We start from the raw sequence: 119169 nt of genomic DNA, 5'->3' as shown, positions 1-119169 counted from the left end.
TTTCGAATATTGATGTGCGTTTTCTTCGTGGGTAAAAATCTGACATGGTGTGAAAAGGCTTTAAGAAGCAGTAGAAATCTCTCCTGCTAGGGTCTGCTCCTGTAACAGTTCAACTCTTTAGAACTCTCTCTATCCCATTGCTTAATAGCTACTACCCAAGACATGTTTAATATAGAGGCTAATCTCTTTTCCTCTTTTTCCTCCTTAAAGTATGCACATAATAAATGTCTAAAAGCCTCCCTCCAGGATTCAATGAGAATTTAGTTTCTTTTCCTAAAGGTTTTAAGTGATGTTGGCGAGTGTTATTTACTCTCCAAGACCAATTAAAGCCCTCAGTATTGAAAAATACAGATGTCTACGATGATTTTTGCAGACAAGCTTGCACACACGCACACACACACACACATACACGCACGCACGGGGGCACAATAAAAGCATACAAACATTCTGTGTAAACGCAGGCTAAAGACCCACTGTAGTAAAATGGTTTTGAATTAGAGACTGAACACACAACTCCAGCCACTAATTTGGAGGCCTGTGATAGCAGGTATACATTCAGCAAGCCTTTAGTCACCCCACACACTGCCTGTCATTGCCTTAACACACACTGATGAGAGGAAAACATTTGTAATAGGCCACCAGGGTCAAAGGCAGCGAACAGCCTTAGAAAACATTACTGGCCTCTGAATTACCTCACTGGAATTCAGATGATCTTCATAAACACTACGCTGGTGACAGCCTGAGAGACCTCACTGACAACCAAGTGTTTCTGTAGTGAATACGCGGCTGCAACAGTCACTGTACTTGTCTAAATAATTTTCTAGGCTTCCATCACCATGAAAAAATAATGCAAGAAACTTTTTTCTCCACTGCTATTGCACTTTTAAAATATCATCATTACTGCCACAAAACCTCACATCTCTTTGTGTCTCCAGATGACAGCAAAATGAGTTTAGAGATGTGAAGCCACACATGCCCACTGCTGAATTAAAACAAGCCTGTACTTATATAAGTATTAATCCATTTCATAGACATACAAGTGTACAGGTCTAATAGCATGCATTGTTGATATTATTTAAAGAAAACAAAGGTAGAAAATACAAAGAGCACATATTTCTGTTCATATTAAAGGGAACCTCTATGATTTTTTGTACTTGGCTGAAATTTAACTTGTTTGAATTACCACAAGGGCGGCACAGTGGCGCAGCAGGTAGCGTCACAGTCACACAGGCTTTGGGTTCAAGTTCCACTCCGAGTGACTGTCTGTGAAGAGTTTGATGTGTTCTCCCTGTGTCCGCGTGGGTTTCCTCCAGGTGCTCCAGTTTCCTCCCACTGTCCAAACCCACTTTGGCTTGTGGAATGGTGAGTCAGAAGTGTCTGTATGTGTGAGTGTGTGTGTATCGCCCTGTGAAGGACTGGCACCGCCTCCAGGGTGTGTCCCTGCCTTGCGCCCAGTGACTCCAGATAGGCTCCGGACCCACCATGACCCTGAACTTGATAAGCGGTTACAGAAAATGAATGAATGAATTACCACAGAAACTAACTTGTAACTCGTTTTTGTTTTGTAGCACTTCCGCTGTGTGTTTACATTCATGCCGTTCCCGTCTCCTGTATTTGGAGACATGTCCACTTTAAGTAATCTGGAACAGCAACAATAAATCAATGTTACCCACCTATGAAGAAGAAATATAGCACTTTAACATTAATGTTTAAACATTTTTGCGGTCTGGAAGTAAATGTTGTGACTGACAAATAGTTAGCTCTACTTTTAGCTCTGCTAGATTAAGCAGCTGTTTGGGATGTTTTATTGTTTGTTGTGTTCTTTGACCAAACACAGAACTTATCACACTATTGTAAGCAAATTTGGTGCTGCACAGCATGTACGCCATGCTAATTAACCTTACAAGATCTAGTGGAAACAGATACTTGAATAGTGATAGAACCTGTGAATACTGAAAGGGATAACCGAGTACTGAAGTACCTGTGTACATCCCTAGTTTACATTATTGAACTGAGCGGCTGCACATCATTAAGCCTAGTTCAGCAGCCAAGAAGGTGGGTAAAAATATACTCAGTGTGAAACCAGAATTAATAATGCTTTCTCAACAGAATATCAAAAAATAAATAAATAAATAACATTACAGAAAAAAAACATTCATGCCTTGATGCTTGCATATGTAATATGTTCTTAATGAAATGTAATTGTTAGGTAGTAGAATTCTACTAAATAAATAAACATATATTAGCTAGATAAAATAAAGCCAAACTGAGGCATTACACAGCAATAAGGCCCTATAATGAGCCTCTTTACTGCAGAGACCCCCCAATTCTTTCATTTTCAACAACAGTTCTCTGTCTTCAGGCAGCCGTTGGCTATCGGTCTATTGCTTTTTTGACAGAATACAGGACGTAGTGGTGCCAACCGTCCGTAACATACGCAATTGTCCCCGTATTTGGACACTAAAAGATGCATTCCGTTTTGAACCGATACGGGACGCGTTTTGTTACGTATTTTTGAGGTCACACTTTGAGACAGAAACATGCAGCACTCTCTGCAGCCGGAGCAAGAGGCAGGTTCTCCACAGCTCCTGAACAGAGAGCACGCATTTCATTGGTCAGCATTTTTACTTAGCCAATCAGCAGCCAGAGTTATCTTTCCATCATTCAGTGTGCAGCCAATGGGGTCACAGTCCCTCCTACAGTGGTTTGTTTTACGGCGGCGCTGAGAGCAGCAGGTCACAGCTGAAACACTGGGAACTACAGCTCTGATGTAGATAGAACTAATGTTATCTTAGCTCATTGTGTCTTTGCTTAATCTGTACCTCGTCAAAGAAATGTGCTGCTATGAGGCAACTACCCCAGACACCCCTGGTTAAATCTTAACCCCCCACCCCTTATCATTAACCTCTAGTGATGGCCCTGATTCCCGGCCCTCTGACTAAACTGAGCTGAGTTTCACTGGTTCACATTCTGCTGTATTACCTGATCTGAGACTCTTTCCACCCATTCACTTTCATTATGCACTTGAGACTTGAATACTGGGGCCTAAAAACTGTAACCTAGCATCACTGGACAATTTGGTTATAATGCTACTCTTGGTTTCTGCTCAAACAAGATTACACTGTCCGTACGGATAAGAGTGGTCCCAATATGGTTTCAATTAAATTAAGTTTAAACATGTTCATGTTGCCACCCCCACCCCTATTTAGGCCACACCAGCAACAAGTGAGTGTGAGGTGAGGCTGGAGCTGGGCCTCTGCCTCACCAGAGCTGCAGGGGGAGGTAAACATTCCTGGACTATGAGAATTTTGTTACTCCACCTCTCGCTACACATACACCCACTCACCTCTGCAGTGAGCACACCTCTTATGGCAGCATTCAAATGTGTCTCCCTCAAGACTCTTAACCGTAGCTCCCTTCTGTCCAAAGCAGAATAATGCCCCTTTTCCTCCTTAGGGCCATTTGTGTTAGCCATAGAACAGATATTGCCCTTTTGGGTCTCCAGTGGTAACAGTATATGTAATAGTAGTGCTCCTAGTATGGTTTAATAAGCACTGGATTTGATTAATCTTCCCTTGAAACCTTTTGTTAATGTGGCTACTAGACCCCATATAAAATGCAATAAATGGAGAACTGTTGCCAAACAAAGAGGAGAAAGAGCTGCAATGACGGAGTTGTTCATTTTGCTCCTAGCAGCTGGCTCCAAAGGTTAGCCAAACGTGACCGCTGTGTCCGCATGGCACTGTCTGCCCGTAAAGGGAATTCGGCGTATCAACTTATGTGTTTCGAGAGTATGGAACCGTATTCAGCTCAGCTTATATAGACCATGTGTTAGCGATACTGCAAGCAGGCCCTGAACTGGAGTCCAGAGAAGGGTGGTGATGGTGTGGTCGACTCAGGGCTTTGACCTCTCATGTGATTATGAGACCTTGAGGCCTCTAGCAAAGGAGAAAGTTCTTGTGTGGTTGGCTGAGTGAAATAAAACAACCCTCTCTGAATGACTGGTGGTCACAAACAGGGAAACCAGCCATTGCAAAGGAAAAGATGTTAAGAGCAATATTTGAGAGAGAGAGAGAGAGAGAGAGAGAGAGAGAGAGATGACAAAGAACAGCCTCCAATACCTCTTTTGAAACGTTGTGCCATTTCAGCTCAGTAATCCCTCTCCACTGGGAGTAACCTGGACACCACATAATCCACTGGTGCACCTGCCATAATGAAACCAAGAGGACTATACCCACAAAATTAGACCATAAATATAGTTTTATTCCCTGTCACTGAAGGTTTAACAGTAAGAGGGACAGGCCAGGTGGAGCTTTTCTGGATTATGATAAAGTTCTTATGATGGAGCCACTGATCCACTTCACAAAACTCTGCCATCAACTAAGTCTCCTGTTATTCAATATAAAGCTTTACCAGGCCGACTGCAAACTCAAAAAACACTTCACTCTCTTTCCATTCCCCATTTACTGCCTGCCTGTCTTGCAGAAAGCAGAGAGGGTCACACATGATTACCATTCATTGACGGTTGTATTTATGTGTTTAATGTGTAACTTAGCAACTTTTTGGTGTCCTAAATGTGACCAATTTTTACTAACATGGAACGAATTCCGGATATGATCGGCAATTATGAGAATATTTGTCCACCTTGGACATGCATTTACGCTACCACTCACTAATATTGTATGTGTTGGGTCTTGATTGCTGACATATGGTAAATCTATACTCTGCAATGGACTCAACTGGCCTGAACTGTTGGAGAGCATACATTCACACTTTCTTCTGCTGTGCTTCATGCCAAAACGTCATATTCAATGAGAGCCCTAATGATTCCTGATTTCCTGCATCCCAGAGGGCAACCAATGCCCCATTATATAGTTATTGAAATCAGCAAATTATTTCAACATTTATTGTCCCAGGCAAAATTTATTAACGTTGTCATAACTTCCATCCCCTGCCATCTGCTTTGGAATGAATGTGTCATTCAGTCAGTAAGTGCTGTGTATGATGGCCTGATGGTCCGAGAGGGTAACGTGCATGCACACGCGCACACACACACACACACAGACCCAAAGAGCATGGCCCACTGCTGCTCAGGCCTTACAAACAGTGCTTCCTGTTTGTGGTTTCACTTGTTCAGCCTTTGATGCATGCCATAATAATAGAACTGAATTGAGCTAATGAAAATGCACTCTGTCAGATTAAAGGAGGCTTTCGACCAGGGCCTCCCACCACACACACACACACACACATACAAAAAAGAAGAAAAAACACAGAGATCCTTTGTATGATCCATTGCCTTTAAGCAGCCACATAGTTTACAGTAGTGGTTTTCCGATGAAAAGGGTATTGGGAGATGGCAGCAGGAAATGGGAAACACTAGCTTCTGATGTGTGGACAGACATCTGATGTACTGACGGATCTTAATAAGTGCCAGAGAGACAGAGGAAGGGAGGAAGGCTGAGAGAAAGAGAGAGAGAGAACTAGAGAGAGAGAGTAGACATTCTTTAATTTTTAATCTGCCTTTACTTCATTAAAAAAAACATTCAATGCCCTGTACTTCATTTTTAAAAATACTCACTGCCCTACAGGGTTTAATTTAATTTCTCACTAACCACTACATAAGAATACACAAATATAAAATCCTGATTACCACTAAAATGTAGCTATGACTTTTGAAAAATTGTACCTGAAAGAAGCAGTTTTAAACCCATGTAGTGGGCCCTCCATAGGGTGCAGCCATGTTTAATATAAACCTGTACAGAATCTGACACATCCACACCAACACGTGTCAGCAGAATGGATCTTTTAAATATTTGCAGAATGCATGAAAAATACATACTTATAGAATAAACACTGGAGAAATGAATCCCTCTTCAGTGTGCTTCTAAATCCAAAGCTCTAAAGTACTGACAGTCTGCTGGGTTTTACCTCTGTTTTCTGTACATTGCAGATGCCTGTCTAGAGAACTGGAGCATGATATTACCATTGATACATTCACAGTTGTCAATCTAATCCAGAAACACAGAAAGCGATAAAGTGTATTAAACATGCTAGTTGGTTAGCTAATTACATTAACAGTGCCTTCTCTGGCTGCAGAACGGCAACTTTAACGAAGACACAAGCTATAATAATGTGAGCAAGGCAGGTAGATGAGAAAGGGTATGGTCCACTACAGGGGGTTCATGTTATAGAATTCTTCCAGGCATCAGTATGGGGAAACTGATGTAAGTAATAGTTAGTTAGCACCCACAAATCAGATAATTTTTACCTTTTTGGTGGGTTCAAGTTTTATAAGGGTCAGTTCTCCACCAATTCCTTCTGTAATTTGAACCATGACAGCAATTGTTTAATTATAATATTTATTCAGCATTTAAATGAAATTATTCAATTGTAAAGCTGTTAAATTTCAGCATCAGACATGTTACTGTATGGCAGCTTGGATAGTGGCCACAATAATTTTACCTCACTTCTCTCTCTCTCTCTCTCTCTCTCTCTCTCTCTCTCTGTCCGTGTGTGTGTGTCTGGAAAGTCTAACTTCTCAGTATTAGCGGTACCTGGAAGTGTTGGGTTGAACTGTCTGAATATGATATATATAACACTACTTTTTTTCGTTGGCTACTGTGTTGTCTGGCAAAATTGAGCTTCACATTTGATTTCTTTTCTAGGCAGTGATTACACAGCGTCCCAAACTGGATTAATTGGCCATGACTGATTAGAGTGTTCTGGAAATCTGGCGCTAACTTACACACTGGGGATGTGCTTAATAATTTCTGCGGATTCTCTCAGAGCCCAACGGTTGACACGAACAGCCAGACAGCAGGGAAAAGCAGAATTCAACAACTAAATTAAATTATTAGAGTATAAGGGCTACATTACTTGCCACAGAATTCAAATTGCTTGCAGAGTGTAAACCAAGACTATGAATTCAATTTTGTTACCACTTTGGCACAGTTTTATTGTTATTTTTCAATATGACTGCAAGTATCCTACATTCTTTAGAATCTTCATTATATCAGAACACAGTTACAACACCTAGGCATCATTTAAAGGCAACGTTCAGGTTTGTAAACAAAAAACACTTTTTATAAAATTCAAAAGATTCCTCACCATTTGCTAGCTCTCCGGTCTGTTTGCATGCTCAAAATGAGGAAAAAAAAACTGTCTGGGGCTGTTATGCTAGGCTTTTTCTCTGCTCATGGCAGAGCAAAGACATGTTGAGTTTTTAGACAAATGAGAAAGCTCCAAACATTGAAAAGTATGGACCAAGTTGAGGATATTGCTCTATTACTGCACCTTAGGTGGGTAATGTTGACATTTTTAGCTGTTTTTAATCACTTAAGGTGGAAATGTCTCCAAACTCGGGAGATGGCTAACTGCATTACCTAAAGTAGGGTGAACAGACGTCCTCTTTTACCCTTTTTAGACTTAAAAAAATGTCCGGGCGGAATTTCACAAACGTCCGGGATTTTGTTTTTCTAGGACTTACATAGAACTTCGAGAAGCGTTTCATTCACAAACTAGTCCCGCCCCCACCCCCCACCCCCACTATTCCGATTGGTTCGCTTGAGTGAGAAGGGGGAGTGGTGAAGTAGCCTAAAATCTTCAGATTGGACGGTCTGACGGTAGAGCTACCGTTATTGGTCGGAGACGTGTCCTCTTTTTCACCATCTCAGATCTGGTCACCCTACCTCCACAAATTAAACAACTTGAGGTGCAAAAGAGCTTCTGTTGTAATTCAGTGAATAAAAACTTACAGACAAGTTAAACTTCAGCCACATACAAACATCAGTCATTTTTGTCCCCTCAAACATTCCACCTTAAAAGACACAGAGATTCTGAATGTAAACAACCACAGAGAACAGCATTTCCCCACAATCGTAGACATTCACTTTAAGGTTAAGTTTCCTTATATTTGTAGTTAGGCTACTTGCCCATTTTGATTATGCCTTGTCTGTTATGTGTTTGTTATTGTGCTTGTTTTACCTGGTTATGTGAGGTGTTGTTGTAAATCACTGGTCACCAACCTTTTTACGTACAGGTTCACCTTTTGAAATCTGAACAAATGAAATATCTACCAACATAAATGCCAGGCTTAGGCTACTTGAAAAAACAAAGCTGTGTATGTTCCCATTGCCTCCATTAATATAAAATTAAAATGTTCATACTTCATTAATGTGCAGCTGAGTGTTGGCTGTATTGGTATTAGTGCCTGAGGCTGTCTGTAAGAGCTAAAGAGGTATTCTAACATTTTGTGCTACCTATGAATACTGTCTTACAGCAGCTCATGCTCAGGCCTACAATCTTCATTGTTTTCCTGTGTTTTTCATGGGAAACTTTTTTTTCCCTCCGGTGCATTATACAATCTTAGCTTGCTGTGATTTGATTTAGCGTTCCAAAACTGTACATGCTGAAAAAAATGTTAAAAAAGTACACATTTATAATCAATGTATTATCACTGAAATTAATTATAATTAATTTATATTTGCCCTCATAAAGGGACTTAAGCTCTGCATATTTTCTGTGCATAACAATTGCTTAAACATCTGTTGGGGGCATACTTTAACCTATCCAAATATCCTACCTTTTATTTAGGTAGGGTGACCAGACGTCCCCTTATTTCCCCGGACATGTCCTCTTTTTTAGACTTAAAAATGTCCAGGATTTTTTTCTAGAGCTTACATAGAATTTCCAGAAGCGTTTCGTTCACAAACTAGTCCCGCCTTCCCCTACTCCGATTTGTTCGCTTGAGTGAGAAGGGGGCATGGTGAAGTAGCCTAAAATCTTCTGATTGGACGGTCTGACTGTAGAGCTACCGTTATTGGTCGATAACCTTCTCTGTAAACATTTAATTGGTCAGTCTGCACGTCAGTAGTCCTCGTTTACGTCAGGCCAACCTCATGTACCTACCCTCATCTCGAGCAGCTATGCCGAAATGTAAATGTAAGGTCTCGCGAGAGCTCATCCGAGATGTGCCATCTTTTTCACCATCTCAGATCTGGTCACCCTAATTTACGTGGCTGTACTTATAAAATTACACTATGGAAGCATAACTCGACAAAACACCGGAGTATAGTGTGACTCTCGCTGTGTTGTAATTCGTAGTCCGCATGAAATATTTGTATAATATCTCCCGTTTTAAACAGAAACCTTCAGTGCTGCCGCCATGTCTGCTCAGAGAGTGCAGAGACAGAGCCGCAGCACTATTGGACAGTGACAGTAGAAATAGCTCAAACTATACTCTGCAACTATGTAAAACAGAGAGCGTTAAGGAACACCATGTAATATGTTTACCTTAAATTACAGCTTCAAAATCATTGTGATGCTTCACTGACCTGTAATAGGGCTTCTGTTTTTACTGGAGTAATATTTTACCTTGAGTATCTGTACTTTTACTCAAGTACATGGGTTGTGTACTTTGTCCACCACTAGTCAGGAACACAAATTTGTGTGTCTGGAATATTTCCACATTGAAATCACAGAAATAACTGCTTTTTGTTTTTTGTCAATTAGTAAGATATTCTAGATTTTAGATTTCACACAAACAAGTGACTATTCTTTCAAAAAGAAGAAAAAAAAAACAATCTTACTGAACATAGCCCACTAGGTCATTTTTATTTTAAAGCATTTTGAAATACACCCAGATAGAAATTAATAAAACAAATGCTTCCATGTGTGGAGTCCATTTTGTATACTCATTGCTGAAATCTAGGGAGCTAGTTGCACAAGAATGGGAGAGAAAATTACAACTATACGTACATCAGCTTGCCCTGCTAAACATGAAAGACATAAAATAACAAGTTGTTCTCTCCCCATCGCTCTCTCTCACAAACTCCTCCAGCTGTAGTCAGGCAATGCCCATTAATGTGTTTAGGGGGATGGATTTGGAAGGATTGATGGTTGAATATCTTTTTTAATAATATCTTTAAACACTGAATCCTGTGACATATATGTGCTCTGAATGTGATCTGATCACAATAATAAATGGGGTCCTAACAACATATATCTTACATTTACATTATATTAGTTGTGAAATCCCACTCTATGGCCTTGTGCTGTGGGTCATTTCAGCTCTGCCCCTTTGTCATTACCATCACCTGTGTTTATTTGTTATAGTTAGTCAAATTATATGGATAAATTACCCAAGTTTCTGCAATACAGAAGATCTTGTCAGCTCCTCCTGGCTATTCCAGGTCTCCAGTTCTTTACATTCTCTGCCTGTTTTTGTCTTTCATGATGGACGAGCCTGTTAACTGTTTCTGCCAGTGCCTTGACCCCAGCTCTGGACTTAGATCATTCTATTAATTTAACCTTGATAAACAGACTATGGGCTGACATACTGTTATCTACATGAACTCTATCTCATTTGTTTAAAAAATAAAAAAAGGAACAAAATGAGACACTTTCCTCTGCCACCTACAGTCTCTCTCTGTAGGCAGCATTCTTTGTACAGACTCTATGCTCCTCACTGTTTCCTATAAGAGGCTAGGTGAAAAATATGTTTTCTCTCAAAGTGTCTCAAAACTATTTTATGCTAAATGTTGTTGAAATATTACCAGCAGTGCATTCAAAAATTAATAGGTAAAGATCTTGATGCTTCAAATTTTTTTTTTACTTTTTTTCAGTAAAGATACGACAACCAGTAGAATGTCCTGGGGTGTGGACGGACTGGCATCCTCTCCAAGGTGCAGCATCCAACAATTCTGGGTAGGCTCCGGACCCACCGCGCCTTGATGAGGACGAAGCGGTTGCAAAAGTCGAACAAATGGGTGGCACATAGGCTACATGTAACAAATGTACAAAACACTATCACATAGGTGACATGAATTGCATTTTTAATAGAACATCATATATACATTATCATTCCATTGTCTATAATAGTTCAGCTGCTCTGATATGGGTCAGCTTAAAGCTTAAAGCAGGGAAGTTCTTCTGAAGAACAGTGATTAGACACATCAGACACAAACTGCTTCCACTGGTGGAGATAGTTGTATTGTTATAAGTGATTCAAAGAATACTTCAGCACAGAAGGAGTAACAAGTACAGAGACAAAATAAATTGTCACCAAACACAAACGTACAAAATTGAATCAATAAATAAATCAAATATATACCATATAAATGTAATAGATACGTGAAGGCTATGTTTTATTTATTTAGATTTTTTTTCTTTTTGAATCTGTAGCTGGTATCATAACCTTTCTCTAACACATTTAACGGTGAAGGAGTCAATACTGAAAATACAGTAACTTTTTTTACTTTAATATTATCATTAGATAAACTCACAAATTATGTACACATGAGCTTTGTGGCCATGCTAGTTGAACAACTAAATTCTTCGTTATCCACAATATACAGTTAGAGCAATAAAGCGTTCTGGACGTAAACATCTTGTGCAGAGAATAAAATACTTTGCAACTATGCATGGTACTGGAGTACTCTCAAAAAATGTGCAGAGCCAAACAGAAAAGGCAATAACATGGCATACTCTGCCTCTTTTGGTGGGCTTGTAACTTTACATAAATACAGATGAGTCTCTCTCTTCTCAGGACATTAATATTAGTCACTGTCACCAGACAAACTCTTCATCTCCATCCATTATGATTCCTGCTCTTTTGTTTCTCTGCTCATCCTCCAACCTTAATGTCCATGACTCCTTCTCTCCTCTTTCAGCTCCGTCGAGTTCCTCGTCGTCCTCCAGCGACTCGGTGGGCAAAGCTGCACTCCTACAGTTCTACGAAGTCAAGAAGGGTCTTGGGCTGGGGACACGTGTCGCCGGCACGAGGGAAAGCAGCAGGAGGCACAAGAGACAGCGTATGGGTGTATGTGCACAGCATGAGGGTGAGGAACTAGATTTGTGTGTGTGTGTTTGTGTGTGTGTTTGTGAGTGGGTGTAAAGTAAGTGTGTGTTGAGCAGCGGCTAGCAGCTTTCTGATCTCTGTTCTGTGAGATATCTTAGTCTTTACTGGCTTGCTCTCAGTGAGGCCAGATGATCGCTGTGCTGGTTCTGGGCTCGGAAACGCAGCCTCTGCTTGTTGGATTTCTTTTTCTGGTCTTTGGTTTTGTGCTTCCCTGAACCCCCTGCAACAAATGCACAAGAGAAACAAAATTACACAAAGGCTATTCAAAAGACACCAAGTCTAAAATGTAAGAGCTGTGGAGTTATTTAAAAAAGTGTTAAATTAATTCATCTTTTATTTCAGATTCAGACAAATTGTCTTGTTTTGCAGTTTTAAGGTCTGACCAATATCCATTTATGTCTCTGCTTGGTTCTTTAAATCAAAATCTCTCTATGATTATGAAATCCATTTGTTTTGGTTTGTTTTTCCATGGTAATTGCAATATTGCTGTTAATTACCATAATATTCACTGTCAAACAAAAACAAATCTGACTATTAAGGCAGACCAATATTCACTGTAAACATAATGAAGCCACAACACCATTTAACAACTCTTTTATGTCTTAAAAACAAATATTTCTAGACACGGTAGCTCCAGCCCTTTCTTTCAATCACCATCTCCAGACTGTAGGGAGAGTCTGGTACCTTTCGTCAGTTAACACTTTACTTTCTCTACAGCAGGAAAAGGAATTTGACTAACACATTAAAGGACCAATCACAAGTCTGCTATTTTGGCATGATATGCCGTTGGAGACAGTGAGCCAATCAGAATGCGGTACAGCAAACTTAACGCACTGAAACGCACGTATCAGACTCTTCATCAACTTGTGGGCGGAGCATCTGTGGTTGGGACTAGTCCCGATCAAAAAAAATGTTAAATATCACAAGTTTATGAGGTTTACAACAGAGTAGAATGATAATAAAGAATGTCAATGTCTTGCAGAAATATGAATTAAAACATCTTCAACAAGACTTTCAGGGTGACACTGGCAGGTTAAGAAAAAAGCTCCAAACTGAACGACCTCCTCAACCCATTCCTCAAGCTCTCACACCAGCACAAATTCAGTGAAGCGAGAGAAGCAGGGGAAATTGCATAACACTAGTTCACCCTCTCCACCACTCTTAAACTAAGCTTAATGCAGCCCAGGTGTGAGCAAAGCATGCTGGGAAAGTGAAGAATGTGATAGGATCACCATGACTAGTTGATCCAATAGCAGTCAGTAGCATAAAAACCATAACAAATTAATAATTGTGAGAGAGTGGGTGGCTGTGCGTGTGTATGACCAAGGACCAAGGACCAGGGGGGTTTAGAAAAGATTCAATCTAAAAATGTTAGAGAAGTAGCCGGTGTTGGAGGTAGATATTATGGACAGATACCAGTAGGCACTTTCTAAGGTTCACACACAGCGAGAGTGCAGGGAAGAATGCTGCTGAAAATGATCTCCTCTGTAGTCAGATTTCAGCACTGGGCTTAATGTCTCCTTATTGCCCTCGTTCAGGCCGTTTAGCACAGCAAAATGAGGCAGGCCAGAGTAATGTGTGGCACGTTTATCTGAAATGAGCCACTCTCACACACGGCCGGCTGCTTTGGCTTGAGCAGCTGCCCAATTGCCATTCCCAGCACAGCACTGTAAATTCTTTGAAAATGATTTTCTTAAGTGGAAACAACCCTGAGAAAAGAGCGCGTCTGTTTTTGTGCTCTTCAGTGGCACACACACTCAAAAAAAAAAAAAAAAAAAAAAAAAAAAAAAAAAAAAAAGTTACTATTTTACTTAATGTTCCAAGGGCAATTTCCTGCTATTAATCCAATCACACTATTTTAGGGACGAAAATGTCATAGTTTAACAATTTGGCAGGATACAAAATGCTGTCTTCATGCGATGGCTTGTTATTTGTCCAGAGAGACCTCCAAAACCCTCTGCTCCCACAACTCTATAGTGAGCCAATTTGCGTCTCACTCTTCAGGCAGCGATGGTGATTTCCGTGAGCCTCGTTTAAAAACACCAAATTTGCTGAAATTCGTTGATAAATGTCACTTCAAATTACAGTCAGTTACAGGAAGGTTATGACTGTAGACACAACATACTGTATAAGTCCATCTGGACCATAGACATTTTTTTTTCCACTTAAACCACTGTTTAAAGAGGTCATTTTCATCCAAAACTGTGTTGCTATGTGCTTTATATAGAGAACCTGTGCTGTATTCAACTCAAGATGAATTACAACTGATGAAAAACACAGTTCTCAATTAAAAAGGCTTCTAAAGCAAACCAGAGCACTGTTTTCTCCTTCACACATTATAACAATATCTTGTTTGAGTAAGACTCGGGTCCTCAAGAGCTGGTGTCCTTCTCAACTCATCTGTTTATTGTGTTAAAAATAAAGTCTCTCCATGGTTTTTGTTTTTCAGCTGTAGACAAACCATTTTTGGTTCTTATGTTTTTAAAAACAGAAGGTCTTCACAATAACGCATCTAATTAACCAAAATGGTTCTCCAACACAGCCAGACTTTTTGGGCTAAGGTAACATTTGGTATAAGAATAAAAAAAGCACTTTATAATACAAAGCAAATGTAATGAATGAACGAATAAATGGGTCCTTTAATGAATAAGGGCATGAAGGACAAGGACTGTGCCGGCTTCTTTACAGCTACTGCTGATTTTCACTTACAAGACACATGCCGCTGTTCCATGACATTACAGATAACTCATAAACTGGGCACTCAATATGGCAATTTAATGCTCATTTCAATCTTCCATTATCAAATAAATGCTGCTAATAAAGAAAGAACTTTTAAGATTTTTCTGCTCCCCCACAGCCCCCAGTTTGAGAACTGCTTCCCTAAAGTGCTTCTTTAATCACTCTACAGACCTCTTTTTGGCTTAGTTTTAAGAGTGTTGGGAAATTAGCTAACCTCCAGGGCCCCAGATAATCGCTCCTGTTCTACAGCATGATGAGTTTTTAATATGTCAGATTAAGATGGACCTTATTTTAATGCATGCCCCATATTATGTTTATTTACACCAAACTTATAATGTAATGTATACTGAGTAAGGTTTGATAACTTATTCATTCTAAAGAATCCAGTATTCCAATAACTAAAGGTTGTCTTCCAAAGCTCCCAAATGTTTTTGTGTTTTGTTTGTGTTTTTATTACAACTCATAGTCCTTGAAAACAAAATCTAAAAAAAACTATGCTTTATTGTATAATATTTCAAAACTGACAGCTAGAGGGCAACCCACACCAACTGAAAGCCTCAAAACTACTCGGTCAAAGTAATGCCTGAAGTAGAAAATTAAATCAAGATATCTGAATCTCTAGTTTCCAGCCTTGTGGGAAAGTGATTTTATAATCAGTTATTTGTAAGTTATATACATACACAATTACCACCCAACCAAGCTTCATTTTCCTCTCGGCTGACTTGCTATTAGAAGCAGCACACTAAGCAGTAACTTGGATACGAGTGAGGAAAACTTTTCTAGACCCGCCCCCACCAACCAACCCACCCAAATAAACAACAGCCTTGCTTTAATGTAATGGGAATTAATTTGAGGTAAACACATTGGCATTGTCCAGAATGGTGTTTATTCTGTAAACAATCGGAGTCAAACTTTTTTGTTTGGAAGCTAATTTCATTTCTTTCAAAGACAAATGTTCCCGTATGCCAGCAGATGCATTTTCACATGAGTTTCAACAAACCATTTAGGGCAAACACTAACTAAAAACAATGTGTGTGTGTGTGCTACTCTCACATTACCAGACTTTGCTTAGGCCACATGGGAAATCATGGATAGCCACCCTTTGGCCGGGAAGAGCACGCTTTTCATTTGAGCTTGGAATCTATGAGAGAGTTGTGTATTTGTCTGCATATTATTTCCATGTGGCTTTTTAAGAAAACATTGTTTTCAAGTATCAGAATCATCACCCTCATAGAGTCTTATCAACTATTAGACAGTCAGGTTTAGCATTACAGTGCAATTATATGTTTATTAAGCCAGTAAAGGATGCTCTGTATCTTCTACTTAATTTTTATGATGAAAACAATGCTGTGCAAAAGTCAGAGACCACCATTTGTACGGTGAAAACAGAAAAACAAAGTGTAGCCTCAACAACTAAATATTATCACTTATTATCATTAACTTTTTCAATAGTGTGTCCATGCTTCATTTTCTGTTCTTTTAAAGAGACTTGTTGATGTTAAAGTCTGCGATCTGCATCTGTTTTATTTATTTTTTCTAGAATTGAAACAGGTGGCACCTAACATTAATAAACGCTCCCTTTTATTAATAATGTTTGATGAATAATAATTAGTAATGATTAATTTAACAGATGGGGAAATGTTTCATATCGTCTCTCTCTTTGCCAAAAAACTGGGCGAGAGTAAAGAGAGTTGAAGAGGGAGAGATGGAGAGACCTAGAAAGAGTGAAAGTGGCAGAGAAAGGCAAAGTCAACCTGTTATCAGAAAGGCCATGACCTAATGAAAAGAGAGCTATTTGGTCTGCTGTCCAACCCAAAGTGACTTCATCTGGATGACTCAAGTAGTTCAGGAATCGAAAGGCCTAATCTTATCAGTGCAGCATGCGGTTTAAGCAAATCGATGGCTGACCTCAGGAAGGCATTACGAGAGAGCGGTAAATGGGCCTCTCTGCGAAGGCTCTCCGCTCCTTCTGCTCAAAACCTTCTCATCTTTCAAGGGACCAACAATTAATAACTGTCTTCTCCACTCCAATGCTACCCCCCCCAAAACAGGGAGAGATGAAATGAGAGTTAGCGAGAAATAGAGAAAATGTTCATTTTGAGGAGATCGGGATGGGCCTTAATGCTAAAGCCAGCATTTTTTTTTTTTTTTTTTTTTTTGGCGGCTCATCGTTTTCATAAACACACCAAAGCATAAGCCATTATTTGTACATGAAGGAGAGGACTACTGGCGCCAGTGAGATTTGATTTCAGTGGCAGAAATTGGATTAGCAGCCATTAAGGGCCTCCTCACACATACATTTATAATGCCATGAAGGGGAATGTAGCTACAGCCAGCTCCCCTCAACTCACACTGTGGACTCCTCTGTCTGGAAGAGGATACACAGCACTTGCAAGTACCGGGAGCTTGTGAATCTCTTTCTCCCTCACTCTCGCTCACAGACACACACTCACACAAACAGAGAGAGAGAGAGAGAGAGAGAGAGAGAGAGAGAGAGAGAGAGCCCTGTTCCTTATAACTATCCTGCTTCCTTATATTATATATTCTCTTGTTTTACCTTGAGTGTGTGTGTATAACCCTAACCCTAACAGCATTCATTACAAGACTTTCCAATTCTTTTCCAGTTGTTACTGTACAAAATCAAAACAGTGCAACAAACTGAATTTATTTTCATTATTTTTAAAGGAGCTGTGTAAAGATGTGTAAAGAAAATTGAAAAAAAAAAACCATCATGGCTCCTACACACTTCAGACTTACAGCTATAACACCTTCAATGACAACAATGAGTAATACAGGTTTCTGTGAACTCACTCTGTTTTGTCAGTTAGGAGCAGTTCACATCCACAGCTAGAAAATAAGCCAACTGTCCACTTTAGATTTAGATCACTCCAACTCTCTTTATATTAAGTCCTAGTACTATACAGGTACATTACTGTAACTAAAGGTACAGAATGTACCGGTAATAGTATAACAGTGGTTTAAAAATCCAATTGTGTTCTCTATACGTACATTAAATTCCAGAAGTAGAGGTAATTATTTGTAAACTTTTATTATAGAACTGTGTAAGAGATCAATAAAGATTAAATACGGCGTGTGAAATCAACACAACTTTAAACTCTACAATTAATATACAATACGGTACAGTTATGTTCCCTAAATAAAGGTACGGATTATGTACCCTTGAGAATACCACCAGTGACGGTTTTTCTGACAGTGTAAGCAGGTTTCATTAAACTTCTCAGTGAGCAGCTCAACACAGTTCATGACTCTGAGCTTGATTTGAGAAGCAGAACCCTGGACATGAATCAGGACGAGACTCAAAAGACATGTACACCATGTCTGGATCTAACATGTACTCAAACATCATGTTCATTAGCAAGTGCTTCTCTGCTGAAGGAGAGCATTAAAAATAGTGTGTATTTTGTGTGTGCGGGAGAGAGAGAGAGAGAGAGAGAGTGAGAGACAGAGAGAGAGCAGCAGCAGCAGCAGCAAAGAGCCAGGGCAGTGAAGATTGAGTGAGATGCAGATGACTGATAACAGAGAAGTGAAATGTGAGGATGGAGGACAATCCTCGAGCAGAAGTTCATCTTGCCAACCAGCTGACAAGAGACTTCTCTGCAAAGCTTCACTTAGCTTAACTAGATTACCCTGGATCGCACTTCTCCTTCTCTCTTCCCCTGCTGTGCTCTGCTTACTATCAGGCAGGGTGATTAAAGACACATGCAATCCAGCTGAAAAATAGCTAATGTTCAGATTAGGTGAGTCATTATTTTCCCATTGTACATGATGGCAGGGCAGCTTCCAGGAGATTAAGGAGCAGGTTAGTGCACCCTGCCGTCTCACTGAAGCTCCATTTTACCCATGACACTAAAGATTAGCATCGTTAGCCTGAGAAAAGAGCAGAACATGCTCAGGTGACAGATTAATCCTCGTTCATCTGAAAAATTATTTCCATTTGATGCTGGATCATGTAATTGCAGGACTACTGTACTTTGGGTATTGAATTAAACAGAACTACACAGCAGATATCAAGACATAATCATTTATAGCGTTTATGATCATAAACTAAGACCTAGCTCTAATAGTCACAGTCCAAAACTGTTCAAATCTAGACATATGCCATTAGCAAATTTTAAGCAGGGAAGGACACTTTCTCTGTGTCTCCATTGTATTTTACTCAGCCCAAAATCAGTGGGATGCTCTGATCAAAATATCACAGTGATCAAACAACCCAGCTCAGTTCTGTGATTGGACACCCCCAGAAAAGGAGGCGGGACAATCCTAAAGCACTTGCCCTCTGTAAAAGATGTATTGTTTATCCCATGTTTTTTGACAACACCAATTGGTTGTTTTATTTCTCAGTTTGTGCGTTGGTAGGAGCTCCACATCCCCAAACTAATGTGCTAATGCACTCAAAACGTTGTATCCATAATGTCCACTTTGAACACCGACTAGACTTACGTAATAACCTTGAAAGCACAGTCAGCTGGAGTTAATACTATGACCTGGACGACTGAAAAGCTTCACAGACATCCTCAAAGTCTCAATTTAATGATCACTGCAGATGGATAGTGCTGCCCCGAACACAAATGCCTAACCGTCCGACTAGCACAGAACCCCCAGATGCTGTTGTCATGGAGTTACAACAACAGATGCCATGATTGCCATGAGGAGGCTGCCACAGAAAACCCAAAGCGAAGGAGTGCACAGCAATACCACAAATGTGGTCTGCTATCTCTCTGCCTGACTCACCCCCACATCTGGGCCTAAGTAGATAGAGCTGCAGTTGTGTCCCTTGGAAAATGAGGCATAATTAGCTTTAGTTACGTTTAATTACTGCCTAAATGTTATGTCGCATTTCTGACGAGTGACATAAAAAGCTCCGGCTGCTATATCAAAGACATCCTCGGTGCTATGTCAGTTGTGTCAGTCTCTGTTCATGTGTTTGTGTGTTCACATGTGTGCCTGTGCTGAACTGTTTTTTTTTGTTTTTTTTTTTTTTGCATGAACCTAACCTATTCCATTCTTGAAGAGCTGGTGTAAAACCGGACCTAGATTTCGATCTTCCAGGACCGCATTTGAATACCCCAAGTCTAAGCTAATGGCACCAGTCAATAAGAAGGAGGTGTGGCAAATCTCAGAGAGTGTGAACTTAGAAATCAGACCTCAATTATGTTTTTTTATCAGGTAAGACTAATTAAGCATGTCTTTCATATTTAAGTAAAAGCATATAAGTAACTTAAGATGGGCAGTTTTCTCAAGTTTTTGTCATCCAACATGAAAAATTATAATATTATACTGGTATATTGAGCACTGACATATTTTTCAAGATCAGCTGAGGTGTAGATATGCATTCTGCAACCTCAATGCTGAGTAAAATTCCAGACGGTTCCAGTAAAACTTTAAAATGCTATTGTTTGTCCGCTGTGATCCCAGGCGAAAGGAAAGGAAGACTCTCAAACTGCACTGTAACTATAAATTTAAAACCTCCTGTTCATGGCTGTCATGAAAATGGACCAAAAAAAAATAAATAAATAAAACAAGGAGGTGACCTTTTCACACCACCATTACACAAACCATTTGATGGAACATTTGTTTTCTATTCTCCCCCTGAAGCTGCATCTCCTGCAAGTAATGCAGGTGGTGGGAAGAGCAGCAGTGATGTGACCCTGTGTGTATGGAAAGTTCACTCTTCTTGCAATTTTGAATATTACAATTCTGAAAAGTCTATTAATAACAATTAATTACAAGACATCTATTTTTCTGTGCATGGTGTTAATACGCACACCTATTATAATAAAGAAAATATATGTTATGCTTTTCAAACCATTCAGATTGCATACGGTATACAGGTACGTTTCCAATCGTTTTTGTGTAACATATAACTGTAAGTGTTAAATTACACACTCATAAAACTGTCATGTTTTGGAGATGATGCATAAATTAAAAAATGACAATTCTCATTTGAATAAAAATAAAAACTTAAAATGAATTATTAATACGCCATAGTCACATCACTAACATCGAAATCACCACCTTTAAATCGTGTAAACCAAAGTCACATGTGTTTTGGATTCAGTATTATCCCTAAAAATCATAATGAGGTGAAAAATTCTTTCTCTAAAAATTTGCCATTTTTAATAATTATCAACAGTTTCCATTAAAATGACAAAAGAGCAGGAGGATGTTTGATATGTTATTTACAAATATACGTTAGACTAAAAGAATAATTTAAATCTTATTCGTATAACTAATACATGGCGGATACATCATAAATAATATCTGCAGGCCTCTCAGTTTTGCTCTTGTTCATACAGTTTCTGGATTTGTAGTTTTCCACTATCTCTGTTTTCTGCATTCATTCATTCATTCATTCATTCACACAACCACTGACCAGTGGTATCACTTTCATCAAAAATTACATTTTTTTAAAACTGTATTTGAAGGAGAAGCTTATAGTTGTGTATTCAAAAATGAAAACTCTGGACTCTCAGCAAAATGCAGTGAATGAGTAATGCATAACAGACCGAGTGGGAAGAAATGTGTGCTGGGGGGGGGGTCTTCCCTTAAGCTATTCAAAAAGACCTCACTGTGATGTCCATGGAACCATAACATACAGAAAGACATGTGAATGTGAATGTGGCATGACTGCTTCATAGGATGGCAAGAAAAGCTTGACATTTGTGTATGAGCTGTTAACATTAAAGCTTCTCTAAATGCCTTGCTGCGTTCTGCTGCTTCTTTACCCCAGAGGGAGCTACCGGGGGGTGCAGAAGGAAATTGTGCAGCATGATGTGCTCTGTATATCTCATTCCAGCACAAGGCCCTTCATCCCTCTCACCAATGGGACAGCAGCAGAGGAAATCTGCCTCATGTCTGGTGAAGGAGAGCAGAGCTTACAGAAAGTGGAAATGTCCATAAGGCTAAGAGGCCTCACCAAATCAGTTAAAGCTTTCACGCAACAGCCAAGGAGTGATAGGGGCGGGGAGAGATGCACTCTTTTCTTTGAAAAGCTTCAAAACCACATTCATGGCTGTGCTCCTTTTTTATAGCTCCATTTTAGAATTTATCTCCCCAAACACCTTTCATCTCTGTGAAAGTGTGCGTTCAAAGATGCATCCTTCAGAGAGTACCCTTACAAAACCAAAGAAAACAGACTGCGCTCTTCAGTACAAGCCGAGGTCTGGCCATAGGGCTCAGTATGTTTGATGTTTGGCCCTGAGAGGTCTAGAAGTGTGCTTCTCCTTATGATGAGACACTCAGTTGCTGCTCGACGCCACTCGTGCGGACTTCTGACAAAGCTGACGGCTTTTATCATCTACCTACAGGGGGCTTCAGGAGCCTAGAAGCAACCCCCTTCTGCCCGAAAGAAAACAAGGTGCTCGGAGAACATATGGCAAACATTTTCCACTGTGTATATGCACTTTCACTGCCTTTGATTGCCATGTAATTTCAGTTGGTGATTTCAAGGTTTCACCTAGTAAAATGGAGACCTGTTGATTTGGGCACTCTTGGCACAGAGCTGCCGAAAGGATGAACCAATGTATGAAGATGTTGAGGAATGTGAAGCAGTTTGAAGGCCTATTACTGGTAAACCCAAGCAAAGCCCAGCAGGGTCAGGACTCCACAAAGAACTACCGGTGAGAAAAATATGAGCATGTCAGGGAAAATATCCAACAGTAACCGCAGGGTAGCAGGGATTTGTCTAACATCCAGGTATTATTCTGTCTAAACCCATGAGGATGGGGCCAAGAACTTGGACAAAGTTTAAATTGGAAAAAAAAAATTATACCATAAACAAACAAGCACCAAAGGAGAGAGTAAAAGCACGTTGACAAACTCTGGGGATTTTTTTTACTGCAGAATGTGAACTTCTGAGAAATTAATAGCTGTGTCTAAGGACTAACATAAAATCTGCATGCAGAAAAATGTTTCATAGCATAAGAAAAAAAGGCAAACATTTGGATTGAAGAGGTTGACTTTACAAACCCTGCCATTCGTCTCTTTGCAGTTAGACTGTAAATGCATTGCGTGTAAGAGTCTCCTGTAATTTTGTGTTTTGCGTGAGTGTACGTGATTAATCTGACACAGTTAAAATGCACCCAAGCATACCAGTCTCAGCCACCCAGCAGGGGAGGATCTTTGTTTTGACTGGGTGCCTGTTTCACCATGTGGACTTGAACAGGTCAGACACTTCCACTTTCCTCTGGAGTCCCAATGCATCATCGTGTTCTGAGTATAAGCAGTGATGTCTTTATAAAGAAGCGCACAGAAAGAGAAGGGGAGGAGGGGGGAGGCAACCGAGAGAGAGAGAGAGAGAGAGAGAGTCACTGAAAGCCAAAGAGAAAAAGACACAAACACAGAACAAATAAATACAAATAAATAAGCAATGACTAAGAGGGAGAGTGAGATAAATAGAGATGGACAGAGAGGGTGAACAGGAGCTTCTAGAAACTAAGCTGGTCCAACTGTGCTCCAGATGTGGATGGCCATGATCCGTGCACAGAAGGTGGTCTGGGTCATGCCAGTGTTCAATCTGAAACAAACCCTAAACACACACACCATCAAGTGTTTGTGTGTCTGTGCATGAATGCAGCCGTGCGTACATGTGTGTGTGTGTGCATGAGCACATGTTTACTAAGCGGAAGTGTGTTGCCTTGCCATGTGTGTAAAGCATGCAGATGAAAGCATGTGTGTGGGGCCCCTGTGAGCGCTGACAGTGGGCAAAGCGGAGGGTCTGGCCGGCAGAAGGCCCAAGCTCACACTTTTCATTATTATCACATTTATTCTGATACGAGGGCCACACCGAGCCCCACAGGTTGAGCCTGGTGCAAAGTCAAACTGCTGTAATCCTCCCAACAATGTTTCTACACTCAAAAGCATGTGTAGAGCCTAGAACTGTAACAGAGGAAATCACATAATGCAATGATCCTTTACATAATAAAAGAATGATTTCTTTCCCTTTTAGACTTAAGAACGGCACGGGAATCCCAATAGAGCCTATTCAGGAAAGCTGTTTCCAGATATTGAAAAAATATAAATAAATAAAAAATAAAAAAATTTCCTCCCCACATGGGCCATGCTTCTCTGGGTTTGAGAGATTCGGAGAGGGGAGCTCCCCCTCACCCTGAGCCCTCTTCCACACAAGTCCACATGTTTATGGCTCATGCCTGTGGTATGACGATGGATTCTCCATATAAAAGCCAGCAGGATCATGGGGTGTTTCAAATATTGCTCTCCGAAGACAGTTGCTGACAGAAAGACAGGGGCCATATTTATTTTGGTCAGGGAGCAGGGCACTTTGTGGAGAGTTAATCAGAGACTCCTATCTCCCCCCAACAAGGAATGCCACTATGGCAGAAAGAGAAGAAAGAGTGTGTAAAAGAAAGAGAAAGTGTTTGTACAAGAAAGGAGTAGAAACAGAGAGAGAGAGAGAGATAAGTCTACTGGTAATCACTCCCTCCTTCTTTGGAAGATTTAAAACCAACAAAAGTTTCCAGAGGCCCCATGAAATTAGCAGAGACAGTGTGACGGATGAATAGAAAACAGGTGAGGACTTTTACACTGGATTATGAGATAAGGGCACCAACTCACCCTAGCTGAAAAACCAAAAAAAAAAAAAAAATATATATATATATACTGTACATGTGTGTGTGTTTGTTATGTTATATGTTCATCAGACTCTAAATATGAAGGTAGACCTGCACACTGGAAGACATAACTTTCCAGAGTCTTCCGGATTGGACTTGTGTTTAAGGAACTTTCCACAGTTCACTGATCGACCTAAGCAGATCAGAACCGAACCCAGTTTTGTATCCTGCGAGCAGAAGCAAGTAGCGTATTCGTTTCAGTCTGAAAAAAGTCAAGATTTAGATTTTCCCGTAACCAGGCACCCTCACGACCGCCAGTGGATAAACCTTGAAAGCCTCAATCAGTTGACTTGGGCTTAACCCCAGGATATCAGCAACAAACTCAACCCCCTCTCTGTAAGTCCTCTGGATCTAGAACCTTGCATGACAAAATGACAGCTCGAGACAAACAAGACCCCATTCAATGAAAGAAATGATCTTTGCCTGTCTTGATTTCAGGGGAATCTTACGAATGTATCAACACAAGGATCAGTAACTACTGGCGAATGTGGCTTGATTTTGACCTCAGGGCAGATGCTGGATCTCACATCCTCTAGACTCCAGACTTTAAGCTGTGAATGGAGGGGGAGTGTATTGCTGATGCGTGCACGACCACACTGAGGCGAGTTGGCGCTGAGGTGGCTCCCGCCTCAGCCCCGCAGATTCAGCTAATTAAAGGAAGATTAGTCCTTGGGCCCACCAGTCACAACAGGCCTGGGCGTGGGGCACGTATAATCACTCCGACACGGCGGCGGCCAAGTAGCAACTTCTACTGGCCCTGGGAAAAAGCTTACCCATGCTGTACTGCTGCCCACGTTGTTCTGTTCAGTCGACACGGACAAAAACTCATTATGATACACTTATCACTCTGATAATTCTAACATGAATAAACTCTGAATAGTAATGGGAGACCTGGTCACAACCACTGCCATGTCACAAAGGATACTGTTCAGAGGTGGAGGAATGAGTTTTTCCTAGCAAACTAGCTAAATATATGCCAGATATATTTTATATTTGATATATCTTTGTTTTTTGTTAACCTGTTTAGTACAAGGCACACATTGTCACATAATGAAGCAGCAAATGTATGAAGGTCAAACCATTGCTGCTAAACCAGATTCAGAAATAGAATGACATTGAAAATATATTTGATCTTTGTTTTATTTATTAGTGTCTTGCCCTGATCTACCCAGTCATAATTCAAGATTAATCATTTTTTGCGTCTTGGCTACAAAGCCAGATGTCATCAGTAGTAATATCCGTGGATCCCGTTCTCCTGCATCAGGCCTCTGGCTTTTGTGACAGGCCTAAAAACCTGACAGTAATCAAAAAGGAAAACTTGAGCGCCAGCTCTCTCCCTCTATTTTCTCTACTAACTACATCCAAGAGGTTTCTCTCAGTGGTGGCAAAAGTGCAGCACTCGCTATTTGCCTTGGACTGGTCGGACCATCACTGGAAGAAGCGTATTAGCTGTCTGCGAAGCGTGCCTCTGTGACGATGAGACGATGGGGCAAGACAAGAATGGCTGACACAAAGATGCTCAGAAATGTATTCAATTTTTGCTGATCTAATCCAAACACAGGCTGAGAATCAGATCAGATTGCACGGGGAAAAAAACCGAAATTGATCAGAGGAGGAGAACGAAGGCGTTTTGGCACTGCCTTGAAGTGCCCCGCTATTCAGGCATAAATACAAAGAATGCCAGATGAGGCTGTGTGTACATGAAAACAGATCTCTATGAGGGCTGCCTCTTTGCTGTGGAGGGGCATGCCTTGTCACGACGAATTAAAAAGCAATTACTCCTCTGTGGGCACCACTTCACTATGGGCTCCCATATGGCTCCCGAGTAGCTGTCTGAGCATCGGAGACCATTAAGCTCCTCCAAGGCTGCAGCCTCGTCCATCGTCACCAATGCTAGTAAGGACCCGCAGAGGCTAGAGCTGCAGTAGCCTTCTCTGTGGCACGTGTGGAGGCCCCAGCAGCCCCCGCTGTGTCCACATGTGCTGCCCACAAAGTGCAGTCCAGATACCTGTCAGCACTTAGTCCTGTTAACTGATGACAAAGGCACTAGATCCTGCTATTTTTGTTTGTTAGCACAGCACTAATCTTCCTGTGCAGTTAAAAAGTTGTTGTTAGTCAGGTGTGTGTTAGAATTGTTTCGATTTTCAAAGCTTCTCGACTGAATATTCAAAGAATGAGGTATTGTGATGTTCATGATTTGAACGTGATTTTAAGACAGCTTTTTAAAAATCAGTGAATGTTTCCTCACCATTTGCTAGCTCTCCGGTCTGTTTGTGTGCTGGAAATATGTCTGGTGTTTGGAGGCAGCCCTACAAACGACATCTGGGGGCATTTTTTAGATCTCCAAACACTGAAAAGCATGAAACATGAAGAGAATGTTGCTCTATTCCTGCTTCATAGGTGGGTTACATTGGCTTATTTTTGCTGTTCCATTTACATAAAACTGAGTACAATTTCAGGAAACCACTAACTGTTGCTAGAAAACAAAACAGCTTGAGTTACAAATGATGTGAATTGCTGTGAGAACAATAGTACTCAAGAATTTACTGCCTTTAATAATCACTAAAGAAATTACAATGTAGAATTCAACATCAGTTATGAATGTAATACTGTCAGGGAATCAAGAAGTCCACAGTAGCTACTAGGAAGTAAACACTCTGTGCATAGAAGGGAGATGGCTCATAATTTTATGTTACACTGAATTTTACACAAAAAAATCTTAAACATTCCTTGGCTGTGATTCTTGGAAAATGTATAAAAACAATGCATAATGTGACAATCCTTTAAACTTTAAAAAAGTAGTTTGGAGCTACAAAGTAGTGCAACTGTTAAAGGTTTCTCCATGTTGTCAAGAGAATTTAAATGTCAATGATCTGTGGCTAAGAGTCCAAGAGCACATAACTGTCCCTGCTGCTCTCACTCAGATGGAATGATACCATCATTCCCTTTTTCTCTCTCTATTGATCAGTTCAATGCTCATGTGGCAAAAGAGTTTAACAGTTGGCAATTTCTTCAAAGCATGTACCAGTGACACTGCGAGAAAAGGAAATACTTAGCTAGGATCTACAAATGTTTTAAAAGTGTAATAAACCTTTTTTGGCACCTTAATTTGTTAGAGTATATCATTCATTCATTCATTATCTGTAAGCGCTTATCCAGTTCACAGTGGCGGTGGGTCCGGAGCCTACCTGGAATCATTGGGCGCAAGGCAGGAACACACCCTGGAGGGGGCACCATTTCTTCACAGGGCCAAAAACACACCCAAATTCACCCCTATGGACACTTTTTAAGCTGCCAATCACCCGGAGGAAACCCACACGGACATGGGGGGAAACCCACACGAACACACCTCCTCACAGACAGCCACCTGGAGCGGGATTAGAACCCACAACCTCTGCGTGACTGCAACACTACCTGCTGCACCACTGTGCCACCCTTGTTAGAGTATGTAGTGGCTCCACACCAATCACCACACTGTTAGCTCAGGGCAGAGCTACTTATTCTAGAGACCATATAAAGTCATCAGCTGAAGTAGTGAGAGTCTCACACTCTCTCTGCATATCACATCTCTGCCTGTAAGCCTTACTTCTTAGTAAAGAGTGTTTTTCCCCTTCTAAGCTTTATATTAATGCTTGCACATGTACAATTATGTCTGTCTTCATCGCCCTATTTTCCGCCATCTGAGGACGTAAAAGCTGCTTTCCTGCCATCAGCAAAATTAGCCAATGAAACCCAATGGTGTGTTTCTGTATAACCTCAATCGCTCTAAATCCAACATTGGGGAATTAATGCAAGATTAAGCATGCATTTTGCAGCAATAAAGTCTGAAGCTGTTTTCACAACAGTTCATATTAGTGACATGAAATAACCTGGTGTTAGGACAGGGGAGGCTGATACGGGTCATTAGGGGCACCAGGGAGAACCTCTGTTCCGTGAGGCTGTCAGCTGAAATGAAGTGTTGGAAACAACAGTCACGTACTAGAAGAACAGCAAAAGTGCTGACAGGACTGCCTTTAGAGATACAGCCTTGAAAGCATCCTTCTCTTCTCTCCACACTTCTCTCCTCTCCTCTCTTGGCCAGGGAGAGATTTGATGACACGGGGAGAGGGAGGTGCAGAATGGTGCTCAGCATGCAGTTCGTTTTCGCAAGCAGTCAAGCAGCTATTAATAAACAGTGTTTATGGGCCACGCAGAAACCCTCCCCAGGGAGTCCCACCACAAACTGCCAGAAGGAGGCTGACATGCCTGCGGGGACGCGTCGGCCAGGCGACCGACTCCAAGCGTCGACTCAGAGCAGCCAAGCAAGGCTGATTTTGTATGCCTGGTGGCTCCTGTAGAAGTGTCTCAAAGTCTAGATACTTCTACAGCATCATCTGAATACTTTACATTTGATAAGGCACCGAGTTTTGATTGAGATAAGTGTTTGTCGAGTCAAACTGATGGTCAGGTCGATCTGTAAAACCTGCACAGGTCATGCAGCATACATTAGACCGAGAGACTGCCAGAAATCGTGGACCTACAGATATACCACCAATCTCTGATTTCCCGTATCCATTTAATCCATATCTATCTGGGAGGTTTGCTGTTACGTAACTCAATATTTATTCTACAGACCGGCGTCTTGTGTCTGCTGATAAGGGTATTATAGTACTTGCTGTGATCTTGCTTCAGCATCACCTTCTGCTTTGTCTCTGCAGAGGTGCAGCATCGTCTGTTTGACACTGTGGTACATGTGGACTTATGTAATCATATTTATGTCTCTAGATGTAATTGGTTGTGTAGCTGAATAAAAACTGTCATATTAGGTAGTGTTCAGGGACTTATTTACAAAGTCTCTGAAATCCAGTGTAATTTAAGAGGTCAGCTGGGACAAATACTATCCAAAGCTGCTGTTCAACAAGGCACTCTGAGCATTATTATTTAACGGCTGTGGCCCTTTCCTGGTCATCTGCACATGACTTTTTACTGTGTCCACGATTTTTATGACTCACACTGTGAAATGTCTACTGCTGCTTGGAAGCAAAATGTGCCAATGAAAGCACGGGTGATCGTAAAAATAGCTTTTCTCACTTATGTCCGTATAATTTGGCTAAATGTTATAGTTCTATTAATGCACAAATAATCTCAAGACCATGCTAAAATATAACTAGGAAGTAATGTATTATATTATATACGGTATAATAATATAGCTATAATATAATAGTAAACAGGGATTGTGGAGGTGGTGGAGGTAAATGGTTGTTTTTTTCCTTTTTCTTTTGGAGCACAAGAAAAGTCTTTTATTGTACTGCATCTTTTTTGGTTGCATGGTATCTGTTGTATCCTCTCTCAAATGGAGGCCTGTCGACACTGATCATGAAGTTTGGAGGAGCTGTGGTATCCACTCAGTGGACATCGTGCAGCCAAAAATCTTGTGGTCCCCTCAGGACACTTATTAACACAGATTTACATACACGCTGTCTCTGACTCACATTAGCCATATCAGCAGGAAGGAACTTTCCATAAGCTCTGCTGACAAGTGTTTTCTAAAGGGCTTGAAAAGGGAATGGCTCCACAGTGCATTCAATTAAAAACTTTAACAATGGCCTCCAATCATTAACCTCATATGAGATAATTGAGACCAGTAACTGGGCACTGCGGTGCCAGATTTTAATTAAAGAGGACTATAAAATAATTTGGGGAAAGGTCAAGCAAGAACTAAATCAGGAGAGGAAAGTACTCAAGCTGAGCCAGCACAAAGTATAGGAGGGATATGTGCCAGATAATCACCATTTCCAAACCAGAAATCTCCCTCTTCCTCTCTGCTGCAGAGTGAGGAGAGAGTACCATGACTATCACAGATTTATTCATCCAATTCATCTCACAGCTAACCTGCAAAATCTGGGCTCCAGTTCCAGTTGCCTGAGACCATTTGTGTCAAAAACACACAGGGGTCTGGACGCTGATCTTGACAAATGTCATTGAAATCAGGAGAATTAATTCCTTTAAATGACTTTTGGCGTCTAATATTTTCTCGCTGGCTGCTCTGGAACTCGTGACCTTCAAAATCTGAAGATGTTAAGGGAGATAAAAGGTCTCAAGGGAGGAAATAACTGAATAAATACTGATATTTGAGCAAAGAGCTACCAGCCAGTCTGTCCATAGACTTTCACTTCTGGGCTCCTGAATTGCTGACACTTCACAAAAAAACATAAGTCAAAAACACACACAAAGCACTAAAAGTGGAACTTTTTGAATGAAAATAGCTAGAGTTACAGGATGTGTTATCCCACGCTGACTTAAAATTGAAATTACATGTGCATCTGGTGTGGCAGTCTCATAACTCTTAGACCACAAGAGGTATAAATGTATTCAGGTGAGCAGGACTAAAAATACAGAGGGGGGAAATCCAAATTAATTATTACAACATGTCTTGCCCGATAAGCCCCCCCGTGAATATAGTAATTATTTTGATTAGCAAGGTTGGCCCATCAGTCCTAAACTAAACACTTTATGAAAAACGTCTCTTTGGCTGTGTTTACAGTAAAAATATTTTCCCCCAGACTGGAGTTCTCTTTTAGTAGTGAGACTACATGCAGCTAGTACCGCAAATAAGTCTCGAACAGAGGAGCGGAAACAGAGGGTGCCATTGAGGAAACCTGCACTTCATACATTTAGCAATTCCACAGAGATGAGAAAGGAAAAGGCAAGAGAAAATATACTCCAACAAAAACCTAGCACACTGGCTAAAGTGAGCATGGAAAAACACTAGTGTATCATGCATGAACATATACCACAGAACCCTTGGATCCACAAAGAGAATTTGAGGATACACAGGACACTGTTGACACAGATTATTATGAAACAGGTGTGTGTGGAATGATATGGTTCCGGTGCTGCACAGGTTTAGCTTTTTCTAGACCAGTTCCTCAGCAAGAAGCATTAATGAACACAAGGCCGGGGTTTAATGTAAGCCACACAAGATGAGTATCTTACCTCTCCTGCAGTGTCGCATGGGCATTTTGCATCTTCTGGATTCAGCAATCGTAGGACATGGTATTGTGTCCTTCGGTGGTTTCTTCACAATTTGCCTGGTGCGGGTCTCCAAGCCCCATTTGAAGCCACAGGTTTTGTTTCTCCTGGTGCATGACCCCCACTCGCTCCACTGACCTACTTCACAGCCCTCTACAATGAAGATAGGGTCAGGATTTAGAAATCAAATTGTTTTTTCAGGTGTAAAGTGCATTATATATGGCATAAGATCTTTAATTTAATCTGAATGATCAGTTTTAGTTTATTACAACTGATTATAATTGATCAGTATAGTTTTGATTACACAACAACTAGTTTTGAACACAGTCTGGTTGAATGGGAGAACGTCTACTCTTGTTTTTATACCTGATAACAACATATTCTAACCATTCAGCTGACCATTGGTTCCTAAATATCTATATCACTTGCTTTTTAGATGACATTTGGTTAAAGAAAGCTACGTAAAGCTAAATAAATAAATAAATCTACTACACTACTGTGTAAAATGGTCCTTCAGTCGTTCTTTTTAAACACAATTCTGGATCAAAATGGGCTTTCATGACACACTGTATTGTTTTCTCAAAAAAACTGTAATCACATCAAAGTATATGGCTTTTCTTACCTCCACACTCCATGCTGTCCTCAAGAGGGGCAAAGCCCTCAGGACACTTCTCAAAGCAGCGGGTTTTGTGCAAGTAAAAGCCAGGCTTGCACTTTGTGCAGTGCTCTTTGCTGAAGCAGGTCTCACAGTTTTCTATCCTGCATCCTGTAGAATGACAAGAATAGGAGAAAAAATACTAGTGAGCATATGAAATCACTGTCTACACATCTGGAACGGCTAAAAGTTTTAAGAGGGATGTGAAAATGTAATGCATCAAAATATGATTTGATGCTTGCAATTGTCTGCTCACAGCAGTGGGAAACTCCACCACGCGTGTTTCCCCCGGCAGAGTTTTTTGGCTGGGGATTTTATTTGTGTGTGTGAAATTCTGGAATTGAAAAAACCTCCACTGCTGGGGGTCATGATTGAATATCACCCTGTGACCACTTTTAACAATAAAGCAGCACAACATCAGGAAAGCTCTTTCCACTTTTCAAAGCACTGTAAATGCATGAGTCAGTTTCAACATTTAAGCACCTAAATTCTAACTACAGAATTTATCATAGTTAAAGAATAATTCAGGAATAATCTGAGTAGCTGCCGAGTCTTAAAACCAAAGGGTCAACAATTAGCCTATGCCCCGCCCCCACAAAAAAAAAAAAATAAAAACAAAAATAATTAAATTTATTTTTAAAATCCCCTTCAAGTACATTTTTATTCACAAAAGTTAAGAACATATACCTTCAAAGTGCAACAATGATTACAACAAAATATTAGTGCAATGAAATGTGATACTACATTCTGTAACCGACACCGCTCCAGGAATGTGAAGGGTATCACCCCAGTGACAGCTTAGTACATTTTTTTCTGGCAGTGATACATGTCATTTGTTCAACAAACCACTTACAATATCTCCTTGCCAAAAGCAGAGTACCTTAGGAACAATGTTCAAATTACTGGTTTGGCGATTTGGCTCAGGAATGATGCCCTTCTTTGGAAAAGGAGGCGACGTGCAAACACTTGGAAGCCCCTGTCAAAGACTGGTCAGTGCATCTGGTCAGGAACTCCATGACACACTCCTCCTCCCACGCCCCACCCTGCCACAGCCTATCAAACGCAGCCCTGTGCGCCAGCATGCTACCAAACTCTGACTCTGCAAATAGCCTGTGAGACAGGGCCAAATTACATGAGCCACACCAACAAGGCGACGCACTGGGCTCTATGATTAAAAGGAGTCCCCTAGAGCTGTTTAATTTATGATACTCTTTAGAAGCCCTGTGAAAGGCTGATCGTCCGAAAGGGCTTTGGGTTTCACATCGCAGCCATTACAAACCTCTTCCCTGCCAGTGAACTTCTCATATACATATAATCATCTGGGTCATCTGCTAGACACTTTGTTAATTCGAAGCTTGTCTACAGGTGTGGAGACATTTCATAGTTCTATTTAAGGAGATACAAGCTGATGCTTTAATTTTTCTGATGCTCTGATGGATTTGGACGGTAAGGGTGGGCAATATGGAAAACCTTTAATGACAATTTCATGACATGTAGCTGATAATAACGTCTTTGGTTTTCTGTGCAATAAGTTCAGTGTGTGTATTTCTCCTCCTTCTCAGCTGTTTCTAGTCTTGTTTGTGCTACAAGTAGCCTAATCATTCTCTGTCCCTTGATTTGATCTTTGCATCACTTTCCCTATGTTTTGCTTTGTACTTTCATTGTAATGACTTATGTTTAATTAAGCCTTTCAAACTAATACCGGCATCCTGCCTCAATGCCTTTGAAACTTTACACAACACATGGGAGCACCTGTTAATCCTATCAAACCTAATCCCCTGCCACTGATATGTTCACAGTGTTAGATTGTGTTCAATTTAACTCTATAGAATATGACATTCAGAGAGGACATTGGAAGACTAAGTGTTGGCATTCTGATCACTGAAAAATAATTTACTTTGTTTGCATAAACAATTAAGAAAATTAAATATATATTTTGATCACAACTTATATATCTAAAAATAAATATGACAAGACACTAAAACATCACATTATAGATCCATTTCTGGTCCTATAAGACGAAGAAACCCTTTTCCTGTCCCATTTTAAACATTAACGGCAATGCGAACCCAGAGAACCTACTTTCTTCGAGTTTGAAAGTACTCCGGATCTTCTATGCAAATCAGTGGTTGCCTTTCTTGACAAGTTGCTTATGTTGGCTACGGTGCTTATAACCACCACTGCTATCACGTAACAATCACACATTTTCACCTATGGCGTAAGAAACCAAAAGTAAGCAGAATGTGTATGCGGGGATAGCAATGTCCAGCAAGGGTTGAAAAGAGCCTTAAAGTTCCCTTCTAGAAAACAACAGTCATCTGATATGACCCCGAGGTTAACGAGGCCCAACCATTCTTGGTTAACTCACAATGCCACTATGGGGCATGAATGTAAAACACGCAGTTCAGTGTAAACAAATCTTCTCATATCTTTGTCTCCAGCATGCCTCCTTCACACTATCCAAGAACCAGACACCACAATAACCTAGCACTGTTTGATAAACACAGGCTTTTGCTGGTTGAGTTACGCTGTGCTGTAGGGATCTTGGCGTGGAGGGATGGGCCACACAGAGGGATGTGGTGTGCTTTTGTTTCGCAGCGTAATGAGAGCTCTGAGTAGAGCGATGTCCCTACACGTCCAGCACATGACAGCGACCAACAGCTAATAAATCAGCTTGTAACTGGAAAGAGGCTCCTCTCCCCTGGCCATTAAACAGCAGTCGTTACGTGCCTGTCATCATCTGAAAATCTTTAACTCGAAAGAAGTGGGGAAAAATACTCCAAATCTGGCGCACAGTTCAGACAGCAGTTACTTCACCAACCTGGACTCATCTGTCAACAACAGCCCAGATGCTGCAAGGCTAAAACTATGTAAGGCCCTTACAAATGCTTTTTTTTTAATGAAAGTTATACTCTATAAATGATTTTCACTTAAGAGATTTTCAGTCATTACTACAGTAACAGTCCCTACGATTCTGGGAACATTTTACACTAGCTGTTGGAACACTTGTAAAGTATAGATGTAAGATGGTTAGTTTTGGAACACCCCACCACTCCTTATTCACTGAGAAAACACAGTTTGGCTGCTGCTCACCCCACTGATGGGGGAACATCATACACTTCAAGCTGATAATTGTCATTGGGCATGGCAATCTTATGCTCATCCCAACATTTGTAGAAGTGAGGTTGAACCAAGACACACAATACCAGGCGTGTCATGCCCCAACTGTAAAGCCCAATGGCAATTCATTGTAAAGTACTTCTGAAACATGTTTATTCTTTCCAACATTTATGGTAGAACAATTACAGCACTAAGGATATTTATACCATATAATATGGAACGGTTTCAAAGCTGCAGCACAGTATCTACAAAGAAAACTACTGCTGAATTTTGGCAATAGATTCTCTCATATACATACATACATTCTTTAAATGTTTTATACACATATTCATTTAAAAAAAAAAAAAAGAAAAAGGCTGACAACAGGAAAGTGTATTGTACATCTTGCAATGGAAGCTAACGCAAGATTCCATGAGGGTGGCAATTCTATCAGAGCAAGAAGGCTGTACACATGAGGATAAATTATCTGAGGTTGTAGCTTCAGCAAATGCCTGTGACCGGCCAGATGCCTGGGAGAAAGTTGTGTATTCCTGCAGGATTAACCTCTGTGCCACCTTTAAAATCCAGACTAGGTGCCTCCGGGAGACTAATGAGGAATAATGAGGTCATCCGATCTTTCAGAGACACGTGGGAATCCAACGGACATCCAGTCCAGTCAATGTGCTGCTTCTTAAACTTCTTTTATCTTTCTGCTTGGACTTTGGCTGAGTTAATGGGTTCTGTACCTCTACATACTTTCCACAGCATTTATTATGCAGCTTAATCATGCTCTAATTCTAAGAGAATATGCACATAGAAAAACAAAATAATCAAATGGCAGGGTTAAAAAGCTAACTTATGTTTTGAATCACTGGACCCAGGGAAGATTAGCTGCTATTGCGACAGCAGCTAATGGGAACCCAAAATATATCCATTTATGAAATGCCGTGTGAATTAGCTGTAAATTTTGCTCCTATAAACAAAATGACAACATCTATATGTCAAACCCTTGTAAACATTAAACAACATATGGATTTGAGCCACACATTATGGGGCATATTCAGCATGCATCTGCTACAGCAGGAATGCCCACACTCTAACTGGCTTGTAACCACGTGCGGAGGTGTGGGGAAAATCCAGCCACATTTTTCCATTTTTCCTTCAGCGGGCCCAGCTGAGAGAGGCTGACTGCTCTGACCTGCTTTACGCGGTCGACTCTGGTGAAGGCCTATCACAAACTCTGCTTGTTCACACCCAGACATGTCATCTTGGCAAAGCAGAAAGGGTACGCCAAGCCCTCTGGGGCTTTCCCTGGGGCTCTTGGAGGGACACTGTTCATCGTCTTTGTGAACAGCTCTGTCGAAGAGAGACTTGTTCCAATCATTCACCAAAATGTAAAGAGACCAGAACAAATGACAAGCATTACAGTGTTCCTGGCCTCCACTTCTTATGCGGAGAAGACTGTTCCATATGTTCATTTTCTGGGCATGCCAAGACAGTTTATATCCTGCCAAGATGGCGACAGATGAGCACACTAGATGTTCTCATAGATCCCCAAAGTGTACCAAACTCATTTGGCAACATTTCTGCGCAGAGCTGCTGATGGATCAGAAATATGTGCCTCTTTCTCTCTTCCTCTGGCAGATCCTGCTCTATGGTTTGGGCAGTAACTTGGGCCAAAGGTAACCACTTCTTTTCAGGTCCCAAATGCCATCACTGTGAATGGAATAGTCCATTCATAACCAGAGGTAAAAATTTTGGCAGGTTCAGATGGGCATTTTGTGGAACTATGTGATGATTCCTTTATGGATTTTGGGTACCACTTTAAGCATAAGGCATTTTGTATGACTCAACGTATTCCCAATTTGGCCCTTAAAAATACTGAGGTTTAGGACAGGACGGGGCAGAGGATGGACCTGGTCCAAATGCCTGCATTCTTCATTAGAATAAGTGAGAAAGTGGCAAGAAGTGCATTGGAATTTGGTAAAAGAGCTTACAATGAAGGAGGCAATAAAAAGACGTAAAAAATGGGATGAGAATATTAGTCTTGACAAGTTGACTCTCATGTGGCATATAAGCCAGTTCTGGACGAGCTGTGATATTTGAACCACACTTCCAGGATATTGCCAATCAAAAGCTTCCTTCAAAAAGCTTTCCATGCTGTGAAGGGAGCAAGAGTGGACTACACTGGATATATGGGCACAATGTGTTCTACAATGAAGAGAAAATAACCTGTCAATGTAAAGAGCCTATAATGTCTTTATTATCAAAGCCTGCTTAGTCTATCAGTGAGTGTATCCAAAGACTTAAAAATATAGGCGTTAACATTATTTTGGCTGCAAACCTTCAGTTAACTGTGCTGAGCCTAGCTGAGGTTATCGACAAAGGATTCTGTAAGTGCTAAAACTGCATTACTGCAGTACTCTTTCTTGAAAATACTGTCAACTGCATTGTTTACAGCCGTTTATTAGCTGTATTTATTACAACTGTTTATTAGCCGACAGCAGCTGTACGAGGCACTTTCATTTGTCAAGTATTTGTTATTCAGGAGATGAAAGAAAAGTGTGTTGATCATTTCAAAATAATTGTTCTAAATGGTTCATGACTTCCATCCAGAAAGGAATTTCATAAACATATGTCAGTGTTTATAAAGATTACATTAATCAATGCCCTCTAATCCCACACACCTCTACTAATGCTCATAGCAGTTGGTGAGATGAAGTAAAAAAAATAGTGTTTTCTCATCTGATCCTAGGAGTCCCTTCAACAGTCCACATTTCACTCAATCCCAACTCCCAAAACAACTCCATGCTCAGTGTTTATGATGGCTTATTTCAAGTGCACTGGGAGCTTGAACACAGAATGTGGATGGTTATGGTTATGGTTATGGTTATGCCACCCCCCCCCACCACTGGCGTAAGAACATGAACTAGACTGATGAGCTGATAAGTGTCTTGATGACTGCTGTTAAAGTTATTGCAGGTATCTGCTCCTCAGTGCAGCCATTTGTGTGTGTGTGTGCACTTTTAAAAGTAAGGATTCTTGACTTGGAATAATAGTTCTAGAACAAACTTCAAACTTGTATCAAACTTTGACATAACTTGAAGGTCCTTTATATATTCAAAGATTCTTCCCCTTCACACATTTCATTTACACACGTAGTTCTTTTATGGCATGTCTCCAAAGAGCACTTTGTACTTTGCTGGGAACAAAAAACGAAAACAGGTTAAATATCCTTAACTGTTTCAGAACACAAATGTTAATCCAAAATCCTGTTATTTTTTTATTTTGTTTAACACCTTGTCCCACGAAGTCTTTGCTGAATTAATGTACAGTGTGTAAATTTGTATTTGCACTTATTTTCCTTATTTCAATCTATGGTCTACTTCATAAATACATCTTGGAGTGATTTCCTAATTCAACAGTAGAAAATCACCTCTCTAAATATATTATGTTACTATTTTAACATTAGGACCACTTACGGCCAGTGTAAAAGCAATGGCTTAAGTTCCATATAAATTTTATTCTAATGGCTTGGAAAATTATATTATGGTTAGATAACACTAATGAAAATACTGTTTCTGCTAGGAATGAGTCAGATTTCTTATTCCCTTCATTGGTATCATAATGTTTAAGAGCGGAGTTGTCTTACGTATGTCTTGTGGAAAACTAAATCAGATAAGAAATAGGCAATCACTGAAATATCAACTATTTCCTTTTGGTGACAAAGGTTAAAGATAGAGTTAGGATAAAAATGTCTATATATAGCAAATTTACCTACATAATACATTTCCCAAATAAGTATGATTCTGCATTCTGACATTGCACATCTCTGTGTGTGGGTGACATCTCTGTGTGTGTTTGTTAAAATACAGTTAGAATGTGGAGGAAGTCATTTGGGAGGACAAGGAGAAAAAAGGGAGTCTTTGAGATCGATGAGCAGAGGGCTTCCTCTTGACAAGTCTTCGGAAAAACTGATGGTACCAGCTCGCTGTTTTTCTCATTCCCTCTGAGCCCATTTTCCAACTTTTATCTCTCCTTCTCTCTCCCCGTCTCGTGCTCCATCCCTTATCTGGTTAGCTTCAGTGGCAGCCTATAGTCCCTTCGCTTTGGCCCAAATCTTCCCACATAAGGAGAAAGAGAATGCCTGGAAGAACCTGCTTGCGTACTCTTCTCGTGGGTGAGGCTTGCGTCTGTGGAGAAGGGTCATCGAGATGATACTCGCCAGAGTGCACTCGCACAGCATTCGATCTGGTGTACGTGAACTTGGGTTGGTTTCAAAGCACAGCTTAGCCCTCTGGCTGCAAAGAAAGAGTTGCTGACAGAGTGTGAACCTGCCATTCCTTCGCTTTTTGTTTTTGCTTAAGCCTGGCAGCCTGCAAAGTATTTTTCAATGAGATAAGATCACACAGACACACTTGAGTGTAATAATAAGCAGCTGCTCCCTAAGTGAATTCAGATCCTGTTTTTTTGAAATCATAATCGAGTGTACGTAACGTGGCATTCCAGAGTTTGGGATACGCAAGTGCAATCAATATGCGACTGATAGAGGAGAGGCATCTTGTAACGGTTGCTCTGTGTGTCATTCCCAAAATCGCTTCCAGTGACCTGCAGATTAGCTGTTTTTTTTTTTCCACTAGCCCCAATAGAACATCCTATTATGCCTGACAGACGTGAACAACTTAGCTAAGATGACAGAAAGAGCGTAACTTAAGGAGGTGGGTCAAATGCAAAGCTGGATTATGAAGTCATGACTGAAACTGTGATCACATCAAAGTAGGCTTTGTGCTGAGATCTGATGGTACGTGACAATGTGAGGTTTTGTTCTGGAAGAAGGTCTCCTCAGAAGGAACCCAGATTAACTTGCCACATATCAGAGTTGTTTAAAGTCAAAATACAAAGAGGAAAAGGAAGGGCAGGAAGATCCAGAGAAAAACAAATATACAAAACGACAATCTGTCAGAGAGAAGTGTCTTTAGCTCTCCTCCTGATGGACAACGATGGCTTGAGGGTCTTCCCCGTGCTCCTCTTTTGTGGGAATTGTTTGTGTGTGTAAATGTAGCAATGCTACAGGCTATTCCGCAGGCTGAACCTCTAGTTCACAACCACAGAGTTGTCCTAGTCATATTTCCCATCTATTCCTCAGCATTACCTAAAATTGGATGGAAACCTTGTACTGGGGTAGGGAAGTGACTTTTTTTTTTGCTGGAGCGTCTGCAGTGTGTCTGGGTTATTGGGCCTGGAGGTCCTGACACACTCCTCTGGGGCCCCGTTTCAGTCGTGTCTGTCAGGAGCTTGGCTTATACAGTCCAGTGGGTTCAAGTTCTTTTCTGTTTTCACATGAAAGACTCAGCCAACACCTCGGGCTTTACTCTAAACCTACAAAGCTGACAATGTCTTTGGCGAGATACAAATGTTAAAATAAGGTTTTGATACCAGCCAGTGAATTAAATTTTGCTAATCACTATTCTGTATTATTTCAGCCAATGCCCCATCAAATCTGTTTTACTGTTTAGAGAGGAAAAGAAAAGTGTTTTAAGAAACGTACTGTCTATTTGAATTTAAGAAAACAGAGGCAAGTTTTCAATGCAGGTATAACACCTGAAATTTAATGTCTATATATTTATTAGATCTAGTAATTAACATTTTAAATCCTTGGAAAAAAACATTACTTTTTAATTGAAAATGTTATTATTTATTGTTATATTATCAGAAAATCGATTTCCACTGAGACCTTTCCTCAAATTTTGAGCAGGAAAAAAAATCACTCAGGATGCTGTAGGATGGATAATTAATGTCTTGGAACCCACAGTTAAACACAGCATGGTCCTTAAGTTTTGTAAAGTCATAATGGTTTCATTTTTGTAGTGACTGAAACAATAATAATGATCAAAATGAACTGAATTAACTGCTAGAAACATTTAAAAATTATCTACAGTGTTCGTAGATTATATGTATGCCTGTTGAACATTTTTCAAATACTTTCATGTTAGCCATTTTCTGATATCACAACAATATTTAAGTCATGTGTATATTTCAGAGTATAAATGTAGAAGAGAAAACCAGGAAACTCATTTTTAAAACACAAATATCACATTTTTGCTCGTATTTTCTCATTTGTGGACATGACACATTATTGTGCTTCAATATTATGTGTCACTGAATCGGTCCTAGATTAGCAGCTAGCTTATGCTAATAAGCTAATGTTAACTAACTGTAACAAAACAGGCCCAGATAAATGTCTCAATATACTTGTACATCCACCCAAGCAGAATGAATCTAATCATTAAGAAAGGGACTAGTCAGTCAATGAAGCTTTGTACATACTTTTAACGAGTCATATAATCACCCAAGGATTATAAACCACCAGTGAGTCTAAATGTTGTGAATGGATATTGGAACACAACATTGTCACTCAATCACTTCCATCTGTATTTGGAACCAGTCAGATTCCACTCCACTTGACTCCACAGCAAACTGCATTGAATCCAGATGTCTTTAAAGATCTCATGATGTCTGGACATCTAAAATCCAATTGTGCCTTTCATTTGTTTCAGTCACTGCACAAATAGACCATCAGTTGAGATTTTGGATTCAGAAGATAAGTCATGCTTAGAAACTTTTTAGAACTTTCTAGAAAACTGTCTGGCAAATGCCCATCAGCAAACTCTGCTTTCTTCAGGCATTTTGAATGGCATTTGATTTGAATTGTTTCTGAATCACTGTTGCTGGGATCCATTAAAAAGTTGTATGCAAACTTTTAAAACACCCCTGTCAAATTATCACCCCTGGAAAACTTAAATGTACCATTTGCCTGCCAATAACAGTATACAGTATAACTTATTCCACTCAAGAAATAAACAAAACCTTTCACATCGCTATATACCAAGCAATGGGTCACATTCTAGACAAACTTGTTCACGTACCTGCACTAAAAAACACCTAAGTATCTCTGTTATTGTATGTCAGCAAACTCATGCTATAGAGAAGGAGTCTTACTTGAGCACATGTTGATCTCAGGGCCGCGGGTGCCATAGTAGCCTGAGGGACAGACATGAAGACACTCTCCATACTGCCGCATCCTCTCTCTCCTCAGGAACAGGAAGAGTTTGGGCTGGCACGTCATACACCCGTTGTCCTTTGAACACACCGAGCAGCCTTTGCAGATTGGATAAACATAGCTAGCTGAAACACATGAGAGAACACACATTGGTTATACAAGACTGTACCAGACTGTAGAGTGCTCACTCACCTGACTGGATACTTTAATAAGCACAGAAGGTATCCCTTCCTCTTAAAGTTTATGTTTCAAATCAATTTTTCCGAGTTGCAAAAGACATATGGCAGTTCTGAAAAGGCTGAACTGTTGTTAGTCAGAGATCTGTCAGAGGAATTTCTACTGATTCATAACAAAAATCTTATTCAATCAAGAAATAGTCATTCTCATAAGTTTGGCTAACCCCGGACACATTTCCAGAAAAATCCATTTTGAATGTGAACGGTGCACTGATTTGATTCAGGGCTTCACTCCTGAAAGTAGCGCTGAGGCAGCCGCTGAAAGCCCAAAACCGCAGTGACTACAAGCCGGATCGTGTTGCTGATGGAAGACAAAGGAGCCAGTAACAACCAGACTGTTCCACAATGTACGTCTCCTAATGTAAACTCCTTAGTGTCCAGTTTACAGGAAAATGTCCTTGGGCGCACACAATAGCTGCAAATGAGAGACACCACTATTGATTGGAGCCAAGTTTTGAATATCACATGCCGAGATAGGGTAACCGGCCTAGCTGGACGACCTACCACAATGCTTCATAAAATATCATGCTAGGAACTGTGGGAGAAAAAACAGAACCAGATCCTGCACTGAACTCTGTTGATCTCTCAGGCCACTTTCTGAAGTTCTCAAAAACTAGTACATCACATCCAGATAATTCAAATTGAAACCTCAGTTTATTTCTGCAGCAATTAGATATATGTGCTACATGAGAGAGAAAGAGTCTTTTATGAGACTGCTATGTAAGATAAGGAAGAGTAAAACTATTTGTAACAAAGCTCAGGATGAACTGGACTCTCTTAGAACACCAAGAATTGTACACAGTTGTGCATACCATAAACCAAACTTTATAGAGAACCCTTACAAAGACTTTACAAGTTCTAACTTCTGTATGTGCCAGACCCTCAGCATTCTTTCACAAGCCCCTCTATCATTCATCCCCTTTACATAGAAAATACTGGGAGAAAAATAGTAAGATGTTTATGATCCTAAATTGCAACTGAAATAAGCAATGTGGCAAAAAATGTAATATCATAATACTCATGATATCTACTATGATAATGTTATTCAGAGGTTTGGGTACTAACGACGTCCACAGCATGCCCAGAAAAGCATGTTGTGAACGTGGCAATCTCTTGTATTTCTTCTCTTGGTTGAAAAAAGAAACCTGTCAATTCTGGGAACACAAATACAACAACAGAGACTCTAATTAGACCATGTCTATCTATTAAAAAAAAAATAAATAAATGAGTGACTGTTTCCAGACATGCAATGTATATATACGGTACTGGATATATTGTTATTCAAAGTCAACAGTCCATCTCCTTCTGTCACGGCATATTTTGTTAGAACAAAACCAATGTTTCGGTGAGTGCCTCCAGGAAAGTTAACCTAAGCAAATATCACAGACCGCACAGCATTTTGATCATAGCTGCCGCTGACTCCAAAGGAGATTATAAAAGCACTTTTTACACAAGGTAATTGCAGGGTAATTTCAACTATAACAAAAAAGATATATGTGCCTGATTTTCCCTTTTCTCTGTCAACAAGGAACAAGGAAACAAATCGTACACAATTTTACCCAACCGCATCATACTGACATGCAGACATATGGTATACAGTTTAGATGTGTTTATAGTAACCTGACATTCACAGTAAATTGGCAAACAATCACCTCCCCAGCCTATACCCTTCCTACCTGATTGCTTTCATAGCATGGAGAAGTGAGGAAACTAGGTCTGGCGTGAGGTTCGAAGATTTTCATTTCTTTCCCAGCATTCATGCACTTCGCACAGTACACTAACTGGTGTGTGGTGCGACAGTATTTCAACCCACCGTTCTGTTATCCAATACTTCTATTGGTGTGAGATTTAGCAATGAACCCATTATGTTTAATACCTTCTCAGTGCTGATCATTATTAGCACAACTTGCCTGTCAATGATGGGTTTGTGTTTAATGAGGATTTGTTCTGCCTGCTGCTCACTGCGCAATATTCAAATCAGGCTTGTCTCAACAGCGCATACAGTAGAGACCTTGGTCTCCCCACATACAGTCATTACCAATGGAAAGCTGGAAAGCAAAATCCCAGCAGATGGCTGAGAAGATTTTTCAGCTTTCACCGTGATGAGAGTTTGGAGAAGGGACCCGTCTGAGCACTGCTTCCCAAGCTCAAACCACAGGTATGTCAAATAGGAGGCGCAGATTCAGTGTGTCTCGGGAAAGGGTGTCCAACTGCTGCCCTAGAGGACCCAGAGCTTCTGTGCTGAATGGAAATCTTTTCACCGCCAACTGATTTATACCTGAGGCTATGAGAGCTACAACTAGACCTTCTTATCCCACCTAGTATTTTCATTGGTCACCCAAGGGGAGCACATTCAAGCTCTAAGACAAAAACAAAAGCTGCCTTCCAGTATCCCTGACGAAAACGTCCTTTCATATTCGGTGGACAACTAAAAAAAAGATGACATCAGCAGCACTTACCGCATACACCATACACCTTAGAGATAAATGGCAAGATGAGCTTGAACATAAGGCAGTAAACTTCTTAGTGGGTGAAGCCTCATGAAGACATCAGTAACTGCTCCAGTAGAAGCGGAGCTAACTAATCTTTCATATGTAAACAGCTTCTCTGGCCATGTTTTTAAGTCACAGTACAATGCAAATGATCAAAGCACATTGGTTTCAAGGAATTCGAGTCTTTGTGTAAATTACAGTGGATAAACCTAATTTGGCTGTAAAGAGCGTTTTTTGCTCCAAGAGCTGTGGTAATGTGTGTTTCAAGACATTCACAATATGGTCTGCCATGATAACCTGCTTATAATCGCTTCCAGTGATGGCCTGTGTTTACTGTGGAATCTTCCAAATAGAACAACTGCTTTAAAGAAAATGAGTTTTTGTACATTTTACAGAGTGTAGAAAAATGGAGTCTAAATACGAAATGCGAGGTCAAATAATTAAAAGAATGAAAAGAAATTCATTGTATTCATGATTAACTGCATTTGTCACATTCACTCAAGTCTGACCCTGATATAAGGTTTTTAAAAGCCATGTGTTTTGGTATAGAGATAGGAAAGCATATCATTTCATGCTTCAGAATACATACATTCATTTCATATTTCACATTAACCCAGTCTCACAAGACATCTGCCCAATGAGTGACATGCAAAATAACGAAATACATAGTGTTGCTGTAGCAGGAAAATATGGCTACAAGAAAAACAAACCTGTGGGAAACACAGCAAACATGAGGAATTGTTACTACTAAGTTCTTTATAGAACATTTTAAAATATGCTTGTCAGTGTACAAATGTTTCTGAACTTATAAGGAACTATGGCCTGCTCTAAAAGTCTCAATATTAAAATGAAAGGTATCCTTCAGGGTTTAGATTTATGCCAATACAAGTTACACCCCACTTATTTCTCATTTGCTACTTTTTCTCCAGAAATAGACAGATGAACACTACATAGACTCATTCTGGATATAGTGATATAGTGTTTGTGCAAAGTGAAAATATAGCACAGTTCAAGCCTCATTTCCCCTAACACTTCATCATGTAAAGGAGTGATATAGGCCCTGCCACTACTAATCAGGGAATGTTATCCTCTACCCAGCAGCCTAGATTACATCCTTGGCCACATATAACCCCTTTCTGCAATTAATTTAGTCATCCACTGCACAAATATCGAACTTTCAAGATCAGGACTAAAAACACTGCAGAGACTGACTGGGAATGACTGCACCATGCCCAAAATTCAAAACACATATAATTCTAATCATTTTTCAATATAACAACACATTATTAATGGAGAGTAACAAGAAGATGAGCCAAAAATAATCTCTTCCTTGTTTGTCAGCTTGGAAGCAGCCTGTGGGAGAGAAGACTGAGTGTCTGGATTAACTGATTAAAGGTAGATGTCTTGATTTGTTTGGAGAGAAACAGTGAGGATCATTATTCTTTTGAAGATGTTATTTCGTTCTTAGCTCTGTTTTTGTTTCTTTCCCGCATTCCCTCAATCTTTCTCTCTGGTTTTAAAATTTATAACTGCTGTCACATAGGCAGCACTTAACTTTCCTTTCATAACTAACAATGGTGTGCCTAAAGCCTGACGGCATCACCGCACAGGAACACCAAATGCACTTTATAGAGGGAGCTAAAACATTAATCCCAGCAAACGGAGCAATAATTTTGGTCTGCCGAGCCACTGTGTGACGAGAAATTAAATCCAATTTGAAAATGGTAAAATATCCTTCCAACATATATCTGCATTAGTGTCATGCTGCCCCTGTGCAGTTGGGAAGCCGCGGTTTGTTCAGGTGAGCTGTGTCACACGTCTTCATTCATGTGAATCGCCAGTCTGTAGCATGAGGCATGACGGCATATTTGGAACGGGGCACGTTCATTCAGCCCTAGGAGGTTTGTTTTGAACACTGATCAGGAGCAATTAGAGGGCCAGTGAGATCCAGCTGAAAAGTGCTCCGTCCCAGGTACATTTAACAATTCCTGAACAAGCATGGCAGGCCTCCACCAGAGCTGCCAAGGCCCTTTGTGGGGGGGCGTAAAATCTGGCAGTCTTCCTACGCATTCTCTTTCGCTCTCAGACACATGCATGCAGTTGTGTGCAAACGTTTGCCCACCCCTGGTCGAGTTACATGTTTTGTTCATTTTCTAAATGAAAATCAGGTACCATATCCTCTACAGAGAACACATTCACACTTTAATGCTCAGTTACAGTTTATTAGCGGGACTTGGCTAAATCTAACAGTGCAGATTTTATATTTTATGTTTTATTATTTCCAATATGTTAAACCCAGCTAATAAATAGAAAGAATGAACTGAAATACCCTGTGATGGACTAACGCCTGCCCAGAGTGTTCCCGCCTTCCGGCAGGTAGGCGCCAGACCCACCACGACCCTGAACCGGACGAAGCAATGAATGAATAAATGTGCACTGGAATTAGCAGTAAGGCAAATGCCATATTTACATTCGTGCCCTGCAGAGGATGTGTTAACTCTCTAAGTAATTTGACCAGCGGTGCCAAAGTGTGGAATACCACCGTACACCAACAACAACACCACGCACACAAACTCCTCTCATGCACCTCGCTTTTATAACATTGTAATGTAGAATGACTCTTTAAAAGTTTCTGCAAATTCAGAACCATAAAAAGCTGCAATTGGGCCCCTTTGATTGCCAGCTTTGATTGCTCCCTGTGGAACGAGCACACACAAAAGCAACTTACCCACATCACTGAGAGTAATTTTGTGTTCATCCAATTAGTGAGAGTTGTGTAAAAGACAGATGTTTTGTCATTAGTGAGCTGCTGAAGAACATGGCCTAGCTAAGCCTGCCCCTGCACCTCGCAAATCCTACCAAGTGACAAGCTGATGAATCACACATGCCGTTCTCATCTCTGTAACACTGGAGTCATGCAAAACATATACATGACTGCATGCACTATGTACAGAATAAAAGAATTCAGCCTGGATGAAGATGTTTAAACTTCACAGAAACATTCAGAACTCCCTTGCAATTCCTCTACATTCATTTCAACTAAAGACCTCTGAGAACAGTGCAAGAACTGCCAACGTGCACCTGTTGATGAAAAACAGATTAAATAACTTCAAAATCATGTGAAGAAATATTTTTATATAAACAGCCAAAGCAGTGGGTAAACCTCAGCCCTCAACAGCTGAACCCACAGGCTTCTTCTGAGGTCTCTGCTTCTGCGGTGAAAATTAAGTTTGCCAACAGAACCATGTATGTCTAACTTTCCTTCGAGCCTTGGAGTAGTGCACTACTAAAAGACATTATAAAATGCTACAGGGCATCACAAATGAAATATCACTGAAAAAAGAGCCGCAGTTATTTTCTCTCCCTCGAGTGCTCTGCCATCAAGTTCACAAGATCTTTGCTGAAGCCTGACAACCTCTGGACTGAAGCGCAGACAAAGGTCTGAAGCTGCCAGGAATTCTTGCCATTTGCCCTGGAAAAGAAATCGGGAGTCATGTCCATGCAATAAAACGTTCAGATGGGCCACTTAAGGCATGCCAGCACCGCATTGTTCCACATTGTTAAGAACGGTACATGGAAAAATGACATCAAACTACCCACATTTGTTACATGTGACTTTATTTGTTACGGTTAAATGGAAGTCACACTTCTCTAAAGACTAAAAACTAAGGGGACCAGGGGTTGAAGGGGCACATTTCTGTTCCAGTTTAGCCTAAAGTATTTTGGCCCAGGCCTCTGACTACTTTACAACTGTAAATAGTCGGGATTTGGAGGATTAAGACTTTTTTCCCCCCTCAGTTTACTTTAACTCCAACTGTATGCATGTGTTTACAATTTGGGCCGATCTCTGCGCTTATAATGATTTTGCTGTATGTGTCTGAGTAAACACATTTGCTTAACTCAATTATTAGCTCAGCCAGAATATTCCTGTGCTGCAGAACTAAATACTAACAGGCATGGCCAACACTGTGAGATTCGTAGATTGAATCTGCATGTTTAAATCTGTGGATGTAACCTTTCTGGCAGGGGGCAGGTAGGCAACAACACAGAGAATGGGACATAGGACACAAATTCAAAGCCCAATGGGAACAGAATTTAAATGTTCTGTTCTGATAGTAAATATGTGAAGCTGCTTTGTGACGTCAGTTGTAAAAGGCGCTATATAAATAAAGTTGATTTGAAATTCTAAAACTTAAACCTATCTCTAGATTTAATGAGGAAATATTTCACCCAAAGCCAGGATTGAGTAACAGTGAAGGTCCTGTTAAGTGCTTAATGGGAAAATTAACATGGTACAAAGGTACAAAGCTATAAGGGGCTGAAGTCAACCTCCTTCAAATAGCCACCAGATGACCTGAGGCTCAGTAAGATCTTTTCATTAAGGTAGGAAAGGCTGCTCATTGCCTTTACTCAATCATCTGTCAAAGTTAGATATGAACCTTCCTTCATATAATTTCCCATCAAAGTGGTCATTAAGTACAAGCTAATAATTATATACAATTAATCATTTCATTTCACCTTCCAAATGCAAGTGGATTGATTATCTTCTCATCTCCTCTGAAATATCTCCTAAAAATGATTAACTCATACTTAATGGTTTTTCTGCTGGGAATGAAAAATGAAAGGTGGTGTCTGATTTTGTACAGTACGTTGTATACATCTATATTAGGTATTTTAGGTCCATTTAGAGCATATAAGCTGAGTCACATTCTAAGTTGTATCTAAACCATAAATAATTTAAAAAAAATTTCTCTGAGGACACAGCATTGCATTACACTTTCAAGTAGCTACCAAAACAAAGACAGGTCATCACAGAGAGCAGGGTGGAAGAGCTCTTCTCATTTTCTGAAGGCACACAAGATTTCTTCATGTGTAGACCACAGAGGGGCCAAAAAAGCCGTGTGCAGGTGTTGTGAGGTTTAAGAGCCTCCTGGAGCAGCGGTTAGTGCAATCAGCAATTCGTCATGAGGGCCTTCCCCTCTGGTGGGGTGTGCCCAAGGAGACATAAACATGTGTTTTATGTTTCTCTCTTTTAGGGCGGATTTCAGACTCTTTCCACTTCTCCAATTTCCCTCAGGGCTGTAAGGTAAGTTTATTCTCTATATTTAAGGGGGAATAAACATAAGAGAGTGAGCTACAGAAAGTGAAAGAGCAAGAGCAACAGCAAAAACAAGAAAGACAGACAGACAGAGCAAGAAACTGGCAAAGAGAGCTGCAAGAAGAAAAGGACTGAAGTAAAATACAGTATTTCAAGTCAAAGCTAGGAGGAATGGGAAAGAGAGCAGAAATGGTGGGAAGTGGAATGGCTCAAATTAGTACACCTGTTGGCGATTTATCACACATAAATCTCACACCTAATTTTCACACCTGTTACCTGGTAGGCTGTAATTCACTCACACATGCTGTTCTTCTTGGGTTGGCTGAGTGCTAAAGGGGATTTCTTTATCCCACAAGACATAGTCCAGTTTTTCTGCTCCTCCCTCACCCTTTACCACTGACTGCTTGAGGATCTCATTAACAAATAAGACACACACTACACCATCTAAATTCACTTCTAGGTACAGATAGTCCACATGGAGATTACTATGCAAAAAATAAATAAATAAATAAAAATCAGCATATGGCATTCGAGCATGTCCATTCATTCTGAAGTTATAAAGAGTGTTACCATCAAGACTTGGATACATCATCTGTATCCAATTATCCAGTTTGGGGTTGTGGTGGGTCTGGAGCCTACCCGGAATCACTGAGCACAAGGCGGGGACACACTCACACCTATGGACACTTGCGAGTAGCCAATCCACCTACCGACGTGTGTTTTGGGCCATGGAAGGAAACCAGAAATTATATATTTTTATTATGAATTTTAATATTAGAATTTGTAATAATTAACTGAATAAAAATAGTAACCGCTGACTTGTGGAGTAAGCTGACTGACACTGAAATGCTCTGTGGATTTTGTGGAACAGGTATTGCAGTTGTAATCGTACCATGGAGTTACATGGCAGGCATAGTGAGTTAAATTAGGATTCATGACAGAGTTTTTTTTCTTTGAACAAATTACTTTTGCATTTTGTTTTGCACTATATATATCCCTTCTATGTTTAAAAAAATATTTAACTTAATGTCAATGACATTTACAATTTCACATCATAAATTTTAATTGTTTTCTTACAAATCTATATAATATGTTGATTACCATGCATGAATTTAATCTGCATGAATTGTTATCTGGTCTGGACAATGTCAGGCTTTGAACAAAAGCCTTGTGTCCTTTATTAGGCAGCATCACATGAAATGTTGCATAAAACATAATAGGCCTCATATTTAATTTCATTTTTCAAATGCATTTTTTACACAGGACATTTCCAGTGAGTCTAAATTGCTCTCAAGGACTGATGTGTATGTTGGACCCATATGAATGAGCGCCTCCCTATTTTCTGTCCATCTTTCCAATGTAATTTATGATGCCAGATTTAGCATCTTTATTGACCTTCAAATTTCCTCATAAATAGTCTAATTTACAAAGCTATCATTGGGCTCTTATGCACAACCTTCTTATGTAATCTCTGTAATATTTAAGATTCAAATAAAGATATTCAAATAAAAAGCCAACCTTAGCTTTACATTAGCTGCAGGGTATTTTGTAACTGGAAGAGTCCATAAGAGAGAGCATTGGGAAAATGTACTTTGTTTAGCAGTGCAAGCTGCTGTAGGCAACTTTCTCTACCATGTTTGTGCAACTAGCTTGCTAGCTTTAAGTAATGTGTGTGTAGAGCCACGTGAAGAACTATGCTTATGCTCAAATAAGTACACATGCAGAACAGCATTTGAGCAGGTCGTTAGGTAGATAAGTAGGTAGGACGTCCAGCCATTTCATTCAGCTACTGTAACGTAGTCTGGATACTGGACGAATTAGCAATGTTAGGTAATTATTTGTTTTAATGATATACTTGGCCTATGATTCTCTTGGAGAATGATTCTCTGAGAACAACCTTTTAAACCCCATAAAATCTAAATACCATGATGTTTATCATATGTCATTAAAAAGTGTTCAGATAGTCATTAATTTGTTAATAAATCCATTCATATATTTGTCAAATTGCTTACCACTCTTCCCTATAATTCTCCTACTCACACACAGCCACCACAGCTGGCAAATAACAAGAGTCAAGAGTCAGGAATCAGACATATTTGACCAGGGAAGCACTAAATTATGCAGGACATGAGCCCTCTTGGAACAAAGCTGACCACTTCTGTGCTATAGTACGCCAGATATGATTTTGGTCAGTAAGGAGGAAAAATATCAAGGTGAGAAAAAAGGGGTAACCGGAGGTCAAAATCCATTAAACTGGATTGGTATGAGAAACCCAAATGTGAAATCTAATGCTGACCTGAGCCCAAAAGATATTTAGAGAAATGATGGCCAAACCTGACCAAATAAACGCACACAGACACACACACACCCACATCAAGCTCCTCGCATTCCCTTGCCTTAAGCTTTTCATGTCTCCTTTGCCAAGGCAGGGAAGGCAAGCTATGCTGCACAGTTGTATATTATTAACCCTTTAATGAGACCCCCACCCACACACACACTCAGCACCTCCTAACATAACCTGGGCTCAACCCTGCTGCAACAGGCCAGCACAGAAATGAAACACAGGGTCAAAAGTGTGGAACACCACAGGGGTACCCACATAGAGTCATGCACACACTCGCACATATGGTCCTGGCCACTTGGAGCACACTTCAAAAGCCCAGTGCCCAGGACTCAGGCTCCTCTTTCACAAACATTAGCAGCAGCCATGTGAGAATCACATCACCACACTCATCCTTCACACACCTCACTGAAGACACTCGACTAGTATGAGTAGCACCACATTCCTGAGGTACGACTTCACAGTTAACCCCCAAAAAATCTATATTCAGGCTAAGAACTGAGAATCTTCCTCCATCACTACCATCATCAGGGTCGAGCCAAGAGTATTGATGGTACTCTACAAAAAATGGGCATCACCTTAAAACTACTTCTATGCAGAAATAAGCAATTTAAAAGTTCAAACAAATACTTTGAGTGAAACATTTCATATTTAAATGTTACTTTTAGGGTGACCAGACGTCCTCTTTTTCCCGGACATGTCCTTTTTAGACATAGAAAAATGTCCGGGTGGAATTTCACAAACAGAATTTTGTTTTTCTAGAGCTTACATAGAATTTCGAGAAGCGTTTCGTTCACAAACTAGTCCCGCCCTCCCCTACTCTGTTTGGTTCGCTTGAATGAGAAGGGGCGTGGTGAAGTAGCCTAAAATCTTCTGATTGGACGGTCTGACTGTAGAGCTACCGTTATTGGTCTGCCCGTCAGTAGTCGTCCTCTTTTTCACCTTCTCAGATCTGGTCACCCTAGTTAGTTTACAATGAATGAAAGCCATATTTTCTAACAATTTCAATATCAAAAGAAATTCAGGTCTGTTCCACTGCATATATTTTCACCATAGTGCACTCAGAAGTTCTGAAATGTGAGTGAGTTAGTGAGTGAGTTACTAACCAATTCTATGAAGCACCTGACATCTAAAAATAGAATGATTTCTAAAAGAAAGGCTCATAAAACTACAGTGAGTGAGTGTGAGACATGCCTCCTCCATGAAAATCTTTATAAGCTTGTCTGAACTCGCACTGAGGACACACAACACGGCCTTGTACATATACACGAGCAATACACAGGCGTCTTTCAAAGGTCTTTATTACTTTTAGCACAATACAAAAAACTCGTCCTCATATTCCTTTTATCCAACACAGCTCCTGTCTGCGCATAAACGCTAAAGCCAGCTTCATTACCCAGTAGTGCCTTGCAAAATTAAAAAAAATTAAATAAATCAAACAACATGAGCATCTACATATGAGCTGAAGTATCTACTGATGTGTGAATTAACTGGACATGTTCCTGGCCTAATGTCTGTTATATCTGGTCAAACAGTGCCAGTCACTAAAGTCATTAGTGAGTAAACACGTAAACTACACCTGACCTCTGCCTGTGTGCACCTATTCTTTCCCACCCCTCTCTGACAGCTGTTTACGCAAGAGAATACACTGCACTGCGGAAGCCTGGCCCCCGTCCAAATAAAATAATATGGAGTGGAAGAAAAGTCAGCCAAGATGTAATACAAGTGGATAACAGAGTAACTGAGAGGTAGGAAAGAGCTGGAATTTTAAAAATTTTGATGGATCTATTTTTTTTTCCCCTTCGCCACACTTTTCATTTAACATGGTCTCTACCGCAGACTGGTCCCTGCCTTGCAACCCAGATACTGAGAGAGAGAGAGAGAGAGAGAGAGAGAGAGAGAAATTCGAGTTATAAAAATGCACAAACTCACCACAACTGAGGTCTTCTGCAACAAAACATACTCAAAAACCAAGAAGCCAAGATCACATGCTCAAGAACGCTTGCACTCTGGAATGACAACTCGGGCTTGTGAATTTGCCCAAATTATGCACAGCAGATTGCAAAACACAAACAAGTCTCTTCTCCTCCACAGTCCTTCACTAAGTGGCACTTTGCCAGAGGAAAACATCCCAAACTCTATGGGCAACAAAATCAACAAGGATAATATGAACAACTCAACCACATCAAGCCCCGTTCGTACAGAGCTCAGCCCATCCTCCAGGGTTTCACCAGTGTGTCTTAGTCTGAGACACGAGGCCCATAAAACAAGTTAGTGACAGTGATAGAAGTAATTGAATGCTTCATATCCAGAGCCATAACAAAGTCATAACCTTGTCATTGCTGCAACAGCTTCTTTTAGTGTACAACTCAAAGGCCTGTCAAAGCAAAGTGGGGAAGTCCTTCGTCCGCTGGGTCTGACCAGTGCCTCAGCAGGCGGATAAATGGACAACAGTTAGAGTAAACAAGCAACAGCTCCTTACGCAAACAGTCTGCAATCAATTTGAGAGTGTGCATCCACTGCTAGTGACCCTCATAATCGTTTGAGCTACTTGTTTCAGATCTAAGTGTGTGTGTGTGAGAGACAGAGAGAGAACCAGAAAGAGAGTGAATGAATAAGATGGAAGAGAACAGGGAAAAAAAGGAAAGACAATGAGCTCAACAACAGGACTTCACTAATGACTTCCATGCTTAGATCTGATTGAAACCACACACCAGGCCTTTTGAGTTCTACACCCAGGCCACATTCTCTTCTACACTCTTCTGCTCTGCTCTGGTGGCTTCTAGTCGCCTAAGCAGGGCGTCCTAAGGCAGGAACTACCCTGTAGAGATTATGAGAGGGCGACCCCGACTACGTCCACATCCTCCGGACGGCCAAATTACAAGCGTGAGTTCCTTTATTTCATCTGACCAACTCGCTTCCAGCCCACGGCGAAGGCGAGGTTTGAGTTGAGCTGGGGTTTGATGTGGGGCGGGACTGTAATTAGAGGCCCTAAAACACGTAGGAGAACAGAGGAGGCCTGTCCATCTGTCGGGTGGCAGAGTGGTGGGGAGGGGCCAGGGCAGCCCCTGGTGTTGCCGCAGCGATCTGTGTAGGCAGCAGTTGTAAATATCCTAAAATGCCGGAGACAGGCCCCACAAGCCCAGCGTCCGGAGCTGTGTGTGTGTGTGTGTATATGTGTCTGCAGGGGCCTCCAAGGCTCAAATTACAGCAAAAGCCTCACAGATCGATTAGAGCTGGACAGGAGCTGGAGCTTGAAATATTTCTCAGAACTCCACAAGACCTGACTATTCGTGTCCGTGTTTAGTCAGGATTGGACACAATTTCTCAAATATTTGTGAGGCTTTAGTTTGGTTCAAATTGCATGTTTGGGTTTGTTATAGCCCTTCTCCCACTTTAACGGATGCTGCATTTTGGCCTGCATTTAACCCTGCCTTTTGTATCCTTGTTTTTGTGAGGGTACAGTCAGGATCAGGAAAATTGATCAGGTTACAGTTGGGATCAGCCTGAATTATGTCCAGCTACAGGTGAGACAGAACAGAACATTGTCTTGTTGAAGTTGTGATTAGACTTCATTTTGTTAGGCTTCAGTGAAGTCTTTAGTGAATCTTCCTCAGTGGGTCAGCTGACCAGTGGGTCAACATTTTTTTAAACGTTGTACTTTAAGCCTGGCTCAAGATAAAAATGTTCTCAGTCTGCTGTTGGGATCGGTCTACAGTCAGACGGAAATGTATTTCACCACAAATCTTAGTGAACTTGGTGCATGGATTGTGTCAGGTCAGGCTCAGTGTTCCTGAGATATATTCAGGATTAAGCTCTAATAAGCACACATCAAATGGCTGACGCAAATGAGCAAAAGCTGTATCAAAACTGCCTGTGAAAGATGTGGAGCGTAATTTTGCTTTTCAAACATTCAAAACTCTCAGTTGACACCGCGTTACCCAGCCTTTGCTCTTGGCTTCCCTGACTTGCCATCGAAGGGGGTGTTTAAGATGTGAGGTCTGGCTGGAGGCACTGAATAAAGGGTCAAGTACAGGTCAAACTGCTGGTGACAGTGCTTGCTAATATGACCCCAGACTGGAATATAAAATGTGTAATCCATTAACCTCACTCAATTTTGCTCTTTTCCAAATATAATTCGTTCTGGATTTTTGTTTGACTTTGGCATGTATTTGAACTCTAAGCTAATAATCAAAACTAAAATGAAAGGCACACAGTAATCAAGGGAAAATATAGCTTTGGCAACCCATGACATGATGGAGCTGCCATGACTGGAACCAGTTAATTATGTGAAGTATGAAGACAGGGTAGTGATCTTGGTTTTTTGTAAATAGAGGCAGTGTTTAAATTAGTAAATAAAGGCTCATAAGGGCAGCTTGCCATTATTGGATTTTGATGTAGTATTATTTTGAGTGATGTTTCAGTGCTTCTGCAAAAACAAACTGACAGACGCTGTGCACTTAGTGAAGGATTTGTGTGTTAATGGAATATTGTTGCTATCTTGACCAAACCTTCTTGTTAACGTTGAACCGAAGGTGAACAGCCAATACGTAATGATGTCTATTCAGTCAGCTTAATATATATTTGTTGTTTCCAATGGTTTCCAAGTAAGTATTTTGTTACACAAACCAGTAATAAGGGTGAACTGCAATCGAGAATTGCAGGGCCTCTAACAATGACATGGCATCTCTCATATAACTTCTTTAGAACAATTAGAGATATTTACTGCTTCTAATATTTAAGTGTCCACTCACTCTGTTATTTTAAATGATTTGGAGTTTTGATTTATGCACATATCTTGGAAACATTTCTCACATTTAAACCTTTTATTGCTCAGTAAACGTACCCAACTGGCTGACTATAATACTGTGTCATTTTATTAGAAAATGCATTAAGGTATAATTGCTTTAAGGAGGGTTGCTATTAAGGCAGTAACAAAGGTAGCAGGTAAAAACGGCACACTGAACCTTTTGTCGGTGGACCTGCAGTTTCCAGTGAACACTGGGAATATGGAGTGTATTAGAAGATTTATATAATAAGTCCTTTTTATTTCACATTTCCGAAAACGAACTTTTACAGTGCGGTAAAGCGTGGCCTGAAAGAAAACCATCTGTTTGGCATTTAGCTTTGCCAGTGCATGGGATCCTCTGATGACAATGATTGAGGCGGGAAAGAGAGGATCCCCTTGTGTAAGAGTCTGTGAGTGAGGGAAAAAATACACAAGAACAACCCCAATCCTAACACAGGATGAACATCTCGCTCACAAAGTGCCATGACGTGACAAATGGATGATGTGGAGAAGTGTTAAAACACACCCTTGTATCTGTGTGAAGCAAACACTGTTCTATACGTCTACATTCTCCCTGGTAAACGAAGCGGCTGACAAACAGAGACAGGCTATTGGCGGGATAATCCCTCTCCAAATCTGAATCAGAAGTCTATGGGTGTGTTGAAATGAGTCAAAGTTAACTGTAGTTGTTGGGGGAAGGGGTGTTACTGTGGTAAAGGAAAACAAAGAAAACCAAAACCAGATAAGCCACAGAGGGTCATATGGGGCTGGAGGAATCCGTGCGAGTGTGAGTTCATACCACTGCCTTTTCCTCTGGAGAAGCCAGAAGAGTGCCATAGCACATAAGCACATAGAAGTATCCACCTTCACCAGCCAATACATCGATTACACTCATTAAACTGTCATTAGACTAATAAATCATACTAGAATCGCTATACTAATAAATCACCTAAACCAGAACTGACAAGCCTCTGCTGGAACACTACTGCTGGTGTATGTTCCACATCAGAGTGGAGCAAGAGGCTGAGGAGCTGAATCTGAGCTGAAACCAGTCTGAGGACAAATCTGCTGGTGACAGAGGGAATCAACTACTACACTCTCTCTTTCCAAGAACTAAGGATGAAACTAGATACAGCACAAAATCTTTTATATTTATTTTTCCAGTACAGTACTGAAAATAAACCTCGAGCCCCACCTGATACTGATCCTAAGCAATAATTTATTTATTTACTAAGCTTTTTTTTTTTTTTTATTTTAACGGCGGCACAACACTCTTTAAGCACCATGCTCGGGTGAAATCAGGTGACTATCTGTGAGGAGTTGATGTGTTCTCCCTGTGTCCGTGTGGGTTTCCTCCGGGTGCTGCGGTTTCCTCCCACAGTCCAAAAAACACACGTAGGTGGATTGGCGACTCCCAAAGTGTCCGTAGGTGTGAGTGAATGTGTGAGTGTGTGTTGCCCTGCGAAGGACTGGCGCCCCCTCCAGGGTGGGTTCCTGCCTTACGCCAAATGATGCCAGGTAGGCTCTGGACCCACTGCGACCTTGAACTGGATAAGCGCTTACAGATAATGAATGAATAAACGTGCACAAGTTTAAATATAGCCTCCTCTCACAGCCTCCTTTATTAATGTGAATATGCTCCCTTGGTTAATCTAAGGAGGCACTTGGCTTGTACTCTCTTGTCCTTGTACAAGCAGTAATTTGACCATGTTCTATTTATAGCTACATAAACTTATTACTCATTTACAAATAGTGGTGCATGTTTACACTGATGTGGCAGTCAATAAACACCTTTGCACTTTATCCATTGTGATAAAGAAAACAGCTCTCAGGTTTGAACTCACTTCAGGCGAGCTAGAGGAGTGTGTCTTTATGTTGACACTTGGGGGTATCTCAAGCTGAAAGGAACTTTACCTTTTCAGCCATGAAGACTTTAATTTTATCTGGCAAAATAAGTTATTTCATAACACCATCACAACACCATGACGAGCTCAAGTGTAAGGCTGTCGAATGCTCAGAGGTAGTACTTCACGATTAACAGTGCATTTTATCACACTAATATCATTCTGCAGACAATAACTGTATGTGAAAATTAAGATTACCGACCAAGGGGAGCATATAGACAGAAATCCATAATCAACATGACTTTGTTTAAAATTACGTATGAATTATACCGAAGCAAATAGTGAAAAACAGAAAGAAATGCTAAATTATACTATAAAATGTAAGAATTATAATTCTAATAAACTCTCAAACTCTAATAAAATTTCAAGAAGGTCCAAACTGGAGCTCCATCCCAACTTCCAACACTTAAACACAGGTCAGTGTTTTCCAGTCTGAGGACCACTTTTCCAGATGATGCAGAGGGAATAGTCAATATCAACAAAAAGATTTTTCTCTAAGAATAAAAGTCTTGAACTGAGGTGAGAACTGTGAGGAATACACACAATGACAGACGTAGAAATGTGAGAGGTTTAATCCCTTTCAGGTGATGGTGCTCAAATGTAACCATCTCCAACTGATCTCCTCACATACACCCACCCCCCCACCCCAATAAACACCCAGTCTGCCCTCCTGTCTCTCGCTTTTACTCTCTCTTTTCTCAGACAGCCCCCCACCCTTGGTCAGGAACTCTTCTCCCCGAGTGTGGCGTGAACCCTATTCACCATCACGATCCTCCGCTCACTTTTCAGGGGCTCGGTAAAGCAATCACACTGGGCTTGTGGTGGGACAAATGCTAACACATCACACCAGCTGTTTAACGAGCCAGTGGAGAAGCACCGTCCAAAGCCTGAGGGCCAGTGGAATAGGAACGTCACCTCAGCCACCGGAAAAAAGGGTGGCTTTGGAATACAGTAAGCAGGGAATTGATACACACTGCACTCGCTGACTTGACGAAGAACATCCTTGGATCTCATGGATTATGGCGGCATCATGTGAAAAGCCCTCGTTAAAAGACATGCCATCTGCAGGCCTTTTCACTTTTTCCAAATGGAGAGTGGCAAACCCCATTTTTTTCTCTGAGCCTCTTGGAGCATTCTCCCTCGCTGTCAGGCACTTAATCACTGTATTATACTGTGTGAACATAGCAGGGGCCAACATTAACACTTACACCCATTAACCTGGGACCTTGTGTAAGCTTTCAGCAAACACAGCTCTATATTCAACAGCTCTCTTCCCATTCACTCTGCCATGGTTTTCTCTGCCAGTCAGCATTAAAAGAGCTGTTCAAACACGCAAACGGGCATGTTTTCTTCTCACACCAAATATTATTCTTTGATTTCCAGTTTAGACGGCCAAGTTTTTCTTTATTCAACATAAGATTATCCTCGTGCATATGGTAGATATTTAAGGCAATATACAGAAGCTTCAAAATCTCCTGTTCATGAAATGCTTAAAAGACGTATAGAAAAGGAACCTGGCAGATCACCTCAACTGCCCCAATATAGCCTTGGTCTTATTTCAGTTCAGAAAAAAACATCCACGGGTATTTGTGTTCATCCTTATACAACCCGGCCCTTTGGGTCTGAAAGGATGTGTAAGTGAAGCTGTTATTGAGAGGAAAAAAAAAAACAAACAATATTTTCAGACCTTTACTAATGGCCTCATACAGACTCCGAGGCGACTTTTACCGTTTTAAATTAAAGCTCTTTTGTTTATAATTTGTTTGGCCAGAGGAGGATGGGTCCCAATTGTGAGTCTTAGTTCCTCCCAAAGTTTCTTCCTACAGCTTCGAGTGTATTTTTTCTTTGCCACTGTTGCCTTTGGCATGTTCGCATGGGGTTATTCATTTTGTTTTTGTTTTAATTCTGGATTCTGTAAAGCTGCCTTGCACCAACATCAGGTTGTAAAAAGTGCTATACAAATAAATTTGACTTGACAGGACTTGACTAAAAACAGAAAGAACTTCACAAATGGGGGAAAATATTTCTGTGGATGTCTTCGAAAACTGAACAGAACGGAGGTTATAATAAAGACTGAAGGTAAATTCTAACACTATATAATAAAGCTGTTATAGTTTGCTGTCAAAACGTCTGTGGAGTACTGTGCTACATAGGCTTTCTGCGTTTTACCTCATGCTGAAGAATTAATAACGTGCATTTGACAGCATTAATTTCGGCTGGAAATTACACAACAAAGAGTGGTCTCTGTTCTTGTACCGTACTCTATATCAGTGAGTAACAACTCTCATTAGAGCTCATCATTGTCTCTGTGGTCCCCTTATTGTTATCATGTCATTCACACCATTCAATCACCAATTCCCACTCTTCTGAGAGTACTTAAATCAACCCAGGGCTGATAAAGCCTGATGGCTTCTCTGTGCTGTGATGATGTCTCAGAATGCTGCAGTTTCACTCTGGACTTGAGTGAAGCAGAACCAATTAGCAGCATACACCATGCATGACAGAGGAGGATGTTAATGAAATCAGTAACTCTGATCTCATTATGTTTCTGTGAGTATTTAACCCTGAGGGCGTGTTTGTGGGCCCACACTTGAACTCCCGTTCCTTACAACTACATTACACGTATATATCAGTTACATAGGACATACTGGTTCGTTTATAATCATTACTCTAATCTCTGTCTGCAATACAACATATCATTTTCTACTGATAATAATTCAGATTGTAAATATAGTTCACTTTACGTAGTAAAAAGAACAACTATTTGTGTTTATTAAAAACCTGTTTACAATAAAAGTCAATGGACAGTTGTTGAAACACATTTCAGTTGACTTCTGTTATAAGAGTGCATTTTAGGGTTGGCCAGAACAGTATTTTACAGCCTACGAAAACTAGAAAAATGTTTCTAAATATATTAGTTCATGTGTTTGTAGTTGTCTTTTAGTGGAATAGATATACTTCCATTTTAGCAGATGGTTCAGTGTTCTCCAGCTGCACTTGGGAAAATAAAATCCGTGTTATCCTATTATATACAGATATGCCAGAAAAATATGAGGTTGAAAATTACTTTGAAAAAGATCTTTCTTTAATATCTATATCTGAAAATGGATAACATTTCTGAAAGAAACTGATCCGACTGTAACCTGCCAATTCCTCAAAACATAGTCCATGTACACTGGGCAGGAAGAGGCTAGAAGAAACTCAGTAATTCACCAGTTCCACCCTTCACCTGTGTTCCCCATCCATCAGTGCAGTTCCAGAAGCCCCGTTACAGAGATCCCTTACAGCCAGATTAAGAAGCAGGCCATTAAGAAGGACGGTGGTGCATCATGTTCTCGTTAGTGTTCAAGCACAGGTGTTTTTTTCTTTAATCACCACAGTGTCTGTCACGCAGCTCAGCAACTCTCTGACAGCAGTAAGCCTTTCCTTTTAACCACATTCCCATGGATTACAGCGCCCTTGACTTTCTGGCTACACGCTTCTATTAGTTCCATTAGCCAATGCTTAATCGGACCATTAATCAGAAGTAGCTCCATCTTAAATCCTCTCACAGCTACTAAGTTTCACGTAAAAGGTTAAAAATAAAAAAAAGAAAGAAAGAAAGAAGCCAAAGTCTGGGCAATGGTCTGAATATGCTACACACACACACACACACACAGTACATGCCCACACACACAGACTGCTTTCAGTGTACTAGTGTCCTGATGCGATTTTCAGGTCATGAACAGAACTTTGTAAGAACGTAAAAACAGGCAAAACACCGCCTTCTGAAAGTCTCTCATCTCTTTCTCCAGACCAAACCGCAGTCATGCCAATACATATTATGAACAAAAACAATATTTACGTCATTAAACTTTTAAAGACTGCAAGCTGTAACACATGCTCTGGAAGGGAAACTGTAGTAAAGCACCTCAAATTCACAACCATGTCCTGCAAGTCCACTGGAGTTTGTTATTACGTCCTGGAATAACGCATGTCCCACTTTATTCTATTCTATTTACGTGTGCACTTCAGTAGCCAAAAAAAACCTAGCTTTTCCTTAAGCCTTATCTAATCAAACTAGAGCCAAATAAGACCAGCCTGAATACTATTACATAAATATTATACCTATTACAACTGATCAGCATCATAACATGTGCCACTAAAGAAATATGGTGCTGAACAAGTCTAAATGAAAATAAAACATTATTCCTAAGTTTTATTCCACAGAAGAGCCATACGTTTCTCTCAAAAGAACCTTTTATTTGAGGGTTATATATGGACCCTTTTTTGGTAAATGAAAATGTTAGACTGTGAAGAATCGTTTAAACATTCTTAAAAACACCAAGACTCTCAGAAGGTCATTATTGTCTTTACAGAAACCTGTACATTATGTGAAGGTTTTTCAAAATCCACAGCACCAAACAGGTTCTAGGCTTGTGTTCCTTACTCCTGTAATTTGATTATTCAGTAGTTCTTCATGGCTTTCCATGTAATCAATAAATACTAACCCACAAGGTGAGAGGCATAAAGTTACACATGCTTCTTTAAGGAACAAAACATGGTTCTTCTATGACATTACGCATGGACTCAGAGACTCCTTGATATATATATATATATAATGGGTTTTTTTTTACACACTTTTTTCAAAATGTAAAGAGCAACAACAGTAATATGCCTAAGCAGTTGCCAAGAAATTCTACAGAAGTGTGTGAACAGCAAGGAAACAATTTACTGCCCCCTCCTTTACAGCTCCACTAATCTGAGTCCCGCGTCTCTCTTCCTCTGGGCCTCGCCGGAGCTCAAGCCTTTGGTTTTTATGTAGTCAGCAGGTGGCATCATTAGCCAGGGAATAAAAATGAAAACTAATACCCTGGAGTATAGCAATGATATCATAGCAAGGCTTTCTGGCACCTCCTCTGCTTGCTGTGGAGTGCAGAGTAGGGGGTAAAGAGGTGTCAATTTAATATGTTTCTTGCTGTTGGGTTTGTTTTATTTAAAGAGACAGAATCTGAAGCTGCGAGGAGACACTATGTGTGGTACAAGACCACCTTTAATTCTGTCAGCTGACAACTGCTGATTTCACAAGAAACATTCATTTGGATCCTGCCAAATAACTGTAATAGGGAGGGTCAAAGCAGAACAATGATGATCATATGACACACTGAACTAGGTATATTCATACTTAGACCCATTGTGCTTTGTCTGTAACTGTGCATTTCAGATTCATTAGAAATCACAACAGTAACACAATGGTATTCACAAAAAAAAAAAATTAAAAACACTTACAGGTTTAAGTATGAAAATATATTGTTGTCATTGTATTCTTGAGAATGGTAATGCACATCAAACTTTGCAATTTCATACACAAGCTGTGTGTGTGTGTTTCTTGATTTGTGATGCCTCAGAAATCTTAATAGCAGCACAATGGTTTTCATGCCGAATGCGTAGTTGCCATCTCTGGAATGCTTCAAATACCTCCCTATGACAGCGTGCCAGCAAAGTCTGTATATAAAGCTGTCACAGACGCCCCTGAGGGCAAAAACATATCTGAGTGTTTCATGAGTCGACTGAACCGTGATCTCTCTCCCATGGTTCCCCCAATAAGCATGATAAATAAAGGAAGGAAGCAAATCTAAAGCTTGGCCATCCGCCACAGCATTTCAAAAAAAGTGGCTCCTGGCTTCACTTACTTCCAAACAACAGAAACCATTCCTCCTTTTCACCCTGCTCAAAAACATCCAGATCAGGGGCTGTGCGCAGTTTCAGCCGCCTGCAGCTGGAAACCAGAAGAACTGACAAAAGGTGTAATTAACATGGCCATGAAAAGCTAGTTTGTATCACTTTTATCACACACACATACACTCACCTTAACAACCATTTTCCTGATTGATTACCACCCCCCCACCCACACACACACACACAATTCCCTCTCGTCAAAAATTTTAATAAAATGAGCAAATAATTAAATAAATAACAAGTTCAGCAACAACTTGTTCATCCAACAAATCTGATCGTGTTAAGAAAATTATATCACGGAGTATCTGAGATCACACAGTTCTGGTCAAAACCAGGGGAGCAGAAAACGTGTGTGTGCCAGTACCCCGCAGTGATTGCCTGATTATTTGCAGATGGGCAGTGCAACTGGAGTGAAGGTTCCCCTTGGCATGCCATGCATATGATTAAACCTATGATTGCCTCCTTATTCAACATCTTAGAGAAAGAGAAAACCAGAAAAGCATATCTGCTGTAATCCGTCTCCCCTGTTTTATCTGATATATCAGTCTCTCTGACTCAATTATCCAACTTTGAATTGACTGGTCGTTATAATCTATTCTATGCAGCGAGACGTATATTACAAGTTATTTAATAGTTTTTAAGAATAACATAAACCTAATCATTATTCTCTATTTACCACATGAGATAACCCAACAGGTTAAATCCCTAATGACCAGTATCCCATACAAGAATCAAGTCTAGCATTGGACTTAACTGCAGACCCAATCTACATTTCACCATTAAATATAGCTTAAGTCTAACAGTATGGTAAATCTGCGTCTGGGAAACTGCCCCTAAAAGAGTCAAGAAGTGATGGCTATGTATGAACTTACTAATCAGTGGCAGCAGTTATCTGTAATCAATAAGAAGTGGCTGCCACTTTTTGTGATCAATTGAAATGCATTTGAGAAGGAATGTTGTTTATTAACCAATTCACGCAAATCTTTTTCTCACAATAGTAGAGTTTCTTCTTTCAGTCCAACTGATCCAATTCCAAACCTCTACACAGCAAACCAGATGGAACCTAGCAGGAATCTGTGTAGCAAGCAGACTGAACATAAATCTCTAACACTGCTAACGTGTATTTGAAGTGTCTGCTGTAGAATTAGCCTACCTGAGTTTAAACTGGTCAATTATTGTGCATGTGCGATACCAGACAGTCCTTCAGAAGTGAGGTCAGCGAGGATGATCTCACACTTGGAAAAGAGCCATAAAATGTGTGGTTGTATTCATTTTTCAAAGCAACAAATCTGAAAATGGCATGTAGTGTAGCCCACCGGATACTCACTTCTGGTGTTTTCAGTTTGTTATAGACTGATCTGATTTGATGACATCTTCATATGAGTAAAACATACTCAGAGGCCGATCAGAAGTAATAAAGACTGTTCAAGTGTAATAAATCCTCACACACTTGTAAGGAGCCTACTCATTATTTCAGTGGCAAAAGTTAGATGAGGTGCCACTGAAATACTAATTGATGGATGGTGTGTCTATGCTTCTGAGGCAGTCACAGATACCAGTTATCTTTACTGTTGTGATAAAGCCAGCACACAATGCACACACATTTGGGGTACATACATTCTTGCTGCACTACTCCCACACATGTCAATTGTCATTTGTCTAATCAATAAAGTTGGCTATGATATAACATACTCATTCACTTTATGAAGACATATGTCCAGGGTTCATTTTCTGGACAAGGCTTTAGCTTAGTCCAGGACTGGAAAAAATTAAAAATTTATTTAAAAATGTGTTACGTTTAATAAAGATTATCATCATTACCAATTCTAATTCACCATAATATTTTAGGGGCACTATAGGAGAGTCATCAGATAGTGACTTTGAATGTATATCATTGTCTGTGTCAGGGTACATGCTCTGTATGCGTCTCTAATGGTGTAGTGAACCTCCATCAGTGTTTGTAATAGTGTGGTAAGTCTATATCAGTTTGTTTATGAGTGTGGTCTGTATCAAGTATGTTTCTGAGCCTGTATTAATGGGTCTATATCAGGGTGGTGAGTCTGTATAATTGAGTCTGTATCAGTGCAGTGAGTCTTTATTAATGAGCCTATATCCATGCAGTGAGTTTGTAATAATGAGTATATATCAGTGCAGTGAGTCTATATTAACGAGCCTATATCAGTGCAGTGAGTCTGTATTAACGAGTCTATATCAGTGCAATGAGTCTGTATTAATGAGTCTATATCAGTGCAGTGATTCTGTATTAATGAGTCTATATCAGTGCAGTGATTCTGTATTAATGAGTCTATATCAGTGCAGTGAGTCTGTATTAATGAGTCTATATCAGTGCAGTGAGTCTGTATTACTGAGCCTATATCCATGCAGTGAGTTTGTAATAATGAGTATATATCAGTGCAGTGAGTCTATATTAACGAGCCTATATCAGTGCAGTGAGTCTGTATTAACGAGTCTATATCAGTGCAGTGAGTCTGTATTAACGAGTCTATATCAGTGCAGTGAGTCTATATTAACGAGCCTACATCAGTGCAATAAGTCTGTATTAATGAGTCTATATCAGTGCAGTGAGTCTGTATTAATGAGTCTATATCAATGCAGTGAGTCTGTATTAATGAGCCTATATCAGTGCAGTGAGTCTGTATTACTGAGTCTATATCAGTGCAGTGAGTCTGTATTAATGAGTCTATATCAGTGCAGTGAGTCTGTATTAATGAGTCTATATCAGTGCAGTGAGTCTGTATTAATGAGTCTATATCAGTGCAGTGAGTCTGTATTAACGAGTCTATATCAGTGCAATGAGTCTGTATTAACGAGCCTATATCAGTGCAATAAGTCTGTATTAATGAGTCTATATCAGTGCAGTGAGTCTGTATTAATGAGTCTATATCAATGCAGTGAGTCTGTATTACTGAGTCTATATCAGTGCAGTGAGTCTGTATTACTGAGTCTATATCAGTGCAGTGAGTCTGTATTACTGAGTCTATATCAGTGCAGTGAGTCTGTATTAATGAGTCTATATCAGTGCAGTGAGTCTGTATTAATGAGCCTATATCAGTGCAGTGAGTCTGTATTAATGAATCTATATCAATGCAGTGAGTCTGTATTACTGAGTCTATATCAGTGCAGTGAGTCTGTATTACTGAGTCTATATCAGTGCAGTGAGTCTGTATTAATGAGTCTATATCAGTGCAGTGAGTCTGTATTAATGAGTCTATATTAGTGCAGTGAGTCTGTATTAACGAGTATATATCAGTGCAGCGAGTCTATATTAACGAGCCTATATCAGTGCAATGAGTCTGTATTAATGAGTCTATATCAGTGCAGTGAGTCTGTATTAACGAGTATATATCAGTGCAGTGAGTCTGTATTAATGAGTCTATATCAGTGCAGTGCGTCTGTATTAATGAGTCTATATCAGTGCAGTGAGTCTGTATTAACGAGTATATATCAGTGCAGTGAGTCTGTATTAATGACTCTATATCAGTGCAGTGCGTCTTTATTAATGGGTTGATATTATTGCAGTAAGTGTGTATTAATGAGTCTACATCAGTGTGGTGAGTCTGTATTAACGAGTCTATATCAGTGCAGTGAGTCTGTATTAACGAGTATATATCAGTGTGGTGAGTCTGTATTAACGAGTATATATCAGTGCAGTGAGTCTGTATTAACGAGTATATATCAGTGCAGTGAGTCTGTATTAACGAGTCTATATCAGTGCAGTGAGTCTGTATTAACGAGTATATATCAGTGCAGTGAGTCTGTATTAACGAGTATATATCAGTGTGGTGAGTCTGTATTAATGAGTCTATATCAATGCAGTGAGTCTGTATTAACAAGTCTAAATCAGGGCAGTGAGTCTGTATTAATGAGTATATATCAGTCTGTATTAACGAGTCTATATCGGTGCAGTGAGGCTGTATTAACGAGTCTATATCACTGCAGTGAGTCTGTATTAATGAGTCTATATCAGTGCAGTGAGAATGTATTAATGAGTCTATATCACTGCAGTGAGACTGTATTAACGAGTCTATATCAGTGCACTGAGACTGTATTAATGGGTCTATATCAGTGCACTGAGACTGTATTAATGAGTCTATATCACTGCAGTGAGACTGTATTAACGAGTCTATATCAGTGCACTGAGACTGTATTAATGGGTCTATATCAGTGCAGTGAGACTGTATTTACAAATCTATATTAGTGCTGTGAGACAGTATCAGTATTAACGAGTCTATATCAGTGTACCGAGTCTGTATTTACAAGTCTACATCAGTGCATTGAGTCTGTATTAATGAGTCTATATCAGTGCAGTGAGACTGTATTAACGAGTCTATATCAGTGCACTGAGACTGTATTAATGGGTCTATATCAGTGCAGTGAGACTGTATTTACAAATCTATATTAGTGCTGTGAGACAGTATCAGTATTAACGAGTCTATATCAGTGTACCGAGTCTGTATTTACAAGTCTATATCAGTGCATTGAGTCTGTATTAATGAGTCTATATCACTGCAGTGAGACTGTATTAACGAGTCTATATCAGTGCACTGAGACTGTATTAATGGGTCTATATCAGTGCAGTGAGACTGTATTTACAAATCTATATTAGTGCTGTGAGACAGTATCAGTATTAACGAGTCTATATCAGTGTACCGAGTCTGTATTTACAAGTCTATATCAGTGCATTGAGTCTGTATTAATGAGTCTATATCAGTCTGTATTTATGACTGTATATCAGTGCTGAGACTCTGTATTAAAAAGTCTATATCAATGTGGTGAGTCTATATTAATGACTCTGTGTCAGTGGTTATACAAGCTTCAGTGTAGTGAGAATGACAGTCTGAGTATTCGGTGCTCTGTGTGTATCAGCGCAGTGTCCGAGAGCCTGTGCATGAGTACAGTGTGTGAGCGTGTGGTGGCAGTGTCCCGCTCACCTCTTTTGTTCCTCCTCCAGCGGTGCGGCTGCGTGTGACAGTGGCTGTAGTCCATACAGTTCAACACGATTAAAGCAAAGGAGAAAAGTCGAAACTGCATCTGGGCGGCTGTGTGTAAAGAGCCTCGGCTCTGAGGAGACGGTGGATCTGCTACAGCCGCGGGGCTCTTCTTCAGCTCCGAGGGTGCGGATGGAAGGTGGAGATGTTTCCAGCGAGAAAGAGGTGAGTTGTGTGTGTCACTCATGAGCCGGACAGCGCGGCGGACCCTCGGCCAGGACGCTCATCTCACAAAGCATCGATCAGGAGGACGAGGAGGAAAAACACGCTGGAAAAAGAGGGTCCCGTAAAGACTCGGAGCGCTTACAATCAGCCAGAAGCCCACGGAAGTGTCCGGAATTAGAGGCGGTTCAGTCTCAACATGGCAGAGGAGCGCAGATCCCAGAGCCGGAGATTTTGAAGCAGCAGGAGGGAAACCCGGGCGGGAGAAAGGCGCAGGAAAGTCCAGTCCGAGAGAGGAAGAACAATCAAGTTCCTTCAGAGAGCCACAGCGGCTTTGGAGCATACAGCATCCCTCCGGAGGAAACTTTTCTGCGCGCGCCAGATCCTCTCGGCTCGCGCCACAGCTCCACGAGTGTCTTCAGGTCCTCCGCGGACTCGAGGAGCGCACTGACGATGAGGAGGGTGAATATGAGGATGAGGAGGAGGAGGATGATAATTATGAGGATGATGTCCAGACTTTTAACTCGCGCACCTGAGTGTCCTCGCCCTCGGATCGGCTGAACGCGTGTGCGTGTGTGTGTGTGTGTGTGAGTGAGTGTGAATACTCTGTGAGGATCTCTCTGCTCTGCTGCTGTTGGTCCTGATGCTTTGCTGCTTTTACTATATAGCCCCGCTGCTGCTGTCACGTGGAGGCTCGCAGGACTTGAGGGGCTTTTCAGAGTTTTGGAAGCCCCCCTCCCACCTCTCCTCTCTTCCCCACCCCTCCTCCTCTAGTCTCCCCTTCTCTACACTTCTCGTCTCTACTCCCGACCCAAAGAGGGGAGTCATTTCCCTTTTTCAAATCTCAAAGATGGGACTAAACCCCGGCAGGTTTACAGAATATTTAAAGGAATCGTTCACCCAAAGATCAACAGTGGACATATTCCTCCTTTCCCCATATATAACAAATCAAGCTGAAACATCTGGTGTCTGAACTGTGCTTCCTCTTTTTCAGAGTGGAAATATGAGGCTAATGTTGCTAACAGATAATGGAAGCCTATGGAACCCAAATATGTATTTTTTCTACTTCTTATGCTTTCAGACTGACTGGCTAAGCTTGGATTAAAGGAGAGAAAGATGTGTAGATTTGTAGGATCCTTGTGAATTAGACTATCTGAGGATTAATGAGTTCATTTAAACCAAGTTTTGTTCCCTACGTGTTATGGCTAGAGCATTAAGTAAATGTAAATAAATAAATAAAGTGGCTTCTACGTTCAAATATTGCACTGTATGATTAATATGAATCAGCCATATCATGCAGGACACCATATTTAACTTTTAGTGCACACTGTATGTGTCGAAGTTGTAGTATTATGAGATATATGTAGTGCGCTATGTAGGGAATAGGGCGCCATTTTAAATTCAGCCTAACGTTTCCTAATGGGCTCGCGAGTTTGGTCGGTAATTATAATTCTGGAAATTGAGCAACAAACGTCCAAATAACTCACCAAACTTGTCAACAAAGCTCAGCTTCTTAAAAATACATGACCAGGCCAAGCCAACACTCAACGCCAAAACACTGTTTAACTGGACTACTACTACGAGTTTAAGTCGCCTAATCACAGGCACTTGAGCGTAAACGAGCCAGAGCTGTACTCACCAGCGCTGATGGGTTTTCTCGAGTCAGGTGAGGGTTGTTTTTTGAAAGAGACTTAAGAATGAGAGCTAGGTCACTGAAATAACCCGTAGTGAACCAGCCGCCACAGCTTCATTATAAAACACTGTAAAACGGACTCTTGATTCGTTCATGTATGGTGATTTAAAAAAATGTAATCATCTGCGCCTTGTACAGCCTCCTAAACATTTTCACTTTTATAAATTAAAGCCAAATGTTTTACCCAGCTTGACCACTAGGTGTGGCACTTAATCTTTTATTTATTTGTCCCCTTTTATATGCTCCTCGATTTTTGAACACGTCTCCGTTTCCAGTGAGTGGTTTATTCTCAAAAACCGAGAGATAACCCCCTGAGGTTTCTTGTGGACCGCCATTTGTATTTTAACACACATGAAGGGACAGTCGGTCTAATGTTTATGTGAAGGGTCAGGGTCTTTTTTGTCTCACACACACACACACACACAACCGTGTTTTCGGCTTGTATACTTCAACGTTTGTCTAGTGTACAAAACACCAGGCGACACACCTCAGCAGCATTTATAGGTATCTCTTTTTTTCTTGGAAGTCTTTGATGTAGAGATCAAAGTCAGATGTCCAGAAAAGGACTAATGCCTGAGTGACTATCATTTGTCCCCATTATTAAGGGGTGGTATGTCATTCATTCATTCATCCTCTGTAACCGCTTTAACCTGTTCACGTCGCAGCGGGTCCAGAGCCTACCTGGCATCATTGGGCCACAAAGAAGGAACACACACAGTCCATCACACACTCAGTCACATGCCCTCACACCTATGGGTAATTTCTCACAGTCAGTTCATCCAGGGACGTGTTTCACATTGTGGGATACAGGTCCATGTTAATAAATATATAGTACAAGCTTCAAATGTATTGTAAATTGAAGAGAGTTGGGGATTAATTTACTTAATCTTATGTTGTCCCATCTGGAAATGTAAAAGATTGCAGGCTAGATTTTTTTTATTTAAGTAGGTGTTTTTAAGTGTTGTTTATAAGTGCATGCCCACCCTCCACCATATTTATCCATTAAATTGTATTTAATACAAATAAATAAATGGTGTTTAATATCACTAAGACCCTTTAAAACCATTACATCTTATTAAAGCACTTCATGCAAGTGTCTCCCTTTACTTATCATAAAGTGGAAACATTTTAGGTTAGATAGCTTGTGACACTTCATAAAAATATGACAAAATTGATGTTCCAAATCTCACTAGCTTGAATTTTGTGGCGATCTCTGATTTCATAAATAAACTACAGATTTTACTCAGACAAGTGAAGTTTTCAGACTCTAGTGAACTTATTGAGGAAAACTATTCCTTAAACACAATGCCTGGCGTTCACACAGAACAGATGTCAGGAAGATGACCAGTAAAATGGGTAGTTTTTTTTTTGTTCTAGTGTTTGTAGAAGCCTTAATATTACGGCGTCAAAATATGTTCTAAAGTACTGAGAACCAAATAAACAGAATTCATAACCAATAAATGACAGTTTGTAATGGAGAAAACTGTCATTGACATTGAGAGTTATATAAAAAAAAGTTTTTCTGTATATACATTTCTGTATATACTCGTCTATTATGAGTTTAATAGACACTTCTGCATCCAGAAGTTTCTCACTTTTTACGTTTGACGAAAGGGGGGGGGGGGGGTTAAAACAGTAATTGGCTGCTTAAGTTAAGCCCCGCCCACTAATTATGTACACCCTAAATTAACCCGTTAGTACTCTGACTCTAAGCCTCTTTGATGAACTGTGCATTACTAAACGACATAATCGTTAAAAATATTTTATATGGCTTACCTGTGTTTGCCGAATGGCGGAATGAAAGCGAAAACTGATTCTTCAAGAATATTAAACTCAAAATAAACTATTATATACAGAAATATTCTGTTTACTAGGGTGACCAGATCTGAGATGGCTGACCAATGAAATGTTTACAGAGAAGGTTATCGACCAATAACGGTAGCTCTACAGTCAGACCGTCCAATCCGAAGATTTTAGGCTACTTCACCACGCCCCCTTCTCACTCACGCGAACCAATCAGAGTAGAGGAGGGCGGGACTAGTTTGTGAATGAAACGCGTCTCGAAATTCTATGTAAGCTCTAGAAAAATCCCGGACATTTGTGAAATTCCGCCCGGACATTTTTTTAAGTCTAAAAAAGAGGACATGTCCGGGTAAAAGAGGACGTCTGGTCACCCTATGTATACTAACCTGTTTTTATAACTCAATATTAATGAGTGTTTTCTCAATTAAAAAATGTCATTTATTGGTTATGGTTTCTGTTTCTTGGTTCTCAGAACTTTAGAAACTATTTTAACGCCACATAGTTTAATCTCCAGGTTTTTAAATCCAATAATCTTAAGATTTCTTTATAACCTGACCTGCGGATGGGAACTTTTAATGTGTAAACGTGTCCTGACAGAACCAACTGTAAACAACAGCGTGTCTATTCTAATTACATGGCTTATTTTGATCAAATGGTTTAACCTTAACACACAGAAACATGTGATTTCCAAAAAAGGTCACAATTATAACCAAACCCCATGATGACATCTGGTCAGTTTGTTTATTTGTTTGTTTATTTTGAGTAAAGTGACAAACGTTGTGGTGGAGAAGCTTGTCAGCCACATGTCTGACATTGGTCTGGATGTCTTGCTAAAACAACATCTGAGACGGTACTCTTAAGGTGGATGTGATAGTTAAGGGCTAGCAGGGTTTTTATTTTTGTAATGTGTCATGCAAAGGACCGGTAAACCAATCACTTTAGCCACCCCCTCTAGCCGTGGCTGCCCGCCCACCTGCCGGCTGGCACTCTCACACACGCTGGGAAAGTAAAGGTGACGTCAGCATTTTAGCTCTCTGGCTGGGAGCCTGAACGCTATGGCAGCTTTAAGCCCCCTCCCTTTACTCGTCCAGAGAGACAGCTCTCATAAATGTGTCAGCTGATGGAGAGGCCAAAACAGACAGAGACATGTATCAAGTCTTAGCCACTGCGCTGTGTACATCTTTGTATAAAAGACTGAGTTAAATAGAGCGTGTGTGTGTGTGTGTGTGTATATGGGAGAGTGAGTGTGTGAGAGACAAAGAAAGAAAGGGCAAGCTGAAAAAAACAAAACAAAACAAAACACAGCTGTTGTGATACAGAGATGATGAGATGAGAAAGGATGGGGGACATTAAGCTGATTGTGTTGTTGGCTAATGGAGGCTTATGAGTCCCTTGCGTCACTGCACACAAACAGAAGGCATGACTGGCATTGAATATGGCAACCAGTGAGTTGACATCACCTCTCCGTGCCCTCTTCCCTGCAGCATGAGAGTGGGGCTGCCGCAGAAGAGTGGTGGGCTGCTACGGAGCAGAGCTGTAAAAACGCAGCAGACTAAACACTCATTCATCATTACAGCGCATATATGCATCGTTTTGTGAAAACGCAGACTCCGTCCCACTCAGTGACTCAGTGTGCACATTAAAACTTCATTTATTACACAAAGGAGGGCGACCACTTAAGCCTCAACTGCTATTTGTAATATCCAGAAATAAAAAAGCAAGCATGGGGCGAAAAGGGTTTGGTAATGGTGTTTTTTATTGAATATCAGATGTACTGAAACTAGCAAAAAATATAAGGCTTCTCTCTCTCTCTCTCTCCTTCGAAGATCATGTTTGGAAGAAACAGCATGTTCATTAGTAAAATGGGAATGCTGCGGAGTAACGGGATGAATGTTGCAGAACAGCATCAGCAGCAATGCTTAATAAAATCCAGTGTCCTGGGCAGCCCAGTTTGGAGTCTGGAGAAAAGAAAGAGGAGAGAGGAGCAATGCTTTAATTACTCAGTTCACACAGTTCAGGTGGTGTGTCTGGTTTACAGTTATTTGTGTGTATTTGGGTAATCACTGTATACAGAGAACTTAATGTATTATATTGAATAAATCAGTATGCATTCTATGAATAGCATGCCTATATGTTTAATAGGAAAAACACTGGTTAGAGACTCGATGGGAATCTGGAATGTTTAGCTGGATATTTCTGTGTTGAAAGCCATTAAAAGAACATACATTTAAAGTGCTGCAAAAGAGATGTTACTCAACAAACACAACATAATTCAATGGCTATGACCCTTGGAATACCTATTGGATGACAGCTTATAAATGTGTTTGCTCCTCAAATGACATTATTTTCTAATACAGTGGGTTTTAAAAGGTGTGTGCTTTCCAAAGTTCACGAAGGGGCGCCTGAGGGAAGGGACCGGCAAAGTGCATACATTTTGGGTCTCAGTGGGTCAATCAACATACTCAACACACACTCGTGCAAAAGCACGCAACACACAAAGATCAAACGGCAAGTGACTGGACCCCAAGCAAAACATCTGTGGTGATCCCTAAGTGTAGGGAACTCCAGCTCTGAGTTAAGTTCACAGAAGCTGGTGTTTGCGAGCATGTGCGTTATTTACTCTGCAGAGCTGAGTCACTGGACCCAGGCCCTCTTCTTTATGGCTGTGCTGCCATCTACCTTGTCATTAGTGCTTTGAAGAAGAATGGCATGATGAAAGCACTCACTCTGTTAAACTTGCTCTTACTGGTTTATACCGTGTAAAGATAGCTCTGGGTGGACGGCTGTTCAACATTCTTTAGGTTCTGTCCTCTGGACAGATCACTTGCGTGTGTAAACTACAGGGCTCAAGCTAAACAGCAAGAGATGAGCTCAGATAAAAGCTGAACGGAGGGTGCGTGAGTGTGGGAAAGCTAGAGATGCTCTGACCTCATTCCTGTTGCTATGGCTTAACTTCTTCTCAATGTTCATGGCAAGCATCTGGCTGCGGAAGGACAGGCTCTTGGTCTTCTCGATCACTTGTTGGTAAGGGGACACTGCATTGTTGCCCATCACCACATGGCCCTGCCAAAAGAGAGGAGGCTTGCTCAATGAATACAGAAAAAACACATTTTAAGTTTCCATATACAGAACTTGCCTAGTCTCCATCCTGTCACAGCCCCTCTGAGCTCCAAACACTTGAGCTAATTCTAGGCCACACCATTATAAGGCTGTATGATTTGGGAGATTAGAGGGGCCTGCTCCTTGTTGGGTTTGTTATGACATTCAGTGCTTTAGAAAGATCGTAATAATAGTTTTCCCAGACTCTGTGGAGGAGTAAGTTTGAGGTGAAACCTTTCATTGGACCAAAAATAATCACTTGATTGATTATGTCAGTGCTATTTAAAAGAAGTACACAAAATCCACTAAAAATAATAAAGGAACTCTTGCATTGACAGGCTGTAAAACGACAAACATCAAAGCAGAAGGTTGGAATAGAGAACGTGAGACTAGAGAGAACAGAGAAACAATGAGCTGAGCATCAGGATAATGTGATATAGTGTAAACAAATATGAGCAGAGATGTTCTTCTCTTACCAGCTTGGAGTCAATTTTAGCATCCAGCCTGGCATTGCGAATGAGGTTGACAATCCATCTTTCTGCCTCTTCAGGAGTCATATTCAGCTTGTCTGCCAGCATGCTGCGGACAAACAGAGGCCATTAGGGCTGGGGAAGAGATCCTGATGTACCGCATATACCTTAAGCCACAGAACTGCAAAATCCTGAGACTAACTTTTATTAATTTCATTTCCACAGAAAACAGAAAATGGCCATAAAAGTTATACATTTATCAGAATATATTTTCAAGACCTGGCATACCAATAAACCTATAGTCAGGGAAACCGTACTGGCCTGCAGAATATCCCAAAATGTAAGCATTCACCCAATCGTAAGAAACTTCCAAGTTCAATCCCCAATGATGCCTTTACCATCCAAGGCCATGGTCGGTCGTAGAGAGCAAAACTGGCCTAACTCTCTGGGTGGAAAGGATGACCCACCTCTCCAACATGCTGAAAGTATCAGCTAGCATGTGAATTTATCAAATGCTGTGGCAGTTTGCATACTCCTCCAGTGGCACTGCATTAGCAACAGTTTAAAAAAAGGACGTACTGAGTTGGCCTCACATACCGAGGAAGGATGTGTTTCTCCCCACCATACAGCTGGTGGCACTGTGTCCGATCAATAAAGACTTGTTGAAAAGAGGGAATTGGTGACGTCTAATAAATTGGGTAGAAGCTTTGTGTAAGTAAATAAATAAGGTCTGAGAAAAATCTACATTTCTCTAAACCTTTCTAATTTTACAGTCAAACTGTCAACAAGTCATTACTGACAACACAAAATACAATTAAAAAAACTTTTAGGACAATGCTTTAACCAACCCAGAGTCCACACCTCAACATTGAATGGAAAAATGTGGATTAGCACAAGATGCAAATGGCAAGCTTTCATTTTTCAAGGTTTTACAAGAAACATATCAAGATATCCAGACTTCTTTGAAAAACTGAGCAAGCCTCCCAAAATGTTAATGTACACAACACAAAATTATTATTATAATGATTGAAATCAAATTATCATCTTTTACGATGTCCTATGTTTGTGTATTGTACACTTACTCAAATATAGGAAAAGCAATGTATAGACCTGATCTCATCTAATTGCTGGGGGACAGCGAGTTTGCTGTCAGACCTCAGCATCTGGAACAGTATTCCAGAGTGACAAATGCCTTTCATTATGTAAGCGAGGCAATAATGATAATTCACGCCAAGACTAAGAAGCCCATAAAAAAGGAATACAATTACATCATTGTGAGGAGATGGAGTAAGGTCGAGGTAATGATGACAGACAAATGAAAATGTCCTTCCAAAGGCAGGGACAAGATGAAGTGAGTTGAGAAAGTAAGTGCATTAGTGATGTTTTGCAACACTGGACCTTGATTCACCAGGTCCTCTTAAGGTCCTCTACTGACCACTCACTCACTACTCTGGCATGCCCGAAAGGGGCCTGAAACAGTCCCTACATAAAAGATCAGGTTCAGACTGAAGCCTCTGACGCCATGATGCAGAGATGTCAACAAGCAATTGAGAAGGTGCAGGACCTGCACTTTTTACCAAAAGATATTTCAATGAATCTGGCAAACATTTGCAGAAGTCTAGATTCTCTCTGGCTTTATCAGACGTCCAATGAAACTTGCCATTTCTCCCATGACGAGCAGGTTCCACATTCTCATTTCTCATACTTCCCATTTAAGTTCATATTTGCCACTACTGAGGCTAGTCACTTCATTTCTCTTGTATTTTTTGAGCCCATTAAAAAAACAATAATAAAACTAATAAATAATCAGATATTCTAAGCATAGGTAAAAACAAACCCTCAAAACAGACTGTAGTACAGTAATTAAGATCGTGAACTACGCATATACAAAAAAACAAATAAAAATACAGCCTTGGACAAGCCTAGCAAAAATGACAGCTGATATCATTTACTACTGCTGCGACCTGTAGAAAATAACACATGACAAGGTAGACTGCTCATTACTTGAGACCAAACCACCACCAAAAGTGCCAGTTGTCAAATCACAAGAGCTAAGGTTGTGATGGTTAACACATGTCCAAAATCAAGCAGGGACCTTATTGATATTGGAGACAAGACGTCTTGTCAAGTCCAGAGGTTGGAGAGGAAACAAGAAAGCCATGCTCTTCTACATCTATGAAAAACACAGCAAAGCACGGTGCAGACTGATTACCAATTACAGCCAAAAAATGCACAGGAAACCAATTAGAACACTGGGTCATTCAGACCCTCTCTCACTTGTGCTGTATTTCTATTAAAAGGAAGCAGAACTAAGCTCTGGTTTTTCTCAGATGAATAAAACATCAAAGGTGTTCTTAAAAACTGTTGATTGTGGCAGAAGGAAGCAAAGATTTTGTCCAGCCATTTAATCATAGTCAAACTGTATCAAAATAAACATGACCATGTTTCTTATGAAAGTAACTTATCCGACATCCCTCATATACAATCCATGCTCAATCCAGTGATCCAGGTCTAGTGCTGATTCTACGAACCACGAGCCCTGCACATACTAATTAAAGTCAGTGGAAAAGAAACAAACAGAGTTAGGTCTGATTCTATTGAACCCTACAATGCACATTTAGTTTTATTGGATGTCACAAAAAACAGATGCTGTATAAATATGTTTAGAAAATGATAAGAGGGGAAAAAAAGGGACTCTTGAAATGTTCACTGCCCAAATTAGTTGGTAAAACCCAGATTCATTATCCTGCAGAAGTCTCATTTTACGCAGCTCTAATCCAGGTCCTCAGGGGAGGGGCAGGGATCATTTTCACTTCGACCCCTTACATGCACTGGCTCCGCACCGTTGATTTATCCTATTCTGGACTGTAGGCCGGTGGGACTGGGGCAAAAGGTTTCACTCCAGGAGCCTCCTAATTCGCTGAGAGGTCAGGCATAAAGGCTGGGACAAACTACGTCCAGGGAGTGCAGTGGACTCCACAGAAGGACTCCTTTTTACCATAGTGGGATTTAACAAATGCATTGTTAAACACTTCCATATGAAAGCATTAAGAGATTCCAGGCCATTTGGAGAGACCCCTGATAGCTGGGGGCAAAATTGATTTTTCCCCATTTTTCTTTTCATTTTTTTTTTTTTTTTTTTTAAATAAAACCAAAATGACTGTGTGGTTGTTTTAATGATTCAGTCCTAGTGTGGAAATATCCTCCGATTACATTAAAAGCTGAACTTAATAAAGCAGCTGACAGGAAGACAGAAATGATGTAACAAATTCCCAGCCAATGCCCATAACTAGACTATTCACTTTGGTGGTCAACCCTGCCAAGAAAAAAAGCTCTTATCTTTACTAATTTTACAAGCATGAAATGAGGAGACATCTCTGGAAGGAAGGACAGGGAGGGGGAAAAAAATATCATCTCTTCAAAAGATATACAGCTGTAATTATTTTTGAACTCTAATAATGGCATCACATCTACTGGGCCTTTTGCATAACAAACTCAATTATATTTAGTTCTACTCCAATTTTGGTGTGAACTGAGGGTGGAAACATGCAAAATTCTCCAAAATGTTCATGCCCAGCAGCTGTAAAAATGTCCTTATTATAAAACAAGCTTTTGATTCACGTGAATCCATGCTTGGGTGAAACACGCTTCTGGATATTAAACCAATGACACTGTTGTTCAAAAATTGTATTATTATTTTTTTTTAATACAAATTTAATTCAAAGCACAGAAAACCCCAAGACTTCTAAACATTCTAAATACATACTTCTAACTACAAGCATCATATTGGAACTAAGCTGCTAAAAACACCTATTGAACTCCACACTAATTAGTCCTCTACATACGAATGAGTTGTGTTGTGGTTCTGAGAGCTCATTCGCAATTTTGATTTATTGGCAAGTACAATAAAATCATGCCTAAAGTATATGCAGTCTATTTAGCCTCATTAGCCTAAACAGCACTATAAAGTAATACAATTTCTATCCGACGTTATGCAAGTTCTATGGTTAAAATGAATTGCACTATACTTGAACAAGTAGTAGCTACACTAAAGAACACAAGCAATTTTTGGAAAAGTCCACATGTATAACATACTATTTGGCCAAAAGCTTTTAGAATGGTTCGTCTAGACAGAAAATATTCTAAATGTTTTTAGCACAAATGGTGTGCCACTAGCATTAACTTTTAAAGTTCATAAGTTGAAAGTTTTGTATTTAGAGGACTTGTATTAATGAGTTGATATTTGAACAGCAAAAATCCCAGGTTCCGCAGCTCATACATCATTCAACAACAAAAATAAGATTGGCAGATTAATGAAATCTTCATCCAAGGTGCAAGTTTATGAAAACAGTCCTGTAACTGTCCTTTTTTCCTAAAGGATCAGCCTAACCTTTATTTTGAATTTCCCCACTGCGGGACTAAAAAAGAATTAAATTATCGTATTATTTCAATATACATGTGAATGCAGGTGTGATATTCTTGCAAAATGTTAGAGGCAGTTGTCAACCTGTTAGCAACAGCCACAGTCAAGTGTTTTCTGCTACACACACACACACGGAGTAAATAGAAATGCTGGACAGATGCTCCGAGACTACTAGTTATGAAAAGCTCATTAAACAGTCAAGAGTGCAGAGCTGCTTCCCTGTTCTGTACTCTGTCACTGGAGCACTAATAAGAACCAGGCTTAGGAAAACCAATGACACCCGCCCAAACCTCCCTCTCATTCCAAAGGCCTCTTTTCCACCAATGGAAAAACCTTGGGATTCAAACCATTGCGTGTCTTCTCTGGAAACCTACAATGCTGTGTATATACCATAAAAAAAGGGCAATAAAAGTGCAGTAACTAGAGTAAAGTGGCAATAAAACACCTGCTACACTCTACCAAATGCAGGATGGAAGGTTTGTGGACAGTCTACAAAACATGTCTCCACAAGAACCATGACTAAAAACAATCACCTTCCAACGTTCAGCTTTATGCCTTTACTTCCCACTGTTTAACTGTAGTAAATACAGCATATCATATTTTACACTGACACTGCAGAGTTCATTTTATTGGCAATTTTTTTAATGTTACAAGAAATAGAGGGAGTAAAAGAGAAAAGAGCAACTACAGAATCTACTAAATAGAGAAGTTTCAGTCTTAATCACAGCTTTTAAAAGTTTCAGAATTGCTTCAAAACAGATGAGAAGATGTGTCTGCGATGTCTGGTTGTGTGTGCGCACACTTGTGAGGTTTAGGTGCTGGCAGCCAGTCTCTGGACACACTTCCTCCAGCATGTTGGGTAATAAAAAGGGATGCGAACAGAGTGGGAGCGTGGAGGAGAGGAAACAGGAAACAATCCCACATTGTGGACACATTTGGGGACCTGCTACTTTCCTCCCCACTACAAGCTGTATATAATTATTTCAGAAATTATTATTAAACACTCAGCATTTATTGAAATAAACTTGGACCATACCGAAACCATTTAGGCAAGTCATAAGCCATGTCCAAGAAATCAGACATTTAATACCTTGTAATGGCTTCTATCTAGAGCCAGCATCAGGGAGGCAGTGTTCAACACTCACTATTGTTCAGTCCACAGGCTTCAACATTTTGTTGAAAAAAATGCATACACTTCTTTAGACTTTTTGCTTCTTATTTTGTTTTCATAAACAGTAAGTAGTTTAAATTTCATACAATATAAAAATTTGCAACTAAAAACCGACTCACAACTCTCTACTTAACACAGAGTCTATGTGGTCAAGTACAGCACAATGTGAGCACACACCTCAAAGCAACTACTTCTGATACTATAACATTTAATCAAATCAGAATGTGTGTCTATCCTGGTTAAATGCATATATACTTCTCTACCACAAATATAAGTAAAGCTGTTAATTGGATGTTAAACTATCTTACTTTATGCTGATGCACTGGTGAATTCTGCAGAACGTCTCAAAGATGAAGAGGCGAGCATTTTCTATGAAGTCTTCTAGACATGCCACCAAGAAGAAATCGTTCACCAGCACCTTCAAGAGATTAAAACAATTTGATTTTAAAAAAGTGGTAATATTTAAAAAAAACTGTAAATATAACAGCTGTTTCCTACTCTTCTCTGAGGTAAAAAAAAGAAACGTTATATGAGGACAAAGAGCTGAGCAAGGAGTTTAAAGAAACTCATTACAGAAATAATAACTCTTCTTGTTGTCCTGGGACGCTAACAGTAACAGGTTGAAAAGTGGGAAAAGCCCAAATGATTGCCAGATTATGATGAAATTAAAATATGAAGCATAAAAATGAGTATTATGATACAAAATTACAGAATCTGCTTTTAACACGTCAACATTAAACTTCAATGCTCTTAAATGGTTTACTTTGGCAATTGTCATAAAAGAGAAAAAGCCTATTTGGAAGGTGGGTGGGGAAAACAGAACAATTTGGGGCCATTCTCTGCGCTCCAAATCAACCGCAAATCTAGGAATTCCACAGTATCCACATGAAACAGAGTAGGAACAGAGCCAGCCACCCCAATCCACCGCAGTGGCTTTGACTTATCACCGCTCATCTTGCCCACTGCCGCAGGGTCCATCGAGTTGCACAGTGGAACCAATTTACACTGCCACTGCTTTCACACAGAGCTTCTCCCATCGTATAACAGCCCCAGACACAGACTGCAGCTGGGCCCTGAACAACACGCGCTCACAGACGCCCTCTGCACTGCTACGGCAGCAGGCTTACGCTCCTGTTTTTGATGGAGTGATACTTTCTGTTCCACCTTGCTCTCTAATGGAGCAGGAGTTGGACAGTAGAGTTTAGTGCATTCCACAGTAGTGAAGGCATGTGAACTCCTGCTGTCACTGCATGGTTCATGTGCAGTCCTTGTTCTCAATCTTCAGCATGTCTATTCACTTACAGGACCTGCACTGTTTGTTTAGGCTCTATTTACTACTATCTCAGCTGTTCTGTTTGAAGAAATCCCAACTAAATGGCCCTCTCAGCCTGCTCACATTTTACCAATGACATTTCTTATCTTAACCTGAAGAAGAAAAAGAAAAACAGTTAAGTGCCATAATCACTGTCATCTGTTTTCAGAGAGAAAAAGAAGCACTTTCAAATGGTTTTCGTAAAGGCAAAAAATGTCCTTAAGTTCACTATTCAGAGTCCAAAACTTGTTTTTATTTAAACTTTGAAGATTAAAAGCTTGCCTATATAAGGCAATGTCTGTCCTGTGGAGGACATTTTCAAGTGTGTATCATTATCACACTTCAAGCTATGAACGATGCCAGAATGACTCTGGGCTGTGATGTTGGGAAGTGGCATTTTCTGTCTCTTCTTAACAAGTTTTGCAAAACATCAGTCATTTCCTGCCGCCATGCTATGGCGCTTAAAATATGTTAATACTAGGTTGACTAAAATCAAGCACCTCATTTGTAAAAAGTCAAAGCAACAAAACTAATGTCCTGTTTTATACAAGGGATAAAAAAAAAAAAGAATAGCCCAACTTAATGTTGAAACAGGGCCCTCACTATACCAGTGACATGATTTATAAACATTTACTTCTGTGAGCGAGCACATATGATCAGGCCAGATGTTTTTCATTTCAAACGTTTATCGTCAAGAAGCAGGGATGAAAATGAGACTCAAATCACCCAGATTTGAGCCTTTCATGTCTCTGCAGATCCAAATGATCAAATCATTAGGGAAATCTCCATTACACTCAGCATGCTAAGAGGACAAGCCTTTTGAGAGTAGAGGTAATTAGCACACCTGCCTGATCTCAGTCTAAGAGAGCCCTCTGGCTACCGGACCTCCAGAGCAAGCCTTTCTTCCATTACAGCAAGAGAGTGTCGTCAGGCACAGTATGAACAACCACTAATTAGTCTAGACTCTGATTAACGTGTTTTAGACGTTACTCAGAGTGGGGGAAAATAAGAAACATTTGCCATAAAACTATTAATTATTCAATAAGTGGATCAAAATTCAGAGATGAAAACGTTTAAAGAGCTCTTATTTTTGACCAAAACATTTTATATATTTATATAAAATGTACCCAGCCATATAATTTCCATCAGAATTCATACAAAGACAATTTCCAAACAAATAAATTTGCTACCATTTGTGTTTTGGCAACAATCATTGTGTACATTACTAAACAAATTTATGTCTAAAAGTATTGTTTTGCAAGTTTAGGGCAGCAGTCGGAATGTGCCAAGCTCGTTCATGACCCCGGAATACACTAGCCAAAGGCCATTACTTAGAATCAATGTTCCATGCATTCCAACCATGATAAACCAAAATACAGGGGAAAATATCATCTCTTACCAAATTTCACTGGAAAGAGACAAAGTATCTCGCAATTATATAAAGAAATTCAGTAACAATGTTGACCAATATGCATGCCATAAATTACTGCTCATTTTTCAAGAATTATTGTGCAGGCAGGCAGTCAGTCAGTGTTTTGACAGTAAACACACAAGTGTATGACACAGCAAAATGGGTGGGGGTGAAATCTAATGCAGAGACCATCACACAAGGCCATTACAAACCAGAGCAAAATATAGATGTCTGTCCTGTCTGAACCACAGTATGCTCTTTCCAGCACCATGGCCCACCTCAACACCCTAGAAGTGCTTCTTGTTAACCATCTGGATGATGGACAATTACTAGGCATCATAAAACATGACAGACAGTGAGTCAGAGGCTTTTCCGAGAGGCATTCTCTCTCACCAGCGCATGACACAGACGCCCACAAAAAGCGGCAAGGTTTCAAGATCCCTTTCAGGGCCCAAAACAAAAGTGAAGGCCATCTGTGGGCAAGTGTGGCTCATGACACAGCATCACTAATGACTCTCACCACCACTTGGGAAAGTTCAGAGGCTCCTCAGACCAGTGGCAGGTCTGGATAGCGTGTGGTTTCATTACAAGTCGTCATTAGGGAAATCAAGGAGTCATGGAGGTAAAGTGAAAAGTTGCAGGCTTTCTGTGGTCAGAAACGTCAAGCAGGATGAACGTAACTGCATAAGAAAAGCAACATTTCCCTAAGTGTATCCGGTTATAGAAGCTACAGGACATTTTGCCAAATGAGGATGTTTTTATAATTTAAAAAAAACCCTCCCAAGCTATTAAGCTATGGATGGATGAATGAATGGACAGACAGACAGGTGTACTCACCGACTCGCATTCTCTAAGCTTTTTCTGAGCGCCATCGAAGTCAAAGTTGACATATAGACACTCCACAAATTCTGTAATGGGGTCTTTGTAGGTGTATGACTCCTGAGAATTAGAACAAATAAAAATTAAATTATTACATTCTCCTTATCAGGGCATGCTAATTAATTATTACATTGTAGTATAAAAATAACTGAATACATGTATTCAAAACAGTCAGTTCAAAGAGAAAGAAACATTTTTAAAAGGAAAAGTTCAGGCCAGTGCCTTTAGCAACACTGAGGTATGCGATACAGGTTTTGGGTCATGCCTAAGATATTAATACCATGGGTGTTTGAGGAACCACGAATGTAGAGGAGGCTGTTGAATGCAATGGGCCACATGTTTAAGTGATTACACAAGGCCTGCAGAGATGGCTCTTATTTAGATTTCAGTGCCATTGATCTCTAAAGAAGCTACTGTTGTTGGATGATGAGACACTGAAACACTACAATCAGAGCGTCCAGCTCCATTCATCAAAACTAATGGGTTCAAGACTCAAAGGAGTGGAGCAGGGATGCAGAAAGATTCTCAGCTCTTAAAAGACAGGCAAAGAGAGTATAGTTCTATTTTCATCCAACACGTGATTATATTCGCTGTCAGTCAGCAATTCCCTGCTGGAGAGTACTTAAGTGTTGGTGGTTTTCAGATCAAACAAGAATGCATTACTACTCAAGGAAAATATAGAGCATCAGCAACCAGTGACTTGTTTATCTGCTATTGGATGAACTTGTTTGAATAATTTATTATAAAGGGGAAACCAGGCAATAATAGCGGCAGCTTGGATCAGCAATGCTTTTCCCAGTACACTCAGAACTTGTGGGAGTCACCTGGGTGTACTTGATCTAGTAAAATTACATAGTTAACATTTGAATGTATGCATCAAATTGGCCTTTCTTTGTCTCATGGCAGCTTGTTACAGTACGTGTGTGCTAGAGTATTGTGCTAAAGTTTAAGACCTTACTTCAAAATTTAAATTCCTGTCAAAACAAAGTACAACTCAAATTTTTAGGTAACAAAATGTCCATTTCTCAGAGACTTCTTAATTTAATTTTATCTTTATTCATTATCTGTAACCGCTTATCCAGTTCAGGGTTGCGGTGGGTCCAGAGCCTACCTGGAATCATTGGGCACAAGGCAGGAATACACCCAGTCCTTCACAGGCCAACACACACCCACACATTCACTCACACCTACGGACACTTTGGAGTCGCCAATCCAAAAACGGTATTAACTTAATTTTCTGGTGAATTGGTCTTTTAATTTGTGTACTATACAAACAACAATGTGATACCTGCTGAATGACTTTGACCAGATCCTTCAGGACCTGCCTGCGCTTGCGCACGTCCTTGTTAGTGATGACAGCTGTGGTCAGGTAGCGCAGAATATGAGGGCACATGGTCTGAATAGCATTGAGATACCTGTATTTAAAAAAAAAAAAACAACTGAGGAGAGTAGAACACATGAAAGACAGCTGTCCTTTATGGTTAATGGGGGCTGGAACAGAACACAGAGGCAGGTAATGGTGAAAGCATCTCTGTTTAACCAAGTCTCACTGTTGAAGGAAAGAGAAGGAAAACCCCTGTCTAGATATGGATCACTGGCCACAGGCCTGGCCAGTAGCTGAAATACTACCCACGAGGGGCTTGTTTTTCAGCCACAGGTCAACTAGCTGTAGGCTGAGCGCAAGACTGAGTGCTGAGTAGCACAGCCATTACAATTCAAGACAAAGTTCTTTCTCTGCAGTCTGGGGACAGACCTTAGCTTTTCTCATAAGAGTGGGGGGAAAAAAGCATACAACAGATGCCTTGTCATAAGCCTGAGAACTCCATTTAAGGTGCACTTAACATATCAAGTCAATTCAAAAGACAGCCTCGAAGCCTGCAGTATCTGAACGAACATCTTTGACCCTCTCAGCCCCCTCCTCCTCCTACTACATGGATCAAATTAAATTTCAAAGAGGAAGTTGAGTTGCTCCGTCTCGGCCAGCCCCTAAAGCCCTCTTATGGGTCAGAATGGAGTAACACATGTTGTTCTAAGAGAGGGAACGGCTAGAGGATGGTTTAATTAGTTGAAACAATTAAAGGGACAAGGGGCCCTGTGGCACTTCAGATGTCGAAGCTAAAAACAGCAGCAGGCTTCAACAGTGTGATCCAAGCTAGCAAAGTACTCTCTCTCTCCTTCCCGTCTCTTTGTAGTTGTCTGAGTCCCTGGCAAACCACAACACTTCACGCTGTGCTCCTGATTAACTTACACCTACTCCCACTCCAGGGGGTGCTCTGATGGCCGGTCTGCTCACATGAGTCATGATGCCATATCTGGGACTCATAACCGGGATTGGGGGGTGGGGAAGGTAAATTAAATGAAAAAATGAGATAATTTCTAATAAGAAACAACGGTTTGCGTAACAACTAAACAGGCTACCAAACCCATCAACTGAACATAATTGTGCATGCAAGTTACATTTTCAAGCTTAATCATTATATGCTGGCAGTTGTCAGGAAATCTCACACTAATATGTGATCTTTAGGCGGAGGGAGGGCAAAAGGGAGAGAAGGAAAAAAAGAAAAGAGTGTGATACAGTCAGAGAGCAGAGAGCTAAGCAGTTCCTATTTCATGATGAATGTGGGGGGTTGGAATTAAAGGTAAATCAAGTGAAAACCACTCTGCGACAAACAGGATAGTATTACTTAGGGATTATCTTTCCTGTTCGCGCCAACATCATAGGTCATCTTATGACAATATTCAAGCTCCAACTGCACTTGAACAGACTGTATAATTTGATAGGCTATCTACTGTATCATATAGTATCCTTGTTACAAAAACTTTCGGTTTTTGTCTTTGTTTGTCTCTGCACTACACTGCATGGCTGTCATCAATATCATCTTCGCCTTGAAGACAGCTCTTCTGAACACCTGCCAGCTGAACTGAAACAGAACACTGTCGGCCTGACCTCAGCTTAAAATGTCAGCAAAACTTAACAACAACAACCAAACGATTAAAAAAATAAATAAAATTAAAGGTTTTAAAGGTTCAAGGCAATCTTTCATGTCAAATAACGATGCTCCTCTCCAAATTAAACTATCTATCAATAAGGACATAACTCTATTGTGGTAACTGATGATATGCAATTTATCCAAACCCAATAAATTGTGTGTTAGGTCAGATTCAGGGGCTCGGTCTAATCTTTTTTGGAGGCCACAAGTCTGAAAATAAAGCGAAAGGCAGCAAACGAGAGAGAAACATCGTGGTGTTTAGAAAACAACTATAAAGAATGTGGCCAGCATGGAAAGATCCTTGACTTGAAGAGACTAACCGCAAATTAGAAGTACCTATTTGAAGGAGTTTACTGTAGTATAATGAGGCCATGGGTATAATGAGCACCTAAGTCCAAATGGCTGTTGTAAAGCCAGCCGTGGAACTGTCTCAGAGTCTTGGATTAGGGCTGCAGTAAGTGGATAAGGTTTGGTGTAGCCTACGCTGCGGGCTCAGCCAGCGGGTCAAACATCCAGCCCAGGCTCACAGCCACAGGTCACTGGCCCTGGCCGCAACCCAAAGGAAGCAAGCGGTCACCAGCGGGGAAAAAAGGGCCAAGCCTCATCGAGGTTTCCAGCCTGCTCCAACACAACAAACAACCCCAGTCTACCCTTACAGCCACTATGGTCAAGGAACTTATTACTAATTACTGGCCTGGCTTTCCATAATCATCTGTGCTGGTAAGAATCAGAAAGAGAAATATTAGCTGAAAAATAGATAAGCTTAACCAACTACTCTGGTGGAATATGATGTTTTAAGTTGATTGAAGAATTCTGGAAAAGTACACAAAACTGCACTATGGGAAAAAAGGTCTTAAAGTATATTAACTCTGCATTTAATGCAGTAGGATAATTATCCTAATTATAGTATAATTATAAGAGAAAACCCCAAATGGCACATGCTTACTCATGCTTAGAACACCACACAAAAAAAACAACTTCAGTGTCTATAATGATGGCAGAATTTGATTCACATAATAAAGACTGGGGTTAAAATGACCTGAGAAGGCTTAACTGTAAAGCCAGTGTATTATTCTCAGCGCTCATCGAGAAAACTTGACAATTTGTTTTCACTTTGGCCCCTTGGGTCATGTGGCTGTCTGTGTGAGCAAGCGGAGTCTGAAGCAGCGGTCTGAAACACTGAACTAGCGAGTGCAACATCAGCAGTTTCATTTGTGGACTGCGGTGGGCTTTCCAACCTGGACCCGTACATCATCCTAGTTCATCCAGTTTTATTAGAACCAACAAAAGCCAAATAAAATTCCAGACAGAAAAGTGCAGCTGCTAAAGGTGCTTACTGTGGCTGGTACAGGAAAAGCTCAATAATGTTGTCTCGGCCCTTGGAGTGGTTGAAGAACACAAAAAGAGACCAGTGGATTAGCCATGTCCTCTGCTGAAGAGACTGCAGGGGAGAGCTCACCGTCTAAAGAGACAAAAGAAATAGAGGGACAGAACAAAAAAAAATGTGTTAGGTGATGACAGCCTGTCTAAGTTTGTTCAATGGGTTTGATGAGATTGTTAAGTTCACATCATAAACTACTGACTCCCTGAAATTAATGGCTCAGTTTCAGTTGGCCGTATAATCTCAATCAAATCCAGGTCCAACAAAGATGTTTAAGATGTACAATGGGAAAATCTACTTCAGTGCAAGCCAAAGTTCTCACCACTTGCTTTTGCCTATCATTCCATCAGAACATTATTAGCACAACTGCATAATTAAAGTTTCAAGCTTCAGTTACAGTAAACATTAAAGAGTTTGAAAGTAACGAAAGCAAAAACACATACGAGAGAACGAAAGAGAAAGAGAAGCAGCAGTAGTGGTGGTGCTTTGCTGAAACAAGAGGCGGTCAATATCACAGCCTATGTAAGGGTACCCAAGCGCGGTATTGAATTCTGAGTGGTGGGGCATTACATTGTTATCGATAGTCTCCCTCAGGCGGGTGAGGTCCTCCATGGCAGCCTCCCAGTTCTGCATCAGGATCTCAGAGGCCAGCTTGCCCCACAGGGAGTTCAGCGCGTTTCTATCCGTTGCAGGAACCTGCACATACAGCATAAAACAGTCATAAATAAAGCAGTATTAATTTCATATTTTTTAAGATAATTTATTCAAGGTAAGAAGGCCTGTGATTTTTTTTTCCAAGGCACATAGTTAGATCTGCCAGGGTATACAGATGTTGTAGCAACACTGGGGCAAATAAGGTTTATTTTCTTGCCAATGAGCAAAGTGAAAGAGGACCACAGGAGTTTGAATATTTACAAAAACTGACATGTGTTTTTGGGAATATTCTAAAATGCCATATACTTCATAATACTAAAATGGCAATAATTATTATTTAAATAATTAAAAAAAAAAAAAAAATTCCACTGACTTCTCCTGTGACCGGGGTTAAACTAAAGAACAAGGCCCTCCCAGCTCGTTGGCTGCAGCAGTAGCACTGGCAGATATTGTTGCATTGTTTTCTTTATTCACAGAGGTCAGATGGATAAACCAAATCATCTTCAGGAACAAGGCTCGACAGAGCAACACAACTTTATCATGAACGACTGTTTAGATTTTTATAAAATATTTTCACTTTGTGATAAAACAATGAATATGCCACACACAGGCCTCAGTCCACAAACTCTCCAAGATAACACGTGTAATCAAAAGCACATTTGAGCACACTGGATAAAAATAGCTTGGTTTTTTGTTTACTACTCCATGTAAACCCTTAAACCAGACATCAGAAATTCTCACATGTGGAACTCCACCACTATAGATGCGGATATTGGTGAGTTATGACCACTAATCAAATCAGTCATTAGTCTGCAATTAATTGTTGATCAAGTTAAATATCAAAAGTGCAACCAATCAAAATGTCATATTCAATACTGAACTTGGAAGTCCCATGCACACACTGAAGCAGGAAATACACAAATAAGGAGCTGAGAGCCATATGTCCACAATTATACAAAAAATAAATATTCTGTTTTCTCTTCCAGCCAGAGCTAAATAAATAAAAATAATAATAAAAAATGTAATGGCCAGAGCTAGTTTATATTAGTTTTCATATTGATAGCATTGGCCTCTATCATCATTTATTTCTATTCTGACATATATGATTATGGCTAATGATGATTCATTTATACAGATAAAATCCAAGTGGTCTAATGATAGGCTGTTTACTCAAAACAGGGTCTCATGTAGGTTACATTTAAAAGGTTTCTAGAGGTTAAAGGTGAAGAACCAGTTTGACATGCATTATACAAGTGAGCTCTAACTAAGTAAGCTCAGGGTCAAACATTAGCAATGTCAAAAGAAATGTTTATTTAGTCAGATCAAGAGATCACAAGCAGGTTCAGAAAGTCAGCGAAAGGGTACATCACACTAAAAAAATTCCCAAAGGCACTGTACAACAACAAAGAACATGGCAACAAACAGAGTACCACTATGAACCATAAAAAAATTATTAAGTGTTTTTTGGAAGTTGGGCCAGGATCTGTTTCCACTGTCCACAGTTCAAGCATCAGGGGAGCCCAGAAACAGACATCAAAACAATATAAATCAATGTGTATAAATGACCTCAAACACACTGCACGTCTGGATCCATACTTTGGGCTAAAGCTCTCCAAAAGATTGTTGCCTTTCACTGACCTCAAAACACTGTCTTCACCAAGGCTTTTTAACAAAGTGTGCAGCTACTGCTGCTTCTGTCTTTAAACATGTGCAAGGAGATTTGATCAGCTCTCTAAGAGGGACAACGGAGGAGCAGCGTGAGACGAATGTGGCTTTTCCTACAGAACAGCACACAGCTAAGACAGCTGCTGTTGTGTCCTGTGAATTCAAATTCAACAGGCGTGGATGTGTCCCAAACAATTACAGGGCCAATTACCAAGGTGGTTAAAAACACCTGATCAGACAAATCACATCTCATATCTGCTAATACAAAAGCCATTTCCAAAAAAATGTGACAAGCCCTAGATGAAAGTTTGTTGCTCCAAAACCTGTATGTATATATATATAGTTCAGCATTAAAAGTGTCTTCACAGATGTGCAAGTCGTACAGCTGTGGCATAATGTGGGCAGCCATGGTTAGAGGACTGGGTTTTGTAGCGGAAGGTTACCCAAGACCGGCAGGAACTTCCATGGCTGAAGTGCCCTTGAGCAAGACACTGAGCCCACAACTGCTCACCGGGCGGCTCACAGCCCCTAGTGTGTGTTCACAGCCCAAAGTGCACTAGAGTGTGTGTGTGTGTGTGTGTTCTTTCAGTGCCACAGATGGGTTAAATGCGGAAGGCACATTTAGTTTACGTTGTACAGTGACAAATAATTGCACATTACAATAAAAGTAGCCCATGCTTTATGCACTAATGTACACCCATCTTGGGTGCTGGTTTTTGAACTTTATACTTATAAACTCTAATGGTTCTTCTCATCTTTAGTTTGGAGGATGCAGCATCCATGATGACCAAAATAATAATAATAATTTGATTCATTGGCTTCTTTGAGATGCTCTTTTTAACCCATATCAATACACAACATTGTCTTTAGCTGCATCGTCACAACTTTTTGAAATGTGTTGCTGTAATAGTGTCTGTAATATTTTCAATTAAATATATGGCTTTAAATGACTTGACACTTTCTATTTCAATATTTTTGCCACATTTCACACAGCATCTCATCTTTTCAGGGCAACAACAACAATAAAGTTTAATGAATGAATATGTTCCAAATTAAACACTGTTTACAACTCTGTACTGACAGTTTACAGAAATGGGATATTCAACACAAACAAAGAGGATAAGGTATTACTGTGATATTCTCCCAACCATGTAACACACAGCAAATTCTTCCGCTTAGATTACATTTGAACCCTTCATAGATACTCAAAGCCACAGAAAAATATTATTTGGACAAATGTTTTTATGACAGTTCAGGTCAAGTCTTCTCACTTGAAATGGATATATTTTTAACATCAACTTAACTCCATTACTCTTCACAAAGTGTAAGATTATTTTACACACACACAAAATTCAGATGCACCAAGTCCGACGGGTATTTTGGTCTCAACACACTGAAATCGTGGTAAGATGCTGGAAGGGGTGGAAGAAATAGATTCCTTGTGTAGGAGTGATGATGAATTTATCACTTTATTTTAAGCACTGCAACTAAGAGAGACACAAATTGAATTCACCTCATTCTACAGAAGAACATGGGGATTTGAGGCTCTGCTTCTCTTATTAAAAATATTACTTATTTTTATAGTAAGCATGTTGCATGTTCTATGTTCTAAGCGTTCGTGTTCTGGCGAGCTGTTCTGCCACCTGCATTGATGTTTACTTATTTGGTCTGCAACCATGACAGCAGAGATCTGATTGGTCAGCCTGATTCTAATGCATTTGAACAATGCAAAATTAGAACACATACACACACACCCTAATAAACCAAAAATTATTATTAAATATAAAAATTTGAATTAAAAACATTTTTTAATTAAAAAGAAAAATCCACAGATTAAACATTATAAAAACAAATGTTAGTTGCAGCCTTAAGTACATCCCATTCTAAATCCATAGGAATTAATATGTGGTTGGTCCCCTCCTCCACCATTATAACAGCTTCCAATCTTCTGGGAAGTCTTTCTACAAGATTTAGGAGTGTGTCTGTGGGAATATTTGCCCATTTATCAAGAACAGCATTTGTGCGGTCAGACACTGGTGTTGCATAAGAAGGGCTGGCTTGCAAATCTACATTCTAATTCATCCCAAAGGTGACTGGGTTTGGGTCAAGGCTCTGTGTGAGCCAGTGAAGCCTTCCATTTAAAAAAAAACTCCCAAACATGCCTTAATAGACCTTGCTCTGTGCACTGGGGGACAGTCATATGGGAACAGAAAAAGGCCTTCCCCAAACTAAGGGGCCTAGGCCAACACCTGAAAAACCACCACAGAGCATTGTCCCTACTCCCTATCCCAAATTTTACAATCCGCAGGTATCATTCTCCCTCTAACTGCCAAACCAAGACTCTTCCGTCAGACTGCCAAAGAAGCATTACTCCCCACAGAACATGTTTCCACTACTCCAGAATCCAGTGGCGGCCTGCTTTTTGCCCCTCAATATGACGCTTGGCATTGTGCTTGGTGATAAAAGGCTTGCATGCAGCTGCTCAGTCATGAAAACCCATGCAATGAAGCTCCAAGTGGACACACATTTTGTACTGATGTTAATGCCAGGGAGGGGGTTGGAACTCTGCAGCTACTGAGTCAGCAGAGCTTTGGTGACTTGTGATTCCTAAATGCTTCCTCTTTTAAATAATACCCATCACTTTTGATCATGGAATAACTAGGAGCAACGTAATTTCACAAACTGACATGTTGCAATGGTGATAGAACCAGTACCACACTAATTCAGTGAGCTCTTCAGATAAATCGAATGTTTTACAGATATTAGCAAAGGCTGCCTAGGTGCTTGATATTATAAACCTGTGATTAGGAGGTGAGTGTCAGTACTTTCGTCAATACACAGCGTGACCTCTAGTAAATGAGGTTTGTCTATATAAACATAATCAGCTTCAAAAGGACAATGGCTCCTGTTCTCAATCATGTCAGAAAATAGCAAAATAATCAACAAAAGACAGAAGATAATCAGCTGCAGGCATGCATCTGGGCTATTGGCAGAAGGCAAAGCCCTGGGCTGTTGCTACGGGAGGGGGGGGCTGAACAAAGCAAGCTGTAATAATGCCACAAAGCAAGAAGACAGTAACTTAAGCAGGACGTCAGGTGTCTAATGCATGTACACAAAGACCTAAACTGCCTCCAGGTACAAAAACACCCATTACTTCCAAATTAACACCATCTTAAAAGACTCAATGATCCATCTATGTAAACATTGAAATATAGAAGAAGAAATAGAAAAAACAGTTTATGGGGAGAAAAGAGAACTGTCCACTGCCTGGTTTCATTAAGCATAAACACACCTGTAGGACACAAGCATAAAAAGTTAGGGGGAGGGGGTAAAAAATAAATAAATAAAAAGAAATGGACAGGTCTAAACAACTTTCAATGAATAAAACACACAAGAGAGATCCACACAGAATGGGAGGGAGAGGTGGCACAAGTGTTGCCAATATAAAGGTCAAAGTTTTATTTCTGAAAGTGTTTGTATTTCTTCCTTTTTTTCCTGGAAGTCCCAGCCTGCTACGTTTGGCGAAACTCCATGTCATTATGGCAGCTTACTGCACACTGCCTGGCTTTCAGTAGTGGCTATGCAAGAATAGTTTCAATACCTGGGTTTTTCCAGCAGTTACCTTAAGTTTCCACTGCTTCCCCAAATGGGCACATTTTCACTGACTGACCAGCAACAATAAATTTACTGTGCTGGAGATCCGTCGGGACACTCAATCTTTATTCTCAACATCCAATCCCTGCATTAACAGATGATATGAATAAGTTGCTCTTTTCGCATCGGGCCTGCACTGTAACAAGACCTTGGGTCTGGATTTTGCAAGCCTGGCTTCCTCCGTTAAATGACTGTGTTTCCCACGTTAAATGAGTTCTGGAGCCTAACCTCTCCCATACAAGGGTCTGTCTGAGATGGGAGGTCCAGCACAACCCAGGGAAAAGGGAAGGAGTAGTTTGAGGTGGTGGTGGGGGGGGGGGTTTAAAGTAGGCATTCGGTGAGAAAAGTCTCATCTGATTAAATTAAGTTTTACAATGATTTTTCTTCCATTCTTTGAAATAAACAAATAAATAAATGAAAAAAAAAGGCTAACAATATAAGGGCTCAAAATCATTCTTTTGGGGGGAAGATTGCAAAATCAGAGCTTTAGAGCAATTTGGTTTATTTACACTAAGCTGCAGTGCCATAAACAATTCTGGCTTCTCTGTACGGGGGTCTACTCAAAGTGTTTGATGTGTGTAAAATGGAACATTATGCCATTTTTCAACTCTGCAGAAATAAGTAGTCTCCCTCATTAAGTCTCCAACTTCTTTCTGCATGGAGTAAATAAGAATGGCTTTGTAGCACCATTCCAAAAATCAATCTAGGAAAAAAGGTCTGACAGAATGTTTACAGAAGATGTCTGTACTTATGGACCATGTTAATTCACTCACAGCCATGAGCTAAACCAGTGGGCAAAACAAGACTTTGAGAAAAGCGTACCGTCTCAGAGTATCGGGTTTCCACTGATATAGGTACATAAGTGCATCATTAAAACATAAATTAAATCAAAGCACATTCTTTGTTTACTTTTACTGCCAAATGAATGAGTAAAAAACAAGAGCAATAAAAAAACTAGGCAAGCCTAGTTTTGCTGGACCGCCATTAGCAATATAGCCATTGTCACAGAGGTGTTTCTGACCTCTCATAATACAAGAAAGCCCAAAATACATCCCCTTGTCTTTGGAAGGTCTGGAGAAGTTTTGGTGCTTCATATCAAGACCTTTGTTTACAATAATGACAAATAATAAACTACAAATATAGTTTATCTTGTCAGTTGCTGACAGTGTGTGTATGATCATGGAAAGCCTGTTATTTTCTGTTCATACAAAGCTACAAAACTGAAGCACCTTTTTTCAGCAGAAACTAAGGCGAGTTGACATTAAAGCAACTTGTTCACCAGAAACCAACAACATTTTAACATGTATGATTTTGAACATTTCTATAACCAAGCACATTTAAACAGTGTAAAGTTAAACATAAGGCAGCGCAGATCCCGCACAGTTTGGCGATTTAGAAATCTGGACCGGACGCATTTTTTCACGAACCGTTCCAAATTAACTTACGAACTGGTATGTGAAATTTTCCTGAACTAACAACAGACTTTGCAGTAGGGCTGAACTAACAGTTCTTAACTGCACATGCGCATTTCAACGTTTGGAGTCAGTCAGTCATTCAATAAGCAAAAATGCCTCCTCTAGGCCGGCCGGGTAGGCGGTCCGGCAATAATGCACATTAGTGATGCATGCTGGTGTTTGTTAAGTCATGAGTGAATCAGCTGGTTTTGACAGTTTTCTTAATTTATCCAGAAGGCTTTTGTGCCATGTTATAACAGAAGACTGCATGCTCATAACCTTTTGAAAAGAAAGGTTTTCCTGCTCATATTTGATGAATTTAGTATATATTTTGTCTCAAGCTGTAAGCTATAGCTGAATGGCCTGGCCCTGGCCTTTTTAAATCTACCGCCATAAAGCCCATGTGCACAGAGGCAAGCAAATAAACACACAGCAACAAACAAGTAACAACAAATATTTTGTAAATCAAATAAATATGGAAAGACATGCAAAAGAGGAAAAAAGTAAAATGCTTGAATGCAACCTTCTATACAAAAGATGACAACAAATTAGTTATGCCTTGTCTGTGGCATTCATTACAATGTGTTTTGACTTTTCTCACCACATAATTTTCTACAGTCCAGTATTTACAAATAATGAATGAGTGCAGGTCTGTCCTGTAGTTTGAATAATGAGAGTACATTACATATGAGAAGACTGGCTAAATGGCTCTGAGAAACATTCAGCACAAGGGTAGTCTGATAACTCAGCCAGGCATGGAGCCTCCAACACGCTCCCAGCCTGGGGCAGTGGGCTGACAATGGGTACCTCTCTTCAGCACTACCTCCTCAGAGTGTGGCCTTGGGAAAGGAGCAAGAGGGAGGGGAAGAAGGAGCAGGTCAGAGCCTGTCTATTCCCAGGCTTTCTCTCAGCCTTCCACACCCCCACACCACCTTCTCCATCCTGCTAGCCAGACAGCATTGCATGGAGTCCTGCACTTCGGCCACTCTCGCGCGCAAGTTCATCTTTCACTCATTTCTGCAGGCAGTGGGACAGAAGCCACAAACACCAGAGCCCAAGCAATGAGCCCTTTGTTTACAGAGGAAATAAGAAGTACGCATGTGTAATGTGGATACTGCCAGTACTCTCAGTGAACTGCAATTATCTTCCCCCGCAAACCTACTTTGGTATTATCTGATTTCCAAAGTATTCCACTGGTGAAAATTATTTAATCCAAAGCCGTCAATGCACCTCTGCATCAATCCCAAAAACCCCCGGCCCCACGGGAGCTGGATATTTTTAACACTATGAAAATGAGATCCAGAAAAGCAAGTGTGTATGTTACACTGCTGTCCTTCCACATTAAAAGGCAAAGACTGTACCAGAAGAAGTGTTTACAATGGAAAAAAAAAAAAGTTAATGAACCCTACAAAAATAGTTGGAAGGATACAAAGTAATGTCATCAACTGTTCAGCATAATCTGGTGATGTCTTAAGATCTAGTGGAACAACACAAAAAAACATTAAATTGCTGCAAAGTTAGGGAATCCCTACAAAGTGCGATCTAGCCGCAGGCTCCCCATCAATAATACACAGACAGTGGCTCTGCCAGCAAGAAGCCTGAAGTCAGATTATGAAGTATGCCATTGAGAATTTGGCCCAGTAAAAATTCCTGCCCAAGTCCAACTGAACAAGCTCTTTTAGCACTAAAAATATGTACAGAAATTAACAAGCCACAACTTTCATCACACTGAGACAGCTGCCAAGATTGTAATCCATACCAGCTAAACAAACAACAGCTAAGTAATTTTTTTTCATGAAAGGTACAACGCTAATCGAAATGTTTACATTACACCTACCAGCAAAAGAACAGAACTCATTCATCTCTTTCTCGTTTTATTAAAAAAAACACAAGTCTAAGTGCATGCATAATACACATAACTAAGGCCACTTGGCACTGTCCAGTGCTGAAATGGCACAGAATAAAGACAATTTATCCCCACAAGAGAAATAATGTACTTAATTAATTACCAGACAATGAACCCCTCAATTCAAGTAAAACTGTTTCTAAATTAGCAGTCAGCAACATTTTCCCACCATTCTGCAGAGTCTAGTTACAAATACAACCAGGCATAACTATTCCAGCTCAGCTGCCATGCCCAAATTGTTTTACCAAAATAAAGATATCCTTTAGTGAAAATCAATTTTTTTAACCTTGTTAATGTGTCTGTGTTGCTGATTATAGTCAGTAGTCAAAACTATGGCTGAGCATTTTCACTACTGAAACTGCAGTGCATGGATCTATACAGCTAGGTTTTCACATGTCAGAGACCTAAGGAACCAAGCCCTTCAAATAGCAGCGTGAGGGTCTCAAGCTGCAGACAAATATCAGAAACCTGTAAATTGTAAATATGTCACTTTGATGAAAGTGATTACTGCAGAGCCAGCAGTAAATCTAAAAATATAAATAAACTACAACTAATACACTTAAAAGATCAAATTAAAAAGTACAGAAACCTAAAAACACTGAAGAAAAGGCTTGTCCTATGACAAAAAGAATTTGTTTGCTTTAATCCAATGTGAAATGGCTTTAATTTCAAAAGGATAAAAATTATCGGTTATTATCGGTATCGGCTCAAAAAATATCTAAATTGGTGGATCCCTACTTTAAATAAAGTACATAAATAAGTGTAGACAAGCTGTGTGTAGAAGTTTCTAAAGTGAAAATGCATGTTTTTTTTTTTATTATTAAAAATGCTACTAAACTTGATTTAGGGACACAAGTTAAATGACAAATGTTGAAGTCACCTACCCCATCACTTCATTACGCATGAATAAAAACATGTAGGCGTTCTACCAACAAAGGGGAAAGCTAGTATTTTGACAGAGCATTATGAGAAAAATTGTCTATTGGCTCATTGTGCATGTCACAAGGCGCCTAAAAGATCTAATAAATAACAGATAGCTGTCAAGTTTAGTTAAGAAGCGCTGGGTTACCATGAGACTCATTACTGTGGTCTCTGAGGTTAAAGAGTTTATTTCACCACATGCTGAATAGAAAAAAAAGTTCATACAAGAGTTTTCAGTGCATGGTCCAGCGTTATTAGCCAAAACGGCCCAACAAATAAAAGGCAAAAGTGTTGATTTCACACTCTGGCAAAAGCAGAGTACCAGAACAGATGAACCAGATTGGATGTACTCAGCTCCTTCCAGAGGCAGATGAATTGGCTCAGCTTACCAAACAGCTACTCATTCAGCACCACCAGCTCTGAAATGTTACACTATTGCGACATTACGGTAATAACAGGCTGTCCAGCAAATAGGCTTAAACCACTGGCATAAAGACGTCAATCAGTTAAAAGACAAAATAAAATTAAAGAAGCTCAAAGAAATGAAAATTATATTCTCTAATATTATTTCAAGTAATCCTTGAGTGCTTAGAACATGCAGTAAATAAACATCTCTGAGAGAAATGAAAAGAGAAAAAATGTACAATTCTGTTTATATCACACAAGTACTACTAGGCAAAAAGCTAATGTAGAACCCTGATGTGATATCATTCATCTATTCGTGTTTCATGCACCAGTTAACTACATCAATTACCAGGAGTTAAGTGAGAAAGGGAAACATGCTTGAGCATGTTAGAAAGCTGCGAATATAAAAAGACACCTACCAGAACCCTGAAGAAGTAGAGGTACTCTGCTGCACCTGAGTAATTCCCACACTCGTACTGGAACTTGGCATATCTATAGAGTGTATCCAAGTACTCTTGGCGGAACTGTAAAGAAAACAAAAAAGTTTAAATGCCACATCACGCACTCATGATCTGACATCCTCCAGCTCAGCAAATACTACAGGAATCTATCCTAGAGTTTTCTGAGCATCATGTTTGGGAAGAGACTAGCTAGTGTCAATGAGAAGTTTAATGTGCAAACATTTTCACAGAGCTATTGGCCAGTGTGAAGTTCGAGCTGCAGGGCATGTGGGGGGTGGGGGCTGTTTGAAGGCTGTTAATGTGAATGACCCTTGTGTTAGAGCAGTAAAAGTACACAGGCCTGTGAATTGAGGTGCACTGAGGACAGGCCCCAGGTCAGTGGGATGTCGGGGTTGGAGGGGAGTGCCGTCATGTCAAATATAGAATCCCCCAGCATTTTTGCGGCCAGACCCGCGGGTCTTGAGCTGTTCGGTTTATTCTTAACAATTCACCACAGAATGTAAATGTCCGCAGAAATTTCTGCAAGCCATAAAAACCCTGAAAATGAGTTAAGGTTTTGGGAAGTCATTTAACGTCTCCATGCTCAGGGCCGCCCCTCCCATCAGCCCCCCAAAACAATGCTGAGTTCACAGAGAAGTCATGAGAACTCCACTGAGCCATGGAGGAGGCAGCAGAGTTACTTACACCATGCTTGTCAGCCAGATACTCAAACAGCATACGCCCGTCCCTAGAACAGAAAAGTTGTGGTTATTTTTCAATGACGGTTTTTGTTTTTGTTGTTGTTATAAATTATAACATAGGAAAGCTAAAATTAACTTGGTGTCAATCAAATGTTGTTCAAATCAAAATCTTATTACTGTTCAAATCATTAAAAACCAGAACGCCATTGGGCGGCTTAGAGGTTAGCACGTTCGCCACTCAGTGCTAGGATCTTGGGTTCAAGTCCCATCTGGGTGGAGTTTCCATGTTCTCCGTGTCTGTGTGGGTTTCCTCCGGGGTCTCCGGTTTCCTCCCACAATCCAAAAACATGGAGGTTAGGTGAATTGGCTTCTGTAATAACTGTCCTGATGTGTGAGTGAATGTGTGTGTGCCCAGATATGGATTGGTGCTCTATCCTGGGTGAAACCCTAGTGCCCGATGCAGTCCTCCAGGTGGACTGCCATTCTTTCGGCTGCCGCTTCTCGCCTGTGTGTGTGGAGTGTAAATGTAAATAAAGTTATATAAAATAAAAATTGTCCACATGGGATTCTGAGACTTTGCCCAGATAAATTGTAGAATGGTAGATAGAAGGGCTGGTAAGGTTTGTCTCAATTGTTTATTTATGTAAATACTGATTTTAATATTGTGAAATAAAAATTAACAGGCTATATGAGCTTATTATAAACATAAATACATGTGTGATTTCTGTTTCATTATTCCACAAAACCATATGGTGGTTGGTAATTAAAATAGGCTGCATTTCAGAAGTTTCATCATCAAAGGCAGTGTCTCTTCTATTGATTGTTAAATGTTCAAAAATATATTCCAATATCTCTGTTACATTTGACTTTCTTAAGGTGTTGGAGATCACCACTGAAACTCATACAAATTAATTTGCTGATTTCTCTGTCAGGAGAACAAACTTAACACTTTTCCAACAACAAGTAACATTTTTTTTGGTCGAAAACCTCTAACTGTAGTTCACAAACAAATTTATGTTGGTGGAAATGCACTGAATGCTTCCAAATTAGTAGCATGAACGAGAACCAAACTGGTTCCACACATGTGGAAAACCGCTACGCATGCCTCTGAATACCTGAGAGTGAAAGAGGTGGTCATGAATTTGTTACTTAAGGGGAGCTTCAAAAGCTGTTTACAAAGGTGTTCTCCTAATGCACTGCTTCTGTGCCATTATACTGTCATCCAACAGACGCTGAATCTCTGGTTGGAGAACAACTTTCCTAATGGTCCTTTATAAGACCCTCAATTTGTGAACATTTTTTTTTTTTTTTTTTAAACACACCCTTAGTCCTTACCAGTCATTTAGCTACCGTCCCTCACTAGGTGCTCTTGTTTACAACCTGACAAATAAGATTGTGTGTATCTGTGTGGGTTAGCAGCATAGACCTGTAATCAGTCAACTCCCCACAACTCTGCCCAGGGCAGCGATCCCAAACAGACTTCAGCAGCCTCCCTGTGGAGGTGAAGGTGCTGCCGCTGAGTTCTGTTGGTGGGAACACTCAGAACTCAGCTGTTTAACACAGCTCACCCACCATCATGCCCACCCACATTCATCCACGCTGGTTTCATCAATGCTACCAAGAGGCCTACCACTACAACCCTGAACACTGCATCACTTGATAAAACAGTATCAGAACCGAGCGCCAGAGCACGCACAAGTGCGGCACACAAGTAGTCACCCAAACTGACTCTGATAGAAAAAAAACAACAACTTTTATCCACAGGAACAAATAAACAAAAGTCCTGTCCCACATTTCCTGGTTGCACTTCAACTTGTGAGACACCAGACACCAAAAAATGCTCCTTGAAACCCTAAATATTCAGATCGAACAAGTAAACTTCAAAGCCACTCGTTAATTAGGAGCAGACAAGCATCTGAGTAGCTTAATTAAAACTGCACCCACTTCTTAAGCCACAGCTTAATCCTCGATGGTGATAAACGTGTTTTGGAGAAACGAAACATGAAGATCTACCACCTACCAAGGTCCCTCACATAAGGTTGAGAAGCAGCCTGCAAACCTGCATTCTGCACGATTTCCTGAGAAAATAAAGGCCTACTAAAACAAACTGACTCATTTTATCAGGCTCAAAATGAGGTGGAATGAACCACCGCTTATGTTGCACACATGAAGAAAAGCCATACTGCACAAGTGACCGCATCATGTTACAGAAGGCCATGGACAAAAAGTATTGTTTTTCACCCCCACCTCAAATGAACCAAAAGCATCTACAAACAATCCTCAATTCAAACAGTCCTCAAAGAGGCTGCTTTACAAATAGTAGAAAATGACTTCATGGCTTCGTCGTGGAAGAAGTTCAAACTCTAGCTGAGTGGGTGGCCAGCAAAACCGAACATGTAACAAGGAAAACTGATCTGTGAAAACTCTGGTGCTGAGCCGTGTTCAGTCCAAAAAACAAAAACAACACAAATACGCAACCTTTCTACCGGCATTATAGTGGTTATCAAAGTTTGCGTTTCCTGTTACGTACGGGGCTTTGCAGTTCCATTTCACAGGGGAGCTGTGCTAGTTGAAAAGCAACCAGCTGAAAGCGTGTTGAGCCTTGCCGAGCCAATCCCATGCAGTGGAAAGCACCATTTGTTACACTTCCCACAGCTTCCTATGGCAATAAAGACTAAAACAATTTCTCATGACTTTTCGCTCTAGAAAATCCAAGGTTTTAATGCAACACAAATATATAACCCTCTATTAGACCAGACGACAACATGGTTCAGACTGGATATAACTGTGGTTATTACTAACAACTGTAACTCATATAATCTTCTGGTTCAGTGTCAATGGTTCAATGTCAATGGTTCAATGATATGCATGTATGAATACTAAGCAGTCTGAATATCTAAATGAAAAATGCAAAATAATTTTACATTTTGGTTTAGATCAAGCAGAGAAAAGAATATAAGGTATAAACAGACCCTACGGAGATGCAAAAATATGAAATAATTTAAAAACAAATTTGGCCTGAACTCTTGGAACCTAAACTTTGTCCATGACAAATGTAATATTTTGGAAAATTGCCTCCTTAATTAAGCAAATTTTAACTCAGCACCAAAACCATAGGATTAACACCAAATGATTTTGTGGCATTTTGCTTAACGCTTGTTTTGACAAATTCCCATTAAGTATGCACCATTGCGTTAACTTAAGACACCGTATTGCATTTAGTTCTGGAAAACATTGAATCAGGAAAGCTAAACTCTGTTACCAGCCATAACAATAACCACCTCATATTCTTATGTTTCATAAGTGTGAAATAATACAAAATCAACTGAGGAACTTAGCCAAACTGATCTAAATACTTAAGTCCATATCGTTCAGACAACTAACAACACAAACCTCTTCAGTTATGGATTCAAACTATAAAACAAATGAGGATACATCTTATGCATACTCATGAACAGTAATTTAAAGCGTACTAAAATACAGTCACATACCAACATCACCATCAACTAATACTAGCACAAAAGATTTATTTACAGAATATTTCTAAATCTTCTGCAGTGATGAGACTTGATAACGTTCAAGCTCATGTTAATTGAAAAACCAGTACACCCTATAAGATTATCTCCACTAACCTAAGTAGGTTTGAACTCACATTCTTGAATTTATGAATGTTTGTGTATCAGTATTGGCTGAAATGCAAAAGAAAAATACTGAATATTGACAAAGACCCAGACCTCCCATATCAGCACATACGGTACCAGAAGATGGTAGCATATAAATACGAGCGAGCAAAGGAGAATGATAGAATAAACTTTTGCAGTGCTGTTGTGTGTGCGCCTTAATACGTTAACGAAGCTCACCTTGTTGACTGCATTTGTCTGGTGGTTTCTGGATCTTCAAACATTTTAACAATGGGTTCTGTCTCAGCCTGTAGCTGCTTGAGCTGTGCCACAACAGTAGTCCTCTTTTCTCTCAGGGCTGAAAAACACAATAATATTTTGGGAATTACAAACTCATTGTATTTTTTTTATCTAAGCAACTTTCATGAGCTGTTACCAACAATGAAATAACACAGAATTCTGCCACTTTACATGTAAGTTAACAAGGAAGGGCAGCAGATTATGGAAGGTAACTCACAGTTTGGTATATCCTTGTCAAGAAACAAACTCTTGTACACATCCATGGCAAAGTCCACCATGTTGGTGTCACTGAGAAGATCAAGCTTTCCATGAAGCAGCTCGGTCTCATTATATATCTGTTGACAGAGTTTGGAAAACATTGAGGGAATGTGGTCAGGAGCAAGACACATTATTATACAAGTCATATATATTATAATGTGTATAATAATATGTTTTTTTACATAACCTTATTCGACCGCTATGTTACTCTGTGCCATGTAGTCATTAAGCACAATATATCTAATTGTCTGACATAAGAACATGAAGTTTTTTTTTTTTTTAACGGATGCATATTCCTGCTGAATATGACTGGTGTAATATTTCAGAGAATCAGCTAAGACAGGGCTCAGTGACATTTAAGGGCACAGAAATGTTGTTTTTGTTCCATAATTTATATAGTTCTGCATGGTTATGTTGGTCTGGGACATGAAAAACTATTTCGTATGGGTTTTATTAATATGTTTATTATCTTCATTTTAAAGTCATGTCGTTATTTTAACATCAGTTAAACACAAATTACATTAATTTATTCAAATCCCGCTTTCTTGTTCAATTCGGTGTAACCGCGTTGAGTCCGCGGTTATTCTTCTGAGCTGGTTTACCAGTTTTTAGGTTATATTCCGTAGAGGCATAGTTTTATTGGTGGTAGGCTAACACTGGCCAAGTTTGTCCAAACAAACAAATTAATCACGCTGATAATTATTGACCAATACCAGCACGGACACTCTAACAGCTGCTCTTTTAGCTTGTGCTTTTGTTAGAGTTTACAGACACTCGTTTCTCATTTTAAGATATTACGAAGACAAAAAAAGCTCACTCAAACCGCTAAGCTAATGCTTATCAGCTGCGCTAATGCTAAAGCTAAAGCCGCTGCAGCGCACGTGCCTCGTTTTAAGCTTAGAATAAACACAAGCACAGTGAAACTCGGCGTCTTCGCTTAAACACACACATTCAACATATACCTCTTTAACCGAGAGAAACTCGAGCAGCGGGAAGACCAGGTGTCTGTCCAGAAAGTGGGCGATTTTAGTGGTGAGGTCGTACTCCGCCATGATGGAGACACGGAAAAGGCCCGCTTCAAAACTACATAGCTTTATCAATACGAGACAGAAAAGGAGGGGTGGTAGGAGAGGGCAGAATAAAGGATGTGAAAGGGAGATAAAAATAGTAAAATGAGAGGAGAGACGAAACAAATATCATGACATAGACAAGACAAATGTGAACATGTAAGCACAGGTAAATTTACTTCCAAAACACACTGTCCAAGATCAATAACACCTAATGTAAGAACTTCGAAATGACTTAAATGATACTGCACAATGACCCAGCTGGTAATGTCACTACTATCCTGTTCAGGGTTGCATTGGGACCAGGGCCTGCCCAGAGCTATTGGGTCCTGGAACACAACACATTCACTCAATCACTCACAGTTAAGGACACATTTGAATAGTCAATCTACCAACATGTGCTTTTGGAGTGTGGGAGAAACCAGAAAACCAAGAGAAAACTCACACAGACTCTTGGAAAACACACTAAACACCTGAACACTAAACAGTGACCCAAGGTTGGGCCAGAACAAACCACCATTATGAAAATATGGGATACATTTTATTAAACGTAGGTATAGTTCACTGATTTTTGTTACATAGAAATGTTTAATGGTTTTCCATTATTTTAATTGAAATGACCCTTTATCTCCCAACTTTTTGGCGATAATTTCACACCTATCTCACTCACCCCTTGCATCTTCATTTACATCTGTCTTTTGTCGGTTGAATTTGTGTGTTTGAATATCACCTTAAGTGGAGTCTGGGCGGGATGAACCTCCTGTACTCAACAGACCAACTACTGAGGTATTGACAGACAGCTTACAACCCAGCGTCTCCTGAAATATTACTTTGCCAAGGAATGTCCTTCCAACAACTATGGCACCACAAACAACATTCACAATATTAGCGTAATTGGCATGATGGCTGGCTGGTATGAATTTACAATAAAATGTTTGGACTTTACTCAGAACCAAGAATTAAGTTTTATTGACCACGTATGCTCAAGGAATTTGGTTTTGGTTAGTAGCTCACAGTACACATAGATTGACACAAATATTCCACAGTGTAAAAATCCACACATCTGCAAAATTACAAAAATCCTCAAGTATTATTGAAATGGAATACTGTTATTAAATTATATTTCCAAGATCCAACATCTCTCTCTCTCTCTCTCTCTCTCTCTCTCTCTCTCTCTCTCTTTGACTGTTCTAATTCATTCTGCCTCTTTGTTGTATGTAATTAGTTTGCAGCCAGAATTAATCATGCCCCAACTCAGGTGAGTTTGTTCTTTTTTTTTTCTTACATAAAACACTGTATAATATATTCCCAATGTGCACCAGTCTATTATGCTTCTGATTTAGCAGACAAAGAAGTGAGAAAACATTGGCATTAAGTCTTTATTTCTACAGCTGTTCCATAAAGATGCCCATGTGCTCCCCATACCCTGCAGTGAAGAGCCAATATCAGCTACTAAATGGTCCATCTCTAATAGGTTCCACTAGTACTATGTTTGCTTGGCAACCACACAGCACTGTCGTAGATACCAAAAACAATTTCCCTCTTGTCCAGTGACCTCTCTTTCTAACGTCTAACTTCAGGTAGAAGTGAGTCATAAACACGTAGTAACCTCCGTGGCCAGTTCAGTTTTACAGGGTGTTTCTGACACAGTCCGTCCTGGCTACATGACAGTGCTCAGTGCTCTCCCAAACCTATAAAACTCAGGAGAGAAAAGGCAAATCAAGTCTTCTTTGTCTCAGGAGAGTTTAGAGAGCACACGTGTCTTGGCAGAGCAGTTTAGATTTGAGCAAATGTTTTTGTTCTGTTAGTTTTGGTACATAGACTGCTTCTTTTGGATTTATGTAGCCTTCTGATAATCAGTGTGGTGTCCTGTTGATTTTAATTAAAGAATGAACTGACGTCTCCTTGCCTGTCCCCAAATAAACATTATATTTTGATAGTTAGAAAGATTTCAGACCATCAGAATTAAATGTTTACATTTTCATGCTGTAGTGACTTGATGTGACTGAAGCTGTATTTTAAGAAAATCATGTATCAGCATTTTAAGAGACTAATCTGCAAAAAATTCTAGATGATTTTCATTTTAAAATCTCCCAGTATATTTACCACTACAATCTTTATTCTTTTTTCTTCATCACTACAATCTTTTTCTTTCCTTTGGAAAATGACAACACATGCTTTACATTTTAAAATGAAATGTAAAGGTTTTATTACAGTTTCCTTATTGCCTTCATGTATTATCAGCACATTTTTTATATAAAATATCAGAAATTCTATAACAATTTTCAAGGTATTTTTATACGGTAAACAGCTTTGCAAATTTATTACTATTTAAAATCTTTAGGTTGTTCAATTTGGTATTTTATATATTGCTAATATTATATAATGTATATATTGTTTTCCTCTGAAATATCTTATTATAAATGTAAAGTTGTTTGCAATGTCATTTAGCCAACTGGTAAAATCAAAATGACTTTATTATTATTAGTGGTAGTAGTAAAATAAAATAATCATAAATAAGAAGAATTAATAAATATATCACATTTATTCATTCTAAAAAACAATATGCTAATGTCACAGAATTACTTCTAAACAAAGTGGTTGGTGGTGTGTGGGGGTGCAGTTGGAAATAATTTACCTAAGTCAAGTGAATTTGGTGGGAAACATTTTTAGAAAAGTAAGAAGGTCTGGGAAATGCAGAGAAAATGTAGCCAATATATACTTTAAACCATAGGCTAAACACCACAAACACAACTCTCTTTGACAAAGAAACCTGGATTTATGTTTATTCTAAAGCCAGATTGTTCTGGTTTCTGCCGTTTCCACCAGCCAATCATTTTAATGAAGGAACCCTTTTGAGCTTAGCATAGGAAAATGTACACCCCAAAAGAGGTCCTCAAAACAATACTGTAGCTGTTAAACTGACTAGAGAGAGACAGGGTGAGTGAGAGAGGGGGCAGGCAAGAGAAACTCAAATATAAGAGCTAAAAAAATCTTTCACATCTGAATATTGCCTGTGAGAAGGAATGCCTTATGCCATAACTTGAAACGAAAGGCTTTGTTATAGAAATTTGTCAGCATGCTGTGCTTGAAACGGACACATTATGGAGTGATTAAGAACACCTGAAAGCTTGGCATGTTACTGCCTGCGGTTATAGACCCTGACAGTTAAGTGCACATGAAATCCAGCGACTATCACAGGTCACTGAAAACCCACTTTTGAAGATGGAGCCCAAGAAAAAAGAGAAAATGTGAAATCTGTGATCCTTGACACAAGTGGAGCAAAAACACTGGCACGCAGAAACACTTTTCATTTTGTAGCAGGTTATTTCAGCTCCATCAGAGCCATTTAAAAGAAGGAAACTTTTTAAAACTGTGAATCATACTTAATTGTGGCTTGGTTGCTACTGGGGGAAACTGTGAATGCTAAGGTGATTAACACGTCGAAGTTCCATTGAGGAAAACACACTGCCACTGTGAATAGAAGACCTGTCTGTGTTTGCCATTTCACAAAGTCAGTGAACCCAAGTCCCTCTAGGCCTCTATAACTCAGCTTCTTGAAAGGAGAACTAATTCTAACCTAAATGTTTATAAGCTCATTTGACTGAAGAAGTGTTCAATGAGCTCATGCCTCAAAGTGTAAGTTTCCCAGTAAAATGCAAAAAATCAATTTGATCGAAAAAACGGACACAATAATTATTTTGCGAAAATATCCTTCTTGATGTTTTTGGACATGCTGTGTTTTCGTATATGGAAATGGATTGTTTAAATGGCTGTGGTAGACAGTAAAATGTTTGCAGGAGAAGTTCTGATTGCCCCAGATGTTGTTGCTGCTTTTTTACTACTGTTCTGTCTGGAAACTGAACTGTGCTGATGCTCCAGAATGGACTGTGTGAACACACACACACACACCTGCACTTTCCCCTTACCCACCCTGACCTAGCAAAGTGGTGCATATGGCTACGAAAATAATATCTTGCACAAATATGTATTCCACTCCAAAACACACATATTCACACAGAGAGCTGAGAGAATCCAGTCACCAGCATCTATTCAGAAATTGTTCATTTTCAAGTGTTCAGCTGATGTTAAATATTCCGTTTTCATCCCTAATGACTTCTTCATTTTGCTTCACATAGTGTACGTTACCCATATTAAATGTATAGTATTTATATCACAATTTTAGCGTATTTAAATATATATTTCTGATCATATTCTATAAAATGCCATCTCTGAATTTGATTTAATGTATTTACCATTTTCATGAAAATGCTTAGTGCTTCTTATTTGTCAAGTATTTTGCCTGCTTCTATAAGCTTGCTAGTATAACAATCACTGTTGTCATATGACACATTTTATTTATTTGCTACTATTTAACACAACTGTAAATGTCTAAATGAAAGTACAATAATTGTAAAGTTTACAATATGTTTTAGCAGACACATGATCATATATTGACAAGAAGAAAGCAGTAGTTAAATATAATTTATAACCAAGGAACCCATTCTAGTCGTTAACATTTAGTTAATTATCAGGTTTATTATTTATAATACTAATAGGTGAAGAACAGAGCCTTAATAGATTAAGTTGCAATGCTGGTAGATGCTGAATGTAAAAGTCCCACTGAAGCTATATAATTGAAGTCATAAATTATATGAATATCTAAGTTTCTTAAAACCAAATGTTTTAGTGCTAGGAGTCTTTTGGCAGTATTTTGATCTAATACATTTTTGCTTCTGTTACACAGGCTTTCGTCTGTACTTCTAAACATTAATAGACTCAATTATATTACAACTCTACACATTACACCAGGAAATATACAGCTACAGGTATGTCCAGCTGCATTCTATATAGGCCTAAGACGACCTTAGGTGCAAAGAGGAGGGGGGTGGATATGTGTAGCGTACGGAAATGGCTGGCATCATGCCCTATCCACATCTATTGTAAAGCCCTGTAGGCGCCTTCTTAGCGGTGGGGAATTATTGTTAAGGAGTACGTTGGATAGACCCCCTGCTGCTTCTTATCCGAGTCTGTAGGGTGGTGGAGGGGTGGTCCACAGAGCAGCCACGTCTGGCCAATTTCTCCGCACCTTTGTGTGGGCTCCTGCTGCCAGGCGCTCTCCAGTCTAACCGACCTGAGAGAGATGAAAACAGCCTTAATGAGGAGCCCCAGCCCAGACTGTGAATAAGAGGAAAAAAATGCCAGAGACACGGCTTGGGAATGGTAGAAAGACTAGTGCGCAGTGAGCGCTTGTAAAACACTGCCCTGAAAACTCCATTATAAACAAGCCATTTTAGTTTCCCTTAAGTGTTATGGTCTGATGATGACCAAAGAGACCTTCTTTACATTATGGTCTTTGTGTAAAATAGAAATTGGGTTATCCAGTGATTGTAAAGCATCCAGAGACGTGGTATTTGAGCATAAAATGGTTCTATAGATAAGGTCTATGCAACTGTTGAGAGTTGTTAGGACAAGGAAAAATGTTCTTGCATTTATTCCAAATTATTTCTATTAACCCATGAACTTTCCACATAATATAAAGAAGAGTTCAGATGACATTAAAATAATGTTACAAATTCATAAGTAAATGAATACAACAAAATGTTTTCCCTAATATATCACTAATATACATAATTAAAATTAATATTCATTTCTGTTAAATCCATTGTGGCTAACGGAATATAACATATCCATACCATGGCTGGAGTGTAGCAAGAATTTGGGAGCTAAACCTGGATTCTCCTAAACAAAATATTAATAATTTTACAGACACTCATTGTGTTTATTATTATTGTATTTATTTTTATTTTATTAAAAGTTTCATTATGTTATTGTTTGTTTATTTGAAAAAATAAATGTAAAACCATTTCAATCCTACACATTTTGCACAGTTCTGTACAGTCTGGGCATTACAAAATGGCATATAATTGAAAGGATATATTTATAAGACAAAAAAAATGCTTTATTTTAAAACTTATATAAAACTTTGCTCTTTTTAATCTTAAGTTTTAACCATTTGTCCACTCATTACTCACAAAATGTTAATGGCATTTTGAAACTGTACAAATGAAATACAAAATGAGAGCAAAAGTGATTGTTGTCATTCATTCAATGGATTTATAAAGAGCTGGAAGTGAAAAATTAACGAAAGCACCAGTGATCATGTGTTAAAATGGTGCCCCAGCTTCCTGTGGATGAGCTGCAAAGATGCATGGAATAAGCTAATTATTAATGATACTGTGTTCATTTGAGGCTGCTGCCATGGTTTCCTTCTAAAACTCAGCCATGTCTCAGCTCCAACTATAGATCTGTACAAACTCATAAAGAGTGTTATTTAAGAAATATAGTTTTTGAAATTATCTTGTTTAACACACGTTAATGCCCTTATATATATATATATATATATATATATATATATATATATATATATATATATATATATATATATATATGTGCTCTGGCCACTGTTCCAGAAGTGTGTGTTTAGATGACAATGATGATACATAGTGAGACATGATACAAATCTAGATCTTTATGTGGATTTACAGACATTAATGGGTAGAATCAAAAGGGTCAGTATTTCTCCATGCCTCTCTTTTCTTAGGCAGTTTACCTTCTAAAAGTAAATGTTTCTAAATAATTGTTGTCACAGAGAGACTGTTCTAGGAAAACATTACAGTTTTATATTTAAAAAAAAAGTTATTACTTAATGTGTCAGTTACAAGCTACAACAATGTTCTTTAAAGAATCAGTTTTTTTATGTTATCAGTCCAAACACCCTTCACCTATTCACTGTTAAGAGTGTGGTACATCTTGTGTGCTACACAGATTCCAGGGAATCATCCATTCTCACCTGACAAAACTCCATCTGGCAGTTTGTGTGATTGTAAAATATGACCCCAACAAAAATGTAATATTTCAATAAAATGTAGTGCTTTTATTTTCACAGAAAATACAGACAGCAAACATAACAGCATAGATTACAAGAAAAAGTGAGCTAGGGATTCTGTGAAAGCCAGTTCTCCTGAAGACAGCCTTTTTTCACAGAAGGGTAATTCTGGTGGGAATGATATTGCCAGACACCCTCTCCAAGTACATTTTATTCCAAACGCAAACGAGAGGAAGAATCCATATCAATAGTTTACTTGATAATTCAAGCCCAAGTGCCAATGTTATGCACTCTGTGTTTTCTAAGATATGCCTCATCTGACTGGTTGGCCAGAGTTGGTTTACAAATCAGTGGACTGCTGCTGATCCCAGCCCTGATGCTGACTTCAGTGCCCATGGTCCTGGATTATCAGTGTGCCAAGGGGTAAGCAAACAATGTACACTCACACAGAGCCTCTCTTCACACCAACCCTGAGACATCTGCAGCACACATGTAACCAAGCACATCGAGAAATACACTCCTAACCCTGAGAATCTGAGACTGCATTTCCAGCCTTTTAATGATTTAATGGAAATGCTTCGGTTTGAATTTCTTTGGCTGTGTAAATGTACTTGAGGAAGTCTACACGAACTTGTCTGAAATAAACCACAGACAGCACAATTATAACAAGTATTATATACGGTTGTAAAAAAAAAACACACAAAAAAAACAACAACTATAAAACTAACAGGAAGTATAACATGATGATATAAAACATTCCAACAATAAAACACAATGGTGGGCTTGGCATCTGTGTGGCTGTGAACATGGTTATTTTATGTTTATAAGCACCCAGAACCTTACCAAACCTATACATATTTACTGAGGAGTTTTTATGACTCCAAACATCATCATCAAAATTTGTAAATTGAAAGTTGCCATGTCATGATTGTAGTTTTAAAATAAGTGTTTCATCTTAATGTTTTTTTTTCTGGGAGAAAAAAATGCAGAAAATAAAGGCATTAAAAATAAATCCAGCTAAAACTCCAAAGCCCTCTTAATCGCTTACTTGAAATTTGATAATTGTTTTAATCCAATGTAAGAAATTAAAATGTGTTGTCTATATGAGCACACTGAATGATCATATAACTGCCTAAATGCATGTAAAGTGCACTCTGTGAGGCACAGGAATAATATAGACACATGTATAGATTTTTTAAAAGTAATGTGGACACCAACTGTTTTGTGAAACAAAACCTCAACATATTGCAGACCCCTGGAGAACTCAGATACTTCTGTGTTTTTAGTTATAACAATAGTTGTGAGTCGTGGGCCAGACCACCGGCACACAAGGGATTTTCTATGGGGAATGGGGCTTAAACCTTGTGAAAGAATCGTTTTCTTCTTCTTCTTTTTATTATTTTTTAAATGTATTTATTTTTTAACCAAGTCGGAGAATTACACTACGTAAACCCTGGCTTACGCTTACTACTTATGACAAATACACTGCACTGCCACGATATCACTAAGGTATACATGTGGTAAACACATTAGATGTTGACTCTTATTAAGTCCTAAGCACTCAACAACATGGCCAGAGATGCAAACTGATGGGAACTGATGCATGTCCCGTTCAGTGTCAGGACGTTTCACAAAACAAAATCAGTTCCAATTGAAGACAAGGCCTGATGTAGAGTATCTTGAGCCTAAAAAAGTGTTTCACAACAGGAAAAAGGTCTTCAGCCTGTCAGCATAAATGAGCTGCTTTTCGGTTGCGGTTTTACATCTTTAGCACACATGGCTGAGTTTAGACAATGTTCGAGCTCTGCTTTATTCAAATGCAATAAGTCTCAGTTTTCCTCTCTTATCTATACTTGTAGATACTTGTGGTGTACAATCGAAGACTTCACATTATCTGCATATATTTAATCAAATTACAATGACTTAAATACTTGAGTTATCACTTGGCAATCTAGGCCCAGTTTTTCAAAATCTTCTTACTACTTAGCTCATCTAAAACTGTAGACAAGAGTTCAGTGCAGTGCTCAAGCTTTCATTGTAAGAATAATTTTTCTTTTAAAATAACTGTAAAACAAATCCCAGGTTAATCTTGGTTTTACCTCAGAAAACCAAACTGAAGAAACAGAGTCAACATGTCACCCACATGGAAAGGACTTTTGTGTGTGTGTGTGTTTGATGCTTGAGCTTGAACAACTGTTGGCCAAATTAGCATTTATATATATATAGTATATCTATATAGTCTGTCATTCATTCTCTTGAGGAAACCCATGCAGACACAGAAATAACATACCAAACTCCTCCCAGACCATGGCCCAAGGTGTGGGTTGAATCCAGAATGTCAGAACCCTGGAGTTTTGTGGCAGCGACACTACCTGTAGTTTGAATTATTTGCTAATAGACTTACTTTCTTATTTACTTACCATTGTTTTAGATCATTCAGACCTTTAACGGTTCAAAGCTACTGTGCTGTACTGTTTTTTTTACTGGTAATTTTGTATCCTGCAGTGTAAAATGAAAAGATTAAATGTAATAGACTTTGGACACCTGTTGTGTCAAAGTAAATTAAGAAAATTGGTGTGACACAGTTAAACAATATACACTTACTTCAAGGTGTCAGACCTCTCTGTTAATGCTTAGGCAACTCAATTTCAGGAGATTACTTGCAAGCGTGAACACATCTGTGCACACCTAAGGCACGAGCAGCGCTTACTTTGAAAGTCATCTCATGCATGGTGTCATTAAAGCTCCTGTTTAAATTGAATTTAATGAGAAGAAACGGCAGCCATTAAACCCAATCCAGCAGCGCGTAATGTAGTGCATGTGGCAGTACCCTACTCTACCTTGGGCAATTACACTGTTACTCCAGGTGTCAGGGGAACTATACATCCATCGCTTCAAATCGTCTGAGCCACATCAATAGTAAGTACAGACTGATTGAGAATAGATTGTTGTTCTTGTCATTCACCGTACAAGGCGAAGTGTGTGAGCCAGGTCGGGGGTGGAACACTAAATGTGATGTAGCATATTTTCCTGACATTGGCGTTTTCCTTGAGGTGGATCATGAATCATGGGTCAAAGATTTTCTGGGAAATGAAGTGCTTATCCTAACAGGGACATACAGAAATATTTGTCATGGTCAAAAGTAAGATATAATATATATATATATATATATATATCTATATATATATATATATATATATATATCTATATATATATATATATATATATATATATATATATATATATATATATATGCTGTTCACTTCTAGTGTCATACATCATAATTATTACATATTATACTACTTTATACAACATAATTATTACATATTACTCCAAACTGGGTTTAACTGATCAAAGAGTAAGACAAATGATGTTTCTGCCACACCGCTTCAGGGTCCTTGGGTTGGGGTAGAATTCCTGGGACACTGTGAGGAGCTTGGTGTGATTTCCCTATGCAAATGTCCAGTGGTGTGAGTGACCAGAAGAGTGTGATGCACTGTGATGAATTGGCACCCTGTCTGGGGTGTGTTTCTGTCTTGTGCTCATTGATTCTGAGTAGGATTCTAACCCACTATGACCCTTAAGATGATGCAGTTACAGAAAATGAACGAATGAATGAATGGAAAATCAAAATAGATAGGAATTTCAAATGGATGCTATTGATCTCTCACCATTGCCAACACAGACTCAAAGAGGCCTCAATAAAGCTCTTTATTTGGTGTATTTGTTTCAAATAAAACTGTGTTCACTGTCTGCAGATTGTGTGGCTCCAGCTGCAAAACAAGCAACTAAAGTTTAAGACAACTCATAAAACGTGTGAACAGGACTCAGGAGGCCATTAGGAGGCCTTTTTCCAACCTATCTTCACCTTCACTCACAGTCCAGAGAGCAGAGCAGGTTGTAAGGAGCACTGCAGGCTCTAACACAGTGACACTGTGAGGCCAGAGAAGCCTTTTCAATCTATAGGCCAGCCTTTGCTTGTTTAAATGTGGTCGCAGTACTGTTTGGGCTTCCAGCAAAAGCCTGACCACATATCAACTGACAGCCATCTGCAGACTGGGAAATTACATGTCCATGAATCGCTAGAGCTTAACGTAAGATAAACCACACATTGTGCATTTTTTTTTTGTAGAGCTGGAGAAATGATGATATTTTATGATGCTCTTACGCTATGCTTTTACACCAGCTCTGCCCTTTTAGAAAAAGCCAGACTCCAGAAACCCACAGACAATCCAGTTAGGTCCATCAGTGGGTATGACATCAGAGAAAGGGCAAGCTGTGCTGAGTCCACTTCAGTGACTGAGTCTGAGGTACAGTTCATTCAGAGCCAGATCCACAGCCTAGAGAGACTGACTGAACCCTCAGTGAAGGAAAATAGACCCAGCACATGAAACCGCAGTAACCTTTGTAAATGTTCCTATGATTTTGTGCGGTCACGGCTGACTGGCGTGGTGAATATAATTTAAATGGACAAAAACCTGGAATGGCTACCTGAGAAATTATTTGTAGCTAGAAGGAGCATAATATACAATGTATCTAATATTTTGCATGCCAGTCACAGATTACAGTGCACATATCTGGTAGAGTTCAGAAATTCAGGCTGAGACCACTGTGACCATGACCTCTCTGAAACACCGTCGTAGCCCTTACTCTGTGATGTCTGTGTTATGAATGGATGCACATAAAATGAAACCTGTGGCAAGGCAATGACCAATCAAAGAAAAAAAATGTCATAGTCATAATTGGTCAACAGTTTGATTTCAGGGCATGATTGTTTTTGTAA

The 119169-nt window shown here is 39.8% G+C and overlaps 2 protein-coding genes across 3 annotated transcripts; both read right to left on the bottom strand.

Annotated features, from left to right (window-relative positions):
* Window positions 1-11831: 11831 nt before the first annotated feature.
* On the bottom strand, window positions 11832-71632 carry rspo2 (R-spondin 2). 2 transcript variants are annotated; one of them, XM_066683095.1, is made up of 5 exons: window positions 71460-71632; window positions 42011-42196; window positions 31880-32023; window positions 31222-31410; window positions 11832-12077 (listed from the first exon to the last, which is right to left on the bottom strand). In XM_066683095.1, exons 2-5 carry the CDS (start codon window positions 42135-42137, stop codon window positions 11959-11961), a joined length of 579 nt encoding a protein of 192 aa, XP_066539192.1. In that variant the 5' UTR covers window positions 42138-42196; window positions 71460-71632; the 3' UTR covers window positions 11832-11958. The 2 variants fall into 2 exon arrangements, with proteins under 2 accessions (XP_066539192.1, XP_066539191.1); XM_066683094.1 differs by lacking the exon at window positions 71460-71632 and adding an exon at window positions 69602-71364.
* Window positions 71633-75057: 3425 nt separating this feature from the next.
* eif3ea (eukaryotic translation initiation factor 3, subunit E, a) lies at window positions 75058-107530 on the bottom strand. The gene is made up of 13 exons (XM_066682703.1): window positions 107393-107530; window positions 106390-106507; window positions 106113-106230; window positions 102257-102299; window positions 101531-101635; window positions 91023-91148; window positions 90409-90533; window positions 87370-87496; window positions 86040-86141; window positions 82788-82897; window positions 76892-76994; window positions 76245-76379; window positions 75058-75274 (listed from the first exon to the last, which is right to left on the bottom strand). The coding sequence occupies exons 1-13, from the start codon at window positions 107480-107482 to the stop codon at window positions 75236-75238; spliced, it is 1341 nt and encodes a 446-aa protein (XP_066538800.1). The 5' UTR covers window positions 107483-107530; the 3' UTR covers window positions 75058-75235.
* Window positions 107531-119169: the final 11639 nt, after the last annotated feature.

This window comes from Hoplias malabaricus, chromosome 10 (assembly GCF_029633855.1).
Source record: "Hoplias malabaricus isolate fHopMal1 chromosome 10, fHopMal1.hap1, whole genome shotgun sequence".
Taxonomy (NCBI): domain Eukaryota; kingdom Metazoa; phylum Chordata; class Actinopteri; order Characiformes; family Erythrinidae; genus Hoplias; species Hoplias malabaricus.
Note: the sequence above shows the minus strand (reverse complement) of the source record. Positions and strands in the feature narration are given on the sequence as shown.

Coding starts and splice junctions, on each gene's coding strand:
- rspo2 (XM_066683094.1), bottom strand. CDS start 69,845: ATGAGTGACACACACAACTCACCTCTTTCTCGCTGGAAACATCTCCAC. Junction 32,024..42,010: donor TGAGATCAACATGTGCTCAA/GTAAGACTCCTT, acceptor GTCATTCTACAG/GATGCAGGATAGAAAACTGT. Junction 12,078..31,221: donor CATGCGACACTGCAGGAGAG/GTAAGATACTCA, acceptor CATTTGTTGCAG/GGGGTTCAGGGAAGCACAAA.
- eif3ea (XM_066682703.1), bottom strand. CDS start 107,482: ATGGCGGAGTACGACCTCACCACTAAAATCGCCCACTTTCTGGACAGA. Junction 101,636..102,256: donor ATCTGGCTGACAAGCATGGT/GTAAGTAACTCT, acceptor TTTTCTTTACAG/TTCCGCCAAGAGTACTTGGA. Junction 76,995..82,787: donor CACCAGTGCATCAGCATAAA/GTAAGATAGTTT, acceptor GTTTGTCCGCAG/CATGCTGGCAGACAAGCTGA.